At 43.9% G+C, this 138,847-nt stretch overlaps 8 protein-coding genes across 32 annotated transcripts in view; 4 read left to right on the top strand and 4 right to left on the bottom strand.

The window, feature by feature from the left end:
* UNC5CL (unc-5 family C-terminal like) overlaps positions 1-18,456 on the bottom strand; it is a 21,422-nt gene extending 2,966 nt beyond the window's left edge. The window contains exons 1-8 of one of the 2 annotated variants that reach the window (XM_036870789.1): positions 18,278-18,456; positions 4,846-5,291; positions 4,019-4,319; positions 3,015-3,277; positions 2,202-2,303; positions 1,873-1,940; positions 900-1,000; positions 635-748 (exon numbers count right to left, since the gene is read on the bottom strand). In XM_036870789.1, coding sequence (XP_036726684.1) covers positions 635-748; positions 900-1,000; positions 1,873-1,940; positions 2,202-2,303; positions 3,015-3,277; positions 4,019-4,319; positions 4,846-5,230 — 1,334 coding nt within the window. In that variant the 5' untranslated portion in view covers positions 5,231-5,291; positions 18,278-18,456. Of the gene's footprint in view, positions 1-634; positions 749-899; positions 1,001-1,872; positions 1,941-2,201; positions 2,304-3,014; positions 3,278-4,018; positions 4,320-4,845; positions 5,292-8,910; positions 8,993-18,277 lie in introns of those variants that run through there. The other variant, XM_036870788.1, reaches the window with a different exon arrangement.
* On the top strand, positions 9,193-13,506 carry TSPO2 (translocator protein 2). Of its 3 annotated transcripts, XM_036870791.1 has the most exons (5): positions 9,193-9,314; positions 9,613-9,769; positions 12,367-12,559; positions 12,912-13,053; positions 13,292-13,506. In XM_036870791.1, the coding sequence occupies exons 2-5, from the start codon at positions 9,691-9,693 to the stop codon at positions 13,490-13,492; spliced, it is 615 nt and encodes a 204-aa protein (XP_036726686.1). In that variant the 5' UTR covers positions 9,193-9,314; positions 9,613-9,690; the 3' UTR covers positions 13,493-13,506. The 3 variants fall into 3 exon arrangements, with proteins under 3 accessions (XP_036726686.1, XP_036726687.1, XP_036726685.1); XM_036870792.1 differs by lacking the exons at positions 9,193-9,314; positions 9,613-9,769 and adding an exon at positions 10,297-10,966; XM_036870790.1 differs by lacking the exons at positions 9,193-9,314; positions 9,613-9,769 and adding an exon at positions 10,297-10,966 and having other exon boundaries at positions 12,347-12,559.
* A 4,599-nt stretch (positions 18,457-23,055) lies between the features above and the next one.
* APOBEC2 (apolipoprotein B mRNA editing enzyme catalytic subunit 2) lies at positions 23,056-34,324 on the top strand. The gene is made up of 3 exons (XM_036867963.1): positions 23,056-23,345; positions 30,909-31,472; positions 33,905-34,324. Exons 1-2 carry the CDS (start codon positions 23,215-23,217, stop codon positions 31,450-31,452), a joined length of 675 nt encoding a protein of 224 aa, XP_036723858.1. The 5' UTR covers positions 23,056-23,214; the 3' UTR covers positions 31,453-31,472; positions 33,905-34,324.
* A 1,586-nt stretch (positions 34,325-35,910) lies between these two features.
* On the bottom strand, positions 35,911-42,146 carry OARD1 (O-acyl-ADP-ribose deacylase 1). 8 transcript variants are annotated; one of them, XM_036867964.1, is made up of 6 exons: positions 41,781-41,916; positions 41,076-41,155; positions 40,583-40,727; positions 39,502-39,560; positions 38,359-38,471; positions 35,911-36,964 (listed from the first exon to the last, which is right to left on the bottom strand). In XM_036867964.1, exons 2-6 carry the CDS (start codon positions 41,112-41,114, stop codon positions 36,862-36,864), a joined length of 459 nt encoding a protein of 152 aa, XP_036723859.1. In that variant the 5' UTR covers positions 41,115-41,155; positions 41,781-41,916; the 3' UTR covers positions 35,911-36,861. The 8 variants fall into 8 exon arrangements, with proteins under 8 accessions (XP_036723859.1, XP_036723861.1, XP_036723862.1 ...); XM_036867966.1 differs by lacking the exon at positions 41,781-41,916 and adding an exon at positions 41,981-42,146 and having other exon boundaries at positions 36,018-36,964; XM_036867967.1 differs by having other exon boundaries at positions 36,018-36,964; positions 41,916-41,999.
* NFYA (nuclear transcription factor Y subunit alpha) lies at positions 41,497-66,920 on the top strand. Of its 13 annotated transcripts, none has more exons than XM_036867949.1 (12): positions 41,497-41,514; positions 42,437-42,542; positions 47,401-47,486; positions 48,517-48,664; positions 50,258-50,344; positions 53,063-53,209; positions 56,838-56,969; positions 57,172-57,277; positions 58,440-58,606; positions 60,609-60,782; positions 61,568-61,669; positions 64,320-66,909. In XM_036867949.1, exons 4-12 carry the CDS (start codon positions 48,590-48,592, stop codon positions 64,371-64,373), a joined length of 1,044 nt encoding a protein of 347 aa, XP_036723844.1. In that variant the 5' UTR covers positions 41,497-41,514; positions 42,437-42,542; positions 47,401-47,486; positions 48,517-48,589; the 3' UTR covers positions 64,374-66,909. The 13 variants fall into 13 exon arrangements, with proteins under 13 accessions (XP_036723844.1, XP_036723852.1, XP_036723851.1 ...); XM_036867952.1 differs by lacking the exons at positions 41,497-41,514; positions 42,437-42,542 and adding exons at positions 42,557-42,911; positions 45,178-45,408; XM_036867950.1 differs by lacking the exons at positions 41,497-41,514; positions 42,437-42,542 and adding exons at positions 42,557-43,488; positions 45,178-45,408.
* A 994-nt stretch (positions 66,921-67,914) lies between these two features.
* Positions 67,915-107,091, top strand: LOC118904047 (adenylate cyclase type 10-like). Its single transcript, XM_036869718.1, has 32 exons — positions 67,915-68,097; positions 69,027-69,131; positions 71,675-71,713; positions 72,437-72,580; positions 77,237-77,442; positions 77,722-77,812; positions 77,909-77,997; positions 78,604-78,795; positions 79,520-79,641; positions 84,001-84,077; positions 84,182-84,371; positions 84,853-84,908; positions 85,597-85,750; positions 85,909-86,098; positions 87,315-87,401; positions 89,413-89,684; positions 90,208-90,347; positions 91,030-91,155; positions 93,359-93,628; positions 94,485-94,814; positions 97,034-97,097; positions 98,283-98,502; positions 98,844-98,969; positions 101,314-101,486; positions 102,040-102,196; positions 103,595-103,799; positions 103,889-103,985; positions 104,438-104,556; positions 104,837-104,954; positions 105,571-105,768; positions 106,290-106,497; positions 107,018-107,091. The coding sequence occupies exons 1-31, from the start codon at positions 67,941-67,943 to the stop codon at positions 106,318-106,320; spliced, it is 4,545 nt and encodes a 1,514-aa protein (XP_036725613.1). The 5' UTR covers positions 67,915-67,940; the 3' UTR covers positions 106,321-106,497; positions 107,018-107,091.
* Positions 107,092-114,441: 7,350 nt separating this feature from the next.
* Positions 114,442-118,935, bottom strand: TREML1 (triggering receptor expressed on myeloid cells like 1). Of its 3 annotated transcripts, none has more exons than XM_036869719.1 (6): positions 118,878-118,935; positions 118,359-118,691; positions 116,167-116,284; positions 115,693-115,778; positions 115,146-115,198; positions 114,442-114,786 (listed from the first exon to the last, which is right to left on the bottom strand). In XM_036869719.1, the coding sequence occupies exons 1-6, from the start codon at positions 118,918-118,920 to the stop codon at positions 114,472-114,474; spliced, it is 948 nt and encodes a 315-aa protein (XP_036725614.1). In that variant the 5' UTR covers positions 118,921-118,935; the 3' UTR covers positions 114,442-114,471. The 3 variants fall into 3 exon arrangements, with proteins under 3 accessions (XP_036725614.1, XP_036725615.1, XP_036725616.1); XM_036869720.1 differs by having other exon boundaries at positions 116,167-116,269; XM_036869721.1 differs by lacking the exon at positions 118,359-118,691 and having other exon boundaries at positions 116,167-116,269; positions 118,878-118,920.
* A 3,734-nt stretch (positions 118,936-122,669) lies between these two features.
* On the bottom strand, positions 122,670-127,438 carry TREM2 (triggering receptor expressed on myeloid cells 2). Its single transcript, XM_036869868.1, has 5 exons — positions 127,308-127,438; positions 125,494-125,844; positions 123,975-124,065; positions 123,038-123,231; positions 122,670-122,957 (listed from the first exon to the last, which is right to left on the bottom strand). The coding sequence occupies exons 1-5, from the start codon at positions 127,345-127,347 to the stop codon at positions 122,941-122,943; spliced, it is 693 nt and encodes a 230-aa protein (XP_036725763.1). The 5' UTR covers positions 127,348-127,438; the 3' UTR covers positions 122,670-122,940.
* Positions 127,439-138,847: the final 11,409 nt, after the last annotated feature.

Below are 138,847 nucleotides of genomic sequence, written 5' to 3'. Positions count from 1 at the left end.
CTGACCACCCGTCATCATCCGGGTGCCGGGGCTTAGCTCAGAATTGGTTTACTGATCTCTCTTGAGACCATGGCTGCGCTGTCCCCACTACTGCTAATGTTTATTGAATTAACCTGTGCCAGGCACTCAGCTACATGCTTTATACACATTATCCTATAGTCTGCCGTTCTGCCCCTCAGGGCACAGTATGTCAAGCACTCAGTATGTACCAATGACTTACATGTCAACCGATCCATTTTGAATATTTATTGAACCAATATTTATGTATTGAACACCAGCCATGAGGCAGGCATCATTCTAGGTACCAAGAACACAGTGATAAAATAGAAAGATGTCCAAAGCCTTCCTGTGGAGTCCCTTTCACTTCCGCTGCTCCTCTCCCCTGGCCTTTTCCTCTCTCACCTGTCGTGTCCTCTCCTCTTTGTAGCCATGAGAACGAGGACTGCTTGGCCCAAACCAATGAGATCACTGTCAATGAAGTCAACCCTGTTCTGAGAAATAGGGTGGGGAGTAGCCGCTCCCTGACTTTTAAGTCACTCTTTTGTGAATGGTCCAGTCTCCAAGGGGTCCTGAGAACACCCACCCCAGTCCACCCTCCCCCTCTGTGCCTCTTACCGGACCTCATCCCTCTTACCGGATTTTCGTACCACAGAGCCCCAGGTGGGAGGCCAGTCGTCGCCAGTCATTGCCAGTGATGCTGTTTGGCTCCAACAACATCTGCAGCCGCTCGAAGAGCTCTGGGGGCAGCCTGAGGCAGGGGGAAAGGGTGTCCTTGGAGGGGAGGATCAAGAGACCCAGCCTGGTTCCACAGACACCTCAATGCCGTGCTCGCCCTGCAAGCCCAAAGGCAGGAATCCCAAACATCCCCCGGGCAGCAGCTCAAGCAACCACCACCTCACCTGTTGCATGGGGGTGGCTGGGTCACAGGGGGTGGCGCTGTCCAGGATTCCTCCTCCGATGCCTGGAATCTGAGGATTTCCATGTACTTGGTCTCCAAGCCCTGAGCCAACAGAGGGGCGGGGAACACACTTAGGGATCATGAGACATCCCTCTGAACCAGAAGCCGGGGCACCCATCTCCATGCCTCGTGTCTCTCCTTCAGCCTGTCACCGGAGACACTTAACCAGGAGACACAGCCCCACCCCAATCAACACCCTCTACCCTCTGCTTCCCCAACCCCACAGCCTTCAGCCTTAAGTTTGCTCAGAGCTCTTTGGGACCTGGGACATGAAGACCAAACAAGGTACATCCTAAGACACCAGGAGAAGTCCTGGGTAGGGTCAAGGGCAGGGGAGGTCATCTAATAATAGAGACACTGAACTTGGGCATACGTGCCCCCTTCCTCCATTCCTCCTCTCCTTGGTTCCTCCTCCCCAAGTGATACCCCGAGGGGTATCTGCCTACTCTCCAGTAAGATGCCACATGGTTCCCCAAAGACTCTCCAATCCTGATTTCTTCATGTCTTCCCTCGGGAGAGTGGGATCTCTAACTCCCATCCCACCTACTCAAGACCCCCTTCCTGGGTCACTCTCCACCTGAAGATACACAGCACCATCTCTCAGATGTAGACAATCTCTCCAGAAAGAAACGAAACCACTTCTCTTTGATGCCCAAGTTCCTCCAGGTTGGAAGAAAGGGTTCATGTAGGGTTTGGTTCTTTTACCCTCCTGCTAGATTCATCCAGGGATAGACAGGAGAGTCAAAGATGGAGGGTAACTTGGAGGCCAGGCAGTCCCTGCCCCTGGAAGAATGCCCTCTTCACCGGCTTGATTATGTGATTAGAGCCATACTTCCTAGGCACCAGACCCTCGCCCACTTTGCCCAGGACTCCCCCAGGCCCTGCCCTTCCTCTGCCCCTCAGCTCCAACTCACATCCTGGAAGGTGTGCATGGTGACAATGATCTCATTGGTCAGTGCTGAGCAGTCCTCGTTCTCATTGGCTACAAAGAGGAGACGTAGCAGGTGAGAGAGGAAAAGGCCCAGGAGAGGAGAGCAGGAGAGCAAAAGGGACTCCAGTGTAAGGCTTTGGAAATCTGAAGCAGCTGCGTAGCCTCCCATCTTTCTCTCTGCAGAGATCTGCTGCAGCCCCTAACCTTTAAGAGAGGGTCTGCAGGCATGGCCAGATGAGGAGCTGTAGAGCTCCAGGGTGACCAGGAGGGGAGAGGAGAGGGCAGGAGGTAGACACGGGGCTCCTGGGCTACCTGCTTTTCTCCGGAAGCAGAAGGAGCGGAAGGGGCACTTTCCATGCCAGATGTGCAGATGGGGAACCAGCTGGCAACTGCTGTCGTCCACGTTCTCCCAACCTGGGGAGGGGGCAGAGGGACAGAGGGCCTCAAGAGGGGAGACTTCCACAAGGGTTTAAGGAGGTCACCCTGTGGCAGGCACTGTGCAGGGCGCTGAGGAGAGGGATGGGGAGGGAGCAAAGGCAGGAGGGTGACTCAAGTGGATGGGAGGCCCCAGAGCCTGGGTGGGGACCCTGGGAGCGGTCTTCCTTCTACCAGCACCCAGACTCCTCCCCCCACCTCTCCACCCTCCCCTTCAACCCCCTCCCTCCCATCCACTAGCCCAGGTGCAGCCACGCATGCGCGCCCTGTCCACACCCCACAAACACCCTTAGCCCCACTGTCAATTCCCGCAGCCAACCCACAAAAGAACGAGGGAAAAGAAGACTGGGCCTCCCCCTCTGACACCGGCTCCATCCAGGTGGGACAAGAGAAGCCTCCCGCTCCGTCCCTGCCCCTGCGGGTGCAATGCCTCTCCTCTCGCCACACACCTGGCTCGGCTGGCCTCCCACGGAGGGAGGGACCGGGGCTTCCTCAGCAGAGGGAGGAAGTGGGAAAGCCGGGGCCTCCAAGAGGCAGCAGCAAGAGCTAGAAGGCCCCCCTGAAGCTGCTGCCTGCCCAGGAATCTCAGAAAGAAACTCGAGGCCCCCAGGTTTCCACCACAGGGGAGGCGCAGACCCTTCCCTCCAGCGGGCTCCCCGATGCGCCGTCGCCTGGCCCTGTCCCCCTCACCCTCGGAGATGTATTTGAGTTTCAGGCACTGGTCCCCTCGGGCCCCGGTGAAGTCGAAGAGCTGGCAGGGCCCACGCAGGCACCCGCCGTGCGGCTGCTCATTGGTTACAGCCCACCGCAGGGCACAGGGTGTGTTGTTGAGGAAGTAGACGCGCAGCTGCAGGTGAGACTGCCCGGGGGCCAGCGGCGAGCAGAACACGGCCAGCTGCAGCCACTTCCGGGCTTCCCTGCTCACAGCTGCCTCCAGCACACAGGTGTAGAGGCTGCGGGGAGAGACGGTGACAGGGACCGTGCACAGTGGGGCAAGGGAGGCTGGGAGACCATCCCACCTGCCACCGGGCTCCCACCGCACCAGGGGCCGCTGTGCGGGCTCCCAAGGAGGCGAGGAGAACATTCCAGGGCATGTAGGGAAGAACTGGGGTGAAGGGGTCGGCTAGGGGGAAGGGACGTGAGTCATGGCACAGTGACTGTCCCTGGGTCGGGAGAAGAGCCAGCATGGGAAAGGAAGACACTGGGCTCAGGGCCACCATGCATGGCCCTGCTCTGGTCAGTGGGTGGCAAGGAGACTGGGAGGCAGGGGGACCTAAGACCCTAGAGAGACATAGCTAAGGACAGGCGTGCCATGGGCTAGAGTCTCAGAGAACTGGAGGGGCAAAGTGCCCTAGACAGCTTGGGGACAGTCCTGACCAGGGCCACAGGGAAGAGACAGACAATTTTAGAGACAGAAGTGGAGATGGGACAGGCCCCATCTAGACACAGGACCAGGGTTGGGCCAGACCCTTCTAGACAGGCAGAGGGACCACGGTGGGACGCACGGTTCTGGATGGGGTTGGAGCAAGATAAGCTGCCATAGGCACCAGGACAGAGGGACTGGGGAAGGACAGGGGGATACGGGGTTTGCAGGCCATCTTGGACAGATAAAGGGGCAGACCCCTACAGAGAGGTGACGATCAGGCAGACAAAGAAAGGGGGCAGGAAGTACAGGCTGACGGGCTGGTGCCTACCTGAAGTGGGAGAGGTGGATGCGACATTCATCCCGGGAGGTGTGGTCTCCTGGCCGCCCCAGCGGCTTCCAGGCCTTGGCGTCCAGCAGGGTCGTGTTGCTGCTGTAGGTACGGGCTTGGCTGGGCTGCTGGGCACAGTGCTTGAAGGTGAGGGTGCAGGGCTTCAGGAAGGAGGCCCCATGGGGGCCACATGCCACCACGGGGCTCACCAGCCCCTGGGCTCGGGACAGCGACGGGGCGTCTGACAGATCCCACACCAGGATCAGTGCCACCCGCTCCTGGCGGCCCACAGACACAGCACCTGGGGAGGGGGAGAGCTGAGATGGGCCCAGCAGGCAGGCACAGCCCTGCAGCAGAGGAGGCCAGGACAGAGTGGGAGAGGAGGTGGGGTGGGAGCCCAGGAGCGGGCGTGCAGCAGGGCACTGGAGAGGCAGTGTGGAAGGAGAACAAGGTGATTGTGACTGACTTGGGATGTGACCCTGAGCAAGTCGCCCCCTTCTCCAAGGGCTGCTGCCAGCTCGCTCAGGGCCTTGTGTGAATTTGCAAAAGGTGCTCTTCCTCCAGACATTTTACTTCCCTTTATGGGAGAATCATCATAACACACTGTTCACTAAAACAAGGCCCTTTACCTCCACCTGCCTGCCACAAAACTGTCGTAAAAAATATGTAATATATCCATCTTTGGAGTCAAGAACGTCATACTAAACATATAAGCAACTTTCAAAATTATGAAGATGTCTCTGAATGGTGCTCCCTTGGAGTTGGTGCCCTTGTCCAATGTGCAATGTGAACAACTGTACGCTGAGAAGGAAGCTGGGTGCTGTTACCTGGCGGGATGAGCAGGGAAATGCCCGTATCCTGGAGCATCAGGCAGCCACCGCGGTGGTCCACCTCTCGAGCCGAAAACACCAACAGCTTGTGCATCAGCTGTCGGATGACAGTCTGGCCTTGGGTGGGCGTGTGCAGTTCCTGGTAGAAGGCAGCCATCTCCTGCAGCGAGGCTGGAGGGCCCTCCGCAGAGGACTCACTTTCAGGTAGGGGAGTGGGATGGGAGGCTGGCTCCTCTTGGCTCTCCAGCTTCCAGCAGGTGCCCAGCAGCCGGCGAGGACAGCGCCATTGAAGGCACTGGGCCAGAAGGACAGCACTTGCCACTAGAACCCCCACCAGCAGTAGGAACTGGGCGGGTTGGAAGGAACTCTCATGGGAGCACATCCGCCTGGTCACTTGATGCTGCCAGTTCCCCTGCACCCCTGTGCCAGCCGAGGCCAAGGGCCTGGGGGGAAAAGAGGTCAGTGTCAGGTAAGCCTTTTCAAGGTCGTGGAGGCTAAGACTTGACTTCTAAGCGGCTGCAATGAGGGATCAAATTGTCTTCATCCCAGCGCACCCATGCACCCCGGTCAGATCAATTTCTTTAACGGAAATTAAAGAAATTAATTTCTTTATTAGTTTCTCTCCCTCTCTCCCTCTCTCTCTTCCTTAAGAAACTGCCATGGCTCCCCATGACCTAGTACATCAAATTTCTCTCTCATGAGACAGAAAGAGCTTGGGTTTGGAGTTAGAGAATGTGAGTTCAAATGCCACCTTGGTCACTATTGTTTGTGAGCTCGTCCTATTGTTTAATGTGCCTCAGTTTCCTCATCTGTCAAAATAGCTCCCTTGATCTACATGGGCTCACATAGGAAAATCTTAGAGTAGAAAAGCAAGTCACAAAGAGCTAGACATCCTCTGATCTCATTAATGTAAACAACAAAACTATATACAACTGTAGATACATATTTATGGGTGTATAGATATAAATGATAGAGAAAGGTCTGGAGCAGTGCTCTGTAATAAAGATATAACGTGAGCCACAGATGTGCTTTTAAGCTTTCTAGGGACCACATTAAAAAAGTAAAAAGAAACAGGAGAAATTAATTTTGATAATATATTTTATGTTACCCAATATATTCAAAATATTATCATGTCAACAGGTAATCAATATAAAATTACTGGGATATTTCACATTCTTTTTTTCATACTAAGTCTTCGAAATCCATGTGTATTTTACACTCACAGCACATCGCAATTGGGCTTCTCTCTACTTCAAGGACTCAGTAGCCACATGTGCTAGTGATTCCTGCCTGGGACGTGCAGGTCTGGGAGGACACACCCCAAACTATTCCCATTGGTCATTACTGAAAGAGATGAAAAATTGGGGAGCTGGAAGGCGTGAAAGAGGACTTTCTATTTTCTTAAACTCTTTTCTCTGTACTCTTTGAATCCCCCCACCAAGCGTGTCTGTATATTAACTTTGTAATTCTTTTTAAAAACGAATAAAAGTGAAAAAAAAAAGCCTCTCAGAGTGATGGTGAAGATGGCATGAGATCATGTGGAAATCATTCTGTAGATGATAAAACCCTGTCCAAATATGTTTGTTTATTTATGCCCCTCCTTCTGCCAGAAAGGTTGGAGCGTAGTTCACAGGGATATGTAAAATACAAGAGTAACAAAAGTTAAAAGTGGAAGCAAAAAGAGAAAGAAAACCAAAGGTGGGGGCCTCCGGTGAGGCTCACCTGGTTCCCAGCATCAGACTGGGGCCTTCCAGCAACTTTCCCGTGAGGATGTCAGCTCTTCCCCAGGCCCTTCAGAATCCACTGCCTCCCCCTCCTACTTTCCCTCTTCCTCCCTTAATTTCCAACACCTCCACCCTCGGGCAAGACCAGGCTCCTCACAGCTCATTAATTCTAGCCTCTGGCCTTTGGTCCTGCTGTTCTCTGTTTCATGCTCTCCTCACCTGCCTCATCTACCTGCCTGGACCCCTCCTGCTCAGGAGTAACTGCCATCCACCGTCCCGGCCCCCACTCACCAGCCCTTGACAGTCTCGCCCTCTGAAATCTCTCACCGCTGCCTCCCACCATACTAAGTAACTCTTGACCATATGCTGTCACGTGTGGCTTTCCCACTCAAATGAACAATTTCTGAGCACCAGCTGTGGACCAGGAACTGTGGGAAGCTCAGTCCTGCCAACAATGATGTCTTATTCAGCTCTCATGGAGCTTCTGAGGGCATGGGATTCATTTACTCCGAGGCTGAGTTCTGTGAGACACCATATCCTCCTTCAAAGTCGCCAGGGTCCCCATGGTTGATTCACTAGGATCTGCACTAGTGAATCATCCCTTCACTTATGCCACCCACCCAGAGCTGAGGCCTTGCCCCAAGCCTCCTGCCCCTTCCTTGCCCAACTTCTTCCTTCCTTCTCAGGGCCCATGAAACCTAAGCCCCCTTCCCATCTCCCCCGCCAATCCCCAACAGGGGCCACAGCTTCTCTGTATTGTCAGGATGGAGCACTGGGGCGGGATCTGTTTCCCCCAGTGTCCTCATTGAAAATGTAGACAAGAAGGGAAGGCGTGGCATTGCTCCCTTGGCCTTAACATGCAACCCTGCAGACCGTGCCCCTGGCTGGGGACACAAGTGAAGTAAGTGAGCCGGCGATGCCTGAATCTGGTGGGGATGGGGGTCGGAGCCGCAGACCTCCCTTTATGTCCCATCCAATCCTTTCGGTCCTTCCATAGTAAAGACAGTTGGAATTATAACTGTAATAATAATAGCTAACATTCACGGAGATTTGCTGAGCCAGTGTGTTAAAGCGCTCTACGTGGCCTAGCTCATTTGATCCTCACAGCAGCTTTATGAGCTAGCTTTTATTTTTATCTCCATTTCCCAGATAAGGACACCAAGTTATCTCCCCCAGGGAGGACAGAGGGTAGATTATTAAGCTACAACTGAAAGCAGAAGGGAAGGATGAGCAAAGATGACAAGAGCTTCCAGAAACACTCCCTTTCTCTCCCTGCCCCTTCTTTTTCCCCAGGGTCTCTTCGTTTCCACTTCTAGAGGAAATGAAGTTAGAAGAGAAAGAAACAAAAATAAATACAAGGAAAAATAAACATAAGGAACTAAAGGCACATCCTTGGTGCCACAACGAGTGATGCCCCCCCAACCCCCTGCCCACCAAGGCACCAGCAGCAGGGGATGGGCCAGCTTTCTTTCTTGGGAAAGAAAGGAGGGGCTTTCCCTATTTCTATAGCAACAACCTCTCCAGGGCTTCCAAAGACCAGAGTCCAAATCCCCTCCACCCCACTGGGTGGCGCAGAAGAGTCCCCTTGCCCAACCTTCCAACCTGGAAGGCCTCTCACAGGGGCCCATTCATTACCTGGCCGGAAGCAGGTTAACTCCTCCCCCAGCTCAGCCCCGCTTCTCCCAGGCTGACAGCTCTCCAGGCTGCGTTGGCCCTCACTCCATTCTCCCCTTTGCCCCAGGAAGGGGAAGGGTCCCAAATCTATTAGCACAGCAACCAGGTAAATGCAGACGGAAGCCTCCCAACCCCATGGCTGACCCTTTATTACCCAGGCCTCTGGTTTGTCTTGCCCCAGACCCTTGATCATGCTGGGTAGCACTTCCCCAAGATGAGGGTCCTTTAGGATGCTGCCATCAGCTAACCCTAGGGAGTTGCCTCCTCCAGCACAAGGATCCAGGCTCCTGCTGCAAAGCTCTGCTCGTATCCTTTAAGGAAACTCTCAACCCTTCTCCCACGTCACTGGTTCTTATTGTGTCTACTCCTTGAAAGATCTCCAATTACTGAAGTACATAAAAGGTACCAGGATGGATGAGTCCAAATCTAAGTCATGGGCAGCATTCATCAGCATAGTTTATATTTCCATAGTGCCTCCCCTTGGTCCTCACACCCACTGGGCAGTGGCCCTCTCCCAAGCCCCTTCCCCCTCTCCTCCTCCAGCACAGGGTCTCCACACTCCGCCAGGCCCAGCTGAGCTGGCCTGGCTCCTCCCCTGAGCCCCAGGTGGCCCCATCGCAACGCTCACCCCACCCCCAGCTGCCCCAGGGGGTGTTCACATTACCGTGTAGGTGCTCCCAGAGGCTGCCGGCTTTTCCAGGAACAGTAGTTCCTTCTCTGAGAGAGAGGTCAGCCAGACCCCGTCGCCAAGCCAGCGGACAAGTGGAGGTGGGCGGGGAATCCAGGCAGCAGTGGCCTGGCACTTCCCGCTTCCCGGCAAAGTCCTGCCTCTCAGCTGCCCTAAGGAGGGGTGGGGAGTCTATCCCTGTCTATTGGCAAAGTCCAGCCAAGGTGAGGGACGATCGCAGGAGTCAGAGGACTGGGTCTAGTACTAGGTCTAGGACTAGTAGTCTAGGTCTGGAAGGGAGGGGACAGAGGGAGACAACCTGGGTACAGGTGAGACCTCTCTAGAGTGCCCTCTGCTGGTCAGTGGCTGTCCCCCGCCAGAGACTATTAAAACGGCACAAGGTAAGAGGAACCCTAACCAGGGCTTCTCAAACTATAATGCACACGAACCGCCTGAGCGACCTTGTTAGAATGCAGGTTCTGATCCCGTTGGTCTGGGGTGGGGCCTAAGGTTCTACATCTTAGAAGCCCCCAGGTGATGCCATTGCGGCCTGTCCGGGTGCTTAGACAATACCTAGTTCTACACCCTTCCTGCACAGATATGATGGTGGAGGCACCGAGTTACTGACCCAGAGCTGCTGGCAGCATTGGGGCACAGCCGTATCTGCTCCCTACCCAGTGCTCTTTCCACTGCCCACAGGGATGCTGCCACTTGGGGGAGAGTTGAACTTCAGGCCGTTTGCCAGCCTGGTCCTTCCTTTGACACTCTGCCACTGGAATGAAAGCTCCCTGTGCAGAGGGATGTTTTTCCAGCCATTTGCTCTGTATCCTCAGCTCTCAGTACAGCCGGATCCAAAGTAGGTGTTCAATAAAGACTTGAATGAATGAATGGGCCAGCTGAGAGAAAAGGGGAGGCATTTTGGATCCAGACTGCCAACACTGAACCCAGTGACCCACCTGCTGGCTGTGTAATCGTAGGCTAGTTGCTCAACCCCTCTGAGCCTCACTTCCCTTGCCTGTCAAATGCACATAATAATATTTACTTTGCGAGGGATAACGATGGTCATTACTGAGCTAATAAATATAAAGTGCACACCACGAAATGGTTACTCAGTAAGTGGTAACTTGTCACTGTGGTCTGGCCTCCTGCAGCGGAGGTCACTCCCCCAGCCCTGAAGTGATCATCTCCCATGGAAAATAAGTAACTGCTTCTGCTTTCGTCTTAGTTAACGATTCTCTAGCCTCTTGTCCCGGACTGCCACCCCCTCCCCTGGGCTGCCTTCCCTGGGAGAAGGGGATAAACACCTCCCAGGGGTGCCCAGGTCCCCAAAGTGGAGAGATGGGGCAAAGGAATGGTCGAGAGCAGCCAGCCTGGGGAGAGGACCTCATGTCTAAAGGACAAGCAAGGAAAAGGTGCTCAGAACTTTGATAGGAATGAAGAGCGGACGTGTGGGACTTTGCTGGACAAAGGTCTGTCTGAGTCACACAGGAGGCTGGCTGCCTTTTCCTCTGAGTCATGAGGTTCTAGGGGTTTGTGAAACAACCGTCAAGCTCAACTCCAAGCCAACTAGCAGGCAATAACCAGGGGCTGTGTCCATGTCTCATGAGATCATTTCCGAAGCTGGTGCTTGCCTCACTGGGGACAGCCCCAGTTACAGCCCCAGTTCCGGGGAAATCTGAGGGTCCCCACCACCGCCGTGGACACAAAGCTGGTTCATGGGATGCAGTGACTACAGGCATGAGTAGTCTGACAGCCTGGGGCTCAGCTGTCGCAAGAGGTCCGGGTCCCACAGCACCAAAGCCTCAACAGTTCCATCAAGGGGAGTCCTCCAGAGGCCAGGTCTAGCAGACCAGGGCATCCCCTGCTGAGAGGAACGCTTCCGGGCCATGCAGGCAGCAGCCTGGACTCCCCAGCCAGTGTCACCACCCTTGTCACTGGAGAAGGGCAGGCCAGCTAGGAGCCCCACTCCACCCTTCTCCCCATCCCCCACCCTCCTCTGCCCTCCACACATCTTACATCCCCGGCACTCAGTCTGGGAGGTATGCTGCCTGAGGTAAGGAGAACACAGGCCTGGGAATAAATAAAGGGGCGCCAGGAGTGGGGAGGACAGGAAAAAGGGAAGGGGGGTCAGGGGGAACCTCCAACACTGGATAGAAAGGTAGAAAACACAGACATAGAGACACAGGAAGGCAGAAGGTGAAAAAATGGACGGTGAGAAGCAGAGAAAGATAAATAGAAAGATGCACAGGCAGACAGGGTGGTTCTCCCTGTCTCCAGAACCTCCAGGACATGTTCATGGACCCTTGACAGGAAAGGGTGGAGTAGGCAGTCACTCCAGACACTGAGAATAACCACATTTTTTTTCCTTCTAATCCTGTCAGTCATGGGGAGGAGGCTGAAATATCATGGGCGAATGAGAAGCATGGTATTGGGTGGGGGCCTTGGTTGGAGGAGGGTCTGTGCATCATCCTACATGCAAAGGACATGCAAAGCAACATGCAAATGAGCATGGCAGTGTTTTAATCAAAGACCAAGCAGTGGTTTCCTTGAGAAGTCAGGCCACAAAAAAATCTGGGTGGTTGTGTTTGTGGCCCCGACCCTCTGGAAGCAGAGAGATGGAGGGGGAACCTCCCCCAGCTCCTGAGGGGAAGATGAGAACTTTGGAGAAAGGAATCTACAGTGTCACTCAGCTGAGTTTGCATTTGGGCGGGAGCTCGAGCAGGGTGGGCCCCTGGGGTTTGCTGGTCTGGTATAGCGAGATAAGCCCGGGGCAGTTGGGCAGGCCGGTTCTGGACTAGAAAAGACCCCCAAGGATCTCTGGCTCCTGCCTTCCAAATGTGGTTCTTCCAGGTTGGTTATGTCAGCTTGGTTGAGTTCAGTCTGAGACACTGTCCCCATCGAGGGCTTGCTATGTACCTGGCCAAGTGCCACCCACTGAGAGAGGCACAAAAGACGGGCCTACCTGGACCTGAGATCCAGGAGCCAGACACACGTTGGGGGAGAGGAGTCTTTCACTAAGAAGCAGTTATCAATACTAGACAGTACGCTCCCAGTGCCAAATAAGCACTGTGGAGAAAGGAAGTCCATGGAGGGTGGAAAAGGGGGAAGGCAGTGTGGGCTCAGAGGAGGAAGATGTGGCTCACCCAGTGGGGCCTCTATGAAAGATAGAAAGATGCACAGGCAGACGGGCTGGTCAGCCCTGTCTCCAGCACCTCCAGGACATGTTCACGGACACTTGACAGGAAAGGATGGAGTAGGCAGTCACTCCAGACACTGAGAATAACCACATTTTTTTTTTTTCCTTCTAATCCTGTCAATCATGGGGAGGAGGCCCAGGCCAGGCCTATGAGGGGCCCAGGCCAGGGAAGAGTGTCAGGTAGGAGGAGACAGACGGGCAGACACGGGGAAAGGACTAGGAGAAGGCTACCGTCAGTGTGTTCTCTCCCTCCCCAGACTGTACCTCCTCAAGGAGAATGTGGCCTCAAGGGGCCGCCTTTGTGGCCCTGCCCCTCCTGGGGCCCACCCTGGTCTGGTTGCTCACCCATCACTGGATGTCTGGTTGGTGTGACAGCCTGAGAAGGCTGCCGTGGTGCCCATCCCACAGAGTCGTGCTGCTGGTGTGGACAGCCATCTACTCTATCACGGGGTGAGTGTCTGTTTCTCATGCCCTGGGGTGGGAACAAGTCTCCTATCCCTGAATTGCTGCCGTACACTGACCTCTAAAGGGATGGTACCTCATCTTGCCTCTTCTGGGGTGTCCCCTCTGTGCCTGCCTCGGATTCCAACCCCTCCCTCTTCCTCTCCCCTCTCCCAGTATCCCCATCCCTTCCCCCACCTCCCCCCTGCCCCCGGCCCTCAAATGATGCCTAGACCCACTTACCCCGATTTCAGCCCACAAGGATTCCCTCTTGGTAACCGAAAGGCCCTAAGCCAGAGGGCTTTCTCCTTTTACCATAGGACACCCTCCTCCGAGCGTTGCTGCCACCATCTCTCCACAGATATGCCTCCTACCTGGTGTGGAAGGACCTGGGAGGGGGCTTTGGGTGGCCCCTGGCCCTGCCCCTCGGCCTCTATGCTGTGCAGCTCGCCATCAGCTGGACTGTCCTGGTTCTCTTGTTCACAGCCCACCCCCCCGGTCTGGTAAGGCGCCAGTGCTCAGCAATGGAATAGGGTAGGGGAAGATGAGGCCACCAGGCCCCAGAAGCTGATCGCACAGCAGGTCAATCAGGTGTGGGCAGGTAACGGTTGGGCAGACTTCTCTGAGCTTCCGTGGCATGCACAGAGCACTGGGAACTTGGCTCGCTAGGTCCAGGGTGCTGCAGAAAGGTCGAGGGCCGGTTCCCAGGGCAGCCTGCCTGACCGCCCTGCCCCTGCCCAGGCCCTGCTGCACCTGCTGCTGCTCTTCGGGCTGGTGGTGAGCACGGCGCTGATCTGGCACCCCATCAACAAGCTGGCTGCCCTGCTCCTGCTGCCCTACCTGGCCTGGCTCACCGTGGTTTCTTCCATCACCTATCGCCTGTGGAGGGACAGCCTTTGTCCAGAGCACCAGCCCCAGCCCACGTGGGAGAAGAGTGACTGAGGCAGGGGGCAGGGGAGAGGAGGGAGGGCCAGGGTGGGGATAGAGGAGACCTCAGGCAGGGCTGTGGAGCTAGGGTGGGGACAGTGGGGGGGGGCAGGGCTTGATGAGTCCCTGAAGGTGACTCGCTCCAATGTGGCCACTGTCCTAGGTCCCCTGGTGCCACTTTCCATTAGGATTCAGAGACATGGGAAAGGAAGGAAACTTATTTCACACTTAATATAAAATAATAAATTCTGTATTAATAAGAATTAATTTAGTAGTATCACTAAATAAAATCCTAACTATCTTTGAGGGTATGATGTGAAATGTATACTTGAGTGTATGAAGTCCAGGGCTGCAGGGTGGGAATAGACGTGTCTGTACATCTGTGTGCATGTGCACACGTGAATGAAGGTGTGAGTGCACGTGTGGGAAGAGTGGGCACACCATTTCTGTTCACATGCCCTCACAAACCTGACCCCAAAATTTAGGACTTGGATTTTTTTTAACAGATTTTTTTTGGGTCACACTGCAAGACTTGTGGGATCTTAGTTCCCCAACCAGGGATCGAACCCTAGCCCCCTGGCACAGAAAGCGGCAAGTCCTAACCACTGGACCGCCAGGGAATTCCCAGGACTTAAATTTTTAATTACCTGAAAAGTAAAGTGTTTTTGAAAAGTTACAGAAGATCAAAACCAAAAAGTAGATAAAGTAAAAAAGTATACCAATTCCACTTGTCAAGCTATATATTATATTGATTATATATTTTGTATTATGTATCATATATAAATATAAATATATATTATGTATCACATATAAAATATTATCTAGTCTACATTATATTAATTTTATTTAATTAATTTATTTTAATTACTATACTATATTAATTTCACTAATAACAGTATCATAGTATATATTATGGTTCTATGATATATTATACATTATATTTGTCATATGAAGACTTTCTGTCATTATCTCTGATAAGATTATAGATCTTTTTTATTTTTGTTTTCATATACTCTTATACTGTTAGTTTTTTACATCAATTAATTATTACTGTAATAAGAAAAACTGTTGAAAAAGGAGAGATGTAAGCCTCGGTGCTGGCTAGTGAATTCAGAAGGAGCTCCTTGTCCAGCCTTCTCTCTTACTTCTCTTTCTAAACTTTCTTATTGGCTTTTTTATTTTCCTCTCTTCCCTCCTCTTGTTTTCCTCTCCTCTTGTCTCAAAGCCCTGATGGTGGCAAGAAGTGACTGCCCCGGGGCTGGCTCCCCAAATCTTAAACAAGGCCAGCTGGAAGGCCCCGGCACCTTGTGGAAGGAGCTTTGAAAAATACCAACCAGACTCTCTAGGGAGGGGCTTGGGCATCAGTGTTTTTAAAACTGCCAGGACCCCCTCATGTGCAGCCCACCTGAGAAACACTGCTGAGGGTGTCCCAGAGCCATCTGGGAGCTTATTAAAAATGTGTATTCCTCGGACCCCACCCAAGACCTAGGAATCAGAACTTTTGGGGTGGGCTCCAGGCATCTTTAGATTTAACAAGCTCCCAGCACTTCAGTCAGCTGCTCGCTGAAATTTGAGAGCTCCAGGCACGGATGGTCTTTCAGGGCCCTTTTTTTTAGAAATTCCCGTTCTTTTTTTTTTTTTTTTTTTTTTTAATTTATTTATGACTGTGTTGGGTCTTCGTTTCTGTGCGAGGGCTTTCTCTAGTTGTGGCAAGTGGGGACCACTCTTCATCGCGGTGCGCGGGCCTCTCACCATCGCGGCCTCTCTTGTTGCGGAGCACAGGCTCCAGACGCGCAGGCTCAGTAATTGTGGCTCACGGGCCCAGTTGCTCCGTGGCATGTGGGATCTTCCCAGACCAGGGCTCGAACCCGTGTCCCCTGCATTGGCAGGCAGATTCTCAACCACTGCGCCACCAGGGAAGCCCAGGGCCTTTTTTGCTTTGACAACCTTTGGTTCTGTGAGCTGTGTTCTGGGTCTGGAACCAAGGACCACACAGGGGGAATAGCCAGAGGACACCATCATTTGAGAAGGAGACTGGCTGTTCCTGGAGCTCACCAAGTGAGGACAAGCGAGAAGGAATCTGCATCCTCCCCGCCTCCACTAAGGGCGTGGTCTGCCCAGCTGGGCACATCGATCACCGGCATTCCTGGAGGGCACGCACAGGGTCCCACCCACCTCTGTGTCCCCAGCCCCAGAGCAGCACAGAGCACAGAGGAGGTGTTCATACATCTTTGTTGATTGGTTGATTGAATAAATGAACACGTGATCCCATTAAAAGACAATGCCGACCAGCACCCCACCAACACCTACACCCCACTCTGGACCAATTGAAAAAGCCTCTCTCTTGGGGGAGGGAAAGGCATTAATAGTTGTTGAAACTTCTCAGGTGGTTCTAATGTGCGGGCAGATTGAGAACAGCTGCCGTGGGGCGTTGCTTCTCAAAGTGCGGCCCAGTGACCTCCTGGGGCCCTTGTTGACGGCCTGGACTCCAGCCTGGCTCAAGACTCACGGAATCAGATCAACTTGAGGAATGCGGGCCATAAGGTACGGTGGTTTGCAGTTCCAGCCTTGGAGACAGACCAACTTGGGCTTGGATATTGACCCTGTCATTAACTGGTAACCAGGTACAACTTACTTCACTGTGCTTCATTTTCCTCGTCTGTAAAATGGGGACCTCAGAGAATTTGGGGTAAGAGTAAATGTGTCTGGCACAGAGGAGGTGCTCAATAAATGTTAGCTGTCCTAGGAGGGGACCCCGGGAGGCCACCTGTTTAATGAGCACCCATGGTTCTGATTCACACTGCCATGGGGACCCACCCTGCTCTGAGACCGCGGAAGTACTTCCCAGACTTCCTAAGGGCCGGGAGAGTGAGTGACCTTCCCCACAGGTCTGTGGGCCAGCCTGACCAGTGTTACACACACAAAATGATGGGCTCTTTATCTTACACAGTCACATGGATTTTGACTTCCCCTCAATCAGATTTTTTAAAGCTTTTAGTTAAATTGATAACTCCATTGATCCAGGTAACTGTTTTAAATTTATAAATGTATAAATACTGATCGAGGACAGGCTCAGGAGCCACACTGCATGGATTCTTATCCTAGTTCCACTTAAACAAGTCTACACCCCAGAAGTATTTGTCATTGTCATTACCATCACCATCTCATGTAGGCATTACAGATACTTGCTACCACATTTTATTCACGTTGCCAACTAATTCTAGAAATTAAACTGGCCCTCCGAGAGGATGCACCATGCCTGTCATGTGACTATGACCTCTGCAGGGCAAGCTGATACCACAAGTCCTGGGGTCCAGATGCCTCTAGTTTTGGATATTGGCCCTAGAAGGAAGCTTGATTTGGGCAGTGTCCCAAGCCCTGGAATAGCATGACTGCCTGGCACAGCTTCCTGGCTTTGTGCAGAAACAGCTGGAAAGGGCAGGATCTCCAACCCCAAACTCTTATCCTCTGACCCCAAAGTCATCCTTAAAATCCCCCTCAGCACCAGCTCCTTGGTTCCTGAGTGCGAGCCTCTAATCCTCCAGCCCCCGCACCTGCCTGTCCTCTTGCCCTTCCTCTACCCCGCCTCCCAGTTCTGAGCCCGGTTTGGAGCACACACTGCCCTCAGCCCTTCCTCTCCTGTTACCTAGAGTTGTGCCCAAATCGAATCGGAGCTGCCTTCTCTCTTTGCCAGATGTGTCCCGGGATTCCACCATCCAAGTCACGTGTGTGTGCTTCTGTGTCCTTGGGCAGTGTTTTTCCATTTGCCTCTGAGTGGGCACCTGGTGTCTGAATATGATTCACTCGGTGGGTAGGGGAGAGACAAGGCCTTCACCAGTGTCTGGAGAGGTGGGGAGCAGCTCCAAGTGAAATAGCAACCCCAGGAGGCAGTGTGATGTCTCATTCTACTGTATCCTAGTTCCCTCTTTTCTCCCCTGATCCCTTCATTCTTCTTCCTTTTGCCAATGTCTGCAGAATGGGGATACATAGGGGCAGGTGAGGTGGGCAGAACGGTAGGTGTATGTCCAGTGGATAAACGTTGGGCAGCTGGGCTGGGAGGCGGGCAGAGTGCAGCAAGTGTTTTCTCTGTGCATCTGTGGTCCCTCCTACCTACGGGCAGGTAGAGGTGATGCCCTAGTGGAGGCGTAAGGCCCCTGAGTACTGTCAGGCCCGGGCCAGGGCTCCAAAGTCTTGCTTCCCTTGTGGTGGCCACCATCCATTCTATCTCCTGGGGTTTCCCTGCACTCCAAGCCCAGTATCAGAGTCTTCCCAGAGATCCCTTTTCCTGTTGTTCCAGAAAACAAGCACAAGACCCTTTTGTTTTAAAGATTTATTGCTGATCCTCATCAGTGACGAACTAGTTACCCATCCAAACAAAGCCTGACTTTGGGGGGATCCACTCAGATCTGGACCACCCCTGTCACTTCCATCCTCAAGCAGAGTCCACCGAGGCCCCTTCCCCCTACCTAGATTTCAAGGACCCTTCATAACAGAGGTCCCCTCTTCTGGCGTGGGAGTTAGGAGAAGCCCTCTTTGTCACGCCAGGAGCCTCAGTGGTATCTAATCAACCCCGTTTGTCCCTCTAGTGTCTATATCTGTGAGGTCCCCCAGCCTGCCCAGAAATGACCTGCTCAGAGGAGCACCCGAAAAAGCCCCTCCCCCCTCCACCTTCACCTACTCCAACACATTTCTAAGGGCTGAAAGTTTCCTCTCAAAAGCTGACTGTTAAGTTTATTGCTTTCTCCCAGTAGGTTCTTCGGCCCTGCAAACACCCTTTCAAAGGGGAACACTATTACTCACCTTAATGGGCATGATTCTTATCAGCTCGCTCTCCTCAAAGACTCAAAGCACCAGCCACGGGAGCTGGGCGGTGCCGGGAGCTGGGCGGTGCCAGGATTGGCCACTGGAATGGAAGACCGCGGTGACCAGGAATAAAGTCCCAGGTGTCACCATTTTCCCCAGGGCGGTGTGTCCTGCATGGCCAGCCAAACGTGATGTCCTGCACAGGAGGAGATTGGAAACTCCCGCCTGCCCTGTGACTCTAGAGGCTCCTCCCTTCCTGGCCTCAGACTCTGGAGACCCTTGGCCCCCATCCCACACCCTGCCAAGGCTCTTGGACACCCCTGTGTTTATGTCAACAGAGTGGTTGCTAGCGGGGGCAGGCTCCTGCCCGCCAGGGCGGTGCCTGGTGCCAGTGGCCCATTGTTTGTGTACCTCGTCTTGGTAGTGACTGAGGGGCGGGCACACCAGGGCTGGGTCTCTGGGGCAACGCACTGTTGGGGGTCCCAGCTGTCCCTGCACATAAAGCACCCACTCTGTCAACGGGCTCCCAAGGTATCTTCTTTCGCAGAGTGAGAATGTAAACCCTCCCCTGGTGAGGCTGCTATTTTCCTCCAGCCCACCACCCCACCCCGGCCTCTCTACTCCCTTCCCAGTGAGGGCAGCTCGGCAGCCCACCAAGACCCAAGGAGTAGCCGTGCCTGACCCTGTCTCCTCCTCTCAGCCACCTCCTAGAACCTTGGAATATTTTCTGAAATGACCGTGGGAAATGGGCCAGGGAGAGGCAGGCCACAGCTTACCCTGGGCCTAACCCAGCTCCTCCCAGACACAGAGAGGGGCTGGGGCCTACAGAGACAGATTGGGAGAATTCCCTTTTGGGTTTCCATCCCCACTCACCCGCTGTCTGGTGTCTCTATACCTATACCTCCTTCACACACACACACACACCTCATATACTAATTGCTTCCAGAGCCCAATCTCCCTGCAAGAACTCTTTCTCCCCCTAGTCCCCTTCTTGCCCCTCGTCCCTCAGAGCCTGGCCTCAGGGGTCCTGGTAGCTGTCGGGACTAAATGGTGAAGGAGTTAAGACTCAAAGCTCTGCTCTCACTAGCTGTGTGACTTTGGGGGCAAGTCACTTAACCTCTCTGATCTCAATTTCCTCACCAATAAAATGAGGATAATAATAGTACCTACCCCGACATCCTTATGAGGAGTAAATGAGTTCATTTACGTGACCTGCTTAGAGCCACGTCAAGCCCCAGGGAGGGTTGGGCCCGTGTCAGCTCTCATGTTACTGAATTCCAGGCAGCATAACCCAGTGGGAAAAGCATGGAACTTGGAGGCTGACAGACTTGGGTTCAAATCCCAGCACTCCACTGACCCCACTGAAATAAATAGATACCTTATTTCCCAGTTTCCTCTTCTGCAAAAGGGGTGTATTGATAGAAACGTACCCAACAGTGTTAACACGGGGGGCTGGGGAATGCCTGCACTAAAAAGGGTATAGTGGCAGCTGCAGGAGCTGGAGTCCGGCTCCTGGCACCTGATCCCCCAGATTAGCTACTGCGCTCTGGGGCCAGCAGGGGAAACTGGACTGACTTGGAAAGGAGAGCCACGGACCAGGCAGGAATTTGTGCCCCCAAGAGGTGCCATAAATAGCCAGAGGGAGTCAGAGGGCCTCCAGGGAAGGAGGGTTGGAAAGGAGCAGTGGAAAAGGAAACTGTCAGTCATCAGTCCAGGCAGGGTCCAGGGCACTCTCCCAAATGTCAAAGGTAAAAGTGTATGGATGTGGTAGGAGTGAGGGGGTCACATCTTCAGAGAGGACCAGCTTGGGGACCATCTCCCAACATCACTCAGAGTCAGAAAATTTCCACACTGTCACACTGTTCATCTCCACCCTGCAGGTCTTCGAGAGCCAGCCCTGCTTCCTCATTTTCATCCCTTTACCATCCTGGAATAGAGAGCAATAACTGAGCCTGCATCGCAGGTGGGAAGGTGGGAACACTGAGGCCCACCCAGAGATGCTAAGTGATTTGGCCAAGATCACACAGTGAATCAAGGATTGAGATGTGGATATGAACACGGATTTTTTTTTTTTTTTTTTTTTACTCCCAATCCAGGGTATACACTACAGCCAAAGTATAAGAACCTATCCTCAGGGAGGAAGTCTTCCCCACAAGCGAACAGTGAGCTGAAAGGATCCCTTCTCCCCACTTTCCTCCCTGCAAGACATTTTACTCTTCCTTAGTCGATCCAAGCACATCACTGTAGCTGCGACCGGAATGCTTTAAAGATGTATTCATCAGAACTAGCTGGGTGCAGCCCTGGAAATAAGAATGTAGGCTCAGAAGACCTGGACTTAAATCTTTGTGTGATCTTATACAAATCACCTTTCTGAGCTGCAGGGCCCTGACCTGCGAAATGAAGACAATAATACACACCCGCGTGAGACTGGCATGAGGACCGAAGGCAATAATGAGAGCCTGAGTGCCTGAATGACCCCAAATGCTACAAAAACTGGGAGCTGCTCCTGGTGAGGCAGCACCTTATTCCTCTCTGGATTCTTGGTGTTTACTACAGTAGTGCCTGGCATGTAGGAGCCCCAGATAAATGTTGATAAAATAAAAGAACGAAGTAAACTCTTTGCATTTAAATGTTGTATGTTTGTGTGATGATAATAATAATAATGTGTGTTTGCTATTTATCAGTTATCACTGCCTTTCTTTGTGGACACAGGCACTACTACTGCTACCCTGTGCTTTACATCCCTGGAAAAATGACTGAATAAAAAAAAATAACTTCTGGATAAGAATGCTTTAAGTAATAAGCCTAATAGGTAGGGTGACCATAGACTTCGTCTATACTGGGGCACTTTGGGAGTGAAAGGGAAGGCAGTAGCAATTATGCCTGGACAACAGATATAAACTATGATTATCCTGGGCAAACCAAAATGCTTGGACATCTTACTCATAGGGTGCAATGCTGCTCAGAACTCTCCGGAAGGGAGAGCCCCAAATCCTCCAAATCATCCTAACTCCTATTCTCTACCCCGACCATGGAAGGGGTCCCCTACCTTCTCATTCCCACCACCCACCTGCACTGGGAGCTGTGTTCAGATCAGGTCCCCAGCGTTCTTAGGTTACTCATTTTCAACATCTAGGTGACTCTGACCCACACTTCTGTTGCCCTGAGAATGTCCTAGAATGTCTGCACTGCCCCAGACACGAAAACCCATGGCTCCGGCTAAGCACCCACCGTGTCAACTGCAAAAATCATCCAGCCCCTCCCGATGCTGTTCCAGCTCAGGGATTATTCCAGGGGCCCCAGTCATCTCTCATTAGTTTCGACAGTCTTAAAACCAGTCCTTTTGCTTCTGCTCTTTCTCACCTTTGCTCTGTTCTCAACAAAGCATCCTGGGTGATCCTACAAAAATATGTCAGACCATGTGTCCCATCTTTTCAAAGATAATGGCTTCCTATCTCACTCAGAGAAAAAGCCAAGGTCCTTATAACAGTCCCTAAGGCCCCAGCCTACTTAGCCTTTGTTTATCTCTCTGACCTCATCTCCTAGGACTCTCCAGCCATGTGTATGTCCTTACTTGTTCCTCAAACACACCAGGAAAGCTCCCACCTCAGGACCTTTGCACCTGCTTTTCCCCTCCTTGGAACACTTTCCCCTTAGATAACCCTATGACTATTTGCTTCACCTTCTTCAGCTCTTTTCTCAATTATTTCCTTTTCAAAGTTCTTCTCTGGCCACCCTATAAAAACATGTCACTCTGTCCCCCTTCCCTGCCTTTTCTCCTTAGCACCACCAAATAGACCATATATATTACTTATCCTGTATAGTATTCAACATCCTCGAGCTCCGTGAGGGCAAGGATTTTCATTTGTTTTGTTCTTTGCCATACCCCAGTACCTGAAACAGCCCCTGGCATATAGTAGATGCTCAATAAATATTTGTTAAATGAATAAAGGACCAACTGAGAGGGAACATACATGGCAGTTGGACATTTGGCCTCAGGAGTGAAAAGGCCTGGTTGTAATCCTGGCCCTGCCATTTTGGGGCTTATGACCGTAAAAAACGCCCTTAACACTTCTGTGCATCTTAGTTTCCTCATGTGTAACATGGGATAATCCACATTGCCTCCCAGGACTATTGAGAGCATTAAGTCCAATTTCACATATAAAACACTAAACTCACTGCCTGGCCTATTTCCAAAACTAAGCTTAGTAAATGGCAATAGTGTTACTTCTGGAGGCTCCCAGTCGACGTGACATTGCTTATGCATCATAACAGGCAAATCAGCATCCACTCCCTTTGAGTAACAACTCACAGTTTCTTTCCCAATTTGCATTACTCATCGCCCCCTGTCTCAGGACCCTCTTTCCCTGAACCCAAGTCTCCCCAACCAAGCTGGCCTGGGTCTCTTTGCAAACGCCCCGTTCAACACAAGCCTTGTCCTGCTTAAACCTCTGAGAGAGCTTCCCTCCGAAAACTCACCCACCCTAGGTCCCTTCCACGATCTCCCCAGGCGAGCTGGGTGGGAAAGAAAGGTGAGGGATACATGGTGAGGGAGGGGGAGAAGAAAGAGAATATGAATACATGTGTGACCTGGTGTGGGGAGGGAGAGCAGGCCAAGCCATCCCCACCTGCCAGCTTCCTGTCTGCTGCTGATAAATAGGGGATACCGACGGCCAGATTTTTCCATTCCCCCCATCCTGGCACCCGCTGTCACTCAATTAAAAAAAGACAGAGCGAGAGAGCCTGGGGGAGGGGCCTCTGGTTATAAAGCCTGTGGGCCAGTGGGTGAGCACACTGCTGGACTGCCAGATCCTTTTCCTGTCACCCCCAGGCAGATTTAGCTGCTGACAGCTGCTTGGGACTCTGCCGCCAGGCCTTGGCCCAGACCCGCCGCCTCTCCTCTCTCTCAGCGACTCCCAAGCCTCAGGCCCTCCATGGCCCAGAAAGAAGAGACCGCTCAGGCCGCGGCACCTACCTCGCAGGATGGTGAGGATCTGGAGAACCCGGAGGACCCCAAGAATCTGAAGGAACTGGTGGAGCTGCCGCCCTTTGAGATCGTCACAGGGTGAGAGCTGGGTGTGGATTGGGCCCCCCCTCCCTAGAAGAGCACCGGCTGGGGACAGGCTGGGGGGACTTAGATGGTAACAGTAGGGATTGGGGTCACCATGCTGCAGCCGTGAGAGTGCACAGGTGTGCACAGCAGGGGCTGCAGGGGACGCAGCAGCAAATCTCTCTTGGCTTCTCAGACACCTCCAGTCAGGGGAGGTAGGGGGAACTCCATGGAGGCCAGGGCCCAGAGGAGGAAACCACCCCTGAGGCATCACTTGCCTCTCTGGGTAGAGGTTGTTTAGTCCCAGGGAATTTGGTAAAAACATGGGATGACACCGGTACATTTCAATATGGTCCCAAAGTAGCTCCTCCCTCAACGTCTCTCTCTGCTTCTGAGTGGGCCTTTCCTCTACCTGTATGTCTCTCACTCTTTCTTTAGAGCTTCTCCCTGGAGTAGAAGATCCTAAGACAGGAAAGATAGATCCATCCTTTCCCAAGCTAGAGTGACAAGCGTTGTTTTTTTTTGCTTGCTGAATCATTTCTGAGTCTCCCCGGGGGCTGCCTACATCTGCCCCCCCCCCCACCTAGGGAAACAGAGAAGTTACAGGCCAGGCCCAGAGCTTCTGGGCAGAGGAGGGGTTCCAACACCCTCAGCCACAGCCTGGAGGAAGCAGGATCTAGAGCAAAGAGTGTTGAGGCTCCAAAGAGGGGGCTGCACACAGGGTCCCCCTGTCTCGTCCAGATTATGCCACTTCCAGGAATGAAACCAAGCTGTCTTCCTTCTCTTCCCTCTCTGTCCCTTTGGCAGAAGATTCTGCTAAGTTCCTAATCAAAGGATAAGAAGGGAATACGTGGGGCCACTAGAATTCCTTATCTCCAACAATGCCCACAGGCAGACGAAGGGCCATGGGAAGAGAAACTTCAGGAAGAATGGAGGCCTGATGCCTTCAAGGGGCAGAAGGGGCCCTGGGAGGCAATTTGGACTTGCTGTTTGAAGCTGGGCAAGTGCTTTTCCAGTCCTGGCTGCAGTTTTTTCATCTGTAACATGAGGAAGTTATGCTAGTTGATTCCCAAGGTCCCTTCCAACTCAGATATTTTCTGATTTCTAAGAGAACCTGAGGGAAATGCATCCTAGTTCCTGAGGCAAGGCTTCAGGAAAGAGTCCCCGAACTTGCACTCACCCATGGCCAACCAAGTAATGTCACTTTCAACCCAGGATTAAAGGAGCAATGGGGCACAGATTAATACATTCACAGGGAGAGTCTAGGGCCACCAGAACAGGAGAATCCTTGATTCCAGTGGCTCTCTGTAGAAGGAGATCCTTTTTCTAACACCTGAACATGCTGGTCCTTGCTGGCCTTGGTCACATACACACACACACGGGCACATGCACACCCAGTCTGCACAGTGTTGTGATCTTGTGATCTCCCCGGCACAGGGGCAGGGTTGGTTCAGAACAGAATTAGAGTATGTTTATTGAGTTGAACATGCTTTGAGGTCTCAGGGTGGTTCTCTTTGAAAGCTTAAATCTTCTGATGTCACTTGCACGTGTCTGGGGCTTTATAATCCCGGCACACTTTCATAGGCCTGAGCGCATTCAAGCCTCGGCACAAGGCCAGGAGAGGAGCTATATCATTGCCACTCTACAGATGGGGAAGCTGAGAGTAGGGGAGATCCAGTCACTGCTCCAAGACCACAGACCCAGTAAGTGGCAAGTTTTCTGACTCCACCCTGGCATCCTTTCCACTGGTCTCCCAAACAGAGCTCCACCTCTCTCCATCCTCGAGATGGTGAGGCTCAGACGCTTCCCTGACCCAAGGCTCAGAAGAAGAGGCACAGTCGGGCAGCTTTCTGGGCGCTCTGAGAGCAGTTCAGGAGGGAGGTGGAGCCCTTTGTGTTTCCCAGCCACAAGGAACAGCTGTGGAGATCTGTCTCCTGGGCCCCTCCGAGTAAACAGACAGCTTAAAATAGCCTAGAGGGGTGGCTATGTCTGTGCAGGGACAGGAAGAGGGAACAGCTTTCCTCTCTTTCACTCTCCAGGTGCCCTGGCGTCAAAGGACCAGCAGAGCCTGGACTCCCATGGGGGAGAGGTCTAGCCACACTGACCCTTAGAACAGGGCCCCAGACTAGAACCGCAGATGGCTTTTCAGGAAACAAGTCTGAGGGGAGGAGGGAGTACTGGGTGGGAATAAGGAGAGACATGCCCACTTATCGTGATTCTGGTTTGAATAGGGCACTCGGGATAGAAAGCAGATCTAAGGGAATTCCCTGGCAGTCTAGTGGTTAGGACTCGGAGCTTTCACTGCCGAGGGCCCGGGTTCAAACCCTAGTTGGGGAACTAAGATCCCACAAGCCTCGTGGCATGACCAAAAAAAAAAATAGAAAGCAGACCTAAGAACATTAAAAATAATGTGGTAGAAATTGCTAGAGAAAGGTCTATAACTGCGGCAGAGTGCCCAGGCCCGCTCACGCCTCTCGGCTGAGAGTCAGTCGGATGCATCTCTTACCAAGTCTGTGTTCACTAAATCCTGCTGGTTTCTTGAAATCTCCATAATGGGTGTGTTGACGGGAATCAGCAAATGTTAGAAATCAGGGCTTTTAAAAAAAAATTTCTTTCAGAGAGCTGGGTGTTAAGCCAGCACAGCACTGAAAGAGAGAACCCTCTGAACAGGAGCAGGAGAGCCGAGGAGGGATGTGCTTAAGGGGTAAGATCTGAGGCCCAGAGAAGGTACCATCCATCGGTACCAGGTTTAATTTCTTGAGTGTCGACTGCTGTCCAAAATCTGAGAGGTTGGATTACTCAACCTATCTTTCAGATGAGGAAACCAATCCTCAGAGGGAGAAATAATTTGCCCAAAGCTAGTGGATGGAGTAGGGTGTGAACCCCAAGACTGTCTGACTTGCATCAGACAGTGATGCAAGTGCATCTAAAAAGGCCATAAAGAAGGGTCCTTTATATTCAACAAATATTTTCTGAATAGGAGTCATTTGTTTACTGCCTGTTTCCCCCAGAAGTATTTAACCTCCATGAGGACGGGGACTCTTCCTTTTAGGTGCTTTCTCCCTAGCACCAAGAATGGTACCCAGCTCCTAACTGGTACTCAATAAACATTTGCTGAATAAGTGAGTGAACTCATGATTGAGCACCTATTGTGTGGTAGGCTCTCTGCCAGGCATTCGGGTAGGGAATTAATTGGGGGGAGGGCTTCTTGAAGAGAGTTCAGGATATATATACGAAGATCCACCAGCGCTAGGCTCACAAGAGAATTCCACTGGACCATGCCTGCCTCTGAACTCAGCATGCTTGAGGGAAGCTCTGGGGCACCGGAACGGGTTGGCTCCCCATGTCTCCACCCCAGCTGCAGCTCTGCCTGGCAGCTCCCCTTGCTGTGTTTGTCTTTATCTCTAGTTATGTTGTGTATGATTTTGTGTGTGTGTGTGTGTGTGTGTGTGTGTGTGTGTGTGTGTGTGTGTATGATTTTACATAAGCTGAACCTGCTATCAAAGGGGTTATTCTAGAACAGAGATAAATGGCACAGGCGACGAGTCTCCTTCCAACCACTTCTCTAGCCCCCAGTAGTTTACTCCACCCACGTGAGGAACAGAGAGGAGAAGCAGGGTTCAGAGAAGGGCCAGGCAAGGAGTGAGGGGCCTTCGACACCACTGTTAATGCCATGTCCCCTCACCCCTCACCTGGAGTCTGGAGCAGCCTGGGAAAGTTTGTTCTATAAAGAACAGAAGACAGCCACTGACTCTGGCCACCCTGGCCTCCACTGAGGGTTGGGGGAAGGTGGAAGCTCATGTGCAGAGATGGTGTTTCCCAGGGAAACAGGGCGGGCCCAGGGCTTTCGGAATCCCATCCAGAACTGCCAGTCAGGAGCCAGCAGCTCCTCAAACCCCTTCTTAGCTCTAGGAAGTCCGGCTGTTAGAACTCTCTGCTTCCCTACACTCCTCCTTCTGACGATGCCCACTCCTAGCATCTTCTTTGAAAAGTGGTCTGAAAAAGGGAAAAGGAAACTGAAACTGGCAATTCTGCCTCTTTCAAGTAGGTCACAAAAGGTCTCATGAGCAAAGCAGAAACGAGTCAACACTCAATTACCTGTGAGTAGATTTTCCACTCCATGGATTATTTGGGGGCAAATGTTTAAACTTGGACTAGCTTCCACTGCCCTCCAGGTTGCTTCCTTTCACTGTCTAGATTTATGCTTAGGAAATGCAAATGCTTTTTAATGTGAAAACGAGCATATATATATATATTTTGCATTGACTCACATCTCTTCTCCCTCCATCAAGCAGACCTTTGTCCCACTTTTTTCCAGATATAAGGATTCTCCACTTCCTGCCTAGAGAATTGCAATGCCCAGAAACCGGGGTCTAAGCAGATGTAGTATGAATGGCCTTGTCTGCAGAAAGTATGAGGAAGTGGTGCCTAAAGAGGTGAAGTTGGCAGGAGGGGGTAGGAATCATGCTGTTGGTTTCTGTGCTTGAAGAAGGGACTGAGTCCAGGTGAAGAAATCTACCATCAGCATCTCTCTCCTGACCACCACTCCAACACACACACACACACACACACACAATTTAGCAGTAAAATATCTGCTAGGGTTGACAGCAAAGGGCTATAATATAAGTAAATGTGGTACTTGGGCATATCATGCTACTAGAAAATAAAAGATGTTTGTGATTATCTACGAAATCACTGTCACTATTTCCTTCCTTCCACTAGTGGGCATAATAGTGTTATGTGATTCTATAATATAACCCAAGATGGCCATGTTGGCTATCTCTCTGGAGAAATTTCAGACCTCTACTGCCTCTTTTCTCCTGGTAGCCCTCCAGGGCTGAGCTGTTTCAGTCTGTGGGAAGCCCGAGAATGGGAAGCCTCATTCAACCTTTATGCTCCTTCTAGAAGACCAAGAATCCCACTGGGAAGCCAAGCAAGCTCAGTCTCTGAGCAAGCCCAAGGAAAGACTGGGAGCCAAGACCTTCCGTGACTTTCCTTTGCCCCTTGAATGCACTTCCCTTCCTGAGGTCCCTAGTCCAGAAGGCCCTGCTGAGGGACAGGGTAGACCATGGGGCTGTTGGCCCACGGGGTTGGAAACTGATATTTATAGAGAGGTGAACATTCTTCCTCTCCCTTGGGTTTCCAGTTTCTCTGGGTCCTCTACTCTTGCCTAAAGAAGAGGAGGATGGGCTGAGAGAAGCATCAGTTGTAGACCATCCAGCCAACATGCAACTGCACACTGGGCCACACATGTCCTCTCGGCTGGGCTGTACTTGGCAAAGTTGGAGCAATACTTCGGGGTTTCCAGAAGGAAACCTGAGGGACCAACAGGCAGCTATTGCTGAAGCCCCCAAGCCAATCAAGCAGCCATGAATCCTTCCAAAAGTTTTACCTGAGAATCCATCCTACAGGTAGCTCTGGATTGGACTTGGGGAAGTGGTCTGGCAAAAGGCCTTGAAGAAAGGAAATCCAAAAAAGAGGGGATATACGTATACATATAGCTAATTCACTTCACTGTACAGCAGAAACTAACACAACATTGTAAAGCAACTATACTCCAATTAAAAAACAAACAAACAAAAACAGTTTCAGCAAGAAAGGTAAGCTCTATGCTTCTCAGGAGAAAAAAAAAGCCACTCTAGGAAGTGAAGGGATCATTTAGCAACTGGCTGAGTTCAGGAGTGGTCTGGTGGGGTGAGTTTAATGGAAGAAAGCCCAGTGTAAGTGAATTCCCAGCAGGGATTGAAAGAGGAGAGGGGAATCATCAGGCCATCCATCCTCCCCAAATGTTAAGTAAATATAAACACATTCAACCAGGGACAGAGGGGCTTAGGAAGCTAAAGATAGTACCCGAAGGAATCCCAGGGCTGGGTCCCCAAACACATCCATCTCCACAATGGAAACTTAACCTGACAGCAAGGGACATGGAAAGCTGGGTGGAGAAAATTTGGTGATGGGGGAGGGGGGGATTGCAGGAAAATAGCTCTAGTTTCCTCAGCTCTTTGGCACCTGCAACTTACCCCTAAGAAGCCAAGACCCTGGGATACCAGGGATCCCCCTGCAGCCCAGGGAGTTGGGTGACCTCTCTGGGGGAAGGGAAGGGGTGTAGAGAAGCAAGAGCAGAGTTAATGGTTGCCATAGGGTATCTTCTGGGGCAACCACAGAGATTACATTTTTTAAAAGAAAACATTCAGCCTCTCCAGCTGGTACTCATCCACTCCTCTCCTTCTGACCTTTTCAACCTCTCCTGTTGCAGCCTCTTCATTCTCCTGGGACTTCAAACCTGCACAAATCTTCCCTATTTTAGAAAAACATGCACATACACGTAAAGATGAAAACAATCTTCACCTCTGATGCTTTCTTTAGGCCCTCTCCTTTTTTCTCCCCTTATTACTACTAAACTTTTCAAAACGCCTGGCCTTTTTCTGCTGCTTTCATTTCCTAATCATCCGTCTCCCCTTGGACATATTCATCACCAAGTCTGGTGCTCTAAGACACCAAATGGGCTTTCTAAATTTCAGGCTTTTCCCCAGCTTCACTCTCTCTGCCTAAAGCCACCCCGGTACTCCTCCATGGACCTCACTTTCATTATACCTTTCTTTCCTCAGGAACCTGTAGCAATCCTCTATTGGCTCCTGAGTCAAGGCTAAACTCTCAAGAACCTTCATCACATGTCCCCCACTCTACCTCTTCACTTTTAGTAGTCCTCTACTGTTCTCAGCTGTCTTATCTACATCTTTTCTTTCCAGCTATAATCTAGCTGCTAGATTACAAGCATCTGGAGGGCAGAGGCCAAGTCTTTTATGGTTTTGAAATGTGTCAATACTATACAAGTTAGTTCATATCAAGGTACCCTTAGGTAGTCTGGCCTCAAAGATAAACATTCTTGGACACTTACATGACAACCCTTCTTTCACCTGAGGGAAAACACAGACTTGAGAAAAACAGTCCTTGGGAGAGCCTGGGACTGCAAGTTTTAGGCCATCCCGTACCTAAGATGCAATACCCGTGACTGACAAGGAGAGATATGAAAGCATGAAATGTTCTTGCTCTGTCGTGAGATATTTTACAGGCTTGCTACTTTGTAAAATTACTATTTGAACACTGCTTTTCAAACCTGGCCACATAGAATCATCTGGAGCACTTTTTAAAAAATGCTGATGCCTGAGCCTCCTCCAAATGTTCTCATTTAATTGGCTTGGCGTGGGGCCTGGGCATGGACATTTGTAGCTCCTCGAGAGGATTCTAATGTACAGCCAGGTTAAAGAGTCACTGATTTAGAAATGTGAGCGTGTGCTGTGTGCTGGGAGTGAAGGTGGAGTGTTTGGAGACCTGTGCTAATGAGGTGTCCAGGATGCACGCCTCACTCCAAATTCTCTCCTCTCCTTTAGATAAACATTTGAATTCCTTCGTGTCTTTTTGTCACTGCTGTCAGCGTAGGCAAGTCCTGTTTCGGTAGTGAGAGTGAATGTGTCTCAGAGGTACTTATCTTGGAGAGCCACCCACTCCACGCTAGTCCTAGAACAAGAACTCATCATTCTCTCTCCTTCCCTGTGCCTTTGCCTCCTTGACCCACAGGGAGCGGCTGCCTGCCAACTTCTTTAAGTTTCAGTTCCGGAATGTGGAGTACAGCTCCGGGCGGAACAAGACCTTCCTCTGCTATGTGGTTGAAGCGCAGAGCAAGGGAGGCCAAGTGCAGGCCTCGCGGGGATACCTAGAGGACGAGCACGCCGCCGCGCACGCGGAGGAAGCGTTCTTCAACACCATCATGCCAGCCTTCGACCCGGCCCTGTGCTACCTGGTCACCTGGTACGTGTCCTCCAGCCCCTGCGCAGCTTGCGCTGACCGCATCGTCAGGACCCTCAACAAGACCAAGAACCTGCGCCTGCTCCTCCTGGCGGGGCGGCTCTTCATGTGGGAGGAGCCTGAGATCCAGGCGGCTCTCCGGAAGCTGAAGGAGGCTGGCTGCAAACTGCGCATCATGAAGCCCCAAGACTTCGAGTACGTCTGGCAGAATTTCGTGGAGCAAGAAGAGGGCGAATCCAAGGCCTTTGAGCCCTGGGAGGACATTCAGGAGAACTTCCTGTACTATGACGAGAAGTTGGCTGACATCCTGAAGTAGGCGAGTGGGCTCAGCCTCACGTGAGTCTTTTCACTGTTAACTTGGGTAGAAGGTCAGGTGGAATGAGTGGTCTCTTTGATTTTCCTTTGATAGGATTTCATCTGTGTTTTTGGTTGGTTGTAAAAACATTCTTAGAAGATCCCTCCTTCTTTTCTCTTTCCTCTAAATTCCTCTCCCTAAATCCTTTTCTCTCCTACCCTTTTATTTCAAACTGATTTTCCCCATAACTTGGAGTGCTCAAGGGTGACAGGAATCCAGAAGCTTTGATGAGACAGAATGACTTTCATAGTAAGATTTAGAAGGTGCAAGGACCTGTTACTGAACAGCAAAGATATTTCAGTCCCCTAAGCATGTCCCCATGTCCACCTGTTCAGACTTACTAACTCTGGACACCTTCTAGATGCCCTGCCCCCACCCCATTTGCAATCTTACCATTCCATTTTTCCCTAATGCAGGTTCTTCATTCCTACAGGGGCTTTTTTTTTTTTTTTTCATTTTTCATTTTTGGTACTTTTGAAAGTCCCCGAATGGATCTGTAGTCAACTTTTTGGGGGCCAGAGAAGCTTTCATGTTTTCAGACAAATGGTTCTGCTTTGAGGGAGACCAATAATTGCTGTTTGAATGTACAATGCAAGAACATTTCCCTAATGTTGAGAAGACCTCATCAGAACTCGCAGAAAAATGATGAATGCGGGAATGAGGATAATATAGCAACAAGTTCTGCTATACAGCAATGTTTAAAGGGTTAAAAAGATGTTTGTAAATTAGGCAGCAGTTCAGAAGTAGCCTCCTATAGATATCAAGATGTGATAGGAGAACTGGAAGTAAAAATTAGCTATTTAAGCAAATAATTAGGACACAATTAAGGCCAATTTGGCCTCTTGCTGAGGGTAAATTAGACTCTTTGAGAAACAGGCCGATTGCCCTCAGGAAAGAGGGTAAAGGATCCTTTACTGTCTCCTTTCGAATTTCATCTGATCTAGTTTGCTCCCATAGAAGTGCAATGACTAAGTCTCTTTACAAGACCTGAGTTACCGATCAAAATTTTCCCATAACAGAGAAAGGGTCTTCACCACCCTCTTATCCAACTTTAATTCTGGTACACCTCACATATTAATAAAACATGAAAGCAGCCTGCTTCCATGAAGATATTCAACTTATTTTTGGTGTCTCTCACTCGTAATACTCTAAAGAGAAGATGTTGCTTCACGGACACGTTTTGGAAACGTAAGTGTTCCCAGGGCTTGATGTTGGCAGGTGTTTGCTATTAGACATGCACGCAGGGTGCCTGATCATTCTCCAGCTGAGCGTTCACCAATCCATGAAGACAGTTTTCGGCCATTTCTTATAAAAAGCAGGACCCATTCACTGAATTCAGTGAGACTATGGTCAGGTAATGCCACATGGTACTTTGCTCACACAAAATAAGACCACTCTGAATGGTGGTGAGTAGTAATACAAACAGATTTCTAAGGATGACCTCTGAAAATACAAAATTAACTTAAATTCCTCGAAGATTTTATTAGTATAGGGACTGTCACTCATAATTATAAACCCTACATAGATTCTGTAGAATGATGACTGGTAGCCTAATTTTAACACTAGTGTACTTTCTTCTTAAACATCTTTTAGAGTCACAGGCCACTTCTTCCAGCTGCCAAACTAACAAGACCTCAGAGATGGATGTGTGTGTGTGTGCGTGTGTGTGTGCGTGTGTGTGCGTTTTCCATTAAGTCAAATAATTAAATAGCGAAACCTGCTATAAAAATTAAGCATTTCAAGGAGGATTAAAAAGAGCCTTTAATTTTGGATAACTGGGAGTTATATCTTTTGCTAATCTAAATAAACAAGTAAAATAGATAAATCAGTTTGAGGGAAAAGTCCATTTCTAAGTCAAATTATTTTTAAATAAAATATTATTGGACATGTTCCACATTATAAGCCTCCTTCCATTAGTGTACATAACCGTATTATCTGGACCCATTAACATGCTTCCCTATACTCTGTTTTCATTGCTCATATTCCTGAAGGGAAAGGTTAAAATGTACCAAGTTAAAAAAAAAATTGGCATGAAATCAAGTTGTCATCTAAAAGCCCCAAAGAACTCTGCTTAATTAAAATACTCTCAAGAAATGAGCATTTGTTAAAGAAAATTTGTCTCATATTTCTTATTCCGTCTTTTTGAAAAATGACAGAATAGGATTTAACCATATATTTAACTCAAGATAACATATTTAAAGCAGATCTCTTCTGGGGCTTTCTCTGTGCGAACCACACCAAAACATGAATGAAACAAATCCAGTCCTGAGTAAACCGGAAATCACAGGAGGCTATGGAGAAATTCAGGCACTTGCTGGGGAGGGCACAAAGAAACCCTAACTCAAAAAGAAAACCCTTCACTGTTTAGGGCCAGCAGGGCTCTCAGTAACATGCTTTCTGTTTTCTCACTAAGGTCTGTCTGCTGCCACCAAGAGACAGCAATGACACATGTGGCCATCTGGGACATGCCTGACTTCCCAATACCACTTGGAGCTGGACAACATTTGACACGAACCAATCCTACTGCACAACGCCCTCCGAGGACTCAAAATACACTTATGCTGTAAATCGTTTAAGCTGTGCCTCTCTCTCTAAGGCTGCTCTTGGGAAAGAGGAAAGTGAGCTGCGAAGAGAGAAACGGCAACCATATATGGGCACCAGGCATCCGTGGGGCTGAAGGTCCGCATTATTCCCTCAGTTGGGCTGCTTAGGTCGAAGAGCCTCAGACCCAAAGTCTGCACAGATCTTTGAAATATGTCCAGAAGTGCATCTTAAGTTGGGATCTTTTTTTTAAGAAAAACAGCAACATTAATAAAAGAGGTGGTGTGGTCTTTCTGTGACCAAGTTTTTTAAGGAACTTGGACATTTAGAAGTTATTATGGACAGTGAGCAAGTCCCAGGCAGGAGCAGGGATGTCCCAGGCTATGAACAGAGCCAGGACAGTATATAAAGTGGGAGGAAGGCTTAAACCAGAACTTGCCTAGGCAACACGGGATGTACTAACTCTCCCATGCAGACTTCACACCTTGGTCTTGACCTTCATGAAATATTTTCTTCTGAGATTAGTTGTAAATGAGTATCTTTTCCCTCCTCTGAAGACAAGGAGTATGGCAGAGGATGAAACAAAAGGCACAAGAAATCTGTTTCTAAGGTATATAAACATCCCAAGTGCCAATTCATAGGCAATTAGCACCTTGATTAAAGAGGAAAGGGCAAGAAGTAGGATTTCAATGTTCAGATACACATAATGTAAGAACAGTCAGTATGTGGTACTTGATGGCGACGGCACGATGGTGTCAAAAGTCTCATTTCTTAAAAGGCTTGTTTGAGTCCTATGTAGAAGCAAAATTTCACACGTGAATTTCTGGGTGTTTCCCAAACTCTAACTAGGTTTCCAGGAATAATGTGTCCATTCTGATTATCAGGCCATGCCTCCTTTCCCCAGGCTTCAAGTGTGGTAAGTCATTGGAATTTGACCCCAAGACTATCTGCAAATGACAAAGCACTTTATCACATCCCTGCTGAATTCCACTCACAGCCAGACCTCCACAAGACTAGGTTTTGTTAAAAGAAATATGAACGAGGCTCATACTCCATGAAAAAAATTAACCCTAATCCCTTAAAATGTAGAAGCAGCCTAGAAAAATCAATGTTTTGACCCAGTGTTAAGATTTATTTGCATAGTTAGGCAAAATACTTTAATTCTAAGTTTCCTCTTACCACTCCACTCTCATTTTGTTTTGTATAGACATTCTCTCCCTTTTTTTCCCCTTCAATTTTACTGTGTGTATGTGGACAGAAACAAAGCTCCAAGAAAAGTCTTAGTCTAAAAGTTTGACAATGAACTTGCCCCTGGCACTGCCCCTACCCCCACCCCCAACAACATGGAGAACTTGTCTGTTACACACAGAGATACAAAAGAAGTGAAATACTTTTTGAAACTGCTGCCTCATTCAGGCTGAGATGCGATAAAAACACAAATCTAAGGTACAAAGATTATATTTAACCAGTGCTTTCCTGGTGTTTTAACGAGCCCCTTCTAAAATCCAGTTCTTTTACACTTGGGAAAGCAGCAAGTCCTATGACAGACCCAGAATTCACTCTAGGGAGAAAATCAATAGTAGGTCTGTCTCTTTGAACTCAACACCACAGTAAGGGGGCGGAGGGTTGAAATACTCTACTAGTTTTCCCCCACCTCTGATACTGAACCACTGGCTAAATCCATGAACCTTATTCTTCCACCATGGAAATCAAGAGTGGACAAAGCGCTGCTCTCTTAGAAGAAAAGGGGACTAATATTTACTGTTTTTGATCCCAGGTGGCCACACATCAGAATCCTCTGGAGCTTAAAAACACAAAGAAACATGGCCCCCCCCCCCCCCCCCCCCCCCCCCCGCCCACTACCAAATTAGAATTCTTTTTTGGAGGAAGTGGACCTTTATTTTTTTTAAGGAGATTCATATGGGTTTTGTTGAGAACTACTGATTTATTGAGGCATTACTCCACACTAAGAACTTTGCCACATATTTCACATACAGTATTTTATTTGTTTCATGATTGAATTCAGACAGGTTCAATCACAGAACCTATGTGGTGGACAAAAGAGAGCAGGAGCTCACCACGGGGAGATTCTAAAAGCCTGCCTTTCCAGTGTGCTGACCCACAGTTCTTGCCCATTCTGATGTCTTATTTCTCACTTTGCTGCTCTTCGTACTGGACCCTCTATCTGACTCCTCCGGATTAAGTTACAGGTGAACCCTCCATTACCCAAGTCCAGAACAACACAGACATGTGCACAGGACCTCACTGCCCACCCCCCCAAGAAGATATTTATTTTTCCATTCTTGTCACCACAAATTCCTTGTCAACAACATAAAACTCTTTCTTGTAATTTAAACAAAACCGAACCCATAATTCTCTCCTAGGATGAATTTTATGACGTAAGGATAATACCAGGTAAGTGCACAAATGACAAAAGATGCAAAATTAACTGAAATGTTCATCCTTCCTGAAATTTCTCTTAAACAGCAGAGAAGTAGAAGCAATGCTGACACCTAGTGGCAACCCAAACAAATCAAGTAGCATCCCTAGCAAAACAGGGGTCATAGGCCCAACATTTGGCTTCCCCACCTAATATCAGGCCATCTATGCCTTACCTTCCTGGAAAAAAAAAAAAAATTCCCAGCAACACTTCCCAAGCAATCCCTCCTCCAGAGTCCCAGTCTAATCATGAGAATACAGCAACCAAAGTCTGGCCTGTGACACAGACTACTTCACATGAAACTTTCCTCTGACCATTTTAAGGTCAGTTTGCTCAGTCCTAAGGCCCAGATGACACAGAAGGTAGACATATCCAAAATGCTCATCTGTTCAGAGTGTGTACACAGTAATTCTGATGTCTGTTGCCTCAAAGACCTCCTCAATCATCGCAGATACATTTTCCCATTGCAGACGATCAAGACCACATCCAATCCTGAAAAAGACAAAACATCCCCACTGGTTGTGATGAAGGTATCTAGGAAAACACTCCTTCCCTCTTCCTCTAGGCTGCATCCACCCAAAGCCTAAGATATTATCTGGTCTCACACCTATAGGCAGCCATGGTGGGAACTGGGAAGTTAACTCCTATTTTGAGTCACCTAAGGCTGTTTCCTAGACAGCCCTAACATCCAATAGCTGTCACTTCTCTTTTGCCTAATAAAGTACCACTTCCCAGTTACTTCAGGCTACGTTTAGAAATGTATAACTGCAGTGAGATGGAAGAACTTACTATCCTTCTATTTCTACTGATGAAAACTAGCTGTGGGTGGATGGCAAAAGGTTGGTATTTTTAAAATACACTTATGATAATGAAATGTTAAGGAAGATAAAAAGGAGAATGACAAAGGACAGGATCTCTGCACACAGTAAGTCAAGAGGGAATGTTGGGAAATGCCAAGCTGACTGTAATTCAGATCTTTGCAGCACTCTGGTGGGAAACCTCAATCAGCCCACAAAACTCTTACTACCTGGCACCTTTCTTCCAAGATGTTACTTAACTGATCCTCAATATCCCTAGGGAAAAAAGAGAGGCTTGAAGTTGCTAATTTTCTATAAATGTGGTTAAGTACCTGAAAAAATTGTGTTAAAAAAAAGTTTCTGGTACATAAGCGATGAATATATTAAAGACCAGCGTAAGATGAGGGACCATGTAGCCACGCTCTTAAGTAACCTGGACCTTGGAATAAACCCGCATGCATGCTCAGCACTGACAAAACTAGTCTGACAAGAAGAGAAGAAGGGACCCCAAGCCTATTTCCTGAAAAGGAAACAAAGGGGACATTGAACCCCTAACATCAGTCCCTTAAGTTCCCAATATCTAGGGTCTAAGACATTACATCAGGGACCTATCCTCTGGCTACTGTCCACACTGAACACAAACAAGCATGCAGTTTAAAAAGCAGTGATAACTTACAACTTTCTTCACACAGAATTAACAGGTTTGGGACACCTGAAGTGGCCCAGAGAGAAATCACAATTGCTCAGTCTTTGTTCTTTAGCTGTATTGCTTCAGAAACAGAGGCCAAGCTTCAGGTAGAGGATGCCCAGAATTCAACAAGTGTCTGTGAACGACGGCTCCTCCCTACTAAGTAGCCTGAGGCAGGTCTGTGGTTTAATCATCCTGATTCATTCAGCCCAGGCTAAAAGATGGGCACGCCTTAGGCTAAGATCTGACAACTTGTTTACTGATGATTTTTAAATGTTTTGACATTTTTCCGCCTTTACGTCTGTATTTTAGGTTACATTAAGCTTTTAAGTCACTTGTCTTTGGGTAAGACAGTAAACCCCACTAATCAAGTCTTCATTTAGGGCCCTGGATTTCCTTGCCTTGGCATGGAGAGGTCAGTGACTCCATTCTTCAGACAATGGGACTTCATGGCCTCTAAACTCTTCTGTAAGTTTTCGTAAGTTGGCTTGTGTGAAGCCCTTTTCTTTGTAATCTAAGTACAAAGAACGAATTCAAATTTCCATTAGTCCAAAATGAGAGCCAAAGAAAAGTCATCATATTCTCCCAACATCCTGATAATTAAAATAATAAGTATATTTTTATAGAATAGTCTAGATGACAAATGTCATACTGTCCCTTCCAGTTACGGGAGCTCCTCAGAAATCCACTACATAGAGCCTGAGAAACCCAGACACTGCCATATAATAATCTTTCCTTTTCCCAAGAAAACCAGATTAGCAGGTGTGCCTATTGTCTACTGTTTTTAAACAAAGTAGGTGAAAGTTTCTGTGCCACTTCCAAGAGATAAGCTGCATATCTGTAACAAGGAAGAATCCATAACACCTAAAAATTTCCTGTTAGGTTTATTTATTTAAAAACTGTGCTTGCCTTTTATTTCCCTATAAAAGAACAGAGACAAACTGGTAGCATTCCAAACAAGACTGGAAGTCACAGTAGCATTAAGGACATTCAAATAGGCTAGGACATGTCCCCACTCAGTGTGCTGTCCAAATCAGGCTTGTAGTGACTTGGCTATAAGTCATCCAGCACCATCGCCAAGAAGCTGCACTCTTTCTGAGGCCAAAGACCATTTGGATAGTGAAAGAATCCCACGTTGAGGAAGCAGGCAGGAAAGGAGCTGAGTATTACTTGGCACTGCATTTGATAGGGAAGACTGAGAGAAAAACTCCTTTGGGCACTCTATCTCTTGAGACTTTACTGTCTCTATCTTACTGTGATTAGGAAGGAATTAAACTATGGGAGGCATCCCTAACTTTTGCAAGTCTCATAACACAGGTCTTTGGTGAATATCACTACTCTTTCCCATGGAGCTGGGATGCAGCCTCATGTTCCTTTCTAATCCAGTGCACCAAATAGCCACCACTTCTGGATCTGAGTTGGCATGAGGTCAGCTTTTTGACATCTCTGGTTGTCTGGAATGAAACACTGTGATCAACATAAATGCAGTACAGCCCACTGGTTTACCAGTCCTTAGAACTTATTGAGAATTGGCCCCATCTTACCAGGTAATATATATATCGCCCATCTCTCTTCAGAACAGCCACTTCTCCAGACTTTTTTTCTAAGAAAAACAGTTATTTAATAGTAAAAAAGAAATTGAAAACCAAAACACTGATCTCCATTCTTAGATTTTTTTAAAAATCTTTATAAATTTGAGTCTACTTCAGAACTAGAATTTTCAACCCTGAAGAACACTTTGATCCTTATCAGCCTTCCTAAATACTGTATTCCTTAACTTCCAGCTTTCTTATTAATGTTTTCTGAATCATGTTTTCCTCACACCCCATCTTTGGTCCTGCTGCATTTTCAAATATACCCTTACTTGTTCACTTAAAAAACTTTAATGTCTATTGCCGTGAAATGTTTTAGAATGTACAGCACTTTTTACTTGCCAAATATGTTTAATAATAATCCTTTTACATACAAAAACAGCTAATGCGTTAAGCATTAAGGGGAACATAGACGTATTAAAAAGTTCTTAATTATTAAAGCGTTTTCAATCAGGAGAACGTGTCATGCTTAGAAATAAATATAATACAAAGCAGTAAGAAGTTGCTTTCTTAAAGGCTGGGATCAGAATCACCAGTGGAGACTCTGATTCAGTAAGCCTGGACTGTGGCCTGAGCAACTGTTTCAGAAGCCCACGTGTGATTCTGATACACATCTCTGGTTTAAAATCACTGATAGAAAGTGATGGGAGGAGTCTGTAAGGAAAAGGTTCTAAACTCTTTGAAGCATAAGCACAATATAGGTAAACAGGGGATCCTGAATGCCAAGCTAAAATCTGTGGACTTTGCTAAGCACTTCAGAGTTATTAAAGGTTTCAGAGAAATGGAGTAATGTTATCAAGATTTATAAAAGAGGGGGAAGAAATTTAAAACTTTTACAAGAATTCAGGTTTCGTGTGATAAGGACCCAAACTAGAGGCCATTTTTGTAGAGGAAAAAATCTGCAGAGTTAATAGGACTCAGTAGTTAGGAACCCCATCTGTGCATGTATATCTTGTTTAATAATTAAGTATAACAAGAGCATCAAAAGATGCTCTAGCCAGGGCAGATAAGGTCAGCTGTTTTCAAAACTCACGTTGATTTAACAGTTCCTGCACCCCTCCAAATTTCTTCTTGAAGTGGACAGCTATCCCAGCGCCCATTCGACAGTCCTCACTGATACAATGGGCTAAAGAGTCTGTTTTGGGGCATGCAAAAAGGTCTCCTTTCACATAAGTAATCTAAAATGTGCAAAGGGAAAGAAAAGTTTTATTAGTGACAGAAAAATACTAAGCTATTTCTTTTCCTTTACTGTGCCCACCACCACTTCTCCTCCGTCCCTCCTTCATTTAAAGACAAATCCTCAGAATTTAATTTAAGGGGTTATCTAAAGCGAATTAAAGCATGTGCAAAAGAAAGCGATGGGTGGTCTCTGCCTAGGACTGTATCAGCCTTTCTAAAGTAAATCAGCAGGAGAGAGAGAGAGAGAGAAAAAGACAATTCAATTATTGGTTTAATTAAAAAGTGTTTATGCTTTTGACCTCAATTATTCTGAATTTCAGTTCAATAAATTAATAGTTGTTACGCACTCTGCTTCCTTCTGAATCTTCATTAGGGCTGCCAGCCATGATACTGAGTCGCTATTTCCAGAATTTAAGTGTTTCTTCAGCTATAAAAAGGGGAAAGGAAGTAAAAATGCTTAGGCAACCTGAATATATTACATTCAGACTGCCCTGACCACCCACGTACGAACATTTTCCCCCCACCGTTTATCGCTGAAAAGTAAGTTCGCCTCTAGGAAGTAATACAAAACTCTTCTGGGGCAAGAAAAAGAAAGAATGCATAGTTTCGGAGGCTGCCGGGCCCCGCTCGCATTTCGCGCTTTCCTGGAGCGGAAGAAAGGCGGTCCTAGGACCCGCCTCCTCCTTTCCCCGCGCCCGCGCCGAGCAAGGCTGATTCAAGACAGTCTCCTTTTCCCTGCAAGATGCAAAAGTATTTCCCCATTGGATCTGGCCCATAAGCAAAAAGGTGGGACTTGGCCACAGTCCCGTTAAGCCGCAACTAGGGAGTATACAGGCCTGGGGGAGTGTACTGCCGAGGCGGGGGCAAGTGGAGAGGGAAGGCGACCTCTCAAGGAAGGCTCACCATCATCTTTTGGGGGGAGTTGGGGGAAGAAGTCTAGAGAGGCGTCCCATTCTCTGTTTCCTACCCTAGGGCGGATCAGCGAGGGCGTGGGGCCTGTCCCGAGGTCCCGTGGTAGGGAGCGAGGAGGCTCGTTCAAAGCCCCAACGTACCGGGGTTACCCTTCACCTGGAAAGGAGTCGGCCGTTAGGAGGTCCCGCCCCGCGGGGAAGGGCTCTGGTAGGTGGGGAGCAGGAGAAGAGCCCAGATGTGGAGCCAATCCCGCCAAAGCTCTTAATTGCACGCACCTAAGATGGCCGCCCACCACCTGGGAGCGGGGCGGAAACGAGCCCCTCTAGCTAGCTAGCCGAACCTGCACTCTTTGGTGATGGCCGCTGAACTTCCGGTGGTAAATTCCATGGAATACCCCGCCGCCGCCCGGGCATGCGTAACGAGACAGCGAGTTGGGTAGAACGGCGCTTGCGCATTAGCCCCAGGAGCGTATCTCCAGGGGCCGCAGAGACGGGGGAGGGCTGTTAGCAAAGGAGTTAGTTAGCGCCTGCGTGGTACTATGCTCAGGGCGGTGTTTGAAGGTTGAAGGGTTGAAGGGTCTGGGGTGTCTAGAAGGCGCCTGCGTATTCCTTCGGCCGGAGGTGTGATCCAATCAGGGAAGTGGGCGTGGCTTCAGGGGACGCCTGAGCAGTGCTCCTTCAACTGGGGGTGGGGCGAGCCCGAGCTCGGGTTAGGGGGCGTGGTCTCGGAGGCGCCTGCGCGGAGGCAGTTGGAGGGAGGCCCGATTCCCCTTTGTTCGGCTTCGCCATTTTGCTAGGCAGCGGCAGTGGCGGCGGCAGCGGCGGCTGGAGCCTCTGATTGGGTTTCGGGGTCCGGTACTGGAGCCAATCAGCGCGGGCAGCGAACCGGGGGAGCGAGGCACGGTGAGTGTGAGGAGCCAATATCCAGCGGCCCAGAGCCGGCCCCAGCGCCCCGATTGGCGGGTCTCGCTGACCACTCAGGAGAGGCCCAGGCGCCCGTCGAGCCCGGGGAGCCTAGCCGAGCGGGGCTCCCGACGGCCCAGGCCGGAGCCTGCGAGCGTTCCGGGGCACTCCCGGCCGAGGCCTGCAGGGGGCCGCCCCGCGCGGGGATGGCGCCCTCGGGAGCAGGCATCTCGGGGTCCAGAGCCTCGCAGGGTGCCAGAGCCAGTTGGGGATGCGATGCGCCCCGTTCCCCCGACCCTTAGGCACAGCTTCTCAGGCCCCAGGCCGGGGGGTGTTGGGTTTGCCTGCCACGAAGGCCCCTACGCTCAGGTGTACACACACACGCGGGCCCGGGGCCTTGGCGGTTTCCTCCTGGTCCTTCCGGCCTCACACTTAAGCCCGCCCTTGCACTCAACACGCTCTGGCCCTCGGGACGGGAAGTCTCCCCCCGCGGGGCCCGCGCACCCCACCCCTCCGTGAGCGGGTCTGTCTGTCTGCAGCCCTTCTGGGTCGGGAGGCAGGCCCGGGGAAGACGCACGCCGCAACCATCGGGCCCCGCGTGCATCGCGGAGAGGGGGTGGGCCCTGGGCCCGCCCCGCCCCCGCCCCCGCCCCGCCCCGCCGTCCCCGCTGTCCCCGCTGTCCCCGCTGTCCCCCTGATCGGTGGAGGGGATCCATTAGCGCACCCACTCCCCGGCCCCGCTGCGCCCCTCCTCCCAGCACGCTCGGCCCGGGTCTCCGGCCCGGCGCCGTTACCACCCCCTTTTGGCTCGTCATTTCCTCTCTTCCCCGCCCCGATCGCCGGGCAGAACTGCACACCTCCGTCTTGGAGCGCAACCAGGCGGTCACCCGTCCTTGCCCGGGCTGTAAGGCCTGTCCATTCGGTGCCTGGAACCTCACTATAGAAGGTGGCGAGCCCTGTGCATTCCGTTTACCGGAGGCTGCACAATTTGCTTTCAGTAGTCTTACCTGTTGTTGCTCATCTTGTGAATTCTCGCTCCCTTGGGAATGCACAGTTATTTTCTTTTAACCTTTCTGTGTCACTTTGAACGTGTCAGGTTTCACTCATTAGCTCAGTCCACAACCATCTCTTGGTTTGTTTTTTTCCAGTATGTTGATGTTTTCTCAGCAGGTATTTATAGAAACTTAACAGTGTTGTGGGGTTTTGGTTAGGGTGAAAGGAAATCTCCGTTGACAACCAAGTATCGAACAGTTAGTATGTACCAGGCGTCCATCTGTGTGCTGGGGAGGGAGTGGTTAGAGGTCGATAAGAACCTTCCCAGCCTGGTGGAGATTGACAGGTGAACAAGTAATTAATATCTCACGGTTAGTGCTGTAACGGGGCCAAGTTCAGTTCTGTGGTGTACTGATGTGTGAGCTATCAACAGCCCCGGTGGAAGGCCAGCATTGCCACACTTTTGATTGGCCTTGAAGGATAATGGGATTTCTTCGGACAAGAAAGAATGGAAGAGCATTGCTCACAAAGAGAAAAGCATGTGCAGAGGCACCAAGCTTTGCTGTGTGTTCAAGGGGGAAGAAAGTATAGGGCAGTGGGCAGTTGCCATGAGAGTTTAGGCTGGAAAGCCCAGTTGGTAAAAACACTTGTCTATCTTGCTAAGGAATTTTTCGGAAGCAGTTATTTTGTGGAGATTCGGATAAGAGAAATCTAGAAACACACTTTTTTCTAAGATTGGAAAAATAAGTCTCTGGCTTATGGGGTTCTGCTCCACAATAGCAGCTGACTTTGGGGGGAAAAGGAAGATTTTTCTCCTAGGACTTTAAAAGTTTTTACTCATGTGAAGCACCGAGTGCAGCAGTCCTTGCCACATAGAGTAGGCCTTTAGTATAATCACAGTTACTAAGGTCATACAACTGGTAGGTTGCAGAAAACTACTCCTGAGGAGTAGTGCTCTTTTCACTACTAAAAATTTGGGGACAGTTTTTGTTTTCACTTTTTGTAATGAGTTTTTCATTGTTTAAGTCATTTTAAAAATTTATTTAATTCTTAAAATAGCTAATAGATGGAGCACTGTGGTTTAGATATTTTTTAGAATGTTTACATTTGCTTTTGGACTGGATGAATACCTTGGTACTTAAAAATGGTTATATCTAGTCACTAAAAAACCAGCAAACATTTTTGCTAGACTTCTTTCTAAACGACAGTTATAGTTTGGTCACTTTTTTGCTAAACCCCTCTGGAGACTCCACCTATCTGCAGAAGAATTTAGCCTGGAATGTTGAGATACAGTAATCTGGCCTTAGCTTTCTCTTGACATGTGGCCTTGTATATACTGTTCATATGTGGAAATTTTTCTGTCCTTGTTTTTATGCTCTGTCCTCATTTGGAGTACTCCATTCCCTCCCACTTCATCACATATATAAATCCTGCTCATGCTTAAGACCAGGTCAGATGCCACATTTTTCTAAAGCCTTCTTATCGATCCCCAATTGGAAGAACTCTGTGTCCTCCGAACTCCCATATTACTTTGTTTTTCTCTTAGGGGTTCAGTACAGATTTTTACTCCTTTACTAAATTTAAAGACTCTTTGAAGTTAAAATCTTAGTCACAGTTTTACTTTTATTTCTAAAACCTTCAGGATGGTGTCTGACAGGTGGTACATCATTAGTGGAGATTAAGAAGCAAATTAGGAACTGCAATCCACAACCTTTTGGATGTTGGGGAAGCTGGACAGCCCTTTGTTCTCTAGTCTTTTATCAAACACAGATCAGAACCTGTTTGTTGAGTTGTGAAGTTAATTTAGTGGGCCAATGCTGGTAATTTTTTACAATAGAATAGAAAATATCACAGTTCATCTTATGTTATAAAAGTAAGTATTCATGAAACTTTTGTTTTAGTTACTTTTTTAATATGTTGCATGTGCATTTGTGATGTGAAATGTTTTTCTTACTGTGAGTTGTCAAAAAAGTTTGAAAGCTGCTGTTCTAGTTTTTACCTGGTAGTGATTGTCAAATATGATAATTCTACGGGGTTTTTCACTTATAGTTGAGTTTCTGGAAGTTTTAGCTTTAAAATAAAAATGTGTGTGGGTCCACAATGAATGGATTCCTAAGTAGTTAGCTGCATTTCAGGTTCTGCACCTTGAAGTGAAGAGGAAGGGAAATTTTCTTGCTAACCGGAATAAACATACTCACTTTCTCTCTTTGAGGAAAAGACATTCAAACTTTGAGTTAGGAGTGAGAGCTAGACAGACTAAATCTGGCTGACTTAATTCTGTCAGAATGTGGCCGAAAGGCACTTGAGGAAAGACGACGATGTTTACAGTTCTCCTAACTGAAGCTCACAGTAATGGGAACATGTGGCTTCATAGAAGCCAGTTGCGTCCAGCCTTCACCATTAGCAGTCTCAATATCATGCTCCACGCTGAATCGCTCCCTCGTTAATATGACAGAGAATTGCTGTTAGACTTGAAGCTGCTTCCTTTTGACCCTTCAAAGTATAGTGGATTTAAGTGTTTTTAAATTGAGGCATTTGTATTACCAGGATAAGCTAGTTAAGAAGAAAATCTGCATGACGTTTTATTAATCATTTCCCTGCACTTCCAGTGCGATGTAAGCTTCTGGAAATTAGCGGTCAAGGAAAAAATCTTATACAGGAAGGGGATTTGGGTGGGGTGGGTTGTTGAAATACAGAGGACATTCCTTCCTGATCCTTATTTTTTTAATCAACTCTTTTGAGATATAGTTTGGACATAAAGGATAATCATTTTAAGTGTACGTTTTGATGAATTTTGACAAATTTACACACCTATGCAACCACCAGCACAATGAAAATATAAAACATTTTATCACCCCGGAAATGTTCCAAATGCTCTATTCCAATCAACTTCCCACTTGCCCCTCTTCCCCCTTTTCTATTTCCAGGAAACCACTGATCTGCTTTCTCTCTCTAGATTACTATTACCTTCTCAGGGTTTCATATAAACGAAATCATACCACTGTTTTGTATCATGACCCTTAATTTTTAATTTTATTAGTTTAGAAACATAAATGTATTGTGTATATTGCAGTTAGAGACAAGATAGAGTTTAGGGAAGATCATTCACTTCCCTGGAAGAGCCACTTAGTCTGGCTGAAAATCTGATTTTCTGTACTGTTCCCAGAATCTCTCAGGAGCCAACTGAGTCACCCAATTCAGAAGAGACATAAAAATCAGAAAGCCAGTTTTTCAGTATGCAATGAGAAATAACTATCAAGTTTACTTGTGTTGCTGATCATATCTGCTCCCTGTTGGCTAGTGTATATGTAAATCCAAATTATAGCTAGGTGTGTGCTTGGTGAGCATTCCATTAGAGCAAGGGTGGTGAGTTGAAGAACCACAACGCCACATACCATCATGCTGTGATGACATAGTCATCCTGTCACTTGTTTATAACTTTAACACTCTTATACTACATACCAATTAGGTTATGAGTAATAGGCTCAATCGATATTTATTAGATTTTCCTTCCAACATTTTAGTATAAAAATTTTCAAACATACAGTAAAGTTGAAAGTGTTTTACAATAAACACCTGTATACCCTTCATCTAGAGTCTACTGTTAATGTACTAGCCTTTTCAGAGAGATACCTATATATATATATATATCTCCATCTATTCATCCATCAATATACTTCTTCCTAATATTTGGGCACGTACTTGAATATAGTTTGATTTCTTCACATCATATTGAGACACCTTACAATCATGGTGGGTGATTCATATCATCCACCATGTGTGGATTTGTGGAGAGTGGTGCACTGCTTTGCTGCTGTGATGTGCAGATCATGTAACTCATATAACTTTGTCATTCAAATTTTAGAATTCATGAAGGCCTGGAGAAAAGTTTGGGGAAAGATTTATCTACATTTTGCTTATATACAGCTGTACCTCTCCCATGTTTCCAAGGTGAATTACCCTTTGATAATTTATATAATTTTAAATTTTTGAATCAGGTCTTTATTCAAGGTTCTCAAATATCACTTCAGTTTATCTAATTGTGTGCTTATTTCAAAATGGAGCTTTCAGCTGTTAAAGTGTATGAGAATAGTAAATTTGGGCATTGACTGCATATTTGATATTAAGAACTTACAAACTTTTTAATGTTTTGAAGTAATTGTAGAGGCACAATGTCATTGTGATAAAATGATAAAGAAAAGAATCTACTCTTTGGAGATAGATGCTGAAGTATTTTTGGAGTTTTGGAATAATAAAGTGTCTGGGATTTGCTTCAGAATAATGCAGGGGTGGGTGGAAAGTGGATGAGATCTATGTGGAGTAAGATTGACCATGGGTTGAAAATTGTTGAAGTTGGGTAATGGCCATAGGGGTTCATTATAATGTTCTCACTATGTTGGTACATTTTTGAAAATTATCATAGTAAAAGTTAAAATTATACAGTAAAGGGTGGGGTATTATTAGGCATTCAGATTCATGACTGAGGAAAACTTAAATTCTTTTCAGAGAAAATCATAGCCTGCTGTTTCTGTAATTCCTTTTTATTCCTTGCTCTGGATTAAAACGCAAACTCGTAAACCTTTGCTGGGTCTTTCTTACTTAACACTACTTAATGGAGATTTTGATAAGCAACATGTTTGACTTCAGGTCTGGGTAATTACTTACTAAATAATAAACCCTGAAATTTTAAATTGCTTACCATGTGTAGTGCAAATGTGTTACAAATTAAAGAAACTGTTCTCTAAAGTACATGTGCAGACCTGAAAATCAGTGTTAAATAGGCCTTGTAACAAAGTGATGTTGTAGCTTAATGAGAATTTCTTAAGGTGCAAGTGTTGCTATAGTAGTATTGAAAGGAAAGGTTGCTGATGAGAAATGACAAAGAGCATTTTTTATATATGTTAAATAGCGTTATCAAGGTTAAGCATCTGGTGAGGCCTTTATTAACAATCTCACTTTACTTTTCCTACCTTTCTAATAGGAGTGCATCTTGAAGTCTTCTAGGATCTCCAGAGTGAAACTCACTGTGGTCAAGACTCTAACTTGGAGGGACCATGGAACAGTATACAGCAAACAGCAATAGTTCAACAGAGCAGATTGTTGTACAGGCTGGACAGATTCAGCAGCAGGTATGGAAGTAAAACTGCTTTAAACATCACAGCAAAAGAGCTGATAATAGCACTGCTCAGTAGCAGAATTGAGAGCTCTCAGATCTTATAAGTAATGGGTCTGGTGACTTGTGCTGAAGTGCTTTTCAAAGATTGGATTTGTTGCAGTTTCTCTCATTTTCTCTGTTCAGAAGTCTATATCCAGTCCATAACCACTTAGAATTTGATTTCTTGGCAGCCTGGTTTAATAGTAACTTGCCCCCTTTTATCTTATTAGAAATCAAACACCTAGTCTGTTTTCAGATGGAATTATGGAGGGGTTTTTTTTGTTCTTCTTCCTGGATTCAATTTGGTTGTTTCTCTTATTGATTAAGCTACCTTGTGGTCTAGTTAGGCTTTGGCCACAATAAACAAACCAAGATAGCCTCTAAGAAATCCACTGTCCTTTGATTTGATCCATCACAGTGCTTATTTTGAAAAGCTCTAGTTTAACATGAGGATAATATTTAGATAGCCACACTTATGGATAAGCACATATTAGAAGGGAATTCCCTGCTGCTGGTTTATCCTAATTAAGATAGGTTGCCTTCTTGAATTTATACACAGATTACATTTTCTGATGATTTATACCTGGCTTTATTTTAGGAAAACTTCACTTGTTTTACTTGTTATTTCACTTGTTTTTTCTCCCAGGAAGAAAAGAAATTTATTATGCATTGATTTAACCTTAGGCCAAGATTGGGAATGTTTAGTTTCCAAAATGGAACTTAGATAATATAGAAAAGTAGTTAGTAGGGAGGGCAGAGGATGTTTTGATGGTGAGTGTTTACATCTAATGATCAAAGAAAGGAGCTACTCTTGATTAAAAGAGATTAATTATCGAAATTCCTTTGCTGGCTTTTCCTTCCACGTAACTGCAGCTTCCTTCAACTGCCTTGGTAGAAAAGGGGATTCCACAGAGGACCCTCCATTCATACCAGTGCCCTGGTGGGTGAATTCTTGTTCTGTCAGAACTTACTATTAGGAGTAATAAAAATTAGGTTGAATCTGTGAAAACATTGCTTCTAAGGTAGTCCAACTGAGTAGGAATAATCCTAGTTTGGGGACATAAGAGCAGTGACCTCATGGAGATGATTTTGGCTCATGATGATTACCTTCATTCTTCCTTTCTGGGGATTGCATTCAAGTTCCAGAAATTCTTCATTGTAGCTTCAAAGCTGCTAAAACCTGATGAACTTTTTTGTTCTTGTGAATTCATTTGAGGAAATAAAAAGAGCTTTAAAATAACTTCACGAAGAAGGATCAAATACCTATTTTTGGAGGGAAGGACTGTGTTAAAAATTGTTTTGTCAATGATGTCAGCTATATTGATTTTTTTTGAGTCATGGAAGTGTGTTTTGAGTTCCACTCTGGGGACAAAGGGCTAAGATCTGTAATCTGTTACCTTCAACAAAACAGCTTCAGTATAGGGAGCCTGCAGTTTGAAAGTCCTGTGTAGGGTGGGGCTATTGAAAGAAGACCCTCCCTCTCCCACAAGAGGTAAGGTGACCTCATGTCTTGAACTATACATTTCCTTCCTGACACATTTCAAGCTCTTCCTGTTCCTGTTCTCAGCAGCAGGGTGGTGTTACTGCTGTCCAGTTGCAGACTGAGGCCCAGGTGGCATCCGCCTCAGGCCAGCAAGTCCAGACCCTCCAGGTAGTGGTGCCCTCTCTGATTCTCTGTAAGCACTGCATGAACTTCTCCTCTCCTCATGTTTGGTGCTGTTTGTGGTAGGATCTCATGGAGAAATGGCAAAGTCAGTTGCATGTCTTTGATGCTGCTAACTTGTCTTTGAGGCTTAGAAGACGCCAGTTTCCTAATGCTTCATGCTAAATCATGTAGTGACACCAGTATCAATTTTCTGAAAAGTGCCGTTTGGCTAATGTTTCTTTGGGAATGTCTGGGAAAGAATCAGTATAAGGGACAGGAAGAAATTCTTACAAGTGGCATTAGAACCTATTTAGAGATCAAACTGTAATAAGATCGCATGGTAACTTTTCTTGAGTTTGTATTATGATAGTGGAGAAGAAAATATATACATTTTACTAGGGTAGATTGTGCTATATTTTTATTAAAAGGACAACTTGGCTGTCCTGTCCTGCAATAATGATTGCACTTGACAAGATTGATCTAATCACCGAATCTTGTTAATCTCTTAACTGCTATCTTTTCATTACCTTTCTTGGGGAAAATAATGACTTGTCTTATTATTACATCTGCAGAGATTGCCCCATAGCTCTTGAACAGAGGTGGGATATGCTTTCTGTAAGTCTTAAGTATTATAGCCTCTATAAGAATTCCTACTTAAACAATGCAGTTTCCTAACATTATGTATGACCAAGTTAAATATGTAAATTGGGGTTATATTTTGGCCAGTTCCTATATAAAGATAAGTGAAGAAGCATAAGTCTTTTCTGAGTTTATAGGTTACTTTAACTAAAATGACCATATTTTTGAGAAATTGACAAGATTCGAGTACCCTGCCTTTTTCCCTCCATTGAATGGAAATGATTCAGAGTAGGACCTAGAATGTAGAACTGGCATCTCACTTTATTATTAGTGCTGCTTAGCAAGTATCCTGCAGTGAACTACCCTTTATTGTAATCATTTCACTTTACCCTTTCAACCCCACTCCCAAACCTGCCACTCATAGTGTTTGATGATGATGTACAGCCAATTCTGCACATAAATTAAGCTGAAATAAGCTGAGCTTATAGGTACTCCCAAACTATATTCAAATCTCAGTTCAGCAGTTTGTTATTCATGTTTTTCATGCTTGCTTCATCTTATTGAAATATAAAACAGTATTGTCATTAACCACTTGTGGAATGGGAATGTAACATGCTCTTAACTGTATGGCTTCTTGTCTGATGCATGTATTCTTGTATTCATTCATATGTTGTAAAAACAGTGGGTTCCTTGGAGTCTCAAATAGTTCATCATGTGCATATATAGGGGAAAGTGTGTCAATGAAGGGAAAAGTTAAGATGATGGATAGCCAGAAAATTACTAATAGTTGTGCCTTAAAACTTGTGTTTCCTACTTAGGCAGATTTTATTTAAAGAAATGGAGGTACTTTATGAAAATAATGGAAACCTTTCCTGTAGGGCTCTCATTATTTTGGAGAATTTTAAATACTTCTTTCAGTTAGTCATGCAATAAATATTCTGGAAAGTCTTTCCTCATAGAGCATATGCAAGTCTTTAAAAAATAAAGTGGAATTTCTCAATGAACAGTTTAACAAAATACAAGATTTGAATGTTCCTGAAGATTATGATATGCTTGGTGGGGGGGAGGCTTAATATCTAATTACTAATCTAGGATAGATCGGTCTTTTAACTAATTCCTGTTATTTGAACATACTTTCACTAGCATTAAGAATGATTATTTCAGATATACGAATTTTCTTTTGATCTGTTACAAATAATTCCTCAAAACAAAGATAGAAAGTTTGGACTTGTAGCTATTCTGTTGAACTAAAGTGGCTTATTTTTTGGCTTTCAGAATGCAGTTAGCTAGATATTTTCATATTGAGACTCAAGATGTTAACAGAGCACTTACAATGCCCTGGCTTCTAGAGTAATCCATTTACTCACTGGAGCTTGAAAGTTGGGAGTTTTTTGGTACACTTGAGTGCTTTGTATAATGTTCATATTTGTTAAAGCTAAAATAACTATGCAGGTATTGCAGGGTCCAGTGTGAGAAGTTCCACCACAGAGATTGCAAACTCACCAGCACTATATTTCTAGGCATTTTTGCTAGTGGGCTCCTTAAACAACCACAGGACTAGAATTCTCAGTGAGGTGAAGAGGGTAAAAGGTATATGTTTCATTTATGCTTGAGAAACTGTAGGGAGGAAGGGCATTCTATATAAGCTTCCAGAGCTGCTCACTGCCTAACCTGGAGTGGTTGCTAGGTACAGTTTGATTTACTCCTTACAAGTTACTTAGAATTTGCAGTCAACCACCATCCCCACCATCAGCCCTCCCTCTCATTGCCTCCTCTCCAGCCTTCACTAGAGACTATTCCTGGATATTGGTCTAAAAACGAAAATAGCCTTGATGATTTGATTAAATACTTCTCATGGGTTTAGCCTGTATTTGATGATAAATGCCTTGTATCTATTGAGACTTCCCAAAGACTCTGCTTATTCTCCATTATATCTGACCTTAAAGTATTCAGCTTGGCATTTAGTCAAAGATACTGTATTTTCGAAGAAGACTACTTGAGGATGAGGACTTGAGACTTATTTTCTTAGTGTCTCTCCTACCTTCTCCCTCTCTAGCAAGGCAGCAGAGTAGAAGCAGTGATTGTCTTTTGGTAAAAACCATTTTGTGTCTTATGTTATTTCATTGTTCTTATTTTACTTTATTCTAGGTCCAGGGGCAGCCATTAATGGTACAGGTCAGTGGAGGCCAGTTAATCACATCAACTGGCCAACCCATCATGGTCCAGGCTGTTCCTGGTGGACAAGGTCAAACCATCATGCAAGTCCCTGTATCTGGGACACAGGGTTTGCAGCAGGTGAGTGATATTTTTTAAAATGTTTAGACAGAATAACAGGATACAGGTTTTAAGAAATAGGTTGTTGCGAACTGAAAATTGATATTGCACTTAATTGTTTCTTACCTTCTGTTCGCATTTAGTCGATTTCCCACCTTTGTAGTGTCAGTGATATAAAGCAGAGCTATACAGAAATTGGACATCTCTGGTAAGGACTAAGATAGTAGACGTGATCTCAAATCAATGTAAAGAATATAAAAATAATGTAGTTTAATAAAAGTAATTCATTGGTATGATCTCAGTTGGCACTTCTGGGCACTGGGGGAGGGAATTTTATAGTCTTCATTTCCTTCCATGTAATTTATAACTTGAGTTATCTAGCAAGTGATGGAAATATTTCAGTTCAAACCTATCGCACACACCTCAAGCTGTACTTAGAGCAAAATTTATAAACTTAAATATTTTAAAAGAACTGCAAATAAACAATGGTATTTCTCTTAGAAAGTTAGGAAAAGAACAAAATGAGCAAAAGATAGGTTAAAATTAATGAAGTAGAAAACCAACAAATGTAGAAAAGTAAAGAAAAGCTGATTCCTTAAACAGACATATAAAGTAGTTAGGTAAATCCACTGGAAAGACTGATTCAGAAACAGAAAACAAAAGTAAACAGGACACACAACTCTGTGGCATCAAATTTTTAGAGGGATTTTTATCTTGTTGGCAAAAATTTTAAACAGTAATTATATCCAGTGCTAGAATGGGTGTGAACAAAATGAAACATTCATTATTTTTGGTAATTTTCAAATTCTAAAGTCATTTTGGAAAGGTATCTCACTCTTAAATACATAAGCCGTTTGATCTACCTGTTCTGCTTCTGAGAATCTATTCTATATGAACAAAAGCATCAATATTTAGGGAGAAATGTAAAGACATTTATTGCAGCATTCTACTAGCAAAAAAAAAAAAAAATTGTAGCCTGAGTGTCTGTTAATAAGGATAAAGAAATGGTTGAATACATCATACTATATTCATATGGAGTGTACTATGTCCTTGTTAAAAAGGATGAACTGTTGACTTTGGGTGAGGGGTTAATATTGAAGTATTTTTAGTGAGAAATAATTTGCAGAGAAGTATATACTTAAGTCATCTCACCTTTGTAATTAATAGCTAAATCCCAATGAGTATATATGTTTATGAACTTTTTACTAAAATTTTCTAAAGCTGTTTATATCTTTAATTTGTTTTAACAGTTACAATTATTTCATTAATGTCTTCATTTTTCTGGAGGAATGTAATATAAGTTGAAAAAAATTTGGCTATGCTTGATAAATCAAACTTTTAAGTTTTGCATATTCCCTTGTAGTCTTGTGCACACCTTTCAGACATAGTTATACACATGCACATAGTTTTCATTGTGTGTTTGGTGTTTTTGTTTGTTTTACTTTGCTTTTTTTCCCCCCCACATGATTTTCTTATCATTTTTAATTCCTTCATAATGGTCAATTTGATGAATCAGAATTTCTAATTTACAAAGTGTAGTTAGGGATTTTTGTTTGTTTTATTTTTCTTTTTTTGCTTTTATAGGTAAGATTACTATAAATGTATTTGAATTTTATAGCTTTATTTTTTCAGTTGAATTTAATCTTATGGTAATTTCTTTGGAGTGGAAGAATTGGTTGGGCGAAGGGTAAGATCATTTTTAAAGCTATTGGCATATTTTTGCCAAGATAGAGTTTTAGTTAGGATTAAAAATAGTTTCCATGTTTCTCCATGCATAAATGTATGAGCCTTTAAATATATTTTAGTGTGTGTACTTGCCTCAGTTTCACACTGCTATTTCATTTCTGTCCTTGCTGTCATTGCCTCGTCTCCAGCCCCCTCTTGCCACTCCCTCTTCTCTGTTGAATAGAAATAGTGTGATTCAGTGCTAGGAACATTGTACCACTAGTGCAATGACCTGACTTCATTCACAGGTCTGCCATTAAACAAACTTTCTGATCTTGGCCAAGTCATTTGAGTGTCAGTTTTCTCATTTGAAAATGCAGTTTATATCAGGTGATTGCTAGGGTTCATTTCAGCTCTGAATTCTGTGATTTTTGTGGGATTTTTTTTTTTTGGCCTTTAAGAGACATTGAAATGTTTATTTTATCCCCCTCCCTCCAAGCAGGACTGTAACTAATCAAACCATCTTGGAAAAATTATTTTCTGTTAATGTTACATAATATGTCTCTAGGTGAGATCCCATAGCCTCCCTTAGAATGCTTAAAATTTCAATCCATTTTTATTAGAGGTTGCTTTAGTGTTTTTTGAATAACCGTGTCTTTTAGAAGTGTACTTAACCTTTTTTTGGATTGCATCTTCTGTTTTAGAATGCCATTGAAACCTATGCTCTCAGATTAATATCCCTGGCTTGATATAGACAATGGAACTAAAGTAGAGAGCCAAGAAATAGATGCAAGAATATTGGAAATTGGTATATAACAAAAATAGTATAAAGTGTCAGTGAAGAAATGGTTTAAGAATGATATCAAAAAAGAAAATTGATCTCTACCTCATGCTATATCAAAAATACTTGCTAGATAGATTACAGATCTAAATGGAAAAAAGCGTACTTGGAAACTTTTATATTCTCTTTACAGGAATATTTTCTTTATGCTGTGGCATACAGAAGGATTTCTTAAAGCCAAAAAAAATTGATTTGACTACGTTAAAATAAAAACTTGTATACATCAAAATATATCATAAAACAAAGGTAGAAGACAAAATTTGGAGAAGGTATTTTTAACACATAACTGGGTTCGTATCCAGAATACACTAAAAAAAATTCTTTTTATGTACTGATACGAAAATAACAATCCAGTAGAAAAATGGGCAAAGAATATGAATAGATAGAAGAGGAAACCCTACTGACCAATAACACGTATTCCTTGCTATCCAAAACAGGTAGAAAAAGATCCAGATAACCAGATAAATTTCTTTACTTGTTTATTTACCAACACTTTCTAATTTAATTTGTTAAATCTCAGTGTTGACTGCAGGGGTGTCTAATATGATAGTCTCAACCTTTCTGTACAAAATCTTTTAAGGATTTTGTATATACATATTTATAGAATCCCAGTTGGAAAAATTAGGAATTACTTAATTTTTTTTCAATATGTTATTATAAAAAACTTCAAACAGACAAAAACAAAGAGAATGGTATGGTGAATCCTCATCACCCATTTTAACACGCAAACTAGTATTATGTTTAAGTAAATCCATTTTCATCTATATTCCCCTACTCAAGGATTATTTTGAATATATGTAGTACCATTTCATCTATTAAAAATAGGGTATATTAGGTATATTTAGGGTATATTTTTAAATGAACATGCTTTTAGAAATATATACCCATGCCAGCCTATCATCGTTTTAAAAACTGACATTGATCCCATAATATCATCCAGTATCCAGACAGTGGTCAAAATTCCCCCATTGTTTCATAAATGGAAAACAAGTTATCTCTAATTCATAATAGAGCAAAACAGGACTTCTTTTTTTCCTCTTGAGAGCATTTCCTGCCTTCTAGAGGAATTTGGGTAACTAACACTCCAGAACCATAGGAGGCCAGTGTCAGCAGGATACTAATCTTTTATGTTCTGTTCCCCAGATACAGTTGGTCCCACCTGGACAGATCCAGATCCAGGGTGGGCAGGCGGTGCAGGTGCAGGGCCAGCAGGGCCAGACCCAGCAGATCATCATCCAGCAGCCCCAGACAGCCGTCACTGCTGGCCAGACGCAGGTAATTCCACTGTCCACTGTGTCAACACAGGAGCACAGCTGCTTTGGGAGGGTTAGACAACTGAGTCAAATATTTCACATGTAGTAGAAATGGGGAAGAAAACCATCCAAAAAATTTCTTTTTCTTAAAAAGGACTACATAGTCCTTTTCTTTGTGGTGTCTTTGGAATCTGTTAAATTGTGTCATTATTTATTTCCTACAGACGCAACAGCAGATTGCTGTCCAGGGGCAGCAAGTGGCACAAACTGCCGAAGGGCAGACCATCGTCTATCAGCCAGTTAATGCAGATGGCACCATTCTCCAGCAAGGTACGTGTGCCCATCATTTCTGTGGCACTTTTGGGGGCATCCTTTTTATCTTGAACAAATGACTGCTTTAGAAATTTTGTGGTGACCTCTATACGACATATTTTTGAAAAACAACAAAATTTCCTCTAAGTCTCCCTTGATTGTTAGTTCCTTGTCACCAATATGCGACCAATGTTGATTCCATTTGTAGAACTACAGTGGTTGTTAAAGACAACCACTAGGACCCTGAGGATTATATAAGCTTTTTATTCTTTCTGGGAAGAAATGTTTTCTAAATAGATTAGAAATATGGAGTTTCTTTAGTGGTAGAGACAAACATCATAAGTCAAGTTGGCATTTATTGCTATTGCTGCTTTTTTTTTTTTCTGGGCCACTGCATTATTAATTTATTCCAAAAAGACTTATATGCCCACTCTGTATATGTAGCACATTACTAAAAGTAGTTTTCTTCTCTAGACCTTCTAGTCTAGTAAGTGAGACATGCATGTGACCAAATAAACACAGTGCATAGCCCTTATTAGAGGTATGTATTCTATGACTAAAGGTTTGACATGTGATTAAAATTTGGCAGTATACAAGATCCAGTGAGTGCAGTAAGTGTGCTCTCCCATGACTCGGGAGAGGGCCTGAACTGGCAGGAGCTCAGAGAATGCTGAACAGATCCTCAAGTGCTGCTGGTGATAGCTTGGGGGCTTGGAGTACCTGGTTTAGTTTTAAGTTTTAGTCCTGCAACTGTTTGACTCATCGTCAATTTAGGGTAAACAAATTAAAAGTTTATAAAAATCTTCATCCTGAAGCAGGTTATTCATATATATAAGAACAGTTGATATAGCTGGAGTCATACCCATAGAAAGGGAAGCCTCCAAACTTTTTGGTCACCCATTGAAAACTATTATTGGAATAGCCAGGGAATTATCCATTTCAAGGGTAGTTTTATTCAGAACTGAAACCCAGATAGTTAATAGAATTTCTAAGATTGTGATTACTTGGATTATATACAGCAAACCAGGGAGAGAATGGAGGAGTGCTTTTTCTCCCCTTGTGCTTCTGAGTATGTTTTTCCAGGGTGAATAAGTGTGTGCCAGATAGAAGAGGGACTAACTGTGTTCCCTCCTTTCTGTGTACCTGTTTTTTGTTTGTTTTATGTTTTATTTTCTTAAAGTTACAGTCCCTGTTTCAGGCATGATCACCATCCCTGCAGCCAGTTTGGCAGGAGCACAGATTGTTCAGACCGGAGCCAATACCAACACAACCAGCAGTGGGCAAGGGACTGTCACTGTGACACTACCAGTGGCAGGCAATGTGGTCAATTCAGGAGGAATGGTCATGGTAAGAAAATTGATTTTTCATTTCACTGTTCTCATCTGTAATTTGTTTTTCCATGTATCTTTGTCTTTGAAAATTTCTTCAACTTGCAATTTGATATCTCTCACAAAGCTTGTTTATAATGCTGACCTCTTGGGATTGCGATTAATCCCTTAGGACACTTACAGAGATCTACTTTTACAATAAACATTACAACAAACCATAATCCATTCTGAGCACCTACTATGTGCCAGAGACTATTCTAGGTGCTAGAGATACAGCAGAAGATAAACAGATGTATTTGCTTTTCTGTAATCTTATTCATAATTCAAATAATGAAGGGAGATACAAACTACTGATCTTCGGGAAGTGGAAAGTATATTGCCCAGAGTGGGTAAAACAAGAAGTAAGTTCAAAATTAGAAAGATTGTAATCAATAGAGAAACCAAAAACTGGGATGTAAATATATCGGGAAGATAGGGAAGGAGAGTTGGGTGGTGTGAGTGAAAGCTAAATCCTCATATATGTCAAAATAGGATGTCAGTATACAGTACCAAAAATGGATAAATTAAGAATGAGTAGTAGAAACCTGCACAGAAGTAGAGGAACTACCAGAAAAAACAATCAACCATTCAAAGTTGTTATAGTTGGGAAGGTAGTGGGGCACGGGAGCCTGTTACTTGTTTCCTCATACATTTAGTACAGTGTTTTGTTTTTGTTTGTTTAGGAAAATATGGGTTGAATTATATAGTAAGTTAACAATTTAATTAAATTATTTATATAACTAAAAGCATTTAGTAGCACTTGGTCAATCTGAACCTATGTTCCTTTGTGTTTTCCTTGTGCCCTTTTATTGCCTTACGATTACCGTTCATGACCATTAGATGGCAGCAGACATTCCTAGAAAATGGAGCAGTTGTGTGGACAAAAATTTGGACATGGTTGTGTCATTTATCAGTATGGCTCCTTGGCCCCTATTACAGAATCATCTGGAATGTTTGTTTAAAATGTAGACCTTCATCATCAAAAAATCTGCAAACAATAAATGCTGGAGGGGGTGTGGAGAAAAGGGAACCCTCTTGCACTGTTGGTGGGAATGTAAATTGATACAGCCACTATGGAGAACAGTATGGAGGTTCCTTAAAAAACTAAAAATAGAACTACCATACGACCCAGCAGTCCCACTACTGGGCCTATACCCTGAGAAAACCATAATTCAAAATAGAGTTATGTACCACGATGTTGATTGCAGCTCTGTTTACAATAGCCGGGACATGGACACAACCTAAGTTTCCATCAACAGATGAATGGATAAAGAAGATGTGGCACATATATACAATGGAATATTACTCAGCCATAAAAGGAAACGAAATTGAGTTATTTGTAGTGAGGTGGATAGACCTAGAGTCTGTCATACAGAGTGAAGTAAGTCAGAAAGAGAAAAACAAATATCATATGTTAACACATATATATGGAATCTAAAAAAAAAAAAGTCATGAAGAACCTAGGGGCAGGACGGGAATAAAGACGCAGACCTACTAGAGAATGGACTTGCGTACGTGGGGAGGGGGAAGGGTAAGCTGGGACGAAGTGAGAGAGTGGCATGGACATATATACACTACCAAATATAAAACCGATAGCCAGTGGGAAGCAGCCGCATAGCTCAGGAAGATCAGCTCGGTGCTTTGTGACCACCTAGAGGGGTGGGATAAGGAGGGTGGGAGGGAGGGAGATGCAAGAGGGAAGAGATATGGGGATATATGTATACGTATAGCTGATTTCACTTTGTTATAAAGCAGAAACTAACACACCATTGTAAAGCAATTTTACTCCAATAAAGATATTAAAAAAAATAAAATGCAGGCCTTTGGGGTAAATGTTCTCCAAGAATCTGCATTTAACTAAGTGTCCTATAAAAGCTGCTCTTTGTAGCATTCAGAAGAAAACTAACAGGGACCAATAAACTGATTCCCATGTCCGTACTTCATGTCACTAGTTAATAAGCTCTGATTTTCTTTTCACACAGATGGTACCTGGTGCTGGCTCTGTGCCTGCTATCCAGAGAATCCCTCTCCCTGGGGCAGAGATGCTTGAAGAAGAGCCTCTCTATGTGAATGCCAAACAGTACCACCGTATACTTAAGAGGAGGCAAGCCCGGGCTAAATTAGAGGCAGAAGGGAAAATTCCAAAGGAAAGAAGGGTATGTATAACATTGGGAAGGATACAGGATGAGAACGGCAGGGTTCTACTTTTGAAATTACCTTTTATGTAGTTTGTTTCCTTGAGTACCTTCCAAACATTGAACTTAGATAGCTGCTACCTTTTGTAAAAGCATTTATTATTGCTATATGGCGCTTCAACTACAATATTTAAAAGATAACTATGACATAAATAGGGTGTGTTTTTTTTATCTTACGTAAAAGAAGTCCAGAGATAAATTGTCTTGGGCTGTGGTAGCACATTTCCAGTCCTCTAGACCCATTCTCCTCCTTTCTTACTGTCCTGATATTCTTAGTATGCTGTCCATAGTCCAAGATGACTGTCTGGGCTCTAGCCTAGGAGCAAAGGGAATAAGAAAGGCATTCTTTCAAGGAAACATTCAAGAAGTTCCATACCTCTCATTAGCCAAAATTTAATTACATGGCCACACTTAACTGCAAATAAGTGTAGGAAATGCAGTCTTTTTACTGAGCAACCAACTAAAATTTGGTTTGTTATTAAAGTGAAAGAGAGGATATATATTGGGAGGTAGGTAGTCATCTCTTTTATATCTTTGGGGAATCTTTAGTTAGTTATTACTTATTTGGCATTTACATTCTTATGATAGTTAGATATGGTTAGCTGCTGTTTGTGTTTTCTCCAAAGATTTCTCCATAATACAAGGTCATAATTGCCCCTGGTGGCTTTGATCACAGCTGTCCTAAACTTTTAATCATTAGACAGCTATGCTAGTTTCAGCTAGTAGTTTTATTTTTCTTATTTTAGAAATACCTGCATGAGTCTCGGCACCGTCATGCCATGGCACGGAAGCGTGGTGAAGGTGGACGATTTTTCTCTCCAAAGGAAAAAGATAGTCCCCATATGCAGGTAAGAAGATTTATACCTTTTATTCTTCTCTTTACTGCCTTGTATTTTCTTGGGTGGAAGCCTTCGCATTGTCCTCTTGATATTTTCAAACTAGGGACTAATCAGTCTCTAAACTGGGTGCAACATTGTGTGTCTTAGAGCCCTTTTCACCTTAAAAGAACTAAGGTCTTTAATCAGTGGCCCTTTTTCCTTCCAGTCTTTGCCAGCTATTACTATTAATTCCTTCTTGAAATTCTCACTTTTCTTGATTTTCAAAGAACAAGTTTGTTTCTTAGTGTAGTAGTAGCAGCAGCAGCAAACACTTAACTGCTGTGTGCCAGCCATTATGTTAAGCACTTTTCTTTTGTAAGCATTTTTTCATTGAATCTTTACAACAAGCTCAAGCTCCATGAGGTAAGAATTATAGTTTCCATTTTACATTTGAATCTGAGGTTTAGAGGGGTTAAGTTGTTTGCCTAAGGTAAAATATTTAGTAAAATGGTGCAACTGAAATTCATACCTAGGCAGTGTAATTCCAGGACTTAGTCTGTAACCATACTGGTTCTTACATCTAATTTCACTGATTGTATCTTGTTGGCATTTCTAGTCAGTATGTCCAAAATAGAACTGTTGGTTTTTATTTTATTTTTTTATGCCTAAACCAGACACTCTTCTCAACAAGTAACATGTCCATTCGCCCAGTTATTAAAGCTAGAATTGTCCAATTCTTGAAGTCCTCTTGGTTTTAACTCTAAAATATACTCTCAATCAGCTTACTTTTTTCCCTCGTAACTGCTGTCAGCCTGGTCTAACCTGCTCTTCTTTGCTTCTGTTATTACAGCAGCTGCCTAGTCTCCCTTCTTCTCCTCTTGTGCCCCTCTAGTTCACTCTCCACATGTCAGTGTGATCTTTCTAAACGTGTATCATATCACATCATCATCCTGCTTAAATCCCTTCTACTCCCACCCTTTTCCATTTGCACTTAGACTAAAATGCAGAGTTCTTACCATGGCCAGCAAGGCCGTGCATGATCTAGCTACTGCCCACTTCTGGCTTTATTTCCTCCTGCTGCTTGGTCTTTATGCTCTTGCTATACTGTTCAGGAACCTTTGTCTTCAAAATAGCTGGTCTGTAAAGCTTCTCATGCCATCCTTTTGCTTGGCTATCTCCTTCTTTTAGGTCTTGGTTTAAATCTGAGAGGCCATATCCAGAGGTCTCTTCTACCCCATTATTTTCTCACATCTTCCTTTTCTTTTGAGTACAATATTGATAATCATATTGTTTTATTTGTGTGATCGTGCAGTAGTTGTCTCCTTCACTAGACTGTAAGCTGTGTAGAAAGTCGAGGATTGTTGTTCTCTATTGTACTTAGCATGATGCCCATTTAAGAACAAGCACTCAGTAAATGTTTGTTGAATTAATGGGTTCCTCCCATTTGCTGATGCTTTATTCTGTATACCCATCACATCCCACCTGCACTACTGTCAAATCTGTCTTTATAAGATGGTGCTTTCGAAAAAAAAAAAAAAGATGGTGCTTTCTTAATCATGTCAGTCCCGTGCTCAAGGATGCATGCTAGTTGCTCATTGCTTTCTGCAGCAGATCTCAAACTATTTCTGTAAGTTACTTAGCCTCACTTTCTTCACCAGTCAAGTGGGATGCTGTTGATACTTTATAGGAATGTTGGGATTTCATGCAGTAAGTCACATTAGGCACCTGTTTAGCACAGTGCTTAGTGCATGGTGAGAGCTCAGTAGAGGCTGGTTATTGTTCATGCTCACTGATCAAGACCCAGCCTCTGGTCCTACCACCTCCAGCAATGTTTCAGCTTTTTCTTGGATCACACCAGTTGAGGCTTCAGAGTGTTGGTGTGGAGGAACTGAAGGTGGTTATTGTGGAGTGTTGCAAAAAGCTTCCAAGGACTGATCCCCTCCCCCTTTTTTTTGCCACACTGCACGGCTTGCAGGATCTTAGTTCCCCGACCAGGGATTGAACCCTGGCCATGGCAGTGAAAGCGCCAGATCCTAGCCACTGGACCACCAGGGAACTCCCAAGCACTGATCCTTGTCTTAACACTGCAGGTTTTTTGTAAAAGGCAGGCAGTAGGCAGAGTTTAATGGAAAGAAGATTAAATCGGAGCCAAGAGATTTGGGAGTTAGTTCTTGCTGGGCTCCTCACTAACTTTTTGACTCTAGTCCAGGCAAATCACTTTACCCATCCAGGCTTCAGGTTTACCTACAAAATGAGTGCATTAAAGTAAATAAATTCCAGCGTCCTTTCCAGCCCTGCTAAGTGCTCAGTATTTAAATATGATGATCAGAAAATATACAACATGACTTGGTTTCTCTGGGTCTTTTTCTTAGCTGCCTAAGGACCCTTAATCCTTAAGCATAGAGCACAGCATAGGTGCTTAGAAAAGAGAGATACTCTCAACTCTGGAGTGTTTAGTAATGGAATGCCAGGCCAGACTTGGAATCTTTTTAAGAGTAGGGTGTATTGTCTCTTCTTTCCTAATGGAGCTGCGTTTCAATCCGTGTGTGCAGACTTAGATACATCACAAGCCTTTGGTTTACTTAGCAAAGTTTGTGTATTTCCCTTGGTGATAAGTAGTGAGAGCCATGAGTTCCCAGTTCTTTTGCAAAGGACTTTAATTGTTATGCTTTCTTTGTAGGATCCAAATCAAGCAGATGAAGAGGCTATGACACAGATCATCCGAGTGTCCTAACCCCAGGCCATGTGATGGAACTGATCAAGGTCATGTTCCTGGCACTGTTTCCCACTGTTCCAAGGAAACTGATCAGCTCTTCCAATGGGACACCGACGATTACATTCTGCCCTTTTCTACAGGACAGAAACCACTTAGTTTTTAATAAGTGGCTCAGTATTATAATTGCAAGGATGTCTGGCAAATTGAAGTTGCAAGCCTTTGTCTCACCCTTTCAGTCAGGACTTATTTCAGACTGTTGGTGACATTGACATTTCATGGATTGGAATGATGCAGGGGACCCATGCCAGCCCAGCAGTACCACACCTAGCACTTAATGTTGACTGGTGATGCCAGCCGGCCATCTCAGCAGAGGAGAACGACCTTCTCAACCTAAACTGCAGTCAGGGAAGCTGCAGCCCACTCCTTCCCATGGATTCCAAACAGCACCCATCCCTCTGATGGGGGCTCTCAGGCTGACTAATGGACACTTTGTATTCAGAGACGGTTTCCAGGCAAGGAAGCTTCATCTCATGATATGGAAACAATAAATTCTCTGAGATACATTCATCTAATCTGTGGTAATAATAAGAATCCCTTCTACCCAGATGATAGGTTGGTATTTTTGGACTCCAGCCAAGAAAAAGCTAACTCTGGGGATAGACTGATAAAAGACTCAAGCACTAAAAATATAGCTGAATCTCTTAGCTTTGACAAGTTGTGGTCTGCTTGTCTGTTGACAGGTCATATGGACTGTAGTTCTTGCTGTGGTTACTTTTAAGACAATTTAGAGTGTACTGGACCTTGACACTGCCTTTCCTAAGTAGAGAACAAAACCATAGAACTTCTGTGCTGAAGTGCTGAGGACATTTGTAGTAGCTCCTTAACAGAGCAGAACTAGAGATTTTCAATCACATGCTTTGTGACAGCATTTGGGGAATAGAAAGATTCATGTTTGTTTCAGTCTAGAAGGACAAAGGGTAGTATATATACTCTCGTGTTGTCATATAGCACGATTCACCAGTGGATGGATGCCTGGGATGGATCATTAAGATGAAGAGAATAATTTACATTTATACTATAACCTTTTAAGCACGGAAAGGGAAAAGTCTGAGATTTGGTCCTTGACAATTTCTGGAAAGCACTGTTCAATCAGGCTATCCTGGACATAGTCCAGGTTGCCTGCTAGAGCTTGAGGTGTATGTTGGCTTCACTCCTGCGCTTTGTGCTGGCCCTGGGGAGCGAACATTCTCATTCTTCCCATGGCAGCTGATTCTTTGGTGCCAGTTTCCGTTTGTTTCCCCTTTTCTCCATAGGCATTGTGTGGAAAGGTTTTCACATTGCATCCATGTTCTGGGGATAAACTGCGGACTGGAAATAGAGATTCCTGCAGGGTCAGGAACAGGACCACAACTCCCAGAGTGGGTTGTGCCTCGGTAATCAGTTTCTTTTCTAGACCTGGAACCCTGGGAGAACTAAGATGATATTTCAGAAGAGTTGCTGTTTTCTTGGAAACAAAGAAGGAAAATATAATCCTTTTGAAGAACATTTGGGTTTGATTTAAATACCTAGAGATTGGCTCTTTCTTTGATTTCACTCTAGCTGTATTAAGAGGGAAAAGAAATTAAACCCTCTAAAGAAAACATCACAAAGGGAAATCACTGTAATGGTAAAAACAGAGGTACAGAGCTATGCAAAGAAAGCAGGAAGTGAAGTATCTCCCTAGTCCCTTGAATCTAGCCATCTCTCCTGGCTTGCAGATGTTAGGCGGGGTTGACCTGTGGGCTCACTAGAAACTTTTGGCTCTTTATGTGAGTTTTAGGTGTTAACTTTATTCAGTAAGCCCCAAGTTCTTCAGATGATAGATTACTAAAAACAATGAAGAGTTTATATCCTTTGGTTTGTTTAGGAACCTTCAAGATGCAGAGTTCAGAAAGAAATTCCTCAGACCTAATTTCTAGTACTTAAGCCAACAACAGTTCTAAAATGCTATTTATTTGTGTCTGTAAGTTTGTACATAGTAATACCAACCTCATATTGTTGCGGATTTTTTTTTTTCATGAGTTTGAGTTTGGTTTTATTTGAAATGAATACAGTTGTCATTTTGTCATTGCCATTTCAGGTAGCTCATGGCCCTTTTATTGTGGTCATTTTAGCACATAATAACCCACAAAGTGGGGGTGAGGTTTGGATTTTTTTGTTACTAGAAGTTCTTTTATTCATTTGTCCTTGTGACTGTAGTGATGGCTTCATAGATGCAAAAAGAGTGAATGGATGAGTGAATAATTGGTTTAATGCATAGTTATTTCACTTCTTGAGTGCTTTTTTTTTTTGCAGGATAATTGTAAATATATATTTTAATTGCACTGGTACATTGAACATGTCAGTGTCTATACCACTGGACCAACAGCATTTTTCTGGCTAATGGGTGCCTGATAATGTCTTGATTTTCCTTTGGGACTCAACTCTACGGAAGGTTTTTTCCTCTCAGCTGTAGGGGGAGCACAGGTGATTGATCATTGATGTCATTTCAATTGTTATTTTTCAAAATAAATTTATAAAATGCTTTAAAAGTGTCTTGAATTTTGAGGAGTCTATATCCCCTGGGTTCTGGGTTGTGTTTATAATGCTGATATTGTGAACTCTGTAAACACACATGTAAGCTCTGTGGACAGTGTGTCAAACTTGAGAGTGTCCAGCCTTTCAGCTGTGTCTCCCCTTGATCTCTTTTCCTTCCCTTTTGGCCCTTCCACCCTACTGAAGAAATATTTTCTGTCACCTGTGGACTGATCATACATTTGGTCTTCCCACTGTAAGTGTTCATGAAAACACGATGAATTAATTCCATGAGTAAAATTAGCCCTTCAGTTACCAACAAAACAGCATTGTTATATGATATATTGTAGAACTAAAGATAGTAAAGATGTAATTTTTAGATTTATTCATGCAGAAAAACAGATGCATTTCTGATTGTTAAAAATCCACAACATGCTCGTCCTTTTATTGCTTTGTGTTCACAAATCTGAGCCACAGACCGGCAGCCTCAAATGGGCCATTACCACACGGAAGTGTGAGAAAAAGTGCTCAGGGGGAGTACTCCCATGAGACCAAATGACCTGTCCTGGCAGACAACAGAAGTGGAATAAGTTCCCTAACAAGGAGAAAGACTTCCTGTGTTAAACGGCCTTTGTCTAACGGTGTTAAATTTAAAAACCATCCTGAGTTTGCTTTAGTCACATGCCAATGGAACTTGTCCTTAGAAACTGATACGAAGAAAAGACCACCCTATTGATATTTATCCCAGGTGATCACTTTTATCGTAAAAGCAGCTTCACGTTTGAAAGAGATTTTAAAACGTCAGGCTTTGCTCCTTCGAAGGCGCCACCCTGCCCTCCTTCCGCCCCTCCCACATCGCAATCCACAGCGAGCGCAAAGGCGATGAAAACAGGTGGGCGGGGCCCCAAGGAAGCCCGCACTGATTGGTTGGCGGGAGGGACCCGTCAGGGCCGTCGTTGCGGATTGCCTGCTACGCGGAGGAACGCTGTTTCCGGTCGTTCGGCGAAAAATTTCGCTGCTGCCGCCGCCGCTATGGCGACGGGCAAGGGGGCGGAGGTGCCGCTTCTGTGGCCCGTAGAGGCCCGGTTGGCGGCGCTGCTTCCAGACCTGCTGGTCTTCAGGAAGCCCCGGGGATCGGAACACGAGCTTGCCACGGCCCAGGGCGTCCTCCTTGGCGTCCACGTGACGGGTGAGGGCGAGGGGAGGTGCGTCGCTCTCCCGACCTGCCGGAGGGGCGGCCGTTGGGCCTCAGCTGGTACAGGCCGCGGCGGTTACGGGCCTGGCCCTGGGGCGAGCTAAAGGCACGGTTTCATTGCACTTTTCGCCGCCTCCGCCGGAACGTGAGGGTCATTTTCCGAGCAGGAGGATGCCTTTTCGGACGACCTGTCGTAGCCCTGGAGTTCACTTCAGCGATGATGAAATTGAGACTCAGAAAGGGGAAAGGACCTTTTCGGGGCCATATGGCAGGCTTTGGACCCAAGTTTTTCCCCAGTCCCGAGCATTTTCCAATAAGCATTCTGCTTCATCCAGTGATTTTATTTGTTTAGTTATTTTCTTCTTTGGGTCCATAAGTAGGTGCCCGCCATTGTTCTAGGAGTTGAGACCTAGCAGCTACTATGAGAGTCGTTCATTTAACAGGTATTTGTGGAGTTCATGTGTCACGGATATGAAGATGAGTGATTCGGGTGCCTGTCCTCGGAGGAGCTCACCATATGAGTTCTCTCTCCATAAAGCTTTCATCCATTCTCCTTGTCAGTGGTTTCTCTATCCCTCACGTGGGTGGGGAGAGGGGAATCCTACAGGTTCCCTTGGCCAGGGAGCCTTAAGAGAGTATGATGGGAAAGCAGGAGCCGGATTCCAATGAAAAGGGCACTTGTGGGTGAATCTTCACCATCTGCAGCTTCTAGAAACATGGGGAGGGTGGCCCTCTGGACTCCCAGAGGCAGCAGCAACCAGCCTGGCCCTGAGTACTTGCTAAGTAACACCATGTTAAAGGATAATGAAATTACTCATCTTGAGAAGATCTGCTTCCGTTCCACTGGCCTGATGTGTGGAGGGAATAGAGCCTAAAAGTTTAGGACTTGCAGCTAACATAGTAATTTTTGCTTTGTTGGTCAGGGTTTACAGCATTAATGGACAGGTTCAGCCTGAGCTGCAAGTCGGAACATGACATGGACACACTGGCCCACATCTTCAGTTATTACATTAGTGACATCGTGGAGCGTGAGTGACCGTTGTAGGGGAGCAAGGAGGTGTGGTGATGGGCTCTTGAGGGTTTGTAACAGAAGGGGGCTCGGGGGCACTTTAAGACATACTAAAGTGACATCCCTTTAGTGTCACTCATCCTTTTTTTCTTCAGGTTGCCTCTGCCGAGCTAGATCTTTGCCTGTATCTGCCATTCTACCCAGTCGCACATCCTGTTGACTCGGTGTTCAGAAAGGGGGGAAAAATGCTGATTTTTACTTTGCATGTTTGTATTTTGTTTCAAAATAAAGTATGCCTCAGGTTGTGTCTTCTAACAGTAATATAATGTGCCTCGTGTGTATATCAGATATAATTTACAGAACACCTTCCCATTGTATTACTGCATTTTGATCCTGTGAAGTAGGACTGAGTGTTTTATTTTCTGCCATGTATCAGTACTAAGCTTGTGGATATTTGCCTAATCTGGGGGAAAAAAAAAAAAACCTTTTCATTTGTACAGTAAACATGTTTTGAGTACCTGCTCTGTGACGTAACACTGTAATAGGTGCAGGGGGTGCAAAAACCTACTCTTAGAGGAGTTTTCAGTCTAGTTAGGTCTACCTAACAGAAATTACTCTGGCCCTATACCCTTTAGTACTGATATAACATTCCCTTCTTGTACTGACAGTATCCTGTTGAGTTATGTCCATCATTCTGAGATTCACCAGAATGATTACTTTGTGGCATCTTCTTTAGCCACATAAAGTGGCTATGTGACTCACCCCTTACCCCTGAGGAACAAGTATAAAAAACCTTTTGGGAATTCCCTGGCGTTCCAGTGGTTAGGACGCTGCGCTTCCAATGCCGGGGCCGGGGTTTAATCCCTGGGCCAGGGTTCAAACTGAGATCCTGTAAGCCGAGCAGCACTGCAACTTTTTTTAATTTAAAAATAAAACTAAAAAGTCTTTCAATTGATCTCATCAAGTTTAGATGAAAGGGAGAAATAGATATTATGTATCATGTGTGTATTATAACACCAGGAGCTGCTGGGTACTAGAAATACATGGGAAAATAAGAAAGACACAGTGTCTGCCCTCATGGAGATTGTATTATTGGGATCTGATGGAGGGTAGGTGGTAAGAATGAAAGCTGGAAGAGGCATTTGGAGCAGCTGTGGAGAGATGATGGAAATTTCATCTAGGTTAGTGATTCTCAGCCTTGGCAGCACATTAGATAACTACTTAGGAAGCTTTTAAAAATCCTGAGGTCTAGGCTTCACCCCAGTTAAATCAGAATGTCTTGGGTTTGGCCCAGGAATAAGGATGTTTAAAGTTTCATAGGCAATTTTAGTGTGCAGTGAAAGTTGAAACCATTGGTCTAGATATATGCAATGAAGGGAGCTGTACCGAGATAAACTGATTTGAAATATATTTTGCAGTTCAGCAGACAGGATTTTCTAATGTGTTGGATTTCAGTGGGAAGTAGTAAGGAAAGGGACTCTCAAGTTTTTTGCCTTTCATAACTGAATTTATGGTGATGTCACTTATCAAGATGGGAAAGATGGCTTTGAGAGAAAATCAGGGGTTCTATTTTAAATATATTGAGTTTAAGATGTTAATAAGTCAGTCAACTGGAGAAATGAAGTTAGCAGGTATGATTGAGCCTGGGAGCTCAGAGAATAGATCTGTTAGAGATGAAAAGTGAATTGATGGCATAAAGATGTTACTTAAAGAACTGATTGAGTCCACGTTGGGAGAGTGTAAATGAAGAGAAAGAGCCTAAGACTGAGGCTTAAGGAACTCCAGGGGAGGATTTTGATCAGGAAGAAAGAACCTACAAAAGAGACTATAAAGCAGCCAGTCAGGTAGGATTCTGTGAAGCCAAAGGGGAAGTAGTGTCTCTAGAAGAAGAGGGCCATTCTAGCTGGGTTGAAAATGAAAAGTGTCAAATATAGTGATGTCTGAAAAATACTGAATTTAGCAAGATGAATGCTGTGATGATTTTGATCATTTTAGTGAAGTGGTGGAAATGAAAGTCAGATTGGAATAAACTGAGAAGAGAATGGTAGAGGAAAAAAATTAAGCATGAATTTGATAGGAGGAGAAACTTGTATATCGCCAGCTCTTCTGAGAATTGTTTTGCTGGGAATGTAACAAAAATTGAGCTAGTAATTAGAGAAGAAGGCAGAGTCAAGACTAGGTGGGTTAATTTTGTTGTGTTTTGTTTTTTTTTAAAAAAAGATACTAATGGGAATGATGGAGTAGAGAGAAGATAAGGAAAGGAGTGACGTTCTTGGGAGGGTGAGAGGGACTAGGGTGCAGAGCATGAATAGGGGGATGGCTTTGAAGATAACAGGAGGACTTTTCTTCCATTTTAGAGAAGATGGATATAGGAACAGACAGATTTGAGGAGAAGCCAGGGGAAAGGAGGAAGGAGTCTAAGCCTTGGAGTGAATAAATTGACCAGAAAAGATATGAGGAAAAACTCTGCAGGCCATTCTTTTCATCATATATTATTCTGCCATGATCTGGCATATCTCTGATTTTGACTCATTTTCCTCTCTCTCCCTTACTTGATTTCAGATGTGCTCTGTTTTGGAGGGGATATCCTAAATATCACAGGTATTTTTCATTTTTTTCTGAATATTTAAAGCACTGTAAGCGAGGAAGACTATAGGTGGAATTTGGCATGTTTGTTTATTCAGCATTGTTTGTTTATTTAGTATGTGCTGGGCCCTGGGGAAACAAAGATGAGGAAGACACAGTCTCTGCCTCAAAGGATCTCCCAGTCTAATGCAAAAGCCTTGTCCATATTAAGCTCCCAAGTACTTTACATTTTGTTCACATTGACTGACAGGAAAATAAATGCCTATAAAGCATTCATGAGAAAACTAATGAGAAACTTGGTCATTAATAGCAGAAGCTAAGTAGGGAAGAAGTCTGGCTTGTCTCCTATCTGGAAAACTCTTAGGATTATTAACAGCTATATGCCATAGAGTTGGCCTGTCTTTTCATTTAAACTTAAAGAAACCACTTAAAATCTTAAAATTCAACTTGAATGTAAACCTACACTTTGTGAACCTCTTAGATCTGTTAGTATACTGATGGAGAGAAGAGTACCAAAAATAGCCCTAGGTTTTAGGAACATTGCAGCTTCTACTTAGTCATGTTTTTATATGCTGAATGGTTTTAAGGATCTAAGGCCATATTTTAACCTAGTATGATGTATAGGGCCAAGAAACCTTGTCTGACACCTTGCATGATATCTTCTGCATTATCGGGAGCTTTGCTCTGGCAAGTGAATCCAGATATTTGGTCTCTGTCAGCCTATCTGTGTCTCTACAGGGAATGTGCTCTTGGCACTCTGGACAGTGGAACAGAATCAACTGAGTGACATCATTACCCTGGTGGCAAAATGCAGTCTGGAGATACAGGAGAAATTTGGGATCTACCATACCAGAGAAGGCCAGGACCTGCAGCTAAAGATAGGTATTAGCTACTAAAAGAGTGATCAATTGGAAAAAAAAAAACAGTATAAACAATTCAAAAGATAAATGACAACCTGGAAAAAAATGTTTGCAACTTATATCATTTAGACAAAGGGTGAATTTTCCTAACATAGAAAAAACACCTAGAAATCAAGAAAAGACTAACATTCTGGGCTTCCCTGGTGGCGCAGTGGTTGAGAATCTGCCTGCCAATGCAGGGGACACGGGTTCGAGCCCTGGTCTGGGAAGATCCCACATGCTGCGGAGCAACTAAGCCCGTGTGCCACAACTACTGAGCCTGCGCGTCTGGAGCCTGTGCTCCGCAACAAGAGAGGCCAGATAGTGAGAGGCCCACGCACCACGATGAAGAGTGGCCCCCACTTACCGCAACTAGAGAAAGCCCTCGCACAGAAACGAAGACCCAACACAGCCATAAATAAATAAATAAATAAATAAATAAATAAATAAATAAATAAATAAATAAATAAATAAATAAAAAGACTAACATTCTAACAGAAAAATGAGCAAAGAACATGCATAAATAACACATAAACAAAGAAATCATCCCTTGTAACTTGTGAAAAACTGGTCAACTTCGTAATAAGAAAAATGTCAATTGAAAGTACCAATTGAGATCATTTCTTACCTATAGATATGGAAGAATTCAGATGCTGAACACACTGTTGATAAGGTTGTGAGGAATAAGCCTTCTCACACAGTGCTGGTGGGAGTCAGCAGTGGTACAACTTCCATGGAGGGTGATTCAGTAATCTCTACCAAGATTACAAATGCATTTATTCTTCAACCCAGCAATCCTAACATTTATCCTTCAACCCCAACATTTATCCTGTAGGTATACCTGAGTATTTATATAATATCATATGTATAAGATTATTGATTGCAATATAGATTGTGATAAAAGGTTGAAAATTATCTGTAGGAGACTGGTTAAATAAACAATAATAGTCTACCCAATGAGATTCTCTGCCACTTTAAAAAAAGTTGTTTTGATATAGCAATATCTCCAAAATATAGATGAGAAAAAGCAAGATGCAAAGCACTGTGTTTAGTATGCTACCTTTTGAGTAAGGAGGAGAAGTAAGAATTTTTCTTATTTGTTTATATTTGTATAAAGAAACACTGGAAAGATATATAAGAAACTAATAAAAGTTACCTATTGGGGGAAAATAGTGTAGATAGGTATATAGGTGGAATCAAGACTTTTCAATGTATATTCTTTATATAGTTTGGTTTTTTAATTATGTTACTGTATTACATTATCAAAAATATAATATAGGGCTTCTCTGGTGGCGCAGTGGTTGGGAGTCTGCCTGCCAATTCAGGGGACACGGGTTCGAGCCCTGGTCTGGGAAGATCCCACATGCCGTGGAGCAACTGGGCCCGTGAGCCACAGTTACTGAGCCTGCGCGTCTGGAGCCTGTGCTCCACAACGGGAGAGGCCACGACAGTGAGAGGCCCGCGCACCGCGATGAAGAGTGGACCCCGCTTGCCGCAACTAGAGAAAGCCCTCGCACAGAAACGAAGACCTAACACAGCCAAAAATAAATAAATAAATAAATAATTTAAAAAAATATATATATATATAATATAATGCCATAGAAATTTAAAAGCTGTACACAGAGGCCATAGTTTCAACAGAGTCAGGATTGAAGGCGAAGCTCTATACAAAAAACTGCTTCACAGGAGTCCAGAAACCTCAAGGGGTTTCTGAAGTAAGGGCAAAAGTTGGCTCTAGCTATTCATTTGTATTTTGAGGAACAGAAGTGAAGAATCATATTCTGAGTTGTATGGCATCTCTCCTATCCTATCATCCTTTTTTCTTCTGGTTTTTGTTTTATTGATAGATAATTCATAAGTGATACTGTACATAGACATATTTATATACTTTTGAAACCATCACCACAATCAAGATAATGAACATATTCAACACTCACTAAAGTTTCCTGTGCCCCTTTATAAACTCTCCATCCCACTACTCCCCTCCCCATCCCCAAGCAACCACAGATTTTTCTATCATTGCTTTTTTTTTTTTTGGCTAGCTTGCGGGATCTTAGTTCTCTGACTAGGGTTATTTATTCACTTTTTGATCTACAATAGGATTATTGTCAATTTTTGGCTATTACAAATAAGGCTGCTATGAACATCTGTATACAAGTCGTTGTGTAGACTTAAGCATTTATTTCTCTTGGTTAAATACCTAGGAGTGAAAGGGCTGGGTCATAACGGTAGATGCATGTTTAACTTTTGAGAAATTGCTTATCTTTTTTCCAAAGTGTTTGTACCATTTTACATTTCCACCAGCAATGTGTAAAGGTCCCAATTTCTCCATGTCCTAGTCAACATTTATTATTGTCTGTTTGTAGAACTTCCTTTAACGTTTCTCATAGTGTGGGTTTGCTGGAGATGGGTTAGTTTAGCTTTTGTGTGTCTGAAAAAAATCTTTATTTCACCTCTGTTTTTGAAAGGTATTTTCCCTGGGTATAGAATTCTAGATTGACAGGAATTTTTTTCCTCTTACATGAAAGCTGTTGTTCTACTGTCTTCTAGCTTGCAGTTCTACTGTCTTCTAGCTTGCAGTATGTCCAACAGGAAATCTGCTTTCATCTATATTTTTGTTTCTTTGTATATAATGTCCCTCCCCTTCTACCCCAGCTGCTTTTCGATTTTTTCTTTATCACTGGTTTTAGGTAATCGGATTGTGATGTACCTTGGTACAGTTTTCTTCATTTTTCTTATACTTGGGACTCATTGAAATTCTTGGATCTATAGGTTTCTAGTTTTTATAAAATTTAGAAAATGTTCTGCCATTATTTCTTCAAATAATTTTTTCTCTCTTCCTCCTCCTCTGTCTAGTTACACACATATTAGGCTGCTTGAAATTGTCCCACGACTCACTGATGCTGTGTTCATTGTTTTTCTATCTTTTTTCTCCCTGTGTTTCATTTTGGATGGTTTCTATTGCTATGTTTTCAAGTTTACAGATCTTTTATTTTGAAAAGTCTAATTTGCCTTTGATCTAATATATTTTCTTGTGTATTTTTGTAGTGTATTTTTCATCTCAGGCCTGTGGTTTTCATCCATATGAAGATACCATATCCTCCATGTCCCTACTTGTTTAGTATTCTCTCTAGTTCTTGAATATATGGAATATAGTTATAACTTTTAATGTCCTGTCTACTAATTCTGTCGTCTCTGTTATTCTACATTGGGCTTGATTGATTGATTTTTCTTCTCATTGTGGGTCATATTTTCCTTTTTCTTGGCATACCTGGTAATTTTTGGTGGGTGCCAGGTGTGAATTTAACCTTGTTGAGTGCTGGATTTTTAAATATTTCTATAAATATTCTTGAACTTAGTTCTGAGATGTGGTTAGCTTAATAGGTTTGGCTTTCAAATTTTGTTGGATAGGACCAGAGCAGTGTTTAGTCCACAGCTAGTTTTGCCCCATTCCTGAGGCACACCACTTCCGAGTATTGTACCTAATGTCCTGTGAAGCATGAAGTTTAATACTCTGGCTAGTGGAAATGGGAACTATTCCCAGCCCTGTGTGATACTAAGATTGTTCCCTCTAATCTTTTCAGGGGGCTCTTTCCCTAGCCTCAGGTTGTTTCCTCACATTGATGCACTTAAAGACCTGAGGGGGACTCAGTTCTCTGGAGTTCTGTGGAGTTTTCTCTCTACACACTCTCCTCTCCAGCACTCACAGTGCCCTGTGAGCTCTAGCTAGCTTGGCCTTCTCAGACTCCTACCTCTGTCTCAACTCAGGGAATCCTCCGGGCTACACCTGGGCTTACCCTCCCTGAGATGTGTACTGGAAACTCTCTCTAGGCAGTGAGCTGGGGCATCAGAGGGTTCACTTTGTTTGTTTCTCATCTCTCAAGCATATTGTCCTTAATTACCTCATGTCCAATATCTTGAAAACTGTTGTTTCTGTTGTTTTGTGTATTTTTCCAGTTCCTTGGTTGTTCCAGGCATTAAGGTAAATTCACTGCCTGTTGCTGCACCTTGGCCAAAAGTATATGTCTCTGCCATTCTTTTAAAACTGCTTTTTCCCTTGTTTTTAGTGTGGATTGGGTGACTTGCCTAAGGGCATACTTCTGGTTATAGTAATTTCTTCCCTGGCAAGCAAACCAGTTTTTCAGCTGTTATTAGCACTAAGAAATCCCCCAGGACAAGAAAAACAGGAGGCAGAAATAAAGGGTATGGCGAAGCCCATGTGTGGTAAAATACTGATTGTCTACTCACTCAGCCCTGGTTACATATGAGGAGAGCTGGTGTGGTCACGGTGGCAGCAGTTTCTGAGCATAATCATTTGATCTCTGCCATCAGGACCTAGCTGTCCATTAGAAGAGCAATTTAGAGACAAGACTCTTGGATGCCTAGGATCCAAGAGTTTCTTCCCTCATACAACCCAGGCTTGTCTGAATGTCTGTCTCTAGGTGTGTTTAAGACAGAAGGAAATCTGGAGCAAGCTATTCTTTTTGAGGGGGAGCTCACCTAATATTTCTGCTACTGTGGGCAATAACGAGATTTGGCGTGATGCATAAAGCAATGTGAGGATTCCAGACCCCCAGCCTTTGCATAGTTTTCCAGCTGAGTTTGTCTATTCACCACTTGTCTCCTTTTCTCTGGATAGGTCTGTCTGCAGGGCGGATTTCCCAAGTTATTGTTGGAGATGAGCAGCGACAGTACCTCTTGGTGACTGGGCGTGATGTAGACGGTGTCCAGTTAGCTCAGCGGTTGGCTCAGGCAAATGAGATTGTCTTGTCCTGGAACTGCTGGAAGCTCTGTGAGCAGTACATGTTTGAAGTGGAAATCATGAGGGAGGATGAAGCTGTGAAGGTAGGAGGTTGGTCACATCCACTGAACGTCCTGAAAAGGCCTTCCTACTGCATAGGGCAGTGCTCTGGTGGTGCTCAACACCAGACCAAACCAACCACTGGAACTTTATTTTGGAGGGAGGTGAGGGATATTCTCCCAGGAAGACAGACGAGGCAGAACAGTAAGGCTGAAAAGATAAGTGATAAACAAGGGAGATGCCATCCTTAGCCCCTCTATTAAGGAACCAAAGGTAATCCAGTTGGTGGGTGGGCACAGAATTGAGCAGTTTCCTTTCTATAGTTAAGAGATATGCGGATCATTGACCCATTTGATTTTGATGAGCATTTTTACAAGTGCCTCGATTACCTGCCACGTTACCGGACAAGTGCTGGTAAGTTATTTTGTCCTTTATTATACCCATGCCCAAAATTTCAAAGATTAATTTTCCACATGGCTGGAGACATTTTGTTTGTTTTCCTTCTCTCAGACACTCTAAGAACTGCCCTGGAGTTGGATCCAGACTCTGCACTTGAGCAAACCTTGCGGAAGCACATAATGAAAAACCTTTTAAAGAAGGTTATTTCCTAGCTCTTGAGTCATTGTGTGTAGACTGTGTGTGTGTTTGTGTAAACAAGTGTACATGTACAAATATGACAACCATTTGATTGATCCAGTTCATCTCCCGCTTCCCATTGTAATACTAGCAGATTTTCCCATCTGCACCAATTACTGTGATGACGTGTCTTACAAGTTTAGATTTCTCAGTCCTAGAAAGTAGAAACCATATTTGGTTTTTGTTTGTTTGTCCCTCTAGAAACTAATACACTGTAAACAGGGTATAGAGTATATGCTTGGTAAATAAGTGTTGATTGATTGTTTATATGTGAATCCCTTAGTAAGTGATATAATGACTAATAGAATTGGACATATCAAACTGTGTCTTAGAGAGGAAATATAAAAGCTTGGCAAATTTCATCAGTGAGTTAGGTTTAAAGTCAACAATTTTAACTCCAAGTGCACTGGTTGTATATCTTCTATACCTCTTAAACCTGAATTTTAAGTTTTATGTCTGACATCTATAAGTCATTTTCTCATGTTTACCATGGAATATAGAATTTAAATGCCTAAACATGATACTAAAAGTTGAAGATACAGTCAAGGTAACTCACTGTGTCTTTGTAGATTGATGAAGGCCAACCTATGGAGTATATATCCGAATTCCGTACTGTGACTATGGTTTTGGTCAGCCTAGAGTTCCACAAGACAGCATGGATGTTGCATTTGTGTCATCTTATCCAGGAGGCTGCCTTATACATCTCCACAGTGATAGAGAAAGGGGGTGGCCAGCTGAGCCGGATCTTTATGTCTGAGACAGTAAGTACAAGGGAACTTGACATATCAACATTAAAGGTGAGTGAGGAATAATAGTCTTAAGACAATTATAATAGTCTTATGTTATTATTATAACATCTTATGTTATCTCTCACATAACACAGGCATAAGTCAGACTCTCTGCTTCTTATTTTGTAATAAGCTATGTTACATTAAAACTTCAAGTAATAATATTTAAGGAACGGGATGTTCTAGGTAGTTTAATTTTCAGGGTAACTGAGTGTTATCCTCCATATCTTTTTAATTCTCTTCTTGTTGAAAAATCCTTATGAAAGCATGAAGAATGTTTTTCTGTCTCAATTAGTAAAGTAAGTATAATCAGATCCTTCTGAGGTAATTTAGGAGCCTGAAAAAGAGCAGTATCATACTTGACATTATAGGTAAAGAAAATATAGGCAGATGGACTTAGCTCAAGGTAGACACTAGAAGTTGAATTTTTGAAAAGTTCTTAACATCGATTTTTCTTGTGTTTTAAATTTCAGTTCTTTAAATAGTTAAATCAAGATTTTTTTTCTTCTTTTTTAAAAATGTCCATGTTGATGTGGCCTAGAACGTCCATTTCATGAATCTTATAGAATCCTACATTCCTAATAGAAAACCAGCCAGGAAGGGGTCTGGCTTCATTTAGGGAAGTTGGTTCAGTTGAGGCAAGCCATATTTCTTCCCCAGGTCAATTTCCCTTTTCTTTCTTTGTCACCTATCTCAGGGCTGCATGTTCCTCTGTGTTTTCGGCCTTCCTGGGGATAAGAAGCCAGATGAGTGTGCACATGCCCTGGAGAGCTCCTTCAGCATCTTCAGCTTCTGCTGGGAGAATCTTACTGAGACCAAGTGAGGAGGAAGGTGGGGCAGAGAGGAGCTTCTCAGGCCCAGGGGGCTCTTCAGGCAGGGTAGGAGACAGTAACAACTAGCAGGGGTTGAGGGCATCCAGAGTCTGCCTAAAGGGGTGGGAACATGCTGAGGGAAGTCAGAAAACAAGATATATTAAGAAATTACTAGGTACAGAACTATGTACTAGATACCCAGGGGAAATGGATATAAGTTTCTGTCCAGTGGGGTGGGAGAGGGGGAGGTATAAAATACGCATAGCAAGATTCAAGCAACAAGCAAACATATAAATTAATATGCACATAATACATCCGTATGTGAAGAGAAGGCTGCCTGTCTATGGGGAGGGGAGGCGTGGGAAGAGATGTCATGGGACAGTTGCCTAGATAGGAAGGGACCACAACTGGTTAATGCTCTCCTTGGCTTTCACTCTTAGTCTTTCCCAGTCCTGTTGATTTTTTTGGAATTCACACTGAACTGATCTCCTGCCTCCATATTCACCCCACCCTCCCACCTACAAAAGCCTAGCCCTAATGAAGTTATAGAAAATTCCATTTTCTGTAGTGCAACTATGACATGATTGGTTGGAATTTTTCAAATGACCTTTTTTCTTTTTTCACTAGAAAGCTATGAGGAAAGCGTGTACATGAATAGATTTGAAAAACGGTCATTCCTCATGTCAACACTGAGTCAAAGATTCGTTTGCTTGCCATACTTATTCAAGATGAATACAAATTATATCACATACTTACATAATGCTTTAACATTTTTAGAATACTTTAGTATATGCTACCAGTGTGAACATTTGTATCTGTTACACATGAGGAAACTAAGACCACAGAAGAGTAGTTAGTAGCATGTAGCAAAGCTGGTAATGAAACCCAGAACTTCTGTCCTCAAATCCTGTTATTTTCATTACCTCACAGCTGCCTCTTATAAAATATAAATATTCCCCAAAAGGGATAGCATATATTACTATTGTGATACCATTCTGGAGGCATACTCATAGGACATTAGTACTGAAAAGGAACTTAGAGATTATCTGATCCAACTCCTTATTTTATAGATAACAAAGATGCTACAGTTGCTTCATAGGCGCTCAAACTCTTAGTCCAAAGCAGATACGTGGTGGCACTTCTTTCAGGCTCGGTGAGATCTGCAGATACTCCTACAGCCTACTTTCCAGTCATATCTCCAGTGTGAGTGTGCTAAGCCATTCCTTTCAGTGCTGGTCTATTCTGTTTTCAAATTTTGCCTTGACCTCTGGTCTTCAAGAGTCCTGCTGTTAGCCCTTACTCCTGAATAAGATAGTCATTTCTTGGTCATTAGAGGCTATCTTACAATGCCTTTAAGGATGGCTTCTATGACTCTTAGACCATAACTTGGTCTTTTCAGTCTTTTTTAGTTGAGAATATAATAGATGTTAAGCACTAGATAGGATCTTAAGAGTTCATCTCATTTGGCCTCCTTAACTTAAGGAAAGTAAAATCCAGAGGTTACGTTGGAAAGCCAAATAGTTTGACAGTGTTAGATCCTAAAAGCTAGTTTCCAGGTCAGTGTTTTTTCCCTTGAAGATAATGACTAATTTAGTAATTTCCCGAAGTGTGTTTGGTAGAACATTAGTCCCTTAAAAAATCCTGGAAAAAATATTTTCATGGCCAAATATGTTTGGGAATTGATGCAACTATATTTCCTTCTTAAAGATTCACAATATACATTAACATCAAAGTTTCTGAGCAGTCTTACAGTAAAGAAATTTGTTATATTTTGTTTTATTCAACATTTCCCAAATTTACTTGATCACCAAACACCAAGACCTGTAAACACCCAGAAGAATGAATGTTCTAAGGAGCATATTTTGGGAAATGCTGCACTAACCAGATAGTGAAGCTTGCCTTCTTCACCTGTAATTCAAGTTTAGAGACAGAGTCTCAGAGGTGCCTGTGTGGCGTCGGTAGCAGATACTATTGCTCATGCCTCTCTGCCTCGCGTCAGCCTCATCCAGACCCAAAACCACATCCATGTATCCTTTCCCTGTTCACCTTGGGTCATCTCCTAAGTTCCTCTTTCTAGTCTAGGAAATAACCTTCAGTTTTCAGTTCATTTTACAGAAGAAAGATGATTCCCTGTGTCCAGTGATTGATCAGGCTTTTCTGGTTTGTGACTGTTTCTCCAGGATATTTTTGAGACCCAGGGAATGCAGTCTCCATATCTCATCGTAACAGTTTTGCAGCACCAGAAATACTTTACATATATGAGTAAATAATATATATTTCCTCAATGAAGAACACTTTTTAAAATATTTTTTGGAAAGGATGGAACATGGACCACAGGAAGAGCAAGGGGGAATTATAAAGTACAACAGAAAGAAATAAGAAATAACCAAGTGAAAAAAAGTATTACTTGTTTCATTATCATAGTCTTGCTAACAGCTGAGTTTCTGGCATGCATAAATGCATTCATTCAACAAGCATTCATTGAATAAGCCTCAAGCCAGGCACTGTTCTAGGTGTGGTGGACATAAAGAGAAATAAGACACTACCTCCTCAGCTCTGTAAACAACTAATTTTAATACAGTGAAACTTAAGTGTAGGAATAAAACGCCATAGGAGCTACAAAAAAGTGCTATGGGAAGAAATAGTTCTCCCCAGAGGTACTAGAGAAATCTTGACTATAGAGATGATTTTTGAGCCAGTTGTGAAGGAAAGGCGTTCAGCAGGTGGAGAAAGTGGGGAAGAGTATTTTAGACAAAGGAAGCATTGTGAAACATGAGCAGATTTTCAGTCATTCTTGGGGTGGTAGCAGAACCAACTGCCTAGTTCTTGTCTTGAGTGTCTCTGATTCACCCTGGGCAGTGGGCCCAGTGAGTGAATATAAGAGTCCTCAATCCTGTCCTTAGAGGAAGACAGGAAAGTTTTGATGGTCTGGGAGACAACAGTGTTAGGATTGTTGCCACTTTTCGTGCTGTCCGTGAACAACTGAAAATTGTTTATTTGTAAATTTAACTTGAAAGTAATTATGCTTCATTGCACCTTCTTTCTCCAGATGTATATCTTGTTATCTGTCACATGAAATTTTCACGTCAGTCAAGTAAATCTTATTCTGTTATGCATGAATTGTTCATTGCCACCTTTGAGCCTTTGCCTCACCTGGAATAGTATATGCCCTTTTTAAAAATAATTTATATTTCTAGTGCTTTTCTATCCATGGCCTAGGTAGGACCACTTTTCCTTCCACCTCTTCCTATTTCAAACACCTTCTGTGTTCTAGCCATCTTGAACTACTTAGTTTTGCACAAATACACCAGGATTGCTAAAGCCTGTGCCTTTTCCCACTGGACAGAATGCTGTTGCCTCACTTTGGCAGTACTTCAGCTTTCAAGGTCTGATCATATGTCCTCTCCTTTATGAATACTTTATTTCTAATCTCCAGTATCAGTTAATGCATCCCTTTGTTTGCTCTGTTAATTGCTGTATTGATCTCTAATATGTAGTATTTTCTTGCTAACTTATGAATATATCTCTTCACTTCCCTCAATCTCCACCAGCAGCCCAGACTGAACTTCTCCAGGACAGGGTATTTTAAACACCTAGCCCAGTACTTGGTACTGTACATGCTTCTCAGAGCTTATTAAGTGAGTGAATGTATGCATGCATGAATGGATGAATGAAAAAATATTACTCCTTTTAAAAAATTTATTTCAAAGACTAATTTGCTTCAGCAAGCCTTCCATCAGCAGCCTGACATTCTGAGTATTCCTTAACTCTCACATTCTGGCGTTATTTGATCCATTAACCCTGTATAGATCTGTTGATCCCCTTTTCATTTTGGGGTTTCATGTTAAGCAGCATGGTGTGGTGGAAATAACATTGGTCTGGGAGTCAGGAGGCCTGGATTCTCATTCTGGCACTAATATTAACTCTTGTATAACTCTGGGAAAGTTAATTAACTCCTTCAGTTTTTTTTTTCTTTTGTCAAATGGGTTTTAAATATTTGCCCTACGTACCTCACATGTTTGTTGTTAATTATCCCTCAAAGAATCAGATGAGGTAATGAATTTGAAAATACTTCAAAAAGCACATAAAGAGTATCTGACAGATATAAGGTGTTTTTAGTGTTTTTACTAATAATACCTCCTCAACTAAAATTCCTAGAGTAGGGGGACCGTTTTGTTCCTTTTGACTGTTTCCCTAGTATTCAGTACTTTGTACCCACCATGTGATGCAAACTGACAGCAGCCTCTGGCCTTTTGCATTCTGAGCTCTAAAACTAGACTTCTGGATCTAGGGAGTGGCAGATCTAGTGCTGGACTTGGAGGCTTCTGAGTGCATATTTACCCACTGTTGCTTTTCTGATCCCCAGGCTTGTTTCCATCAGTATCACCAGTGGACCAGTATTCTGTGGCATGGTTGGGGCAGTAGCAAGACACGAATATACAGGTAGAATAGGACATTAGACTGTTAGCTCTGTGTCTTAGGGGGTGAAGGTAAAGGAGGTGATCCAAAAATTCTCCATCCTTTTCTTTTCTGTCTCCCTGATACAGTTATTGGCCCAAAAGTAAGCCTTGTGGCAAGAATGATAACTGCTTATCCAGGTTTGGTGTCCTGTGATGAGGTAACATATCTAAGATCTATGCTACCTGCTTACAACTTTAAGAAACTCCCAGAGAAAATGATGAAAAACATCTCCAACCCAGGGAAGATGTATGAATACCTTGGCCATAGAAGATGTATGTGAGTGTCATTATGTGATAGTTCAGTCCCATCTCTTTTATAGAATCAGGGCATAGGAATAATCAATGCTTGATTGTATGAAATTAGAAAGAAAGATGCATCTAGTACTGGCCTGATGGAATAAGAGACATAAGAGGAGGGTTTCATATCTGAGATCTTTAGCTTTTATGTTTAGCTCTTAGCTAGTTCCTTAGTGAACAACTTCTGTCCTACAGGAAGAAAATAGCAATAGGTCACTAGTCTAGATGTTCTTTTTGCTATGTGTACTTCACAATTTATTTATTTCCCTGAGCCTGGAACAATAAATAGTTTTTCTCCCCTTTAGTCTTTTGAAAACTCTTTGATACAGAATTCTGGACCTCTTTAGTTGTCTGAAAGTACTCATTTATAAGGACAACTCATCCTCTATCTATTTAAAAAACATATATCTGTCTATCCCAATCTGTTTAATTAACACATTTCCCTTTGTCCTCTTTCCCAGAATGTTTGGGAAGAGACATCTGGCCAGAGAGAGAAATAAAAATCACTCTTTGCTAGGTAAGTTTTCTTTTTTTACCTTAAATCATATTGTTTTCAGCTGTAGATGGTTAAATGTGATTTAAAAAGCAAAAATTTGAGACTAAATGCTTCTAAGCTTGTATTAAAAAAATAGAGAACAACCTTCTTAGTGACTGTATGTTAATTTTGAAGAGGACTTGCCATTTCTTTTCCATGTTGAATGTTTAAATTTCAGGTTCCAACATTTAGTAAGAATCTTTGTAAGGATTCTCATCTTTAGAGGGAAATTCCTCATCCTGAGATAGTGACAATAGCACTGAGACTGTTCCACCCACACTATATATTCCCTATCTTTATATTTGTTTTATCTAGATCCATTAGTCCATTATTTTCACATAGCAGTGACAGACTTTGAACACTAAATTGTTATAATGGAAATTTTTACAAAAAGCTAAGAAGATGTAGTAGCCCCCATGTCCATGTGGTGCCTAGTTGTTCTAAATGTTATTACGTAGGCTCTGGAGCAAGCCCCCAAGCCCAGCATACATTTCTTTATAGTCCGGAGTTGATTTTCTGGAAGAAGATTTGAAGGCTTATCAAATAATGGAATTCTGTCAAGGATTCTGGGGAAAAAGCCATTCTGAGAATTACCTTTACAAATTAATTCAAATAAATAAGTGTCTGCTAAAAAGCACAGGAGTGTTAGGTTCTCCTTGTCTCTTTACAGACCGGGAGAAAGAACTGGAAGCCTTCCGAATGGCACAGCAGGGAAGTTTGCACCAGAAGAAGGGACAAGCAGTTCTGTATGAAGGTGAAAAAGGCTATGGAAAAAGTCAGCTGTTGGCTGAAATAAACTTCCTGGCCCAGAAAGAAGGGCACAGGTAAAGACTCCTGCTTTCTGACTTAGCGTCTGTTTCTCTTGGGGCTCCTTTCCCTTGTTGGTGAGACTTATATCGTTAGATTCAGCATCCTTGGGCTGGCGGACTGAGTAACCTCTCTGGATCAGGGGACTCCCAGTGACCACAGTAACATTCACCAGGGTGTTGCCATTGAAGCTGAAGGAAGCAGATTCCAAGCAGTGCTTCTATGCCATCCAGACCCTCATGGCCATCTTCTTTGAGATTGATATGTGCCCAGCCTATTACCGGCAAGAGCGCCTCCACAAACAGCTCCACGGGATGGTGGAGGAACCGCTTCACTGCCTGTTTAATGACCTCTTCTTTGTGAAGGTAACGAAGGCAGTGGCTTTCTGAACTGGATTACTGATATTTTTGGTGGCTAGTTGGACCCAGGATTGTCTTCTAATCTAAAACACACACACACATATACATATACATATACATATACATATACATATACAGCCTAAGAACACACAGTCAGCAGTTGCAGGATTGAGATTTGAAAAGTCTTTGACACCAGACCCCAGGCTTTCTCCTTTTTGAGGAGAGTGGATTCTAGGACTGACTCTGAAACTTGCTAGTTGTATATCTTGGCACAAATCACTTGGCCTCGCTGAGCCTCAATTTTTTTCACCTGTGAAATGACAGTTGTAGTACTTTATATGGTTTTTGCATGGATTTTAGAGGATGTAGTATATAAGAGACTGCATCGTAAATGTGAAAGTACTAAAATCTGTCAATGTGATATTGACCAGATGTGCATATCCAGCAATTATATGCATGTGTTCTTGAGTTGGTTGCAGCATTTTGTTCTTTAACCTTACCTTTCCATTCCTGGGTCATGGAGTATGTCACTTGAACCAGCATCTGAATCTCAAAAGCTTCCAGTGGTCTAGGATTTATGTGGTACCCAATAGCGAGTAGGCTAAGAATTCCCTGGTCCACAATTCCATTTATCCATCCTCCACCACTTCTCCTAATCTACCCAGCATGCAGGGCATTGTATCTAATGAAAAATAGAGAAAACAAAAATCTGTCCAGTCCCTCAGCATAGCCCTGTCTTAAGACAGGCCTTACCTGGGGCCCTGGCCGAAGTGGTCAAGGAGTAGCCTCACTTTGGCTCTCAGGTCCATCGTAGCTCATGTGCCTTAGCCTAGCACAGTGTTGGAGATGTCCATTGCAGTTCTTTCTCACAAGTCTCATGCACACATTCATTCTGGTATACTTGGAATAACTGGGGTACTGGAGTTGTCCAAAGTGACATTGCTAACTCTGACCTGTCACTTTATTCCTTAGTCATGGTCCTTTAAGGGTTTGCCAGAGTCCAGTATGGAAAGGAGCTATCTCTCTAACCACCAGTGGACTTTCAGTCTCACCCTCTGAACTGTATATTGACGTCGGATTGGTATTTGTAACCCTATGCCTAATCCTGTAGAAATCCATTCTCACTCAAAATAGGATAATTTTCCGTTCCCTTTTGAGAACCTGTATATTTTTATTAGATTGTCATTTTGAATGATAATATATGAATAATTTTCCCGGTCAGTTTCCCTTATCCTTCAAAGTTTCGCACATGGATGACCTGACCAGACAAAAGAAGGTTAAAGCATGTTTTTTTCAAGTGCTGCAGAAGGTGGGTACTTTTGCTACATACCATTAACTCTTAATATGTGGAAATGGTTTATGCTCATTTCAATCTATCCACATCTTACCTTCACTTGGCCATTTCTCGGCCTGCCTATTTATTGATATCATCATTGTTTGTATCTACCTTTAACCTTGAATCCATCCTACAGCACAGCATACAAGGAAAGGTCTTTGCTCTTTCCTGATCCTGTTCCTTAATGAAATTTTAGGAACTTAGAACAGTAGCTTCTGGATGCAGGTTGATAGCTATTTTACCTCCTATTTATTAAAAATACAGATACTCAGGCCCCAACCTAGGATTACAGAGTCAAGAATCTGTACGAGGAGATGCTGATGTAGCCATTCGGGAAAGCTATCTTGAAGTAACTAGTCAAATTTCAATAACATTCATCCTCTATACCTAGCACTTCCACTCCTGGATATATATCCCAGGGAGTCTGTTCATTGCAGTGTTTGTTTGTGGAGGTTAGGGAGGTGTTGGCAGGAATTCATAGATGAACACTATGGAGTGTATATAGTGCAGAAGTTAGAAGTAAGGCAGTAGATGAAAACATAGCAACATGGAGTAACCTAAAAACAATCCTGAATATTTTATCTTTTCTTGTGGCTGAGTAATATTCCATTGTGTATATGTATACAACACGTCTTCTTTATCCATTCATCCATTGACTGGCACTTAGGTTGTTTCCGTATCTTGGCTCTCCTAAGTAACGCTGCAGTGAACACAGGGGTGCGTATATCTTTTTGAATTAGGGTTTTTATATTCTTCCGATGAATATCCAGTAGTGGAATAGCTGGCTAAAAAAAAAAAGATGAAATCTTGCCATTTGTGACAACATGGATGGACCTCGAGGGTACCATGCTAAGTGAAATAAATCAGATGGAGAAAGACAAATACCATATAATTTCACTCATATGTGGAATATTAGTAAATAAATAATCAAACAGGGACTTCCCTGGTGGTCCAGTGGTTAAGACTTCGCCTTCCAATGCAGGGGGTGCAGGTTTCCCTGGTCAGGGAGCTAAGATCCCACATGCCTCATGGCCAAAAAACCAAAACATAAAACAAGTAATATTGTAACAAATTCAATAAAGACTTAAAAAAAGAAGGTCCACATCAAAAAAAAAAAAAATTCAAACAAACCAAACAAAAACAAACACATAGATACAGAGAACTAAGTATTGGTTACCAGAGGGGATGGGGGGTGGGGGGAGGGCAAAATGGGTAAAGGGGGTCAACTGTATGGTGATGGATGGAAACTATACCTTTGATGGTATAATGTAATGTATACAGAAGTTGAAATATAATATTGTACACATAAAAAGTATATAATATTATAAACCAATTTTTTAAATCCTGAGTAAAAAGAGAAATAATGAGACTTGTTATACAGTACCATTTACATAAAAACAATTTACATGGCAAAACAACAATGCACATTTTATAAGAGCATAATACAAGCAGAAGGTAATATGATAAACACAGTGGCATGGTTACCTGTGGCACTGAGGAATGGAATGGGAGTAGGGAATGTGGATAAAAGAGAATACATTTTTTTTAACGTCTACATGAGTAGGCATTATAATTGGTAGCTTTAGCTAGCACTCCCAGGTAATTCTGATGTGCAGCCTGGTTTGGAAATTACTGGTTTAAAACTGTGAATTCCCACACAGTTTGAATCTTTTGCTAAAATGAAATATTTGAAAGCTTCAAGTTTGATTTGGAGAATATTTTGATGCTTATTTCATATTTCAGTTAGAGTATTTTCTTGTTCAAAGAAACTCAGTACATTTCTTTAGGAATTAGATATATAGGCTGTATTTTATATTTATAAAGTAAAATATTACCTGGACTAAGAATACATTTCACTCTGAAAATCCCAGCCTTTGTTGACATTTTATTTAAATTGTTGATGGGAAATTCATGGTAGATTTGAAAATCAGATGACTTCATTTCTAATCAGAGCTTGTCATTGTTTCTTTACTGTTATTTCCAGGCAATGAGGGAAACACCACTGATTTTCCTCATTGATGAGGCCCAGTATATGGATGCAGCCTCCTGGGAGTTTTTGGGAACTTTGCTCTCCAGTGTGCCCATCATCATGGTGATGACATTGACCCCTACCTTCACCCTGTGTGGCTGGGCCCAGCACTTCCTACAGAGCCCTCAGGCTATCTTTGTGCCCATTTCGAAGTTGGCAACGACCTCACTGTTGAGAATGGCATGTTGGGAACTGGGGGTGGTGAGCATCCCCCAAGAGCTGCAGATGTGAGTGGCTAGGACTAGCTGGGTACTTCATTAAGGGAGGAGCCAGTGCCATAATATAAGAGAGGGCTCAGGTCTCACACCGGAGTTGGGGGAGAGAATAGCATTAGAAACCATGATGAGGCCCAAAACTGGATTTAAAAGTAGACAATCTCCTAGTAACCCAGTAAAGGGCTGTCTCCCTGGGCTCTTCACCCAGGTTTTCACAGGACAGTTAGGACTTGGATGGCTTGCTTAATAGGTCCATTATGTGTGGTCAGGCCAATTTCTGCCAGACCCTTTAGCAAGGGGATGTTAGTTCCTTTTAACATCAACAGAAGCAAAATAGTTGAGAGAAAAGTTACTGCCAAAACCAATCAGAAACATTTTTTTACATTTCTGTGCTGCTGCTTCCCTCTGTTAGTGTATATCATCAAGAACTGACTTTAACAAAAGAAGAAATATTCCTCAGTATGAAATACCCTTACGCTTGGCTCTCTTCAAGTGGGCATCTTTAGTCAGCAATCCCCTGCTTACCTCTCTACAGCTACCTTCTCCGCAGGTGCTTTGGAAACCCCCTTTACTGTGAGGTCTTATGCCAGGACCTTCTCTCTAAGAACATATTGCTCTTTCATGACCTCCAAAAGGAGGAGGAGGAGGAGAACAGCAAGTGGGAAACCCTCTCAGGTAAGCTGAGCTTCCCAGGGTTCTACCCTGATCCCACTGCTGGAGTTCATTCTTGAACATGACATCACCTGGTCCTAATTAGGCATGTGCCTCTTCCCTGCTGACATCATAAGCAAGATTAGGCCTTCCTGGCTAAGTGTACTATACAAATAATATGCAGCTGTGTTGAAAACACTAAATACCTGCCTCAGATAAAGTAATTGAGTCAATCTACTTTAGTTCCTTTTTGAGCAGCCTAGGAGGCGGGGATAGGAAAATAGGATTTATAAACATCAGAGAGGATTGATAAACATGACAGTCTAATAGAGAATTGCACATTACTGATGAGAAAGATGACTTGACGGTTTGAATGGGGGAGGGGAGAAGGGAGGAAGAAAGAGATAGAAATATGTGTAAATCTAGAAAGGCATCCTAGAGCTGTGATGTAATAGAAGAGATGGCTGTTGGAAGGTAAACAGGAAGAGTGAGAATGTTAGGCACCGTGTGTTCCAGAAAATGTTGTTCGTTTTTAAGAGAAAATGAGAGAACAGGCAGGATGGGTGGGGTAAACCACTTTAAACGTGTATGCTCCATTTATCTTAATCCTTTCAGTTTCTTGACTAAATTTTTGTGTTTTTGTGCCTTTAAAACTACAGTCACTGAGCATGGTGTTTTCCTCAGTCATAGTCTTCTTTGTCTACAGCCAATGCCATGAAATCCACAATGTATAGTATTTCTCCTGCCAGCTCTGAAGACCAGGAACTTTATGTCTGCACAGTCAAGGATGATGTGAACTTGGATACAGTGCTTCTTCCACCGTTATTAAAAGGCAGGTCCCTTGAAGACCTCAAGTGAATCAATTACAGGTGTCATTGCACTTAGTAATTTGGTGGGTGATTGAGTATAGATCCCTCATTATCATGCTAGCTTCATTTCTTCAAAAAAGAAACCTGCCTTCCAGAAATAAATTCTGGCACTGCCGGAAGAGTTCTTAAAGACTTGTAATGCTACTTGAGTAATGTTTTATGTAAGTTAGCCCACTGTTCTCTTTGAGGCTGACTGATAACTTGGGAAAGTTTTCTAGTTGTTTAATAAAAACTATGACCTGAGTTTCCCTTTGTGCATATTCCTGTGCTGGAGGAGACAATAAGCAAGGGAGATAATGCTGCTGAGATTTAGGAAAATCCATGGTGCTGGTGAAGAGACAGTATTAGGGACATAGCAGGGGTTTAATAAAAAGAGTGCAAAGTTTATAATGACTGATGAGATAAAGAATAAAGTCATCAGAATTGGGTAGGCATAATTAGACAGACGGTGTTCTTTTTAGAGCTGAGGAGGGTTTTTTTAATGTTCTGTTCGAATGTTTGGTGGCCAGGGTACTTTATTAAACCTTCTTGAGGAATGTTATGATGGATAAGCATGCCTTCAAGTCAGGCATGGTCTTACTGAGAATATGACACACATGTGAAACAACAGTACAGACACATTGGTAATTAAGAGCCAGGGCTCTGGCATCAGAAAAACCTGGGTACCATTGCTTCCTCCACTTAGTAGCTGTGAAATGTTAGATAAACTTATCTAAGCCTTAGTCTTCTCATCACTCAAATGAGGATAATGATAGCCCCTACCTCATGGGGGTAGTTGAAGATTAAGTGAAATAAATCATGGTATATAATAAATAGTCAATGACTGTTAGCTATTATAAGCTGTTCACTCTGGTGGTTTTAGGTCCACCTGGACAGTTCATATTCCTACAACTGTGATAGGCCACACTTGGCGTTGGCTTTACTAACTTAGAAGTGTACAGGTCAGGAAACACAGCACTGTAGCAGAACAGCAGCAAGTGGTTTTCTTCAGTGGGGGTCCTCACAGCAGTACCCACTGCTATTCTCTGGAGCCTCAAGGAATAGCTTACATGTGATGGGATGAGACCATGATGGATGGGTGCTTAGATGCCCCATTTCCCAACAAGGAACTGGTATCTCTTATAATAGTCCTGTGGGCATAGTTTCTAGGCACTGTGACCTGTTACAAGAATTACTACACTCAAGGAACCCCAAAGCTGTGGCTTACCACCAGGTATTTGTAGCTTATTCAGTTTTCCTAGTCCAAATTCAGTTTCCGATCAGGGATCACTCTTTGCATAAGCAGTGTTACCTGGTAACTCAGCTGACATTCTAATTTTATAAGGATCCTAGGAAACAGCTAGAAAGTTAACCCAAGATCAGTATTGTCCACAGGGAAGGAAAAAGGATTTAACTCATAAGCTAAAATGAACAGTCCAGTCAGCAAGGCCTTGGTCTAAATGAAAGGCCAAAGCTACATGGTAAAAGGCCATGTAAGTTATAAAAGTATTTAAGAAGGGGACTGACATGACTATATTTGTACTTTAGGTGTACAGTTCTACCACTAGTTAATGTGTTATTGAGATAAGAATGAGAGGAAATTGGAGATGTTCAAAACAAGGTAGTGTAGTGATCCAGGTGAAAATGACTGCTTATACTAAAATTGTTTAGGAGGAAATATATTCAAGAACATTTAGAAAGAGAATGAGTGGGTGACAAGTTGGTTGTGAGGGAGAGGGTAAAGTTTAGATTTATTCCAAGATTTTGGGCTTGGTGACTTACTGGTTCAATACCAACTGCTTTAATATATGGGTCAGAATATGGAGAGATTTACTAAAATGCTTGGAGTTAAGATCTTTATACTAATTAGAGTTCTGGGACCAGGAAGCCCAGCCTCCATGTTTAGTTGAAAGTAAGAAGAAAATGGATCTGCCAGTAAAAGGTTTTGGTGACCATGAGGAACAATTTCAGTGTTGTGCTGAAAACCTGATTGTTGGTTGAATAATGAATGGGGAATGGAGACAAAAGAGGACATGGAGATAAGGCTCTTTCAAGAGATTTGGCTGAGTAGAGAACAGATGGACAAAAAAGCAAGCCCTTTTTTTTTTTTTTTATGAACAGATTATTAACACAGTGTATTCTATGTTTGTAGAAAGCCGGTTCATTGCAGATTTTTTTTTTCTTCAGAAATAGCAGTGAACCAACTGGATCAACTGAGCCCAGGGGAACAGTTGCTGGTTAAGTGTGCTGCAGTCATTGGTCACTCCTTCCACATAGATCTGCTGCAGCACCTCCTGCCTGGCTGGGGTAAAAATAAACTACTTCAGGTACTGAGGGCTCTTGTGGATATAAATGTGCTCCGCTGGTGCAGCAAGAGCCAAGACCTTCCTGCTGAGCCAATATTAATGCCTTCCTCTATCGAGATTATTGAACAAACCAAAGAGGAGAGAAAGTCAGGTGAGGAAGAGCTGCTCCCTTGTTCTCAGGACTGAATAGAGAGCTTTGGGTGAGGGTATCTGTGTTCAGAAAGAATATCAATATCATATATCATGGGCCTCAGTCTCTTAAAGCTTATGTCTAAGAGATTGGGGAAATTAATTATTTTAATCATGGAAGAGCCATGGTTATAGTGAATGAATAGCCTGTATTTTTCAGAATTGTCTTAATTTCAAGAATTCCAGCTCCATGTTAACCCCATGTGTTAAGTATTTGTATTTTGATTTTTGGTTCAGAAAATATTGCCATAGTCTTTTATTGGCTTCTTGGGATAAATAATAAGAAAATAAGATAAACTGTTTCTAATTTTAGAAATTCACAAGGACGTTAAACACATGTGATATTGAAACAGATATGAACAAAGCAAGATATAAATTAAATAGCTGCAATCTCATATTCTCCACAAAAAAGAATAAAATTGTGACATAGGCTACCCAAAGCATATATAATCCACAAACAATTTCCCTTTGACTTTGAAATATGTTTGGACCATATATTTGAGCAGAGCCTTCCTGATTATTTGATGTTTATAATAATTTGTAGTAAAAAAGCTCAATTTAGGAGGAAAAACTAAGAAATCTATCCAATGTAGTTCTCTACCACTAATCATTTCTTCCCTGTTGTACTTTATACTAGATATGGTCAATATCACTCTCAGATTGGTATAAAATTCTTTATACAAAGGAAGCCATAATACCAAATAGGAATTATAAATGAAATTTTCTTATACACTAGCAGCATGTGCTTGGGAGTTTGCTACCTGGTAGCATAAAAGAACCTTAAGGGAGACTCTCATTTAGATTTTCGTATATTTCAGATGCTGGCTCTCCTCTCAGGCTACAAGAGGAACTATCCCTACCTCAAACCGAGGTGCTAGAATTTGGAGTGCCTCTATTGCAGGAAGCGGCTTGGGAGCTGTGGCCCAAGGCACAACAGACAGCCCTACACCTTGAATGTGCCTGGTTTCTTCGAGATTTGGCCTGCCGCTGTGGGAGCTGTCACGGGGGGGATTTTGTCCCCTTCCACCGTTTTGCCATCTGTTCTACTAAGAGCTCCAGTGGGACCTCCCGATTCTGTAGCTACAAAGATACTGGCTCGATACTAACACAAGTGATCACAGACAAATTGCAGCTGCCTTCTCCCCAAGGTAAATCTAGGGGGCAGAAAGAGGACACGTGGGCAGCACTACTCTTTATTCGTGTACTTGGAGCTCTTTATTCAAAAGGTGAAATCAGATTAAAAGAGAAAAATAGGTGGAGAGAGCCATTTCTCACTGAAGTACCAGAAATAAGAAAAGTGTGATCTCAGAGTTAAAAGGAACTTTAGAGATTATTCTTGGTTTGGTTGGCAATCTTGGGCAAGTTACATAACCTCAGTTAATTGAGGAAAATAACAATACACACTTCATAGTGTTGTTGTGAGGATTAAATGAGTTAAAATATATAATGTGCTTTGAATAGTGCCAGGCACATGGTTAGTGCTCAATACATTTTAGTTATTGTTTTTATTATTATAATTATTCAGCTCAGTAATTATTCAGCTCAGTACACATATATGGAGCCCTTATGTGTATCAGATGCTGCAGTTAGGTGTTAATAATACAAAATGAAATTATCAGTTTTTGGGGGGTGATACAGACATATAAATAGAGAATTCCATATGGCATGAAAAGATGATGAAAACGGAACTACATAGGAGTTGGGGTACCTAGAGAAGGGGCCATTAGCCCAGCCTGAGAAATGAGTAGATAAGACTCTCCTTGAGTGAGATTTTGAGGGATAAGTAGGAGTTAGCTACTTAAAGAAGCTTGGATTAGTGGATAGATGTTCCCCAAAGCCTATAGCCCTCTACCACATCCCAGATAAGAGTTCACCCTCGGGAATTCCCTGTGGTCCAGTGCTTAGGACTCCATGATTTCACTGCTGAGGGCCAAGAGTTCACCCTCTTTGTTTTACCATCTTCAGTTAGCTTACCTTGTAGGACATCCCATTTCATTCTCAGTAGCAGTTAGAAAGCTTCTTTCATCAAGGTGAACTCTACCTTCCTGCAGCTTTTTCACTCATTTTTCAGAGTTGTGCCTTCATTCATATTTGAAGACAGCTGTCAAGACCCAGGCAAATCTTCTCTTTTTCTACTTTGATAAAAGAGAAGTTGGTGTTGGTGTTGGCAGGGGAGAGGGATATGGGAGAGATGGTGAATCGGTGGTAGTAAAAGACTAAAATGAAGATGTTGATCTATGATCGTACCTCTTCTGGCCATAACATTCTTATGACTCTATGAAGGTGGACCAGTAACTTGGAGAAATTGGTCACTGGCTGATGAGCTCTACAGTCATTTGCACTTTTGTAATTTCTGAGGGGAAAGAGGAAAGTAGTAAATGTCCTGGTTGGTATTATGAAGAAATCACACTATCATTCATATTTCCTATATGGCCTTTTGTTTTTGAGAGGTCACTGTCAGCTGTAGATTCGACAGCCTGGTCAGTCCAGCTGCGAGAGAGGCCCAAGACCTTTCCAGCACAGCCGGACCCTGAGGAGGCTTCTCAGACCCAGGGCCGTTGTGCATGACCATGCAGAACAGAGGGTGCTGTTCACATGGGCTATGATATGGTGATGCCCTGACAATTGTGCATTGCAGTAGTGCTGCCAAATTCCAGTTTCCTTAGTTACCTTAGCCTTACTTTACCTTACCTTAGGTGACAGCATTAAATAATCAGAGAGCCAGTCCTTTTACTTAACGCAAGTCCTCCCTATAATTATTCTCTTAGACTCCTTTTCAATCCCACCACCTGTGCTCCTGAGCCCAAATAGGTAACATCCCCACATCATTCCCAGTCTTTGCTTTTTGGTCAGAAGACAGCTGCAGAGGAAAAGGCAAATCTAGAGGATAAAGGTTATTTAAGGCCACCCAGGTAAAGCTGAAAACCTCTGCTGGTCATTGTGACTCTGGTGGGATGTGTGCCCTCATGATTTTCTTCACTAGGTCTTAGGATCTGTGGTTTGCTCCCATCTAGTCGTAAATCTGATCTAGATATATTCTTGGATTTCTACTATTAGAATTAGTCATCAAACCAGATGGACACATTCTTTATTCACTTCTTTTGCAAACAGAATTAGGAATTGGTTTGGGAAGTTTGAGAATGAAAGGAGTTACTATTTGAATCACAAATAGTTGCATTTAAGGAAAAAATTAGCACCCTAATCTTGTGTGTAAGGCTACTTTTAAACCTAAACTTATCATTTTTATAATGGGGGAGGCAATTAGGTCCTGAACTAAGCTGCAGTGGAAAGATAGTCAGGAATTTTAAATATTCTCAGTTAATACAAATATGGGCAATTAAAGATAATCATCTCTTTCCCCCTACAGACAGTTTTCAGTTCCAGACAAAATCACCCAGAAGTCAGGAGGCCTTCACAAGGGAACACTGCAGGTAGATGGAGATGCTGAGAGTGGGCGTGGAGGAGGCCAGGAAGTGAGACACAGATAACCATTAAACTAGGGCACTCACCTTACCTGCAGACAAGGAAGGCATCTGACCACCCAGGAGTAGTGACTCTTGTACTCAGCCCAAAATTCAAGTTAACAGAGAATCAGAAAGGCAATTTTTGATTGTTTGTAGGGAAATTATTTTTTAGTGATTAAGAAAAACTTTATTTAATAGCTCTCAAATGTATTGTACATGTAGCAGATTTTTTTCAGCTATAAATTTGCCTTCTCAATTACTTTTGAGCCCAGATGATATTAAAATGATTTTACATTTCATAACCATGTACCTCCTGGCTTTCCAATGCCTGTCTTATCAATTTTACATGTTCCTACCTTGAATTCACCAGCCACTCTCGAGTTTCCTATTATATTTATCCAACCTGATTTCCTTCAGTTTTCAAACAAAAATCTATATTCTACATGAATCACCCCCACACTTATTGTGTCTCTGCTCACACAGTTCTGCTTTTTAAAAATACTCAGTGACATCCACATCCTTCCACTTAACAGAATGTTCACCATCCTTCAAAGCCCTCCTCAGTTCCCACTTTTTTCGATCATTCTGTCTCAGAAAGATCAAACCTCTTTTGGACTCGTGGTGCCTGTAGAAAGTGCATTGGACTAGTAGTCAGAAAGGTGAACTCTAGTTTTGGTTCTACTCAGCTGTGAGGTCATACATAAGTCACTTAACCTCTCTGAGCTTCAATTTCCTCATCTGTAAAAGGGAGGTAATTTTTGCCTACCTGAATGGCAGGGTTATTGTAGGGTAAGGTGGTGGTGTTGTATAAAATAATAGTCAAATATGCCATGATGGAGTTCAAATGTGCTAATAGATAAAGGTATTATTACTTACTGCTTTGTATCATTTTTATGTTTTCATGTAACAGTGTTAGTTTACTCTTCAGGTGTGGTCGTTTCCTTTAGTTTGTGAGGTACTTTGGCTTTGCCATTATAGACCAGGTCCCTGACTTTCAAAACCTTATGGAGCGATGGAGGAGAAAGATAGACATAGAATTAATGAATTATAAAGGAAAGCTTCCTGGACAAAGTGACTTTGAGACCTGGTAATGCCTCAGCAAGAGCGGCTACTGTGTGGCCACTCTCAGCTCTTCATCTTCTCTCCACAAAGAACAGAGGAGGAGTTCCTGGATCAAGTGAACAGGAAACTGGCTCAGACCAGCCCCGAGAAAGACATGTTGACCACGAAGCCCTGCCACTGTAAGGAAGTCCTGAAGTTAGTGCTGTCACCTCTCACCCAGCACTGCCTGGTCATTGGAGAAACCACTTGTGCGTTTTATTACCTGCTGGAGGCTGCCGCTGCCTCCTTGGACCTGTCAGATAATTACATGGTGAGCAAGCTCTGCTCTCTGCCCCTGAGCTGAGCCCTGCGACTAGGGGAATTTGATAGGGATTTCTTACCATCCAGTAACTTGCAATGAAAAGTGGAGGAAAGTGGGAGAGAGAAAGGAGCTGTAATGGGTCTAGGAGAAAATATGAAGTGGGAGTGAAGGAGCACCATGTGCTGCCAGCCCTGCCCCAACTCCTGCACACACAGTCCAGCTCCCCATTTCTAACTAAATCCTGCCCCAGTTCAAATTCATCATAACCTTGATCTAGCCCTCGCCCCAGTCACACGCTTAGCAACATCCAAATCCTAATCCAGTTTCTCCATCCCTTGTCTTGTTTGGAGGCCTTCCTTTATTTGAGGAAGGCAAGCAGCCTTCTGGGCCAACCCTCAGCATTCTCGTTTTTTAAAAAGCACAAGGTGAAGATCTCTCAGTTTGAGGAGGCCACTTTCTGCTGTCTTCGGTCAGAGGTGAGGGCAGGGGGTAACCTTGAAGTTTGGGTTGTTTCTCCTTGAGGAATATCCTGTTATTGCCTTTAAAATCTCTTTTTTTGTGTGCAATTATAAATGTGATTCAAATTCAAAGCAGATATACATGCAGAAAGTCAAAGAGCGCTTACTAATCCCATGTCACCCCCAGCATAGTTAATAATTGGTGTGAATTCCACCAGCTATACACACATAGTCATATCATTATTGTTTTCCATTATTTTTAAAATAGAATCATAATTCTACATTGTCTTTTTTCTGCATCTGGCTTTTATTCTTAAAAATACAGATTGAACATATTTGCATATTGGCATACATCCAATCATAGTTACAGGTGCCAAGTACTACGTTATATCCATATATCACATTTACTTAACCATTCCATTCTTCATGTACATTTAGGTTGTCTCTAATTTGGGGTTATTATAAACATTTCTACAGTGAATATTTTTGTAAATATCTCTTTATTCCCTTGTGAGAGTGTTTCTGTAAGAGAAATTTCCAGAGGTGGAAATGCTAAGGCAGACAATATGAATGATTTTACAATTAATAAATATAATGCCAAATTTTCCACTACAGTATTATATGAATTCGAGTTTTTCTCACTTCTTCACATCCTTACCAACATCAAATATTATAAGTCTTCTTTAAATGTTTATTGGTCATTTATTTCTGTGAATTGCCTGTCATGTCCTTTGCTCACTGGATTGTATATAAACTAATTCAGGGGGATGCAGGGGTGAACAAAATGGGTGACGGTAAGTCAAAAGGTGTAAATTCTGGGGATGTGATATACAGCATGTGACAGTAGTTAACAATACTGTATTGTATATTTGAAAGTTACTAAGAGAGTAGACCTTAAAAGTTCTCGTCATAAGAAAAAAAGTTGTAACTATATGTGGTGATGGATGTTAATCAAACTTACTGTAGTGATCATTTTCCAGTATATACATATATTGAATCATTATGTTATACACCTAAAACTAATACAATGTTGTATGTCAGTTATCCCTCAATTAAAAAAATCATCACATTGTACACCTTAAAGTTACACAGTGTTATATGTCAAATATATCTCAATAAAGCTAGAAGGAAAAAGAGAACATACATTTCAAAGTCTCTCCCCGCAACCCTACCACTGAGCCACTGTGTCCTCTCTTTATGTATTCTACCAGAGGGGCTCAGCATACATAAATGTATATAATCTTTCCCCTTCCTTTGTTATATACAAATAGGAGCTCTCTATACTCCATTCCACATCTTGTTTTAAAAATAAATAAATAAATATACCTTGTAGATCACTGTATATCATTTATAACAAATTTCCCCAGGGAATGAGATTTGTATATCAAATAGAAACTCTGGGGAAAGCATGCCATGAGACATTCCATTTTCAAAGGACAAATAGGGGTAAACTTACTTATTCTGTATGAATAACTCATAACAGCAACTTCCCCCAGCCTCATTACTGTTAAATCCAACAGAACAAAATGTGTTGGAATGATTATTTATCAGTTTATAAATGATGACTTCATAAAACCATGGGGGATGTTTTGTTAGAGAGCCGAGCTTTAAAATAAAATAAATAAATAAATAAATAAAAACTAGTTTCAATGTGAACCTTAAGATAACCTTGGTTAGGAGAGCAAACCTAATGTGTATAATGCCTTTGAACACCAAAGGGAATGTTAAGAGTTGTCCAAGGTATTGCATTATTTGTGTTTCAACCAAAAGGTCTTTGGAGCAAAGTTAAATAATTATTTCTTTCCCTTTATAAGAAAGAATTATTGTGCAGTCTTCCTAAGATTGTTCAGAAATTACCATAGACTTTATCATTTTCTTGGAGGATTTAGCCACAGAACATGCAGGTATATGATAACCTCAAGGTAGTTCCTCAGATCTTACCCTCAAATGCACTATGGTGGTACAACTTGTTTATGAAGAGGGATACGGGATTTGGTGATATCTCAGATGCTTTCCATGGCATCTGAAGCATCTCAGTCTCTGCCCAAATGATAATCCCATCTGAGTCTAGGAGCATCACTTTCTAAATCATAGCCTTCCTCTACTACTCACTGACAAATGTGTGAGAGATGAGAAAGGAGAGTGCTTTCTCTGTAATTCTGTTTTCTCACTCCTTTACTTGGCTCGTGGCCCTACTGGTGCCTGGTAGTGTGGCCAGGCTCTGCTCCAACTCAGCTCACTCTAGCACCTCAAGGGCCCCAAGTACACATTCCAAAATAAAAGCCAGTGTGTTACATCTAGAACCTTGTCCTTAATATTCTTCCCACATTTACATTACTGTTTCTCATTTTACCGTCTCCAGGTCTGTTTCAACATGGGACAGATCACCTTGGCCAAAAAATTGGCTAGGCAAGCCCTTCGTCTGCTGAAAAGGAATTTCCCTTGGACCTGGTTTGGTGTCATTTTCCAAACATTCCTAGAGAAATGCTGGCGTTCCTGTTCCCTGAGCCAACCCCCAGACAATCCTAGTGAGAAGTGAGAAGCCTAGCCAACTTGTCCTGTTTCCATTCAGGGCCACAGAGAACTAAACTACGACCCAGCCTGGAGTTTTGCCTATTTGACTATAAAGACTGCTCTTTTTACAGCCAATTCATTGTAGCTGAATGAGGACTTCTTTTGTTTTTGGAGTATGGTATTATCCTGTGTCTTTCAAATAAAGATACATATATGTGTATTGTGTGTACACATACACATATATGGCAACTTAATATCAATATTATTTCTCTGATATATATACACATAATACTAAATTGCTACCTGGTTATTGAGCTATAATAATTTATAGGAAATGTATTCAACCAAAAGAGCAATTCAAAGAATGAAACCTTTTTTATAAAACCTCTTTGAAAACTTTTTCTCTGGTCGAGAGGGATGAATTTAAAAGGCATATTGGGTTAGAAGTAGTGGGATCCCAGGAACCTTTCTGAGTCTGAAAGTCTGGGTGAGTAGACTCAGATTTCTTGTGGGGAAGGATAGCGGACACTGGTGAAGAATAAGGGCACACTAACCACCCTTTGTTTCACACCAGTAAGAAGAAGCTGGCAATCCTGCAGCAGCAGGTGCAATGCCTTTCCCTGCTCTGGCAGCTCTACAACCTGGAGGCCACAGCCAGCAGCCACAGGTTTGCCTACCTGGCCACTCTTATGCAGGAGAATTCAGCCAAGGAGTCTGCCAGTGAAGCCCAGGTAAGCCAGCCCTTGGTTTACCTCTGTCCTCACACAGAAACCTAAAATGCTAGGGGGAGAGACTCTGCCAAGTCCCTGGTTAAGTGTGGTTCCACCATAACCCAGACTTAGCGGGACACCACTGATTTGGGTTTGAGCAGGGTTTTCAATTTGCAGTTTATAGATGGGCTTCCAGGTATGAAGCTATCTGTGAACTCTCTGAAATGAATGTTGATTTGTGTGTGTGTTCAAAAGAGCATTTGGGGAGTGATAGGAAGTAGGGAAGGGATCATAGCTTTCATCAGATTCTCAAAGAAGCCAGTGGTCTAAAAAAAGGATCAGAATTGCTGACTTAGGAAAAAAGAAGAAAGGGAAATATGTCTTCCTAATTTTAGTGTCCATCTGTCTATATCTCTCTTTTATCCATTTGTTCAACAAATATTTGACGAACACCTATTCTGTGCCAGGCACTGATCTTGGTTCCAGGGAAACAGATAAGTGAAATATGTCGTATGTTAGGTGATAATAAATACAATGAAGAAAAATTACGTGAAGACCAGAGGACATGGAGTTCTGGGAACTGGCTGCAGGGTGAGGGGTGGGGATGCAATTTTAATAAGATGGTAGGGAAAGCCTTACTGAGCAGGTGGCATGTGGGCAACTATCTGAAGGAGATGAGAAAGTAAGCCACATGGCTATCTGGGAGAAGGGTGGAGAGGAAGAGGGCATAGCGAATGCACAAGGCACGCCCTCTGTGTTTGAGGAACAGTGAGGAGGGCAGTGTGACTAGAGGGGAGGGAGGAGAGGTGGAAGAGCCAGGAGATGAGTCAGTCTAGGGAGGGGGATGGGAGATGGTGCAGGCCTTGTAGGCCACTGTAGGGGTTTTGGCTTTTACTCTAAAGAAGGTGGGAAGCTGTTAGTGGTTTCTTAGAAGTGGAGTGACCAAGTCTGCTTATATTTTAATAAGATTATTCTATTGGAAACCTAACGAACACGGTGTTTCAAGAGTGTCATCAATGATGTCAAATGTGCATGCAACTGATAACAGAGATCTAGGCAGCAGTTCTGAAGAGTTCTAAGGGGCAAGAATCAGAGGACTTAATTAGGGAAAACATAGAAGAGGTGCAGTTTGGCCAGCGTTTTGAAGGGGAAAGTCTTGGATTGGGGAGAAACAAGAGGCGCAGATGGAGAAAGTGGTTTGTTTCAAGAACAGGCAGTGAGAATAATCAAATTAGAAGTGTAGGGGTGAGAAGGAGTGTGTTTTCATAGCTGGAGTTGAGGTGAGTGGTGGGGCCCCCAGGAGTGCTGACTGAGTGAGCAGCAAAGCATGCAGGGGGCTCTTATGCAGGAAAGGGACGAGATGGAGATGCAGCCTGACTGTACAGTCAGAATATTTACCCCATGTTTGTTGCCCTGCAGGTTGTCTCTACCTACGTGGCCCTCTCCCAGTTCTCCCAGAACATGGGTGACAAGGAGAAGTGGCTGCATTGTGAGCAGATGGCCATTCAGAAGAACAGCCTATGTTGGTTCTCCAGGGAGGGATTGTTGGCCACAGCCCAGCTCATGCAGGCCTTGGCCTACACCAAGCTCTGCCTCGGCCATCTTGACTTCTCCATCAGGCTGGGTAATGGGGCCTGACGCTGGTGGGCCTAGGGCTTTTAGAGAGGCCAGGTTCACCTCTAGACCTCACATGATGCTCTTTAACCTCCTTAGGTTTTCAAGCTCGTGAGATATGCAGACACCTCAAGAAACCAGCTCTGGAGAATCTGGTTCTCTCAGTTCTCTTCAGATCTGCATTTCTGAAGAAAAAGTATTAAGATCATTTTCTGTCCTTTGTATCTATTGCCTTAGAAGGGAGGGTATGATCTTCCAGAGAAGCTTAGAGTGGAGAGGGAGAAACTGTTCCCTCTCCACAGCCAGGACTGTCTCTTCTCTAGTCACTCCAGGAAGCATTGTCTTAAGTTTGAGGGGTCAGGAGTAGAAATGCAGAGTCTGAGCTACCAGATATTCCTTTTTTCCCCCATTTTTCTGCAGGGAGGTAGGTAATTGATCAAGACCCTGGAAATTGTCTCAGAGTCATTTTCCCACTTCCGTTGCCTTAGAGACAGGTCTGCTCCCAGGCACAGATGCTCTCTATATAAATAGAGTTATGGAGAGGAGATTTAGGGGATATTAGGCTGCTTTGAAGGTGTAAGATCCCCTCCTCTCCTATACTGTCCTCCCCATTCTCTAGCTGGTCCCAGTGGCTCTGTTTCTCGGCAGATTTGATCTGTGTGTCCATGTGCTGGAGAGTCAGTGGGCGCTCATTGCCCAGGGTCATGATGTCCTTGGCCTGGCCTGCTTCTATTCTGCTTGCTTAGATCTGCTGCTCTATGGAAAAGGTAAATTTGTGCTGGGCTCTGCTGTACTCCTGAGGAATTGAGACCTCAGGTGGGGTCCTGGGTTTGGAACATAGGCAGTCATGAGCCTGTCCCTCAGGCATGGCCTCTGCTCCTGGCTTCTGGTTCCTTAAGGTCTAGGAACCACGTTGTGATTCAGGGATGTCTGCCTTTCAGGGATGTCTGCCTTTCAGGTGCTGTCTCCTCCCCTGTACCACACACCTTCTATACCACTTCCTACATGGACAACTTATACTAACTTGGTTACTTTCTCTGTCCACAGGATGGCTGTGTCGGCCCTTTGGGGAATGTCTGCATTTCATTCAACGTTATGAGCACAGCTGCATTCTAAATTCTCAGAGCAATGTCATGCTGGGGGTCCACTCCTCTCTGGCCATGTGGTAATGTGGGGTACCAACGTGTTACTCAGGGCTGTGGGAAAGGGTAGAAATTTGAAGACACCATGAACTCATTTAAACTATTGCCTTTTGCCCTCCCAGGCAGGACTGTTCCACATCTCCAACCCACTTCTTTGTTTTTGGGTTTTTTTAATAAATTTATTTATTTTATTTATTTATTTTTGGCTGTGTTGGGTCTTCGTTGCTGCACGCGGGCTTTCTCTAGTTGCAGCGAGTGGGGGCTACTCTTCATTACAGTGTGTGGGCTTCTCATTGCGGCGGCTTCTCTCATCCAACCCACTTCTAAAAACCATTCACCTCCCATTTACCCCCCATCTTATTTGTAGGGTTCTTCTTGTCCCTTAACAGGTTTGGGCTTATAGATTAAGGGTTTGGTTTAGAGTTACACTTAAGTGCAAGATAACCCATGGCAAGGCTGAATATCATTGGTTTCCTTTTAAGTCTCCTTACATGTGAGTTAGTAGCCTTGGCCACTTACCAGAATCACAATTCTGACTGTCCAGGAGATCTTAGAGCCTTAAAAAATTGACAGTTCTATGAAAGAGCCATGGTTGGTAAGCAGGGGAGAGAGCTGAGAGCTGTGATTCTTCCCTTTCAGGTTTGCCCAGGACTCACAGTGGAAGCTATTTGAGCACCACTTCTCCAAGGCTCGCCAGTTGGTGAAAAGAACCAATGCCTCACTATTTGGTTCACATGGCTTTGTCCGATTCCTAGAGTGCCATGTGCTAATGTTACAGAAGATGCCAGAGGGTGTCTTCGCGCATACTCCCTCAGAGACTCCCCGCCAAACCTCAAGGTACCTGTCTCCGTTACCCTTCAACTAACACCGAAGTTATGATACTCTTTTCTGCCACCTGCATCTCTCCCTTACTCTTCTCCTTGCTGCCTCTGTCTCTTTTTCCCCCTTGAACCCTTTTTTTACTCCACCTAGAAAGTCTTTCCACCTACCTCATGTATCCTCCCAGATATTCTTGCATGGTCAGGACTGGATTCCTTAACTTTCTGGATTTGCACAGCTACTACCCAGTACCATTAAAATGTTAACACTTAGCCCTTCTCAATGGACCACTGTGGCTCAGTCTATAGTTTGACACATCTCCCTGCATCCCTGCCTTCTGAGTCTAAAACATTCCAGTTCCTCTGTATCTCAAAACAGACTTTCTGGGCCTACTTTACCATCTGGGCGTACTTTACTCCTTTCTGTTACCCCAGCCCTGAGTGAGTATGCTGAGTGGGGACTGCTGTAAGTTCTGATGGAGTGGAGTGGAGGAAAGAAGGTACTAATCCCTGAGCTAATAGACCTTCGCTTCCTTTCAGTACTTTAAGGAGTTCTTCTCTCGATGTGTGACCTGCCCTGTCTATCACCAGTGGGCCTCTGAGCTTAAAGCCTCTGTAATGAGATATGGAAAGAGAGAGTCCATGTCCTTGACTAACATCATCAGACCTTTTGACACCTGCTTGACCAGGATTTGGATAGAGGGAGAATTCCTGGAGGAAAATAACTCCTTTGAAGGAAATTTGCAGAGTAAGCATTCCTTCCTGGAACCCTTGTCTGAGAGACATAAAGAACAGTCTCAGATTGTTACTCACAAGCAGTCAAAGACTGTACCTCCAAATAAGAAGGGACATACAGATATTAGGATTAGTCCTTGTTCCAGAGGTATTTGTCCTTCTCTCACAGTGCCGGACCCAGCCTAGACAGAGACCCCTTATATTGTTCAACAGTGTAAGAGCCCCTCTTGGCCCTTTGTTTCAGCATCTATAACCCTTAGGCATAGGAAGTTCCTCCTTGGTTCCAGCTTAAACAAATAGATTGTTCCCTTGGAGTAGCTGGATGGTCACTAAGGGAGAAAGAAGGCCTTAGAAACCACAATGTAATGTCTGTGAAGGTAAATGATAAGATATGGGCAAGTAAAAGAGAGGAAAGAATATAGTTTCTTGCTTTAGGGCCCAGCAAATCTCCTCCTATTCCAGGCCATAGTTAAATTTGTAATTGCTGAGGAAATTCCTTGTGTTTGTATTACTCTTTATGTTCCTATTTTCAGGATTTGTCAGAGTGGCTGATGTCAAGGAGAATAAAGATGAAGAAGAAATTCAAGAATGTATATGTTAAAACAAAAATCATCTGAAGGGACCATGATTCTTTTATTACATGTAATACAAAGATATGCCCCCAAATCTCCTTTTTAAGATACTGTATAGTATACATATTAAATATGCTAGCCTTTATCTATATCTTTGTCAAAATAAAAGCCTGTGTTTCTAAAGCATGAAACTTAGATCTTTCTTAACTCTTAACAGTCATGAATGCAACTATGGCAGAAATTAGAATCAGAGCTAGACCGGAGGCCAGGGAGGCTTTGAGATGAACTGATTCCATCTTATATAATAAGGTGAGATCCATTAACATAATCTTTTCAAGGTTCTTCCATGTTGTAGAATTCCTCTTTGTGGCTGAATAACATTCCTTTTTATGGATATGCCACATTTTGTTTATCCATTTATGAGCTAATGGATATTTGGGTTGTTTCCACTTTTTGGTTATTATGAATAATGCTACGATAAACATTTGTGTACAGGTTTTTGTATGAACATATGTTTTTAGTTCTCTTCAGTGTATACCTAGGAATGGAATTGTTGGGTCATACAGAAACTCTCTGTTTAGCTCTTTAAGGAACTGTCAAATTGTTCTCCAAAGTTGCTGTACCATTTACATTCCCACCAGCAATGTGTAAGGATTCCAGTTTTTCACATCTTCACAAACAATTGTTATTATTCGTTTTTTTGATTATAGCCATTCTAGTGATTGTGAAGTGGTATCTCATTGTGGTGTTGATTTGCATTTCCTTAATGACTAATGATGTTGATCATTTTTTTATGAGCTTATTGGCCACTTGTATATCTTCTTGGAGAAATGTCTATTCAAATCCTCTGTCCATTTGTTGTTGGAATATTTGCCTTTTTGTTGAGCTTGAAGAGTTTCTTATATATTCCGGATACTAGACCCTTATCAGATTTGATTTACAAATATTTTCTCTCATTCTGTAAATTGTCTTTTCACATTCATGATGGTACTGTTTTGCAGCACAAAAGTGTTTTGTTTTGATGAAGTCCAGTTTATCTGTTTTGTTTTTGTTTTTTGGTTGCTTGTGCTTTGGTATCATATCTTAGAAACCATTGCCAATCTTTGGCCACAAAGATTTTTTTTCTCTGTTCTCTTCTAAGAGTTTTATAGTTTTAGCTTTTATTTAGGTCTTTGATTATTTTGAGTTAATTTTTGCATATAATGAATGGTAAGTTTCCAAATTCATTCTTTTGCTTGTGGATATACACTTTCTCAGCACCACTTATTGAAAAGACTATTCTTTCCCCCATTTAAATGACTGAACACTCTTGTTGATGTATGGTTTTATTAGATGTATGGGTTTATTTCTGAACTCTGAATTTTATTCCGTTGGCCTATGTGTCTATCCTTATGCCAGTACACACAGTCCTGATTATTGCAGCTTTGTAGTAAATTTTAAAATCAGGAGGTGTGAGTCTTCCAACTTTATTATTCATTTTCAAGATTGTTTTGGCTATTCTGGGTCCCTTGCATTTCCATATGACTTTTAGATCAGCTTGTCATCTTCCACAGTTTCCACAAAAAAGGAGAGCTGTAATTTTGATAGAGATTATGTTGAATCTATAAATCAATTTGCAGAGAATTGCTGTCTTAGCAATATTAAGTTTTCTGATCCATGAAAGTGGCATATCTTTTCCATATATGTAGGTCTTCTTTAATTTCTTTCAGTGATGTTTTGTAGTTTTTAATGCACAAGTCCTACACCTCTTTTGTTAAGTTTATACCTAAATAATTTTATTATTCTTGGTACTATTATAAATGGAATTGTTTTCCTAATTTCATTTTGGGTTGTTCTTTGTAAGGTATAGAAATAAAACTGATTTTTGCATATTGGTTTTGTATCCTGAAACTTTGCTGAATTCATTTGTTAGCTCTAAGTTTTTTTGGTTTGGGTGCACTCCTTAGCATTTTCTATATACAAGATCATGTTATCTGCGAATAGAAATAATGTTACTTCTTCCTTTCCAATCTGGATGCCTTTTATTTCTTTTTCTTGCCTAATTGCACTTGCTAGATACTACAGTACAATGTTGAATAAAAGTGACAAGAGTGGACATGCTTGTCTTGTTCTCAACTGTAGGGGAAAAGTTTTTAGTTTTTTACCTTTAAGTATGATGTTAGCTGTGAATTTTTTATAGATGCTCTTTATCAGGTTCACGAAATCCCATACTATTCCTAGTTTGTTGAGTGTTTTTATCATGATAGAGTGTTGGGTTTTGTCAAATGCTTTTTCCGTCACCCGTTGAAGTGATCATGTGGTTTGGGGTTTTTTTTCTATTAATATGGTGTATCATATTGATTTTCAAATGTAGAACCAACCTTGCATTCCTAGAATAAATCTCGCTTTGTCATGGTGTATAATCCTTTCTATTTGTTCCTAGGTCCTATTCGCTAGTGTTTTGTTGAAGATTTTTGCATCTACATTCATAAGGAATGTTGATCTGTAGTTTTCTTGTGATCTCTTTGTCTGGTTTTTGTATCAAAGTAAAACTGGCCTCATAGAATGAGTTGGGAGGTATTCCTTCCTCTTCTGTTTTTTGGAAGAGTTTGTGAAGGATTGGTTTTAAAATTCTTTCAGTGTTTGGTAGAACTCACCAGTGAAGCCATCTGGGCATGGGCTTCTCTTTTGGGAAGTTATTTGATTACTAATTAAACCTCTTTACTTGGTATACGTCTATTCAGATTTTCTATTTCTTCCTAAATCAGTGTCAGTAGTTTGTGTCTTTCTAGGAATTTGTCCATTTCATCTAAGTTACCTAATTTGTTGGTATACAGTTGTTCATAATATTTCTTATAATCCTTTTTATTTCATAAGGTCAGTAGTTCTCCTTCCACTTTCATTCCTGATTTAGTAATTTGAGTCGTCTTCTCTTTGTTTCTTGTCCAGTCTAGCTAAGGTTTGTAAATTTTGTTGATCTGGTCAAAGAACAACTCTTGGTTTTGCTGATTTTTTTCTATTGTTTTTCTGTTCTCTATTTCATTTATTTCTGCTCTAATTTTTATTATTTCCTTCCTTCTACTTGCTTTGAGTTTAGTTTACTCTTCTGTTTCTAGTGTCTTCAGGTGGAAAGTTAGGTTGTTAATTTGAGATCTTTCTTCTTTTTTTTTTTTTTTTAATATAGGTATTTACTGCTATAAATTTCCCTCTGAGCACTGACTTTGCTGAATCACCTAAGTTTTGGTATGTTGTGAAATTATTTTCATTCATTTCAAAGTATTTCTAATTTCTCTTGTGATTTCTTTTTCCTGTTTGTTATTTAGGAGTGAGTTGTTTAATTTCCACATATTTGTGAGTTTCCGAAATTTACTTCTGTTATTGACTTCTAATTTCATACCATTATGGTCAGAAAACATACTTTGTATGATTTCAATCCTTTTAAATTTATTTAGACTTGATTATGGTCAAATATATGGTCTGTCCTGGAGACTGTTACATGTATACTTGAGAAGAATGTGTATTCTGCTGTTGTTGGGTGGAGTGTTCTATAGGTATCTGTGAGGGCTAGTTGGTTTATAGTGTTGTTCATGTCTACTCTTTCCTTGCGATCTTCCACCTACTTGTCCTATCATTTTTGAAAGTGGAATATTGAAGTCTACAACCATTACTCTTTATTTCTCCCTTCAGTTCTATCAGTTTTTGCTGTATTTTGAAACTCCGTTGTTAGGTACCCATATGTTTATCATCGTTATATCTTCTTAATGGGTTGAGTCTTTTATCATTATAGAATGTCCTTTCTTTATCACTAGTAACAATTTTTGTCCTAAAGTCTATTTTGTCTGATATTAGTATAGCTACTCTCCAGTGCTTATAGCTAGTTTGCATGATTTATGTTTTTCCATTCTTTTACTTTCAGCCAACTTGTGTTTTTCAATCTAAAGTTTGTCTCCTTGAGACAGCATATAGTTGGATCATGTGTTTTTTAATCCATTCTGCCAATCTCTGCCTTTTAATTGGAATGTTTAATCTATTTACATTCAGTATAATTACTGGTAAGGTAAGATTTATGTCTTCCATCTTGTTATTTGTTTTCTACTTGTCTTATGTCTTTTTTTCTCCTCTATTCCTTCACTGTCTTTTGTTATATTAAATGAGTTAAGTTTAATTCCCTTGTCATCTCTTTTACTATATAATTTGTGTTATTTTCTTGCTGTAGGGATTACAGTTAGCATTTTAATTTAAAACAATCTAGTTCAGACTAATACCAACTTAATTTCAATAATATACAAAAACTGATACTATATAGCCCCATTCCCTCCCCCCTTCTTCATATTGTTATTGTCATAAAAGTTACATCTTAATAAATGGTGTACCCATCAACACAGGTATATAATTATTGCTTAATGAAGTTGTCTTTTAAATCAAATAGGGGCAGGGGAAAGCCATTTTTCTTGAGTAAATACTCCTTGGATTGATGCAAGCCATTGGTTAATTTCCAGAGTTCTGAAAAAGTTAATTCTGTTTTTGCCAGTTTTCTTGTTTCTTTTATGGAGGAGAGAATTTTCAGATTTCTCTAACCACTTTCTTTTAAAATCACTCTCAATGTACTTTATTTATTTATTTATTTATTTATTTATTTATTTATTTATTTTTGGCTGTGTTGGGTCTTCGTTTCTGTGCGAGGGCTTTCTCTAGTTGTGGCAAGTGGGGGCCACTCTTCATCGTGGTGCGCGGGCCTCTCACTATCGCAGCCTCTCTTGTTGTGGAGCACAGGCTCCAGACGCGCAGGCTCAGTAGTTGTGGCTCACGGGCCTAGTTGCTCCACGGCATGTGGGATCTTCCCAGACCAGGGCTCGAACCCGTGTCCCCTGCATTGGCAGGCAGATTCTCAACCACTGCGCCACCAGGGAAGCCCTCAATGTACTTTTAATTTGTATTTCCCTTAGATGAAGTTAAACATCTTTATTATGTTTATATTTCATTTTGTGTGAGCTATAGGTATGTATCCTGTGACTGTATTCTATTAAGTATTTGTTTTCTAGTTGATTTGTAGGGATTGGGGAAATGAGCCATCTGCCTTTGTATGAGCTGCAAAATTTTTCTTCATTTTGTGTTTTGACTTTTGTTTATGGTATTTTTGTCATAAAGGGAAAAGTATCAGTCTTTTTTTAATTTATCCTAATGTGTCAGTTTTAATGTATCTATGAATTCTTTTATGGCTGCTGAGTTTTGTGTAATACTTTAAAGATTTTTTTCCTGTAAGATTATTTTAACTATTCCCCAATGGCCTTTCAAGTATTTTTTAAAATAAATTTTATCAAAATATAATTTACATGCAGTAAAGTACACCTATTTAAATGATGAGTTTTGACAAATGTATACACCCATGTAACCACTACCACAAACATGATAGAGAACATTTAATCACCCCCAAAAGTTCTTTCAGGCCCCTTTACAGTCATTCCCACTCTACCACCACCACCAGCACAAAATAATCTTGTTATTTTTTTCCTTGTGTTTATGTCTGTGATGATTTCCCCCTTGTCATTTATTTCATCCATCTTCTTGAGTAAAGTTAGCTAACACTTTGTTATTTCATTTTACTTCAAAGAATAAGCTCTTTTATTTATGTATTAGTTATGTCATTTTTCTCCTTTAAAATTAACTAGCTATTTGAGTAAGATGCTTAATTCTTGTTAAGGGTGTGAATTTTCCTCTGAGAACTTCTTTAACTGAATTCCAAAGGTTCTGATATGAAGCAGTCATCTCACCATGTCACCTGCATTTTCTTTGCTTTGTTTTTGTGTTTCTTATAATGAAATTTAGTTTAGTATTCTCATATTAGAAGTTACTTTTATACCTATGACTCTGGTTGGAAGTCTATGAATACCAACCAAAGCAATGATGGAATTAATATATTTCTCCTTCCCTCTTCTCTACCAGCCAATTGATTATCTTAGTATTTTCTTTTGTATTGTTAAATATACCTTTACTTCTGTCACGTTCTAAAAAGTTCAAACTACATTCAGACCAGGGTAAGTTTCTCCCAGAGGGGTACTTTTTAGACCTATTCTGCCCTTCCCCCACATTCTCCTGCCCTCCCCCACCCCCACCTTGCCTTCCCACCAGGCAAGTCCCCAGTCATCCTAGCCAGGGGAAATGAGGGCTTAGTTGATTGGTAGGCAGCTCCTGCCTCCCTAAATTTAGGTTCTGTCACAGGCTGAGACTCTATCAGAGGAAGCTCAAAACATCCTGCCAGAGCTTCCTGAAAATAGCATCACTAGACTTACACAGTCCCTGCCTGTTCCTTCTCCTCAGATACCTAGACCAAGCTTAGGGCCCTTCCAGATGGTCCAGATGGCGAAAACCTCTTTTTGCTTAGTTCTCCATGATTATAAAAGACTGGGTTCCTGAGCACCTCATCTTCTCCATTTAAGTCTCTCATCTCAGTATGGGCAAATATTTTCAAACTGAACAGTTGAGAAGAAATCATGGCAGAAACCTTAAAGGACCTCCTATCCCCAGCCTGGACTAGCTTTCATTTACACTTAACCATGGCCATACCCTTACCATTTATTCCTCCTCCCCTCACCCCCATGCCCTTTTTCCACTGGGCTCGTCCCAGGCTCAGAGTTCAGGCCAAAGGGAACAGAACTACCGGATGATCACCCAGTTGAGAAAGAGCCAGCTCTGGTAAAACTGATGTCTGCAAAGTTCTTTTATTTCCTGGTGCTTGAAAATCCTTTGTCCTGCCAAGGAATAAGCTTGGTATCTATTTCAGTTTCTGATCTTACTCCTGTTTCTTTCCAACTCCATCTCTCATACCCCATCTGTCCTGAATCTCCTTTAACTAATTATTATCCCCCTTCTCCCACCATATGTTGTTACATCATAAGATGTCACTTGTTTACAAGGTATAGAGCAGAAAGCAGAAGAGATTTCTAGACTCAAGAAAATGACTCTATACTTTCAGGTATCCTGATAAAGACACAAAATACTTTTGAAGAGGTCTTCTTGATGCCCCTTAATTCAAATTGTGTGCAGTATTCTGACCAGGGAGGGAAACCACTTCCCCGCTAGCAGAACAGGCAGGAGATCATACAACACAAACTCTGGACCAGTCTTTTCAGTTTTCGGGCCATGTGAAGTCAAACTTGGGCCCTTTCCTTACCCCTCAAGCATCAAGAGCTCATATATTATCATTTAGAGTTTATTTAGCCCTGTGGTGTAATGGCAGAGGAACTAGCCTGGGGGACTTCCCCAGACACCTCACTCGTTCCAAGTATCACTTACCAGGTGAGAAAAGTCAAGATATTAGATCAGATCCTAAAGACCCTAGTTGCTCTGATATCCTAAGGATCTAGGGCACAGGCTGCGTGGGTGGCTACACAGAACCCTGGGGATGATCTCTGTGAGTTTACAGGATGGTGAACAGCTTAGCTGGGTGGAATCTCGCTATTAGGTGGATCCTGGGCTGGCTCGAAGGAGGCTCCTCCACTCTTGTCCCCTCCAGGGAAGATGACTGTGGCGTATGTCACAGGCTTGGAGCAGATCTCAGCCTTAGGAGGCAGAGGGGGCAAACAGGATGGGGCTGGGGGTGGGTGTTTCCCTGACAGGGAATCAAGAGGAAGGTTGGTGTAGGTGTTATTGTCAAAGGAAGGTGGCGAGTCGAGCCTAACATATGGTACATCCGATGGCACGTCAACAGCCAGTCCAGAGTCACTGATGTGGTGGACCACTGAGGAGGGGGCCTGTAACAAAAGCAGGCAAATCAGGCAAAGAGAAAATGCCTCCCTCTGCCCCAGTTCCCTTAGATGGGAAGCCTAGGACCAGACTGGATCTGTCTCTTCAATCCTGAGTATGTCAGTGGGCAAGAAGGCTTCACTTTGAAGATTTTCAAGCCCCAAGTTTCTCCACAAATCTGGGAAGGTGGATAGCAAGGTGGGAAGGTGGGAGACCATTGTTGCCAAGTTTACAGCATTTAGGAAGAGGGTTTGGACTTCTACCGGGTCCCAGTCTTTTCTCCACCCCATCATCCTGGGACTTCTCAGTGATTGTGGCAGAGGGAGGGTCTGGGGAATTTGGCTGGGGGCCTGCAGAGGTCTCTTACCGAGCCTGAGACTCCACTGCTCTGAAATCGTCCACAGGCAGCAAACCTGTTCCCTGGCAGGACAGAGGACAGAAGCACAGTCTGCTTCTTACGCTGACTCAGTGCCCCCCTCACGCCCTTCAGAAACCTTGGAAACCTCCGTCCTAGCCCATACTCACCTTCCCCACTCCCACCAGCAAAGTTTTCCATCTCCCCAGCCCCCACCCCCAGCCAGCCCTAACTCTCCCCCCACCCACTTACTGCTTCCACAGCTCCCCTCAACCTGCCTCAACACTCAATCCATCTCCCGAAATCCCCCACCTCCTCCAGTCACCTGTCCCCAATCCCACTGTCTCACCCTCTCCTATTCCTGTTTCTCCCCAGGCTGCCTCCCACTGAATCTCTTTGCTCTCCTCTACCCCTCAGCCATGGGAATTCTAGGGTCTGGGGACCCTTACTGAAGCCCATCTGTAGGGGGAGCAGACCTAGATTCTCAGCCTTGAATACAAGACTGGCTGATATAGGACCAGGGGGCCATTCTGAGATAGGCAGGTGGACAGCTACCTACCTTTCCTTTTGGCCATCACAGCAAACAGCACCACCGCCATCACCAGCAGGCCCAGCAGGAGCACGGCACCCCAAATCAAGGGTCTGCTGAGAGACACAAAGGAGTAGGTGAGCTTAGCCCTGAACCTGGCAGGGAGCTGCTTGCCAGGAATCCTAGAGAAGTGGCACAGAGGTGCAGTTCTTGGTGAGCCATGGTTGGAGAAAGAGATTTTTGGAATGGAATGAGGAGGACAAACTCAGGCAGGGCAGAGAGACACACTGTCAGGGTATCCTGGCTGGAGATCTGGGATGAAGGGGTCAGTGCTGAACTGGGATAGGGAGGTATGTCTGTCTGTCTGCCTACCTGCCTGGTCAGAAATTCCCCAGGAGTGGAAAGAATCATGAAGTTTCTTTTCAATTTAGTCTGGGGCTCTAAACAAGCTGTATCTTCACCACCACCCCTTCCCAGCCTCCCAAATACAGTTCTTGTCAGTACCTCTTCTTATCTCGGCTGGGGTCCAAAGGGCTGGCACTGCCTACAGGATCTGAAGAGGAGGTGTCAGCCAGACTCCTGACCTGATGGGTCTCCTCTTCGTCCTCTTTCAGGCCAGGAGCTGAGTCAGAAGGAAATACTTAATGAGAACATACCCATTGTGGGCAGGGTTCAAGGGCCTATTGAGATCTGAGGGACTGGGGGAGTAGAGCTGAGGAAGGAGAAGTCCTAAGTAAGGAACACAAAGAAGGGGTGCTTGGGATACTCCTTAGGGGCCTCTCATTCTGGAGGTCAGGGAATGGCCTCTTTATGTCTTTATCTGGTTGTGAATATGCTCACTTTCCCCTTTACCACCAGCTCCCAACCCTCCCCCTCTGCATTTCTTCTCCTTCACCTGCTCCCCCTGTACCCAGGCTGCTCAGACTATGCAGAAACCCTACTGGGTAATGTGTGCCCACCTCCCTACCCAACCTCACTCATCTCATTGGAGACCTTGCTCCTGGCTCTCATCACTTGTTCTCCAAAGGGACCTCAGCCCAGCCTGCTAGACCTCTCCACATACCTGCAACCCTGTGACCGCCCCTGCAGGCTGGCTGAGCCCCACCCCAAGCTCTGCGCTCAGGAGCTAAGGAACTTAGGGTCAGCCCTGATATGACACAATGCCAGCTGATCCTTGCTGAGAGCCTTGCTTGGACCCTGAGACTCAGTTTTGTGACAAGGTTTCTGTCATCCTAACAACATGCTCAACTTCTGTCTGTGGGACTCAGGGTTGGTTTCTCTGGGCCTGAGGATCTGCCTTGGGAACCCAGGCAGTCCTTCTAGACCCTCTGAGAGGAGAGTCTTGCCGTGTTCTTAGAGATTCACCATTCCCACTACCCAACCCATTCCAATCCAGGAACTGGAGATGCTATGGCCCCAATCTTGCTGTATATGTCCTGATCTCCTGGAGTTTTTTAAATCACCCACATCCTCCCTGGATACTGTGCTCTACCTGCCTGCCTGAACATCCATCCTCTACAGCTGTTGGGGTCCCCAGCACCTGCCCCACTGCAGGTACCTGTCTCCCTGCCACCTATTCCCAGTGCATTGTCTTGTCACAGCTTGCCATTTAGGGAGTTCTAACCTTGAGTTACTAAACCTTAGTGTCAAGGAAGAAGGAGAACAAAGGATGACTAGGGTTAACAGAAGTATATTTATAATATAAATAATAATTGTGGACTCAAGAGGGATTCTAATGACAGCTTAGTCCATCCTCGTAATTAAAAGATGGAGAAAAAACTGAGAGAAGGAAAAATGCCTTCCTTAATTTCATTACTTTGGGCATTTGGCACAAATTACTTGAAAAAGGAAGACCTGAAAATGAAAAAAATGTCAGCATCCGTAAGTGCAAGGTAGGACAGTTTCTGCTTCCTCAGGTAGCTGACCATGTTCCCGACAGAACATTTTTTTTTAAACAATATCCTATTTTTCTGGAAAAAATTTAATACTTTAAAATGTACTTTCAATAAATATTTAGACATGAGAAAGTTACAGGCTGTGAAAATGAAACCTGTGAATATAGTTTCTATACTGAAAATAGGGTTGAGAATATTAACTATTCTCAACCCTATAATATTAACTATTCTCAACCGTATAATATTAACTATTGCTGACACTTTTTTCTGTTTTTAAAACTGAATGAGTTGAAGGAATTCAGGCATTGAATGTACCCTGCCTGTAGATGAGGCACATACTAGATGCTCAGGGAAGATTTATAAAATTAAATTAGATATAAATTCAATAGTTTTTAAGCCATCAGACTTGTTATTACAGCAATAAAAACCTGGAAGATGTAAAAAAATTAATTCCAGTTGATATGTCTGAATTAAAACTTTGTTTAAAACATTTCTAAGCAAAATAATAGCATCAAGTATGTTGAAAATGCTGGACAAGGAGGCCAAGGCCCTGAGTGGGGAAAGAGAATTTGCCTTCCTGTGGGGAGACCCACTTGTGCGGGAGGGGAAAGGGGACTGCTATGTGGCTGGTTTATCTCAGACTTCTCACCCAGTTTGGTTTCCGTTCCCTGCAGAGCTGTCAAAAGGATATCTGCTCCCAATTCCTCCCCCACAAGGGCCCCTACCCACCAAGGACCCAAGAGCAGCTGGAGGGGCAGGAAGGCAGGTTAGAGCGGTGGTGGCCAGGCTGGGATAACTCACCTGCAGGGAGCACATCCAGACTGATTCTGTGCACAGTCTGGGGCCCTGAGATTCCCTCTACCACGCAGCCGTACTCTCCGGCATCCTCCTCCTGTAGGGTAACCATCTCCACCTGGAGCAGGCCACCCCCCAGGTCAGTGAGAAATACGCGGCTGCTGGCTGGGGCCCTGCGTTCCACAGCTGACGACACCAAGGGCTGGCATCCCTCTGGCAGGAACCGGCACCACACCTTTCGAGCCTTGACATCCTGGAGTCGGTAGTGGCACTGCACCAGGATGGAGCTCCCCACAGGCGCCTGCAGCACCTCAGGGAGGCTGCCAGCCGAGCCCTGGCCTAGGGAAGGAAAGTTGCAGGGATGTTGGACAGGGCACCTCCTGGCCCACCCACTGCGTAGGGGCACAGGGATCTAGAGGTCCACCTTCTGGGCCTACATGTTATTGTTGCCATGGTAATGCCAGTTATTCCTGGGCATGGAGTGGGGTATATGGGGCCCAGAGTGCAGCTCCTTCTGAACCTTACCTGCTAGTCCCAGGAACAGCAACAGGAGCAGGTTGGGGCCCATGGCTGGGCAGGGAGATGTCAGCTCTGGGGCTTGCCTGGGCACTGACACAGCATTCCCCTGGGGGCAGGAAACTTTTGCCTCAGACAGTCACGTGGGGTCCTCAGTGACCATGGGGTGGGAAGCAGGCACTGGTGGGCCCCTCCATGGGTGGGGAGAAGGAGCTCTTCCAAGCCCTGGTTGGTTCAGTGCTCAGGAACTATCCCTGAGGGTAGGAATGGGCAAGGTAGGGTGAGAAGGCCCAAGGAAAAACAGAAGGCTGGGAGCCTGCCCCGGCCCCCACCCCCCCCCCCGCACCCTGTAAGGAATGAAGAGGGGGAGGAGGATTGTGACAACCAGAGAGCATTAGAGAAAGGGGGAAGATGATCTTCAGGGTATTCCAAATATAGAATCCGATGATGCAGAGCTGTGAAGGAGGGACGTAAAGTGTCCTTCTCATGGCCCGAGGCCATCTTGATTTTAAATTCTGTGTGAGTGCCCCACCCAAGCTCTCAGGAGATCGTCCAGGAAGCCCCACCTTGATGGTGCGCCCTGGGCTGGCCTGTCTTCATTCCCTCAGATGGGCGCTCCCTAGACACTTTGAGTGTGGACCACGTGCTCCAGTTCTAGGATTTGCATTATTGCTTTGATAATTAGTTGGATATTGACCCTCATGTATTCATCTCATCTTCATAGCTTTTCTCTCTCAGTTTCCATCTTTTTTGTTCTGATTCCTAGAAGATATCCTCATCTTTTTCTTCCATCCCTTCTCTCCTTGTTCTTCAGATTTTTATCCCTTAGTGCTTTTAATTTACAAGATTTTTTATTCTCCAAGCATTTCTTATTTATAGCATATTATTTTTGTTTCATGAATGCATTATCCTCTCTGTTAGGAGACAGTTCTCTATGAACATTTGCGGGCCTTCCCAGGAAAGGGCACTAACCAAGCTTTGTTCCAGGGCGATTGAAGAGCAAACTTGCCTTGGGAGTTAGAGACAGTGTGTCAGCTCCAGAGAGATTTGCTTCCATCCTTCCCCTCCCTCCCTGGAGAAGATTAGTTCATGTTCCAGAGTAAAGACATCTCTCTCTCTCCAGAGAGGAAGAAGGGCCAACGTGCCAGATGTTCTATATAAGCTCCAAGTCTCATAATTTGGGGTTCCTGTCCTATGACACAAACCCACTCCCTGCACAGGGAACATCTGGCCCTCATTCACGTCACCTTGTGCAGAACTGGGGTTTGGGGATCCTGCATGGAATGTGAGTAATAAACCTGCTGACACCGGGGGAGCACCAGTGCTCAGAGAGACAGGAACAGTCAAGGTGGGGATGGCTGGGAGGATACACTGCTCTGACCTAGATGGTCACACCTGGAAAGGGGCATGAAAAAGCCACCCTCCCTCCTTCCTCTGTCCTCTTTTCTCTCCTCCTCCCCTCTCTCTGCCTCTGTCCTTCCTCCAGGAGCAAGGGAGTTGAGAATGGGAAACTGGGAGCAGGAGCCTGAGAAAGCCGGCTTCTGTGTTAAGCTGAGCCTCATGGACATGGTGATAGGGTGACCAGCTGTCCCTGTTTACCTGGCACTGGGGGTCTTTCCGGGAGACAGGATTTTCAGTGCTAACACTGGCAGAGTCTCTGGCTAACTGGACAGATGGGTCTCCCCAGTGAGTATTATGGAAGTACGTATATCTGTCCTGCCAGTATGTATCAGGCTTTCTTTGATTTCCTTACAAGAGAATTATTTTCACAGTAACAAGCCATGTGGGAGTGTTGTGTGAGGAGGAGACCTCTCTTCAATATTTACTGAGTGCCTAAAACAGATACAGTCCCTGCTGGGTGCCTAGGACAGAGGTGGCCAGGATCCAGGGGGGTGTCCTATCACTGGGCATTAGAGAAGAGGAAGGAAACCAGTGCTTATCCAGGACCTACTATGTGCCAGACATCTGGCCAGGACTTCAATGTTATTCCTTTCAATTGCATAAATACCCACCAAAGTAGGGTTGTTTTGTTTTGGTTTGGTGTTGGTTTTTTTGTTTGTTTTTACATGCGAGGACCCTGAGGCTCAGAGGAGTTAAGGAATTTGCTTACGTCTTCTTAGTAGGAGGCAAACTTGAAATTGGAATACCCCTTCTGTTCAGTGTGCACTGCAGAGAGTCCAAGGCAGGGGATCCTGATGGCAATCTGAATCCCAGGGTAGATGTCTCTGACATGGCAGAGCAGGCAGGAGAAAAGGCTGAGCTCCCAAGAGGAGGAAAGTTCCAGCGGCACTCCATGACCAGGCACGTCCTGGAGCCTCCCCTTCCATCTCATCACCCTTGGTGCCCAGACGGGGCGGGAGCGAGGGAGGTGCAGGGGGCTCAGTTTGGGCTCTGCTCAGCCTTGGCTCCTAGACTGTGCCTGTGTCTGCAGGAAGGAGACGACTGCCCCAGGACCCGATGGGGAAGTTTCACGTGCCGCTGAGTCAGGGACACCAGGGAAACACAGACTGGACCAGAGTCCTGGAGCTGGGGACAGAGACAGCGGAGCAGCCTAAGCAGGGAGTGGGTGAGGCAGGGCTGGGGCAGGACTGCAATTAGGGGAGTGATGTGTTGACATGAGGCTGGAACACAGGGCTGCCTCAGGGGCTCTTGCCCAGTGATTCAAAACCCCAGGTACCCACACCCAGCTTAGGGGGCAACGCAGCCCCGTGTGGCCATGGCCAGAGGGGCTCCTGGGCTTCCACCTCTCTGAGGCCCAGGACAGAGAACCTGAGGATGTGGCCAACTTGTTTCCTCCTCTTCGGGGCAACCCACCCTCAGGGTAGTCTCCATCCCATTCTCCTCGCTCCACCTCAGGTGGCATGTGTGTGTTGAAGAGAGAGGTGAGGTTCCCTGAGCTGCCGTGGCTGTTCCCTGTGCCCCGAATACTCTTCCCCCCCTTGCTTCCCCAAAGTGTTTCTCAAGTGGTGCCTTCTGACTACTCTTCAGAACTGCGTCATCCCCCGTGCCTCCTGCACTCCCCGTACTCCTAACCATCTGACTGACTGACTTACTGTGTTTGTCTGCTCTCTTCCCACTAGAACATGGCTTTGTGTGGGCAGAAATCTTTGCTTGTTTTGTTCACTGTTGTGTCTCCAATGCCTAGACTAGTACCTGGCACAGAAAATATTTATTGAATAAATATAGAAATAAATGAGTAAGATTGAGCTAGAGGGAAGGACACCTTGAACGCCAAGTGAAAGTAGGATTTCCAGGCTCTACGAGGGACTTTGGGTAAATCCTTTCCCTTTTGAGCCTCAGTTTCCCTTCCACAGGATAAGGGGCTTGCACCAGTAGTCCCCAGCTCTGGTACGCTGCACTCTGCAACCGAAGCCCTTGCCATTTCTCCGGAGGCGGAGTAACATGATAAAAGCAAACCTCTAGGTTTGCTAGAGGTTTGAGTCAGCTGGGAATTGGATGGACTTCAGGGGGGCGGAGGGAGGCAGGGGGCCTGGGGCAGGGGGCCCAGCAGTAATCCTAGGGAACTGATGGACAGGAGGCAGGAGGAGGAGAGGAGAGGATGCTAGAGAAATTCCACAGGAGGAGGCAGGGCTTGGTAATCAGATCTCTGGGAGGGAGAGAGAAGAATAAAAAGATTGGCCAGTTTGGAGCCTGTGGGAATGGAGGGACATGATATCCTAAGACCCTAGGCCCCAAGGAGCCAGACCTTTTATCTTTTCCTCATCTGAATTCACTCTCCTAGCCCTGTAGCAAAAGAGAAGACCTTCATGACGCCCTAAACCATCAGTTAAACATGAAGTCTTGGATTTATCTGTGAGAGTGTTTAATGTCCAATGTCCAGAAGTTGGTAGATGTCCTTCCCACCTCCCATGCACACACACGCACGCACACACACACACACGCACATGCACAAATCCCTGCTTCCAGGAGCCAGGAGAAGCCGGGTACAGGCAGAGTGGCCTTTTGCGAAAGCAGAACCAGCAGACTTGGTGGCCAAGGGGCGGGTGTGCAGCAGGCGGGGGTCGTCCGTGCAGACCTCTCCCAGGCCTCTCCTCCACCGTGGGTCCTCCTCTCACGTGTCTCTCAGCTCTGCAACAGAGAGTACTCACTCGGCCCCTCTCAGCCCCACCTCACCAGCCCCCAGCCGCCACCATGCTCTCCAAGCTCACCTGTCAAGGTTTGGAGCTGATAACCTGGGTCATGGCCACAGTCCAGCCCACTGGCATGGGGTGTCCTCCGTTTCTGCCCATGCCAGGCTGCAGCCCAGAGAGCGCTGGCTGCTAGAAGCTTGCTGAGAAAGATGCAGGCCAGGAGGAAAAGGATGGAAATGGGTGGGAAGGGGCTCTCCTCTTCAGAAAGGTTCCTTGGAGAAAAAAAGAGGACATGTGGGAGGCCATGAGGGGACCCACAGACTGGAATCTGCCCTCATAGAAGGAATGGGGAGACACCAGGAGCTCCGGGGGCTGAGGATATCTCCCCATCCAGCACCATCCCTGGATGAGGCTTTGCGGGGCTTGGGGGAGCCTGTAGTCAGGAGACCTGAGTTCCAGGCATGGATCTGCCTGCTGACTGCTTTTAAACAATTACCTCCCTTGCTGAGCAGTTTTCTGCATGATGGTGTGGTATGGTGTGTGTGTGTGTATATGTGTCCGCATGCACATGTGCACTTCATGGTTATACTAACAGTGTTTAAACACCAGTCAAGAACCAGTCGGAACTGATTCTGGTCCCATCAGGGAAGCAGGGGTCTGAGGGTACCAGTTTTGTACTAAAATACTAAAATTTTCATTGTTGCTGAATTGTGGAGATGTCTGAGGGCTGCCAGGGGAGGGGATGGGTGGCCGACCATTCAGGAGTCTTGGAGCAGCAGCTACTTACAAACTGTTAGGGAAGTTTTGCAGTATTTTAACAACTGGCACAGTCATACCAACACACACTGGCTGGTTGGAGGGGTGTTTAGACAAGATTATATGCAGACACTTTAGTGTTCTAATTGCCTTGGAATTTGTACTTCTGGCACATGCCGCCCCCCAGCTGCCACCCCATGCCTTGGCTCTGCAGGGTGGAGGTCTGCCCAGGGATTTTAGGAAAGACCTGTCACTATACCTGGAGATGCTGTGCTCCACGTGGGCATCCTCAAAGCTCTTGGACTCCTCAGGGATCCAGAGATCTCCAGGTTCCTGGTAATCAAGGGGGTCTGTGGGAGACAGAGCCTGTGAGCTTCTAGCCCCCCTCATTGATGCCACAGTGGGGAGAACCTCTCTGGGTGGGGTGAGGCTCTCTGGGACATGGCCATGTGTGGATCAAGTTGTTAACCTCTCTGAGCCTCAGTTTCCTCACCTGTAAAGTGGAGCAATTAGGAACACCTTCTTAATAATAGCGTTGCAGGATACAGTGAGAGCATCCTGTGTAGTGCCCATCCCCTCACAGGAGCTCAGTAACTGCAACTCCCACCCTCCCATCACACAGGGTCTTTGGGAAGATCAAACGAAATAATGGGTGTTTGTGAAAGTCCTGTGTGAACAGTCAAGCTGCCTATACCAGCTATGGATTATTGTTATTGTTGTTGTTGTTGTTATTTTTCCTGCTATCCTCTTGGGAGTCAGCTGAGCCTTAGACCCTGATAGGGCTGAAAATCTGTGTGTCCTCACCCCCTACTCCCATGGAGGTAGGGTTTGGGGTCTAAGGCAGGCGGTGTCCCCTACCCTCCCCACCTTAGACGAATGTTACTTTCAACCTTCATTTCCATGATAAGGGGCCATGTTGGGGAGAGGAGTTGGACAAGGGGAGAGTCAGAAAAGGGATACGTAACCTCAGATTTGTTCTCCTTTGGGACACAACCACGTTCTGGAGACACAGACAGAAAGCTTTCCTGAAGGGCAGCCCCTGTGCAAGCTCAGGTAAGGACCCCACCACTGCCCGTCTCACCTAGTCAAGCCTGAAATGAGGATCCCAAGCAGTTAGCAGCAGGAGGCTGGGGCAACGGCTGTCACTGACCCCAAGCACTTTTAACTCTGTCATGTCATTTGTGTCTCATGGGAGCCCTGTGGGGTCAGCAGCACAGGCACCGCCACCTCCATTTAAAGATGGGGAAATGGAGGCCCAGAGAGGAGAAGCACGTTGCCCAGGGTCACAGCAGTGTTCCTTTCTAGGGTTGTTTCTCTGTACCGGGTTGGTGCTTAATCTATGTTGGTAGGTCCGTTGGGTGGTTGAGTGAAGGAATAGATGAATGTCCTCCTACTCCTTAAGGACCACCTCAGTGCTCACATCCTAACCAGATGCCAAATGGATAAAGCTGTTTGGGGGAAGCAGGACCACAGCTAGCTCATAAGGTGCCTTGTGCAAACTAGAGAACTGTACCCTTCCTGCAAGTGATGCAGTCCTCCACCAGGGAGCACAGCCTGGAGAGAGACAGCAGGGCTGGATTGTGACCCCTTGTGCAGTTAGCAACCTGCACAACCATCCACAGTGACCCTGAGTTGACCCTGAGTTGTGGGGAGGGACAAGATCCACACTGTGGGATTTCCCAGGGTCCCCGAAAGCCCTGAGGGTGGTCCTGTGCTCAGACACTAAAGACGACCCCAGGCCCAAGGGCAGGCCAGGGTGCAGTCAGCTGCCCACTCACCAGCCAGCACCTCCACCAGGACCTTCCTGAGGGTGTCGGCCTCGCTACCATGGAGACTCTGGCACTGATAGAGGCCAGCGTCGTGGGCTTGAAGATTCCGCAGCGTAATGGTGAGTGTGCCACCCAGGGCATCGTCCATGATGGCTGTGCTCCCATTGCGCCTCTTCAGGAAGGACAGCAGCCACGAGGGGTGAGTGCTGACCACCTGCTGGCACAGGCCCTCTTCACCCAGCTGGCGGCACCAGGCTTTGCGTCTCCCCCAGTGCTTCAAGAAGTTGTAGGGGCAGGAGACCCTCAGGGACCGGCCTGCCGTGCCCTGGAACACCGTGGTGTTGTGGGCTCGGGACAGCTCTGGGGAGGAGACATTCATTCACTTACCAAGTGTTTATTGAACACCTACTATGTTCAATGAACAGAAGAGAGAGAAATCCCGCACTTAAGGAACTCAGGTCTTTACACAAGTTGGGAGAAGGCGGCATAACCCAGGTATGTGTTTATAGGAAGCTGGAAACCAGGAAACCCGGGTCCTGGATCTGGCTTTATCAACATTGGACTTGCTGGACATCTTTAGAGAAATAACTGACCCTCTCTGGGCCTATTTCCAGAGACATTTGGTCTTGAAGTTCCCTCCAGTCCTAGTCTGCTCATGTTCTTCCTGTCACATGAAATCAAGCCCTCCCCTCTCCCCCTCCATCTCAAGAGAGCAGGGCCAGTGGCCTTCTCAGGCCTGGGGCTGCTCCCACGTGGGGCTGGGCACCCCCTCCCCACGCCCGCCATCCTTGCTTACTTTGCAGCTGCCCACGCTCATACCAGCACTGCATTCTCCTCTTTCTGACCTTTAGCTTCCAGCTTCCCTATTTCTGTGTCTTTGTTCCCCTTTCAGGAGGGATGAGTCTCAGAACTATTTTGGGAGAGACATGAGGCTGCTATTTTAGGGACCCTCCTTGGGGTGGGCTTAGAGTGCCAGTCTATTGCCAGGGCAGGGGCTATAAGAGAATCACCCAGCGCCCTCTGCCTCAGCCTCCCCTCTCTTCAACCACATCTTCAACCACATAGTGACAGAAACTTGTAAAAAGGATTGGGGAGCTGGTGGCCTGTCTTTTGGAACCAGAGAGACCTGGTGAGCAGTGCCCCCTCCATACTCCCCAGTCCATCCCTCTGCCTTTGGGCAGGCCAACGCATCCCTCTTCCCCTACTCCACCTCCAGCCAAGAAGCTCCAGCTCCATTGGAACAGTCTCTCCTCTCACCCAGGTATGTCTATTGCTCTGGGGGAGCAAGAGGCACCCTTCCCCAACGAGAAAAGGCCGTCATGTGCAAGAATCTGGGGTGCCAATCCCCCCTGCTCAATCACAAAATCTTCAGCCCCTTCACCTCCCATCCAGGGCTGAGGACAAGAGGACGGAGGGGCACCCCAAAGATGCAGATTACCAGTACCAGGTTCTTTTCTCCCTCCCACGCTGCTACTCTTCTGGGGCTAGTTAAGTGGTTCATAATTTTAGGGGCTCTTACCAGTGCCCCCCAAGACTTCCCCCAACTACTAGCTAGTGCCTGAGATGCCACCATCAGAACTCCTTCCCTTTCTAGGTGTCCGAATCCACCAGCCTCTGACACTTCCACGTACATGAAGAATCTGATGCTGGGGAGAGAGGGAGATGATGAAGAATATGGGGCACAGTGAGAAGAGGGGGTGCAGGACATGCCGAGAATTTCAGCCATCTTCACACTTTGGCTCAGTGCTCCCTACCCACCCACCCACTTGCCATATACTCAAGGAAGGAGAGGGAAAGAAGGCAACGGCGGGAGGGAATCCTACCTGTGACAAAGAGCAAGATGAGCAGCCCAAGAGGCTCCATGTCACCCTTCTCTTGTGGAGGACAGACGCAGGGTGCCTTGTGCAAGATCTCTTCTTTCCCTTGAACTGCAGAAAGGAGAGGGTCAGGCTCGTCAGGCGCTGCCCACAGGAACTGGCTCCTGGAGGTTGAGCAATCATCAGGACTGGGATCTGGCTTTATGATTCAAGGAGGGGGAGTGGGGTGGGGGAGGAGAGGAGAGGAGGGGCCACCACTGCAGCCCAGCAGCGGGGTGCTGAGGATCCCAGACCTCCAAGAGGACAGCCCACTGTCCTGCCCGTACCAGCCTTCTCAGTCGTTTAGAAGACTACCCTTTCTCCATTCAATTGCCTTAGTATCTTTATTGAAAATCACTTGACATGTAGGTCTACTTCTTGACTGTCTACTCTGTTCCATTGATCTGTGTGTCTATCCTTTTACCAATATCACCCCATCTTGACTACTCACTGTAGCTTTATAACAAGTCTTGAAATCAGGTGATGTGAGTAATCCAACTACATTGTTCCTTTTCAAAATGGTTTTAGCTGTTCTAGTAACTTTGCTATGTAAATTTTAGACACTGTATGTCAATTTCTCCCCCCTACACTCTCCCCAAAGCCTGCTAGGCTTTTGATGGGATTACACTGAATCTATAGCTCGATTTGGAGGGAACTACACATCTTGACACTATTGAGTCTTCCAATCTGTGGACATATTTCTTCTTTGGGTTCTCTCACCAATATTTTATATTTTCAGCATACAAATCTTGCACATATTTTGTTAAATTTCTATCTAAGTATTTCATGATTTTGGTGCTATTTTAAATGTTTCTAGCTTTCTGTATCTTAGGCAGAAGCAGAGCTCAGAAGTCCCATGAATCTTTATCTTACTTTCTGTCCCACTTATGCTCCATTCTGACCTCTTCTTCTCACATCCTTCCTACCTGAGAAAAGGGTATTTTTTATTCCTCTAAGCCTCATAGCAAAGGGCAGGCACCAAGAAATCTTTGCCAATTCATGCATATGAATTCACAGCATGTGCACATCAAACTCTCTCTTCTCTTAGCTTGTGCTAATTTGTAGTTCAATCCCCTAATTCTCATGTCTGAGCATAGGAACATTTCTGCACCACCCCACTCCCAGGCACAGGGTCCTTCCTTTCCTTTTGCTAAATCTGAGTTCAAAGATACCTGCCACTTCACACTTGGGCACAGAGATCTTTTCCCCTCTATTACATCATTCCAGCTGAATGCCATCATTCACTGATGCATGCATTTATTCAACTATCATGTATGTGATGGAGAACTCAGGTCTCTTGGAGCCTCAGTGTTCCTGGATACAGTGGTGACCGTTGCTGAGGGAAGCCCTAGAACCAGAGGCATGACTGGACACATGATATACTCCTGATGTCTAACTTTGGCTAAGACTTCACAGCTGCTGGGTAATCCTTTTCAGAATGTCTGGAAGTTTCCTAGTAAACTGCCTATAGCAGCTCTTCCAAACCATCACTATCCTCAAATACACAGCTCTACTCCCCCTCCTCCCCTAGAAATAAATCAAGATCAACATAGGTGAACATCCTCACCGTCTTTCAGATTCTCTGTTATCCTTCCATCCCCCCTCTCGCCAACCTGGGCGACCGGAGGAGTACAAGAGTCCGGTCAGGACCACGGCCAGCACCCAGACAGGCCCTGGGCTGGGGAAGGGTGTGGCTGCCAACAACCGGCAGGGAAATAAGCCTCTCAAAACGGGAACAACTCAAACTCTATCCAGGCACAGCATCAACCCAACCTGGGAAATCCCCTGCCCAGCCCTGCCTGAGAAGTGGGCTTGAGAGAGTGACTTGTGGTACCCACTCCACCCTTAGCTGGGACCACGAACCACAAACATTAGAGCCTACAAACATCATCTGCTGCTAAGCAGCCAGTTAAGATTTCCTTTTCCCACTTCCCTCTTTGGTCCTGTCCTGCTTTTGCTTGATCTCATCTTCCTGGATCCAAACCCCTGCCTTCCAGCCCCAAACTCTCTCTCACTTCTGATCCCTCACAGACTTGACGTGCTCCCACCTCTCTCTTTGTATTTGCATTGTCACTCTCTGCCACTCTCCCATTATTAAGATCTCATATTTTCTAAGCTAAAGATCTCAGCCCCTGTCCAGGGGCCATAGTGAGGCAGGATGTCCAGCCAAAGGGAAGATCTGGTTGAGAACACCGGAGCTTAGAAGAAGGGACCCAGGCACTGAACCTGATGAAAGGCATCATAGGTGTAGGGAATCTCACCTGCCACTTGATTGGATCAGGAGTGATCCAGATCTGGCAGGGGCAGGGGAAGATGTCTAGCCTGAGCATGGGGCAGAGTGTAGGATTGGTAGGCTGAGTGGGACAGAAACTGAAACTACAGAATAGGGGTTAAGCACACAGGCTCTGCGTCTTACGGTGAGTAAGCCCAGCTCTGTCATTTACTAGCTATTGGGCAGGTTTCCTAACTCTCCGGGTGGCTTCACTATCTGGGTATGTAAATGTGTATGGCACATTGTCAAGTGCTCAAAAAAAGTAGCTGGCATTATTTTCCTCCCTCTTCAATATATTTTTCTCTAAATTCTTTCTTTCTTCCTCCTGTCTATGTCCATCCCAGATTTCCATTTTCCTTTTCCAAGATGACTGCTCTCTCTCTCTCTCTCTCTCTCTCTCTCTTTCTGTCTCTCTCTCCCCGACTCCCTGCCTTTGACAATCCCCAGGAACTTGCTTTCTCACCTATGTCCTCTCTCTTCCAGTATCTTTAAGTTCTACCACCCTCCCACCCCCAGAGCCATTTTTTCCTTCATGTTCACATGGGCACAGTCTCACCTGTCCTGAAAACCCCTCGTTTGTCTCTGCTTCCCCTTCAATTGGTGTTCTTTTATTATCTTGTATTTCTTTTTTTTTTTTTTTGAATTTTTGAATTTTATTTTATTTATTTTTATACAGCAGGTTCTTACTAGTCATCCATTTTATACACATCAGTGTATACATGTCAATCCCAATCTCCCAGTTCATCCCACCACCACCCCCCGCCGCTTCCCCCCCTTAGTGTCCATACATTTGTTCTCTACATCTATGTCTCATTTATGCCCTGCAAACCAGTTCATCTGTACCATTTTTCTAGTTTCCACATATAGGGAATTTGTTTTTCTCTTTCTGACTTACTTCACTCTGTATGACAGTCTCTGGATCCATCCATGTCTCATGTCTCCACAAATGACCCAATTTCGTTCCTTCTTATGGCTGAGTAATATTCCATCGTATATATGTACCACATCTTCTTTATCCATTCGTCTGTCGATGGGCATTTAGGTGGCTTCCATGACCTGGCTATTGTAAATAGTGCTGCAATGAACACTGGGGTGCATGTGTCTTTTTGAATTATGGTTTTCTCTGGGTTTATACCCAGTAGTGGGATTGGTGGGTCATATGGTAATTCTATTTTTAGTTTTTTAAGGAACCTCCATACTGTTCTCCATAGTGGCTGTATCAATTTACATTCCTACCAACAGTGCAAGAGGGTTCCCTTTTCTCCACACTTTCTCCAGCATTTATTGTTTGTAGATTTTCTGATGATGCCCCTTCTAACTGGTGTGAGGTGATACCTCATTGTAGTTTTGATTTACATTTCTCTAATAATTAGTGATGTTGAGCAGCTTTTCATGTGCTTCTTAACCATCTGTGTGTCTTCTTCGGAGAAATGTCTATTTAGGTCTTCCACCCATTTTTTTTTTTAAACATCTTTATTGGAGTATAATTGCTTTACAATGGTGTGTTAGTTTCTTCTTTATAACAAAGTGAATCAGTTATACATATACATATGTTCCCATATCTCTTCCCTCTTGCATCTCCCTCCCTCCCACCCTCCCTATCCCACCCCTCTAGGTGGTCACAAAGCACGGAGCTGATCTCCCTCTGCTATGCGGCTGCTTCCCACTAGCTATCTATTTTACATTTGGTAGTGTATATATGTCTATGCCATTCTCTCACCCTGTCACATCTTACCCCTCCCCCTCCCCATATCCTCAAGTCCATTCTCTAGTAGGTCTGTGTCTTTATTCCTGTCTTGCCACTAGGTTCTTCATGACCTTTATTTTCCCTTAGATTCCATATATATGTGTTGGCATACTGTATTTGTTTTTCTCTTTCTGACTTACTTCACTCTGTATGACAGACTCTAACTCCATCCACCTCACTACAAATACCTCCATTTCATTTCTTTTTATGGCTGAGTAATATTCCATTATATATATGTGCCACATCTTCTTTATCCATTCATCCGATGATGGACACTTAGGTTGCTTCCATGTCCTGGCTATTGTAAATAGAACTGCAATGAACATTTTGGTACATGACTCTTTTTGAATTATGGTTTTCTCAGGGTATATGCCCAGTAGTGGGATTGCTGGGTCGTATGGTAGTTCTATTTGTAGTTTTTTAAGGAACCTCCATACTGTTCTCCATAGTGGCTGTATCAATTTACATTCCCACCAACAGTGCAAGAGTGTTCCCTTCTCTCCACACCCTCTCCAGCATTTATTGTTTCTAGATTTTTTGATAATGGCCATTCTGACTGGTGTGAGATGATATATCATTGTAGTTTTGATTTGCATTTCTCTAATGATTAATGATGTTGAGCATCCTTTCATGTGTTTGTTGGCAATCTATATATCTTCTTTGGAGAAATGTCTATTTAGGTCTTCTGCCCATTTTTGGATTGGGTTGTTTGCTTTTTGGTATTGAGCTGCATGAGCTGCTTGTAAATCTTGGAGATTAATCCTTTGTCAGTTGCTTCATTTGCAAATATTTTCTCCCATTCTGAGGGTTGTCTTTTGGTCTTGTTTATGGTTTCCTTTGCTGTGCAAAAGCTTTTAAGTTTCATTAGGTCCCATTTGTTTATTTGTGTTTTTATTTCCATTTCTCTAGGAGCTGGGTCAAAAAGGATCTTGCTGTGATTTATGTCATAAAGTGTTCTGCCTGTTTTCCTCTAAGAGTTTGATAGTGTCTGGCCTTACACTTAGGTCTTTAATCCATTTTGAGTTTATTTTTGTGTATGGTGTCAGGGAGTGTTCTAATTTCATACTTTTACATGTACCTGTCCAATTTTCCCAGCACCACTTATTGAAGAGGCTGTCTTTTCTCCACTGTATATGCTTGCCTCCTTTATCAAAGATAAGGTGACCATATGTGCGTGGGTTTATCTCTGGGCTTTCTATCCTGTTCCATTGATCTATATTTCTGTTTTTGTGCCAGTACCAAACTGTCTTGATTACTGTAGCTTTGTAATATAGTCTGAAGTCAGGGAGCCTGATTCCTCCAGCTCCATTTTTCGTTCTCAAGATTGCTTTGGCTGTTCGGGGTCTTTTGTGTTTCCATACAAATTGTGAAATTTTTTGTTCTAGTTCTGTGAAAAATGCCAGTGGTAGTTTGATAGGGATTGCATTGAATCTGTAGATTGCTTTGGGTAGTAGAGTCATTTTCACAATGTTGATTCTTCCAATCCAAGAACATGGTATATCTCTCCATCTATTTGTATCATCTTTAATTTCTTTCATCAGTGTCTTATAGTTTTCTGCATACAGGTCTTTTGTCTCCCTAGGTAGGTTTATTCCTAGATATTTTATTCTTTTTGTTGCCATGGTAAATGGGAGTGTTTCCTTAATTTCTCTTTCAGATTTTTCATCATTAGTGTATAGGAATGCAAGAGATTTCTGTGCATTAATTTTGTATCCTGCAAATTTACCAGATTCATTGATTAGCTTTAGTAGTTTTCTGGTGGCATCTTTAGGTTTCTCTATGTAGAGGATCATGTCATCTGCAAACAGTAACAGCTTTATTTCTTCTTTTCCAATTTGTATTCCTTTTATTTCTTTTTCTTCTCTGATTGCTGTGGCTAAAACTTCCAAAACTATGTTGAATAATAGTGGCGAGAGTGGACATCCTTGTCTTGTTCCTGATCTTAGAGGAAATGCTTTCAGTTTTTCACCATTGAGAATGATGTTTGCTGTGCGTTTGTCGTATATGACCTTTATTATGTTGAGGTAGCTTCCCTCTATGCCCACTTTCTGGAGAGTTTTTCATCATAAATGGGTGTTGAATTTTGTCAAAAGCTTTTTCTGTATCTATTGAGATAATCATATGGTGTTTCTTCTTCAATTTGTTAATATGGTGTATCACATTGATTGATTTGTGTATATTGAAGAATCCTTGCATCCCTGGGATAAATCCCACTTGATCATGGTGTGTGATCCTTTTAATGTGTTGTTGGATTCTGTTTGCTAGTATTTTGTTGAGGAGTTTTGCATCTATATTCATCAGTGATATTGGTCTGTAATTTTCTTTTTTTGTAGTATCTTTGTCTGGTTTTGGTATCAGGGTGATGGTGGCCTCATAGAATGAGTTTGGGAGTGTTCCTCCCTTTGCTATATTTTGGAAGAGTTTGAGAAGGATGGGTGTTAGCTCTTCTCTAAATGTTTGGTAGAATTCACCTGTGAAGCCATCTGGTCCTGGACTTTTGTTTGTTGGAAGATTTTTAATCACAGTTTCAATTTCATTATTTGTGATTGGTCTGTTCATATTTTCTATTTCTTCCTTGTTCAGTCTTGGAGGGTTATACCTTTCTAAGAATTTGTCCATTTCTGCCAGGTTGTCCATTTTATTGGCTTAGAGTTGCTTGTAGTAGTCTCTTAGGATGCTTTGTATTTCTGTGGTGTCTGTTGTAACTTCTTTTTCATTTCTAATTTTATTGATTTGAGTCCTCTCCCTCTTTTTCTTGATGAGTCTGGCTAAAAGTTTATCAATTTTGTTTATCTTCTCAAAGAACAAGCTTTTAGTTTTATTGATCTTTGCTGTTTTTTTCTTTGTTTCTATTTCATTTATTTCTGCTCTGATCTTTATGATTTCTTTCCTTTTACTAACTTTGGGGTTTGTTTGTTCTTTCTCTAGTTCCTTTAGGTGTAAGGTTAGATTGTTTATTTGAGATTTTTCTTATTTCTTGAAGTAGGCTTATATTCCTATAAACTTCCCTCTTAGAACTGCTTTTGCTGCATCCCATAGGTTTTGGATCGTCGTGTCTTCATTGTCATTTGTCTCTAGGTATTTTTTTATTTCCTCTTTGATTTTGTCAGTGATCTATTGGTTATTTAGTAACGTATTGTTTAACCTCCATGTGTTTGTGTTTTTTACCTTTTTTTCCCTGTAATTGATTTCTAATTTCATAGCATTGTGGTCAGAAAAGATGCTTGATATGATTTCAATTTTCTTAAATTTACCGAGGTTTGATTTGTGACCCAAGATGTGATCTATCCTGGAGAATATTCCGTGTGCACTTGAGAAGAAACTGTAATCTGCTGTTTTTGGATGGAATGTCCTATAAATATCAATTAAATCTATCTGGTCTACTGTGTCATTTAAAGCTTGTGTTTCCTTATTAATTTTCTGTCTGGATGATCTGTCCATTGGTGTAAGTGAGGTGTTAACGTCCCCCACTATTATTGTGTTACTGTTGATTTCCTCTTTTATAGCTGTTAGCAGTTGCCTTATGTATTGAGGTGCTCCTATGTTGGGTGCATATATATTTATAATTTTTATATCTTCTTCTTGGATTGATCCCTTGATCATTATGTAGTGTCCTTTCTTGTCTCTTGTAACATTCTTTATTTTAAAGCCTATTTTATCTGATATGAGTATTGCTACTCCAGCTTTCTTTTGATTTCCATTGGCATGCAATATCTTTTTCCATCCCCTCACTTTCAGTCTGTATGTGTCTGTAGGTCTGAAGTGGGTCTCTTGTAGACAGCATATATATGGGTCTTATTTTTGTATCCATTCAGCGAGCCTGTGTCTTTTGGTTGGAGCATTTAATTCATTCACATTTAAGGTGATTATCGATATTTTCTTAATTGTTATGGGTTTGTTTTTGTAGGTCCTTTCCTTCTCTATGTTTCCCACTTAGAGAAGTTCCTTTAGCATTTGTTGTAGAGCTGGTTTGGTGGTGCTGAATTCTCTTAGCTTTTGCTTGTCTGTAAAGCTTTCGATTTCTCTGTCGAATCTGAATGAGATCCTTGCCAGGTAGAGTAATTTTTGTTGTAGGTTCTTCCCTTAAATCACTTTAAATATATTGTGCCACTCCTTTCTGGCTTGTAGAGCTTCTGCTGAGAAATCAACTGTTAACCTTATGGGAGTTCCCTTGTATGTTATTTGTCATTTTTCCCTTGTTGCTTTTAATAATTTTTCTTTGTCTTTAATTTTTGTCAATTTGATTACTATGTGTCTTGGCGTGTTTCTCCTTGGGTGTATCCTGCCTGGAACTCTCTGCACTTCCTGGACTTGGGTGACTATTTCCTTTCCCATGTTAGGGAAGTTTTTGACTACAATCACTTCAATATTTTCTCAGGTCCTTTCTCTCTCTCTTCTCTTTCTGGGACCCCTATAATGTGAATGTTGTTGCGTTTAATGTCCCAGAGGTCTCTTAGGCTGTCTTTAATTCTTTTCATTCTTTTTTCTTTATTCTGTTCCATGGCAGTGAATTCCACCATTCTGTCTTCCAGGTCATTTATCCATTTTTGCCTCAGTTATTCTGCTATTGATTCCTTCTAGTGTATTTTTCATTTCAGTTATTGTATTGTTCATCTCTGTTTGTTTGTTCTTTAATTCTTCTAGGTGTTTGTTCTTTAATTCTTCTAGGTCTTCATTGAACATTTCTTGCATCTTCTTGATCTTTGCCTCCATTCTTTTTCCGAGGTCCTGGATCATCTTCACTATCATAATTCTGAATTCTTTTCTGGAAGGTTGCCTCTCTCCACTTCATTTAGTTGTTTTTCTGGGGTTTTATCTTGTTCCTTCATCTGGTACAAAGTCCTCTGCCTTTTTATTTTGTCTCTCTTTCTGTGAATGTGGTTTTCCTTCCACAGGCTGCAGAACTGTAGTTCTTCTTGCTTCTCTATCTTGTATTTCTTTTATTTTAAAAAAATTTTAGAGATGGCTTTGCTGTTCATGTTCTTCAACTGTGCCTTTGAATCTGATCCTTAGAAGTCACAAGTGGCCTCCTCCCAGTCCTCCCCTTCTTGGCTTTTCTGCCGCCTTTGACATCCTTGACCACTGTGCTGGTTATTCTCCTCTCCTGCCCCCTCCACCAACCCATGTTCTTTCTGCTTAGTCCTGCTCTGTCCCAAGGAGACTGACCCCCTCTGGACTGCATCCCCCAGGCTCCCAGCCTACTGGCTTACTGATGGGTCGAGTCAAGGGAAGATATTGGCAAGAGTTTGGAGGCCAGGAGGAGAAATAAGTTGGGGTCTTTACTTCCCCCTACTCCCTCCGCGTTTGCCATGGTTTGAACAGGAGCTGCTTTCCTCTGTAGCTACAGCTCTTATTGGTGGTCCCTCTTCCATGGCTCTGGCGCTCACTCAGTTCCAATAACACAATTCTTTCTCCCTGCTCTTTCAAGTGTGGGGGTGTTAACAGCTCCCTGTCTTTGGATGCATCACGATCCCTTCCTTTACTGGTTCCCTTATCCTTGCCCACTCCTCTGTAAAGAACCCTGTTAAAATGATTGATAATTCAGCCCTTTTGTGTAAGCCATCTGTTCCTGGAAGGGAACTTGGCCTACAAATGCCCCCTCCTTCTTGGCATCCCTTTCCCTCTTGTAGAAGGGAATGGGAGAGGCTGGAGCACTCTTCTCAGGGGCACATTCATTTATTCTACAAATATTTTCCAAGCACCAACCATATGCCAAGCACCACGCCAGGTGCTAGGGAGATGCAAAAAACAAGAGGCAGTTCCTCTTTGTTGCTAGATGTGGAAGTGATGTTGATATTGTAAAATCTGTAGTGGCTGGATTCTAGAAGGTTAATACCTGGGTTTGGGGAGTGAAGGAAGGCCCTCAAATGAGTCATCAGAGAAAGTCTGGGACATATCTGGCCATCTCATCCAGAAAGGCACACTTGGGCTTCTGGTCCAAGATCGAGTTGAGAAGTCAGAATGCCCATCAGGGTAGAAATCAGGCCAGGCTTTGACCACAGAGATCTGCCAACTGAAATTGGTCTTGCCATAGTCGGATGCATAATGCCTTAAAAATGAAAGAGAATTATTAGAGAATTGCAGCTTTTCTGAAAAGAAAGAAAAAGTTTCTCCAGGGAGGGGCTGATTCCCACCTCTAGCACAGACTGGACCCCACACGGTGGCACTGTTTCCCTGTGATGCCCTGGTCTAAGCTAGGTCACAAGTCCTTCCCTCTACACCCAGAGTGTGTTGGGCAATCAGGGATCAACAAGGAAATAAATCTTGAGACCAATGTGCATCTAGATCAGCCCTTCCTAACATTATCTGGTCATGAGACCCTTTTAAAATTACTCTAAATTTTGAGACGTCCACAGGAGTTCTGGAGCAATAATTTGTGCCTTAATTAGAGTAGAAAGCAAAAATAGTCCTAAAGACAAATTAGTTGCTGCGAAATTTGCTTGTTTCGAAAAAAAATTTTTTAGCAGAATTTTTAAAGTCTCAATTTAGAAAAATTAGATAATTTTTAAAGACCTAGTATTGAAATTATAAGACTCAAGATTTAACCGTGCTTACTAAGTAGATGACATACAGCAAATGATATCAACAGTTACTTGGTAAATACTTCTTGTGCAGTTGAAACATCATACCTTCAAGCCACATGCAATTTCCTCCAGGATCAGCTGCCACACTTAGGTGGTGCCCAGCTTTAAAGGGAGATTATGGCTATTACAAGAATAACTATGTAAAATGTATTCAGCATTTATAAAATCTTTTAAAAACTATATTCAGTTAATTTTTATCAGAAAAATATATGAAAATTCACTCTAAAAAGGTAAAAGTTGTCCATAATCCCACCACTTAAAACACACTAACATTTATTGAGTGCTTACTATGTGCTAGGCAAACACATACTTCACATGTGTTACCTTATTACCCATCAGGTAGATAATATTATTGTTCCAGGTAACTGGGATCCAGAGAAATTAAACAACTTACCCAGGATCACACAGTTCATATAAGGTAGAAGTTAGATTTAGATCCACGTAATCTGGCTCCAGAGCCAGTCCTCTTCATTTTATTGAGTGGAATTTTCCTTCCCTCCTCTAATCCCATTGCCCAGAGATAATCATAGTGATATTTTGATGTATGTTCACCTATTCTTTTTTCTATGGTCACACACAGAGACAGAAGTGCCCCCAAGGAATGACTCAGAACTCTGGGAACTCCAGGCCATGTGAGCAGAAGGGTGATGTCCTGCCACATCATGGGAAAGATTACTTGGAATTGCAGATTCATCACTTCTCAAGGGTGACGTAAAAGGTCATCGAATCCAGCTGCCAACCAGATGCTAGAGCCCCCTGGGCAAAATCCCAGTGAGTCACGCAGGCTCTTCTGCAATCTCACTGCCTCCTGCTCAGATAGCTCGTTTGGGAATGTTTTTGTTAGACAGGACCTTGCTTGCCCTCAGCCATAATGTGACATCAGCCTTGCCCATAGGACCTGTGT

Source organism: Balaenoptera musculus, chromosome 11 (genome assembly GCF_009873245.2).
Source record: "Balaenoptera musculus isolate JJ_BM4_2016_0621 chromosome 11, mBalMus1.pri.v3, whole genome shotgun sequence".
NCBI classification, from domain to species: domain Eukaryota; kingdom Metazoa; phylum Chordata; class Mammalia; order Artiodactyla; family Balaenopteridae; genus Balaenoptera; species Balaenoptera musculus.
Note: the sequence above shows the minus strand (reverse complement) of the source record. Positions and strands in the feature narration are given on the sequence as shown.

What these genes read in the sequence shown, in the direction of transcription:
- OARD1 (XM_036867966.1), bottom strand. Translation starts at nt 41,114, where the DNA reads ATGGCTGGCAGCCCTAATGAAGATTCAGAAGGAAGCAGA. An exon ending in AAGATTCAGAAGGAAGCAGA is followed by an intron (nt 40,728 to 41,075) that starts GTGCGTAACAAC and finishes TGCACATTTTAG; the next exon opens with ATTACTTATGTGAAAGGAGA. An exon ending in GGCGATATATATATTACCTG is followed by an intron (nt 38,472 to 39,501) that starts GTAAGATGGGGC and finishes CTTTGTACTTAG; the next exon opens with ATTACAAAGAAAAGGGCTTC.
- APOBEC2 (XM_036867963.1), top strand. Translation starts at nt 23,215, where the DNA reads ATGGCCCAGAAAGAAGAGACCGCTCAGGCCGCGGCACCTACCTCGCAG. An exon ending in CCCTTTGAGATCGTCACAGG is followed by an intron (nt 23,346 to 30,908) that starts GTGAGAGCTGGG and finishes CTTGACCCACAG; the next exon opens with GGAGCGGCTGCCTGCCAACT.
- TSPO2 (XM_036870790.1), top strand. Translation starts at nt 10,800, where the DNA reads ATGCAGGCAGCAGCCTGGACTCCCCAGCCAGTGTCACCACCCTTGTCA. An exon ending in TGGGAGGTATGCTGCCTGAG is followed by an intron (nt 10,967 to 12,346) that starts GTAAGGAGAACA and finishes GGCTACCGTCAG; the next exon opens with TGTGTTCTCTCCCTCCCCAG. An exon ending in GCCATCTACTCTATCACGGG is followed by an intron (nt 12,560 to 12,911) that starts GTGAGTGTCTGT and finishes ATCTCTCCACAG; the next exon opens with ATATGCCTCCTACCTGGTGT.
- NFYA (XM_036867949.1), top strand. Translation starts at nt 48,590, where the DNA reads ATGGAACAGTATACAGCAAACAGCAATAGTTCAACAGAGCAGATTGTT. An exon ending in ATTCAGGAGGAATGGTCATG is followed by an intron (nt 58,607 to 60,608) that starts GTAAGAAAATTG and finishes CTTTTCACACAG; the next exon opens with ATGGTACCTGGTGCTGGCTC. An exon ending in AAGATAGTCCCCATATGCAG is followed by an intron (nt 61,670 to 64,319) that starts GTAAGAAGATTT and finishes CTTTCTTTGTAG; the next exon opens with GATCCAAATCAAGCAGATGA.
- LOC118904047 (XM_036869718.1), top strand. Translation starts at nt 67,941, where the DNA reads ATGGCGACGGGCAAGGGGGCGGAGGTGCCGCTTCTGTGGCCCGTAGAG. An exon ending in GAGAATCTTACTGAGACCAA is followed by an intron (nt 79,642 to 84,000) that starts GTGAGGAGGAAG and finishes TCTGATCCCCAG; the next exon opens with GCTTGTTTCCATCAGTATCA. An exon ending in TGACTTCTCCATCAGGCTGG is followed by an intron (nt 103,800 to 103,888) that starts GTAATGGGGCCT and finishes TAACCTCCTTAG; the next exon opens with GTTTTCAAGCTCGTGAGATA.
- TREML1 (XM_036869719.1), bottom strand. Translation starts at nt 118,920, where the DNA reads ATGGGCCCCAACCTGCTCCTGTTGCTGTTCCTGGGACTAGCAG. An exon ending in TCTGGATGTGCTCCCTGCAG is followed by an intron (nt 116,285 to 118,358) that starts GTGAGTTATCCC and finishes CTTCTGACTCAG; the next exon opens with CTCCTGGCCTGAAAGAGGAC. An exon ending in CCCAGCCGAGATAAGAAGAG is followed by an intron (nt 115,779 to 116,166) that starts GTACTGACAAGA and finishes TGTGTCTCTCAG; the next exon opens with CAGACCCTTGATTTGGGGTG.
- TREM2 (XM_036869868.1), bottom strand. Translation starts at nt 127,347, where the DNA reads ATGGAGCCTCTTGGGCTGCTCATCTTGCTCTTTGTCACAG. An exon ending in CCTGGTGGAGGTGCTGGCTG is followed by an intron (nt 124,066 to 125,493) that starts GTGAGTGGGCAG and finishes TGTCTCCCACAG; the next exon opens with ACCCCCTTGATTACCAGGAA. An exon ending in GTGGAGCACAGCATCTCCAG is followed by an intron (nt 123,232 to 123,974) that starts GTATAGTGACAG and finishes TTTTTCTCCAAG; the next exon opens with GAACCTTTCTGAAGAGGAGA.